The sequence below is a fragment of the Mus musculus genome, chromosome X (assembly GCF_000001635.26).
Source record: "Mus musculus strain C57BL/6J chromosome X, GRCm38.p6 C57BL/6J".
Lineage (NCBI taxonomy): Eukaryota > Metazoa > Chordata > Mammalia > Rodentia > Muridae > Mus > Mus musculus.
This window is the reverse complement of record NC_000086.7, coordinates 94,036,961-94,177,063: the sequence shown is the minus strand read 5'-3', so window position 1 is coordinate 94,177,063 and position 140,103 is coordinate 94,036,961. Positions and strand designations below refer to the sequence as shown.

Below are 140,103 nucleotides of genomic sequence, written 5' to 3'. Positions count from 1 at the left end.
TTAAAGCACATCGTTTTACTGTGGTGATGGACATCAACGCTATCTGTCTCCAGGGACCTCTGAAGCCTTTTTCGTGACCTGGCTTAGTTTGTGTTTCTTTGTTTTGTTTTGTATCCTGTGGTTTTTCTAATGGATTTTTCAGAACTTTTGCAATTTCACAGCTATCCAACCTCCATGTCCTAAATTTTAAGAACTTAAACTGAGTGCTAGCAAGATGGCTCAACAGTTATAAATGCTTGCTAGGTAAGTCTGATGACCTAGGTTCATAGAGAAAGGAGAACACAGATTACCAAAAGTTGTTCTCTTGACTGGACCGTGGTGGTGCACGCCTTTAATCCCAGCACTTGGGAAGCAGAGGCAGGCGAATGTCTGAGTTCGAGGCCAGCCTGGTCTACAAATTGAGTTCCAAGACAGCCAGGGCTACACAGAGCTACACAGGGCTACCCAGAGAAACCCTGTCTTGAAAATAAAAACAATCCCAGCACTTGGGAGGCAGAGACAGGCCGATTTCTGAGTTCGAGGCCAGCCTGGTCTACAGAGTGAATTCCAGGACAACCAGGGCTATACAGAGAAACCCTGGCACAAAACAGCAACAAACAAACAAACAAAAAGGAAAAAAGCTGTTCTCTGGACTCCATATTCATATCTCTCAAACACTAATAAAAATTTCAAGTTTTTATAAAAAGAATTTTTGTCCTCAGTAGTACTGGATTTAGGACTCAGTTTCCATTGCCAGCAATCACAGCGCTCTGTTACTATAGTCCCAGGGGATTCAAAACCTTCTGCCCCCCCCCCCCCGGCACTATATGCACATGGTACACAGACATACATGCAGGCAAAATGCCCATGCATGCAGAAAAGTTGTGGCACATGTCTTTAATCTCAGCACTTGGGAGGCAGAGGCAGATAGATTTCTGAGTTCGAGGCCAGCCTGGTCTACAGAGTTGAGTTCCAGGACAGCCAGGGCTACACAGAGAAACCCTGTCTCGAAAAACAAAACAAAACAAAACAAAACACCCAAAAACAAAACAAAACTGTAAATTCAAGGTGATGTTATATTCGTACTGACTCAATGGAAGGCCAGCCATCATGACAAAGCTTCAAGTGTTCTCTAAGAAGTCAATGGTCTCTGTGGCTTCAGTATCTCCTGGGTTTTGGTGTCTGTCTCTGCTGCTGTTTCTGATATTTCCCACCTCAAACCCTTCTTACCCTTTGCTGTTCTGTGTAATGACTTAGTGACAGAAAGTGTTGCTTAGTCCTCCCAGCACCCCTCATCTGAGTTTTGAATTTTTGCAATAAAAATGTAAGTACAAAATTTTCTAGGCAATGGTGGCACACATTTTTAATCCCAGCACTCAGGAAGCCAGAGAAGCAGGCAGGTCTCTTGAGTTCAAAGTCTGCAGAATGAATTCCAGGACAGCCAGGGCTACACAGAGAAACCCTGTCTCTAAAAACGGTGCAAAATTTATGGCTGAAGATACATACAAAGGATGATAGGTTGAGGGCAGAAGAGAGGATGAAGCTCAATGGTAGAGAATTCGCCTGATATGAAGCTTGGGTTCCATCTGCAGCACCAGAAGAAACAAACAAACAAAAAGATAGATTGGATGAAAATTCCTTACAGGAGAAGGATGGTTAACATAGTACATACACATGATTGAGAAGGAAAAATGGCAGGAGACAAACATTGACTTCCTTTACTGCTTGTCTTGGAGTTACTATTGCTGTGATGAGACATCATGACAAAAAGCAAGTTGGGGAGGAAAGGGCTTATGTGGCTTACACTCCCACGCCGTAGTCTATTATTGAAGGACTTCAGGACATGAACTCAAGCAGGATAGGAACCTGGAGGCAGGAGCTGATGGCCACGAAGGGGTGTTTTTTACTGTCTGGCTCCTCATGGCTTGCCCAGCCTGCTTGCTTGCTCTCTTTCTCTCTCTCTTTCTTTCTTTCATGAGATTTATTTATTTAGACGTGTCATTAGCTGTTGCTTAATGCCTGTTACCAAGCCTCCAGGAAAATTTTAAGTGCTAAGCTGTTTTGAAGGTGGTAAGCCACAAAAGACAGGTGAAAGATAAGAGACTGGGACAAATTAGTATCCCTAGTTTAAGTTGCAATGCATTCTTGGTAGAATTCTAAACATTTCTATGAAAAGAAAATATTTCTCATTCTCTTCAGACACTTCAATAATCTTCTGTTCCATGGAAAACAAAATCTTTCCATTGCTTATATACTATATTTTGATTAGTTAGACATATTTTCATATTAGGTCATTATTTGCTTTGTTTTATGCTTTGTTTTCCCCTGGTTGGCTTATTGAACTCAGCCTCACATAAACTTTTGCACGATGTCCTCCAAATTGTAATGTTGTGTGTAATGCCAAAAATTAACATTTGCCCAAGGACCAGGTAACCTCCTGGAATGATGGGAGTTGTAGTTCTTGGGAAGTAACAGAGCCTCATAAGAGTATGGTGGCCTATGGGTTTTGTCTTGTTTTGTTTTGTTTTGTTTTCTGAGACAGGGTTTCTCTGTATAGCCCTGGCTGTCCTGGAACTCACTCTGTAGACCAGGCTGGCCTCGAACTCAGAAATCTGCCTGCCTCTGCCTCCTGAGGCTAAAGGCGTGCGCCACCATGCCCAGCAGGTTTTGTCTTTATAAACGTCTGTAACATGTGTCTCCCATCCATCCATTCACGAATGTAGTATTTAATAGAGCTTGCTTCAAATTTGCCCTCCTTGTATATGAGTACACTGTAGCTGTCTTCAGACACACCAGAAGAGGGCATCAGACCCCATAGCAGGTGTTGTAAGCTATCATGTGGTGCTCTTAACCACTGAGCCATTTTATATAAGTACATTGTAGCTATCTTCAGACACACACCAGAAGAGGGCGTCAGATCTCATTACACGTAGTTGTGAGCCACCATGTGGTTGCTGGGATTTGAACTCAGGACCTTCGGAAGAGCAGTCAGTGGTTTTACCTGCTGAGACATCTCTCCAGCCGCTTGCCTGCTTTCTTAAAGGACCCAGAACCACCAGCTCAGGGGTGGAACCATCCACAATGGTCTGGGGCTTCCCACATCAGTCACTAATCAAGAAAATGCTTTATAAATTTGCCTATGGCCTCATTTTATGGAGGCATTTTCTTAATTGAGGTTCTCTCCTTTCAGATGATATAGCTTGTATCAAATTGACAAATAAATCTAGTGAGTACAGTGCTCTAGGCTGGTAGAAGGCAGGCCCTGTCTATACCCACATGAAGACTCAACACTTCAGTGGCTTGATGTGAATAGAGTTAGTGGCTGGAGGTGGTTCCCACAGAGCAGGCACAAATGCAGTGTATGATTCCAGTGGAGTTTTCTCTGTGCTTCAGGCTGCACTAGAGAAAGAGTTGTGGAACTATTAATGATTGTTAGAAAACAGAGTCTCACTATTTAGGAAAATATTAAACATCACTTTTCCAAGACAGGGTTTCTCTGTGTAGCCCTGGCTGTCTTGGAACTCACTCTGTAGACCAGGCTGGCCTCGAACTCAGAAATCCGTCTGCCTCTGCCTCCCAAGTGCTGGGTTTAAAGGTATGTGTCACCACTGCCTGGCAAACATAATTTTTTTTATTTAAAGATTTATTTCTTGGGGCTGGAGAGATGGCTCAGCAATTAAGAGTAGTTAAGGTGGGCTGGTGATATGGCTCAGTGGTTAAGAGTGCTGACTGCTCTTCCAAAGGTCCCGAGTTCAAATCCCAGCAACCACATGGTGGCTCATGACCATCTGTAATGAAATCTGATGCCCTCTTCTGGAGTATCTGAGGACAGCTACAGTGTACTTACATATAATAAATAAATAAATCTTTAAAAAAAAAGTAGTTAAGGTTATTGCAGAGGGCCTGGGTTTAATTCTCATCACCCGCATAGTAGCTTACAACCATCTGTAGATCCAGTTCTAGAGAATCCTCTAGTGAGAATTCTGGAAATTTTGTTTCTTTGAAAAATACACGGGGGGCTGGTGAGTTGGCTTAGTGGTTAAGAGCGCCAACTGTTCTACCAGAGGTCCTGAGATCAATTCCTCAAACCACATGGAGGCTCACAGCCATCTGTAATGGGATCCGATGCCCTCTTCTGTTGTGTCTGAAGACAGCTACACTGTATTCACATTCATAAGATAAACAAATCTTTAAAAAGAAAAAAAAAAAGAAATTCAACAATGTTGCCCCCTTTCAGATCCCTGACTTTATTCAGGGATCTTTTTCCTTTTTCCTCTATTTTTTTCTCTCCTATCTAGTGTTAGGAGGTTGAAAGGGTGGAAGAAAAAGGGTGGAAGAGAGAACTCACAGAGTAGCCAAAGACTGGCTACAGAACTCAATGCCTCTGACCTCTGGGGGCTGCTTGTATGCACATAGTGTACATACAGGGAAAACATTCACATGCATAAAATAAAAAATATTAAAAAAAGAAAAAAAGTAAAGTATTTCATAGGGGTTAGAGAGATGGCTTAGTGGTCAAGAGCACTGGTGCTCTTCTAAAGGACCTAAGTTCAAATTCCCAGCTTGGTAAGTAGTTCACAACCATCTCTAACTCTAATTCCAGGCAGAACACTCTTGTCTGGTCTCTATGGGTACACACATGTGGCACACATTCACAGACACATATGTACATTTAAATAAAAACAATTTAAACATTTTTTATTTTGTGCATATGAGTGTTTTGCCTGCATGTGTGTATGTGTACCACATATGTGCAGTGCCTGTGGATGTTAGAAAAGTGTACTAGAATCCCTGGAGCTGGAGTTCCAGACACTTGTGAGCTATGGTCTGGATTCGGGAAACCAAACCCAGGTCCTCTACAAGAGCAGCAAGCAATATTTTGGTTTTTTTGTTTTTGTTTTTCTTTCTTTTTTTTTTTTGGTTTCTCTGTGTAGTCCTGGAACTCAACTCTGTAGACCAGGCTGACCTCGAACTCAGAAATCTGTCTGCCTCTGCCTCCCAAGTGCTGGGATTAAAGGTGTGCGCCACCACTGCCTGGCACCAAATTACATTTTTGAAGTGCCCAGACTAGTTCTGAGGAATAGGAAAACTAACAATGAGGTGGTATTTCCTAGGCCCACTCTGTGCCTGTAGTCCCAGTTATTCGTGTGACTAAGGAGGAATCTTTTGATCCTCAGAATTTCAGGCATGGGACATAGAAAAAAAAAACTATCTTAAAATAATACTAGGGGAAAAAATACTAGGGTAGGGGTTGTAGTTCAGTGGTAAAGTGCTTGCTTAGCATCTATTAGAGCATATCTTCAATCCTCAGCACCACAAAAGAAAAAGAAATACCTCCTGTCAGTGGTATCAGGACATATTTCTCCCTGAAAATTGCAAACCGATAGAACATTCTTAAAAGAGGGCTATCTGGGGGCTGGCGAGATGACTCAGTGGTTAGAGCACTGACTGCTCTTCCAAAGGTCCTGAGTTCAAATCCCAGCCACCACATGGTAACCATCTGTAACACACCCTCTTCTAGTGTGTCTGAAGACAGCTACAGTGTATTTACATATAATAAATAAATCTTTTTTTTTTTAAAGAGGGCTATCTGAGACAGCTTCCAGCATTTTGGAGGCTGAGGCAGATTTTTAAAAAATGATTTATTTTTATTATTTTGAGTTATGTGCACATACATGTGTGGGAGTAGGAGAGAAAGGGGAGGTACGTGTGTGTGAGAGAGCAGGTGTCTGCAGGGCCCAGAGGCATCAGATCCCCTGGAGCTGTAGTTAACAGGTGGCTGTGGGCTGCCTGAGAGGGGCACTGGGAATCAATTTTGAGTCTTATGCAAGAACAGTTTGTGCTCTTAATCACTAAGCCATCTCTCCAGCCCTGAGGCAGGAGGATTTCAAAGTTCAAACCAAACTGGGTTATATACCAAGCCAGTTTAGAATCCAAAGACTCTGTCTCAAAAAAAAAAAAAAAAAAAAAAAAAAAGCAAATGCAACAACCATAACAACAAAACAGGGCTGGTGGTGAGATGGCTCAGCGGGTAAACTGTTGCCATGCTGAGTTGGATCCTGGGGACCCATATAGTGGAAGGAAAGAGCCAGATCCCCCAAGTGGTCATCTGACCTACACTCACACACACACAAACACACACACACATTCACTCACAGTGGCGTGCCCCTCTCCCCAGAAAACAATAAATGTAGTTCTAAATAAGTATAAAATAAATATATAAATACATACATAAATGGTTGAAGCATTCTAATGATGGGAAAGACACTAAATTTCTTAAAAAAACAAACAAACAAACAAACAAAAAACAGGACTGGAGAGATGGCTCAGCAACTAAGAGCACCCAGGTTTAATTCCCAGAACCCACGTGGCAGCTCACAACTGTGTTCCATTTCCAGAGGTTCAAACACTATCTTAGATATGTTCATGCAGGCAAAACACCCTCACACATAAATTAATTAATTAAAAAGACAAGCAGCCAGGCAGTGGTGGCACACGCCTTCAATCCCAGCACTTGGGAGGCAGAGACAGGCGGATTTCTGAGTTTGAGGCCAGCCTGGTCTACAGAGTGAGTTCCAGGACAGCCAGGGATATACAGAGAAACCCTGTCTCGAAAAACAAGAAAAAAAAAAAAAGACAAGCAAAAGAGAAAAACTGTTCACGTTCTGCAAATATTATTTCTAATATTGTTTATGTTGTTTATTATGGCAGCAATCATAAGTCACCTTACTACTTACTAGTCAAGGGGTGATTAAATAAGTTGTGTGGTATATTTATTCTGCCCCATTTAAAATGTAAGGTGAAAATATTGATTTAGAAAGTGTTGTGTGAAAATCCTTGAAAGGACATAATCATTTTGACTTAGAGTGGCATGAGACTTCACCATGAAGTACTGATTCTCATTCACCTCAACACAAAGAAAGAGGACAGTCAATGGAACAAATGTCACATCAGTCTTATATAAACACCATATCAGTCTTATCACAAGTCTATCAGAAGCACAGCTGTATAGGGAGAAAGCCATTTTTTTCCCTTGAAACAGGGTATTATTGTGTAGCCCAAGCTGACCTTAAATTTGCAGTCCTCCTGTCTTAGTATCCTTAGTGTTAGGGCTATAGGTCTGCCCTACTGTACCATGCTATGCCATGGTCATATTAGTGAAGTAATACATTGAAGTTAGTCACTATTTGGCTGAGGGATCCATTGCAATAGATTTTCCTACAATTATTTCCTATCAAATAAAATTTCCTAGCTGGGTGTGCTGGCACACCTTTAATCTCAGCACCCAGAAGACAAAGGCAGACAGATCTCACAACCAGCCTGGCCTATATAGTGAGACCCTTTCTCAAAAATACAATAAAAAAATAAAAACAGGAGCTAGAGAGATGACTCATCAGTTAAGAGCGCCCAGCACGCAGGAGAAAGGCAGATCTCTAGGAGCTCACAGCCAGCCTGGTGCCTGGTCTACATAGTGAGACCCTATTTCAAAAAGAAAAAAAAAAAAAAGGAACTGGAGAGATGATGATTCACTAGTTAAGAGCGCCCAGCATGCAAGAGAAAGGCAGATAGACCGCTGAGTAACAACCAGCCTCGTCTACAGAGTGAGACCCTATCTCAAGAAATCAAAAAGAAAAAAAAAAAGAAAAGGAACTGGAAAGATGGTGACTCATTAGTTAAGAGCGCCCAGCATGCAAGAGAAAGGCAAATAGACCTCTGAGTTAACAGCCAGCCTGGTCTACAGAGTGAGACCCTATCTCTAAATAAATAAATAAATAAATAAATAAATAAATAAATAAAATGAAGGGAGTCTACAGAGTGAGACCCTATCTCTAAATAAATAAATAAATAAATAAAATGAAGGGAGTCTACAGAGTGAGACCCTATCTCTAAATAAATAAATAAATAAATAAATAAAATGAAGGGAGTCTACAGAGTGAGACCCTATCTCTAAATAAATAAATAAATAAATAAATAAATAAATAAAATGAAGGGAGTCTACAGAGTGAGACCCTATCTCTAAATAAATAAATAAATAAATAAATAAATAAAATGAAGGGAGTCTACAGAGTGAGACCCTATCTCTAAATAAATAAATAAATAAATAAATAAATAAATAAATAAAATGAAGGGAGTCTACAGAGTGAGACCCTATCTCTAAATAAATAAATAAATAAATAAATAAATAAATAAAATGAAGGGAGTCTACAGAGTGAGACCCTATCTCTAAATAAATAAATAAATAAATAAATAAATAAAATGAAGGGAGTCTACAGAGTGAGACCCTATCTCTAAATAAATAAATAAATAAATAAATAAATAAATAAATAAATAAAATGAAGGGAGTCTACAGAGTGAGACCCTATCTCTAAATAAATAAATAAATAAATAAATAAAATGAAGGGAGTCTACAGAGTGAGACCCTATCTCTAAATAAATAAATAAATAAATAAATAAATAAATAAAATGAAGGGAGTCTACAGAGTGAGACCCTATCTCTAAATAAATAAATAAATAAATAAATAAATAAAATGAAGGGAGTCTACAGAGTGAGACCCTATCTCTAAATAAATAAATAAATAAATAAATAAAATGAAGGGAGTCTACAGAGTGAGACCCTATCTCTAAATAAATAAATAAATAAATAAATAAATAAATAAATAAAATGAAGGGAGTCTACAGAGTGAGACCCTATCTCTAAATAAATAAATAAATAAATAAATAAATAAATAAATAAAATGAAGCGAGCTCCTTCACAGCAGCTCACTGCAAGTGAGCTCAGGTTTGATTTCCAGCTCGCGTGATGGCTTCCAAGTATTTGTAACTCCAGTTGCTATAGATTCAGTTTCTCTTCAGATCTCTCAGGGATCCCGCATGCATGCACATGGCACACATACATACATTCAGGCACACACCTACACATGATGTTAAATACATAAGTGTTTTTTAAAAACAATGTATAGTTTCCTACTATAGTTAATCATATTTTCTCCATAATGAACATGGAAACAGACTTAGCAGAGATAATCATTTTAAGTGCTATGCTCCAAAAGTGATAAGCTCGCTCGCTCTCTCTCTCTCTCTCTCTCTCTCTCTCTCTCTCTCTCTCTGTGTGTGTGTGTGTGTGTGTGTGTGTGTGTGTGTGTGTGTGTGTGTGTGTTTGTAAAATGTCACAGTAAAACTTCAACTAACCAGGAATGCATTTTAGGGTTAGTAAGATAGATAATGTGAGTACTTCAAACTTAAACAAGAACTCTGCTCCCTGTGGATTCACTTTAAGTACAAGAGACCTCATCATTTGTAATCATCAACCTTCTCCAAACAATTGTGAAAACCAACAAGACCCAATAGCCTTGTAACAGCGTCAAAAGCACTAATCCAATAATCTTGCTTGCGGCAAGTTTCTTAGCCACATGACATTTTTCTTTTTTGGGGGTGGGGTGGGGGGAGTTGTTTTTTTCAAGGCAAGGTTTCTCTGTGTCATCTTGGCTGTCCTGCAACTCACTCCGTAGACCAAGCTGGCCTCAAACTTGGAGAGCCATCTGCCTCTGCCTCCCAAGTGCTGGGATTAAAGGCGTGCGCCACCACTGCCTGGCTTTACTACTCTTTTCAAAAGACCAGTTTTTGACTTTGTTAATTTTTCCTATTGTGCTTCACTTGTGTGTGTGTGTGTGTGTGCGTGTGCACCTGTGGCACAGTGCACTAGAAGAGGTCAGATGACAGCTTTGGGTATAGGTATTCATCTTCCATCTTCTTTTCTTCTAATATAAACATTCAAAGTGAGTTGTTTCCCACTTACAGATTTGCATGAGTAAATCAAATAAGGTTTTTGGTTTTGTTTTGTTTTGTTTTGAGACGGAGTTTCTCTCTGTAGCCCTGGCTGTCCTGGAACTCACTCTATAGACCAGGCTGGCCTCGAACTCAGAAATCCACCTGCCTCTGCCTCCCAAGTGCTGGGATTAAAGGCGTGCACCACCACGCCCGGCTTCAAATAAGGTTTTGCTTACTTATTTGGATATCTTATAGTCGGTAAAATGTACCAATCTCAAGAATTTATTTTGACAAGTTTGACTAGTTTATATATCCATGTATCTGTCAGGCCAAAGCAGGTACACAGTATTCTCACACTCCAAAGAATAACACGGCATAATCCTGTCATAGGTAAATGTTTTTTTGCTATCTGAGTTGTTTTCTTCTCTTTTCTTTTTTTTAAACCTTTTTATTGATCTGAGTTGTTTTGTATTTTGTGTGTGTTTATTTGCGAGGGTGCCATGTGTCACAGTGTGTGTGTTTAAGTCATAGGACAACTTGCAGGAGTTGGCTCTCCCGTTCCACTGTGTGGATCCAGGGCATCAAATTCAGGTCATCAGTCAGGCTTGACAGCAAGTGCTCTTTACCTATTGAGCCATCTTGCTGAACCACATCTGCATTTTTTTATTTCAAATATTTTTTAGATCCATCTATGTTGTAGTGAGTGTCAATTTTAATCTTTTTTATTTTAATTTTAACCTTTTCATTGCAGAATAATATAATAACTGTAAAGATATGGCACATCCCTATCTCTGACTCAGTTGTCTGCCGTTAGATCCCTTTCCTCTAGCTGAACTGCTTGGTCAGGTCTCAGTGAGAAGGATGTGTTTTGTCCTGCTGCAACTTGATGTCCCACGACAGGGTGGTACCCAAGGGCAGCTTGCCCTTCTCTGGGCAGAAGGGGAGGGATTTGTGAGGGTGGGACTAGGAGGAGAGGAGGGAGAAGGGCTGAGACTCAGGTGCTAAATGAATAAAAAAAAATAAGGAAAAACAAGATATGACACATCCTGTTTACTTGTTTGTCCGTTAATGGTAAGTCTTTGTGTAGGGATAAGTTTTGATTTCTTTGCAGAAGATTCCTAGGAGTGTAATGTTGGCTTGTGTGATGAGTCTGCGTTCACTTTTTAAAAGAAACTGTTATAGTGGTTTTGAAACTAGCTACTTTATTCTATATTCCCATCAGCAATTCAGAAGGGTCTCAGGTTCCCCAAATCTCCTCCAATGCTTTGTAGTATCTGTTCCATGTTCCTTTTAGTGGGTGTGCAAGGCTTGTCATTTCAGCTAATATCTGCTTAATGATGGAGAACAGCTTTTATGTGCTTAACACTGATTCATATTTGGTAAAACCTTTTAACCCTCCCCCCCACCTGTGTGTGTGTGTGTGTGTGTGTGTGTGTGTGTGTGTGACTGGGAATTGAACGGAAGGGCATGTACTAGATAAGCAAAGGCTCTACCACTGACCTACACCTCTAGTCCTCCAACGTGTCTTTACTTCCATTTGTTTGTTTGTTTGACACTAGGTTTCTCTGTGTAGCTCTGGCTGTCCTGGAACTCACCATGAAGACCAGGCTGTTCTGGGCCCTGACAATTTGCCTGCCTCTGCCTCCCCAGTGCTGGGATTAAAGGCATGCACCACCACTGCCCAACCCTCCTCTTATTTTTTTTTCTTTTAAATTAAAAAAAAATTATTTATTTATTTATTATATGTAAGTACACTGTAGCTGTCTTCAGATACTCCAGAAGAGAGCATCAGATTTTGTTATGGATGGTTGTGAGCCACCATGTGGTTGCTGGGATTTGAACTCAGGACCTTTGGAAGAGCACTCGGCGCTCTTACCTGCTGAGCCATCTCACCAGCCCTCGTCTTATTTTTTTAAAGACAGGTCCTGATATAGCCCAGGCTGTCCTCCTATACCGACCATAGACTTCTGATGATTCTGCCTTCATTTCCAGAGGGCTGGGGTTACATGCTGAACTACCATACCTGTTTTTGTTTTTGTTTTTTTGTTTTTTGTTTTTTGTTTTTTTTTTTTTTTAGACAAGTTCTCTTTATATAACCCTAGTTTGACTGGAACTCTGTATGTAGACCAGGCTGGCCTTGAACTCATAGAAATCCACTTGTTTTCTGCCTTCTGATTGCTGGAATTAAACATTTGTGTTACAACACCCAGCCATAAGTGTTACAGGGGTTGAGCTAAACCAGGACCACAGCTGCCTCAGGCATGGTAGGCATTGGACCACTGAGCTATATTCCCAGAGTTTTTTGTTTATTTGTTTGTTTATTTGGGAAAATATTTAGCCTATCTTTCATTTTTTTAGATCTCTCTCTGTGTGTCTCCCTGTCTTCTTATCTCTCTGTCTCTGTCTCTCTCTTGCTTGTCTTTGTGTGATGGAGATGAGACCATGTGCTAGGCAAGCACTACATCATTGGTCTATATTCTCAGACCTTTTACTTTTCTGATTTGGTGCTAGATATAGAACCCAGGGCCTACATTGGACAGGCAAACTTTATATGCCCCAGTACAGGGGAACGCCAGGGCCAAAAAAATGGGAGTGGGTGGTAGGGGAGTGGGGGGGGAAGGTATGGGGGACTTTTGGAATAGCATTGGAAATGTAATTGAGGAAAACACGTAATAATAAAAAATATTAAAAAAAAAAAAGAACCCAGGGCCTAGCCCACACAAAGCACAGTCTACCACCAAGCTACACTCCCAGTCTTATCTTTCATTTTTTTAAAAATGTATCTTCTGAAGTTCATGAACTTCATTCTCATGAAGTACAGAATGGTTTCCCTTTGTGGAATGCTTTTTGTGTCATAGCTAAGATTTCGTTGCCTCCTTCACTATCTCAGATATTTTCCTGTGTTTTCATCTAGAAGCATTGCAGGTTTGGTTTTGTTTGACAGTGTGGAGGATGAAACCCAGGACCTCCCACATGGTAGGCAAGAGCCCTCCAACTAAGCTACATCTCTGACTCTTTTTATATGTAAAACTTGTTTGCCTTGATTTTTCATATATTTTCAGGACCAACCTGGTAATTTCTCTAAAACAGTCTGCTAGAATTTTGATGATAATTGTAATGCATTTCTAGACCCAGTTTGGAGGGCATTACCATCTTGACAGTATTGGTAATTCCAATTCCTAAGTGCGGACTATCTCTCCGTATTTCACCCTCTTTCACTTCTCTTTAATATTCTGTTAATTTTCAGTGTACATATCTTCAACTTCTTTCATTAAATTAATTCTTACTACACATTTTTTATTTTTTTCTTAAATTTTCACTTTTGAATTGTATATAAAAGTTCAGTTGAAGCTGGGTGGTGGTGGTACACTATTTTAGTCCCAGCACTGGGGAACTGGGAAGGCAGAGGCAGGCAGATCTCTGAATTCAGGGCCAGCCTGGTCTACAGAGTGAGTTTCAGGACAGCCAGCGATACACAAAGCAACTCTGTCTCAAACAACAACAACAACAAACCAAAAGAAAAACAACAACAAAAGTATAGTTGATTTTTCATGTGACCTTATTTATGCCCTGAATCCCTGAAGCATGTGTTTATTGATTCGAGTAGAAATACTTTACTTGGGGGCTGGTGAGATGGCTCAGTGGGTAAGAGCACCCGATTGCTCTTCCGAAGGTCCGAAGTTCAAATCCCAGCAACCACATGGTGGCTCACAACCATCCGTAACGAGATCTGACTCCCTCTTCTGGAGTGTCTGAAGACAGCTCAGTGTACTTATATATACAATAAAAATAAATAAATCTTAAAAAAAAAAAATCTTAAAAAAAAAAAAAAAAAAAAAGAAATACTTTACTTGTTTGTGTCACATGCATGCATTCCTTGGCTTTTCTTTTCTTTTGTTGTTTTGTTTTTGGACGCAGGGTTTCTCCATGTAGCCCTGATTGTCCTGGAATGGGATTCTTGTCCTGGAGGACCATGTCTTCTGCAAGTAAAGACAATTTCATTCCCTTCCAGTCTGAATGCTTTTAATTTTTTCCTATTGATTTAGTAGCCAGAACCTCCAGAATACACAAATACATTTTAATGGTGGTGAAGGTCAAACACCAGCCTTGCACATGTTTGTAAGCACCCAGTGTCCACCCTAAGTAGCAACAGTATATTTATTTTGTTCCTGTATTTTTGTTTGCTTGTTTGTTCATTTGTTTTTCATCCTGAGAATGGAACTAAGACCCTCACATGCTGAGCAAGCACTCTCCCACTAAGTAACATCCCTAACCCCTGTTCATTAATTTTGGGGTATTACATCAAGCTGTGCTCCTGGCATACGTCTCAATGAACATCAGGCTTCTATCTAGAATCTGTACCTTTCCAAGTGTCTCCCAATAGGAGCATCTAACATGTTTAGGTTTTTAAAAACCTATCAACTCATTTCCCAGACAGAGTGGATACACCGGTTCACGTTCTCTTCAGCAATGTGTTCAGTTTTCCTGAATCCTCGCCAAGAATTGATCTGGCTACATTTCATGTGAACTATTCTGAGGGGCATGCAGTGGGACTTCCAGCAGCTAATAGTATCAGATGTCTTTCCACAGGCTTATTTGCCTTCTGTAGATCTCCTTTGGCAAAAGTGGTTTGTGTATTTTCCTCATTTTGTATTGCATTATTTGCTTTTGTTAAGTTTTAAGATACCATCCTTTGTTTAATGTGTGGCTTGAAAATATTTCCCCCAGATCTGTAGCATGACTTTTCATTCTCCAAATGGGTCGTTTCATACTTTGGGTGTCAACTCTCAGAATACTTTGTCTAGCCCCAGATCCTAAATATTTTCTGTTTTTCCCACAGGTAAGACTACAGTGTGTTTTGAGATATAAAGCTCGAGGTTAGGCTGGGTTGTAGTTTTTGCCCATGATGTGTAATTGCTACAGAACCTTGTAACTTTAATTTTTTTCAAACCTTAATGATGGTTCTTAAATGCTTTAATCCCCTCTCTAACCCACCACCTACCAGAGATAGTGAAAAAGAAAGGATATGGGGGAAGTGGACCTGCTTAGAAATGGTTCTTTGGAGCAACTCCCATTTGTATTGTCTGGAAATCAACAGTTCAGTTCATAGGTTAGCAGGCAGTGGCAGCTTGATCCGCTCACAGATATCTCAGGGATACACCAGCAGTCCAGTTTGGTAGACTCGGGTTAGCAACAGTGGTGACATGACCTAACAGAGACAGCCAGGCCTCAGCCTTGGCTCCAGTCAGCAGGAGGGACTAACAGGAACACCAGGAGAAGTTCTTGGCTGTGCCTCTCTCAGGGAAGCAAAGATCAGCAAAGACTGGAGACCCACAAGCTTTACACAGCTAGCTCCATCACACATCACTCAGTGAGTCCTATTTATACTCCCCAAACATCACATAACCTCCATGTGCCTAGCCTCAGCAAGAGCATCCAATCAGCCAAAGTCCTTGGAAGCTGCAAGAAATTGCAGCAGCCACCAAAAGTTTTCTGGTGCAGTTCTCTCTATGGAGTCCCTACAAATGCAACTCTACACAATGGAGGGCAGACCAATACATTCATGTTGTTAGCAAAGAATCCTTCATCATGTGTCCTTTCATGTGCTTGCTTTAGCAGAACATCCTCTCTCTTGTGTCTACTTCAGAGAAACCTTCCTTCATGAGTCTAACTTAGTCTTTCACACCTATGTTCACTTCAATGAAACGTTCCTTCAAGTGTTTGTCCCAGCAAAAAACATCCTTCCAACTTTCCAAAGAACCCTTAAGTTTCCTCTTCAGCACCTTTTTTTTTTTTTGAAAAAGTTGTTCTTTCTCCATTAAATTTCTTTTTCACTTTGCTTTGAAAATAAGCTGGGTGCTGGAAACTGAACTCAGGTCCTTTGGAACAACAGGAAATGGAAATACTCTTAATGGATGAGATATCCCTCTAGCCTCCTTTTATAGATTTTTGTATAAAGAAAATAATATCATCGAAAACAAGTAACTGTCTAGTCAATTTCTGGTCAATTAAAAAATTTCACCCTACTTTGTTGTCATTGCTAGAATTTCCAGTATTATGTTGAATAAGGTGACAACAGGGGACATCCTTCCTTTCACCAGTGTATATAATGCTAGCTATAAGAATTTTGTTTTGGTTGTTTTTCTTTATCAATATGAAGACATACTCTGTTCCTAGTTTCTAAGTTTTTTTCTGAGTTTTATTTTTATGTGTGACTGTTTAGCATCCATGTATGCTTGGTACCTGTGAAGGCCAGAAGAGGCTGTCCAGGTAGCTCCTATGACTAGAACTACACAGGGTTGTAAGCCATCATGTGAGTGCTGGGAGCCAAATCTCGGTGCTCTGCAAGAGAAGCCAGCCAGTGCTCTTAAACCCTGACCATCTCTCAAGCTTGCTCTAGAGTAATTTTTAACAGGAATCATGGTTGAAATTATGGATGCTTCTCCTTTATCAGTTGATATGATTTATGCCAGGCATGGTGGCACATACCTATAATCCCAGCACTGGAGAAGCAGAGGCAGGAGTGTCAGGACTTCAAGGAAAACTTAGGGTACATCCTGAGTTCAAGGCCAGCGTGGGCTATATACAATCCCCTCTCACAACAAATAGAAAAGCGAGAGATGCCTCAACAATTAAGAGGGCTGGCTGCTCTTCCAGAGTACCTGGGTTCAATTCTCAGTATCCACATGGCAGCTCACAACCCTCTTGATTTCAAGTCCCTCTTCTGGCCTTTACAGGCACCAGGCCTAGAGGTGACACATAGATATATGTGCAGGCAAAACACTCATACTCACGTAGCTTGCCTTTGGCTACTTTATAGGTTCTATTTTCCACTCTTTTCTATCCCTTTCTTCCATCCCTTCAACCTCCTAACACCAGATAAGAGAGAAGAAAGGATAGAGAGGAAAGTAAAGAGATCTCTAAATAAAGTCAGGGGTGTGAAAGGAAGCAATTGTATAATTAGACTACTTCCTGCTGGTTAGGGGCGTGGAGTCCCTTGGGGAAAGTTTGATCTTCAAGGTCAGGTCAGGTCAGGATATCTAATTTATTCTTCTTGTTTCTTTGTGCAAGACTACTTAACAAACAGCAACCAACAACAACCAACAACCAACATCCAACATCTAACCAAAAACTCTGGTCTCTCAGGACCCTGGCATTTATATACCTTTCGAAAAGTCCCCAGAATTCGAAACATCACACAATCATAGAAACTATCTATAGCTGGCAAAATCATGCCCCTGTTAGAGCAGGAGGCAAACCATAGTCAGCTGCTGTGGACAAACTGAAGTAGCCCCACATCCCACACCTGGGACTAAAAGGAAAACACATTCATATAAGAAGTCTGTGTTTGTTAAAGAAACCAAACTTCCAGACATTTTACATATACATTAAAACAAAAAACTGATAATATTTTTATGATCTTTCTTCTTTAGCTAGTCAATACATTAATTTTGAATATTGAACCAGATTTGCATCCATAAAATGAACCTAACTTGCTTGTGGTATTGATTTAATTTTTTGGAACTGTAATACGAGGTACACAAAGTATACGATATCTCATTTTAGCCATTTAAAAAAATGCACACTTGGGGCCTAGCAAACACAGAAGTGGATGCTCACAGTCAGCTATTGGATGGATCACAGGGCCCCCAATGGAGGAGCTAGAGAAAGTACCCAAGGAGCTAAAGGGATCTGCAATCCTATAGGTGGAGCAACAATATGAACTAACCAGTACCTCCCTGGAGCTTGTGCCACTAGCTGCATATGAATCAGAAAATGGCCTAGTCGGCCATCAGTGGAAAGAGAGGCCCATTAGTCATGCAAACTTTATATGCCTCAGTACAGGGGAATGGCAGGGCCAAGAAGTGGGAGTGGGTGGGTGGGGGAGTGGGTGGAGGGACGTGTGGGGGACTTTTGGGATAGCATTGGAAATGTAAATGAAATAAATACCCAATAAAAAATGCACAATTGACATCAAGTACTTTCACAGTGTTGTGCAACCACTCCTGCTAAGTCCAGAATATTTTCAACACCCCAGAAGGGAGCCCTATACCCCTGAAGCCCGTACTCTCCATTCCCATTCCCCCTGCTCCTGACAACCACTAACATGTTTTCTGTTTGTATGGATTTGCCAGTTCTGGATAACTCACATAAATGGAGCCATATATTTTGTGTTCCTCTGTGTCTGGTTTCTTTCACATAGCATAATGTTTTCAAAGTTTATCCATGTTGCATCCCGTGACAGTACTTCATTCTTTCTGTAAGTGCATAACATGCCATATTTTGTTTATCTGTTCATCTGTTGATGGACATTTGGGTTGGAACATTCATGTTCGGGTCTTTGTTTGAACACCTGCTTTCAATTCTTTTAGGTACATACCTAGAAGTGGAATTTCTGGGCCAAGGTAATTATATATTATAACATTATAAGGAACCGCCAAACTATTTTTCCAAAGTGGCTGGACAATTTCACATGGAATTTTTTAAGTTAACAATTCAGTGTCTGTGGGTGGGGGCTGTGGTCCCGTGTTAGAGTGGTTGCCTAAGATTCCTGAGGTCCTAGGCATACTCTGAACCACTGAAAAGAGAAAGAATGCAGGTTTCTTAAAAAAACTCAGGACTAACAGGCATTGGAGGTCTTACTTAGGTAGCAATCCTAGCTACTTGGGAGGCTGAGGCAGGAGGATTGAAAGTTTGTAGCCTAGGCTACAAAGCACATTCAAGTGATGCCTGGGATAATTTAGAGAGATCCCTTCTAACACCAAACAACAAAATTAAATTTCAGAGTTCTTTTCTTTTCTTTTCTTTTTTTCAGAGACATGGTTTCTCTGTATAGCCCTGGCTATTCTGGAACTCACTTTGTAGACCAGGCTGGCCTCAGACTCAGAAATCTGCCTGCCTCTGCCTCCCAAGTGCTGGTTTTAAAGGCATATGCGCCACCACGCCCGGCCCCCAGAGTTCTTTTCTTTAAATTTATTTTGAAAAAGTATTATACAGAGAAACCCTGTCTTGGAAAAAAAAAAAAAAGAAGAAAAGAAAAGAAAAAGTATAAGACTACTAAAAAATTTGTGTTTCATATTGAGTTCATTATGGTAGTTTGTGCTTTTGAAGGAATTGGCATATTTCATCTTAATTGTCAAGTTCTTGTGTGTTGAATTGTTATTATCCATTGATATCCTCAGAATTTGTAGTGATATTCCCTGTTTATTTCATGACTGCTTCTTTATCCCTTTAATTCTTCTTTATTGTCCTGTTTTTACACTAATTTCTGATGTTATCTATGTGTGTAATGTTTGTGTGAGGGTAGAGATGTTCCTCTGTGCATGTGCAGAAGCCAACACATTGGGGTCTTCATAAATCACTCTTTGTGGGATTTTCTCGTTTGGCTAGGCTGGAAGGCCGGAAAGTCTAAGACCTCAAACATTCGTGTTACAGACATAGGCCTTCATGTGACTTTTACACAGCGGCCAGAGATCATGCATGCACGTCACTCACTGAGCTGTCTCTCCAGTTCCAGGTGTTCTCTTTATTATCTCTTTTTCTGCTTCTTTTGAGTTTGTTTGATGTTTCATTTTCCAGACTTTTCTGATGGAACCTTAGATAAATGCCTGGAGCCTTTGTCCTTTCAGCACTGACTTAGCTGTGTCTGGCAAATGTTTAAACATCTGTTTTCCTTCTGTCCACTGTCTTTAGTAATAGGTGATTTATTTTCCTTTAGAATTTATCCCAAATACATAATATTTTTACATTTTAAATCATGATTTTAAAAAACACATAACAAATTTTACTATCTTAACCTCTTTTTAAATTACTTTTCTTTTCTTTTATGTGCATTGGTGTTTTGCCCCACATATTTATCTGTGTGAGGGTGTCAGATCCCCTGGAGCTGTTATAGATTGGTGTGAGCTGCCATGTGGTTACTAGGAATTGAACTGGGATCCTCTGGAAGAGCAGCCAGTACTGTTAACCACTGGGCCATCTCTTCAACCACCTATCTTACTCTCTTAAAAATTATTTTTCATCTATTTATTTATGGGGTGTGTGTGTGTGTGTTGGGGGCGGATAGTAAAAATACCATGGTATGTTCATGAAAGTCAGAAGACAACTTGCACAAGTCTGTTCTCTCCTTCCACAGTATGGGTTCTAGGGATCAAATGCAGGTTATCAGACTTGCTAGCAAGCATCTTTACCTGTTAAGCCAATTTTCCAGTCCCATCTTAACCAATTGAAGTGTACAGTTTAGTATTAATAAATATTTTCATAGTTCTGTGAACTAGATTCCTAGTTATGAAACTTGCTAGCTTAAAACCGTGCACCCAGACTATTGTTCATTTATAGAACATTTTTTTCCTAGCATGTGTGAGACCTTGGTTTTGAACCCCAGCACACACACACACACACACACACACACACACACACACACACACACACATTGCTGCATGTGGTAACACTAATTTATAATCCCAGCAGTATGTAGGCTGAGGTGGAAGGAGGAAGAGTCTCCTGTTGGGAGCTAGCCTGGCCTGCATAGTAAGACCCTGTCTAAACAATCAAAAATTGACTTAGCCTAGGGACAGAACACTAGTTTGCTTGACATATGTAAGTCCCTAATTTGGATCACCAGTACTGCAAAATAAATAAATACATAAATAAATAAATAAATAAATAAATATTTAAAAACAGGTCTATGGTAGCATATGTCTTTGATTCCAGCACTATGGAGTCTGAGTCAGGAGAGTCATCATGAGTTCAAGGTCAGCTTGAGCTATACAGTGAGTGTTTGGCCAGACTAAGTATATATTAAAATAAAAGTGGTGGTGGTGGTGGAATACAGCACTCATTGAATAGCCTTTTTTATTTTTTATTTTTATTTCGTTTTTTTTTTTTTGAGGCAGGTCTTACTATGTAGCTCTGACTGGCCTGAAACTTGCTGTGTAGAGTAGGCTAGGCTCAAATTTACAGGGATCCTCCCTGCCTTTGTCTTCTGAGTTGTAGTTGGCATAGGCTACTATGACCAGCTAAATAGTACTCTTTATAACTTCCTCTAATCTCTGGCTAATCACCATTCTGGTTTCTGTTATTATGAATTTGAATGATTTAGATCACTCATATAAGTAGCCATCTAGTGTCTATGTTTTTAAATTTGCAGGACTATAGTTTCCTCAAGACTTCCTCTTTGATCTATTCAGTGTTTAGAAGCATGTTTGTTCCCACATATTGAGACATTTTGATTTCTACTTTTATTGTATTGTTGTCCAAGAATGTGCAATATTATCTCAGTTCCTTTAAATTGAAAGAGATTTGTTTTACTGCCTATGGCATAGTTTATACTAGAGAATGTTCCATGTGTGCTTGAAACGAATGTGTCTTCTGAAGTGGTTGGATGGAATGATCTAAAAATGTCAGATAGACTGTTTTGTTGATAGTTATGTTAGTCTTTGTTGTTGGTGTAATAAATTGCCGCAAATGTAGTTGTTTACGATAACAGGAATTTACTGCTGTATATAGTCATGGAGATCAAAAGTCTGAAATGGCTTTCACTGGGTAATGGTGAAGATATTGGCAAGGCAGAATCTTTTTTTTCAAGTGGTATCGTTTGGATATAGTCTCTCCCTCCAACCTGTCTCTCTCTGCTCACGGTTTGAAGCCGTCCTGCAAAGGTTCCAGTGTTGTAAGCTTGGTCCTCAGTAACGTTGAGAGTATAGGGCGGACCTTTTGAAAGTGGAGCTTGCGGGCTAGGCAGTGGTGCTACACACCTTTAATCCCAGCACTCAGAGGCAAAGACAGGAGGATTTCTTTGAGTTTGAGGTCAGCCTTGTCCACAGAGCAAGTTCCAGGACAGCCAGGGCTTCACAGAAGAACCCTGTCTCAAAAACAAACAAACAAAAAACCCACCACCACCACCAAAAATCTATGGATTTGATGCCAAATTAGCACTAGTTTATAGAATGGACTACGGAGCTTACCTACTTTCCTAGTTGTGTTTTCTATTTTTCCCTTTGAAAGTATGGTAAGACTTTTGAGTAATAATGAACGGCCTTACTAATTCTTATATTTGGAGACTTATTATTATTATTATTATTATTATTATTATTATTATTGACAGAGTCTCACTGAGTAGCCCTGCCTGTCCTGGACCTCTGCTATGTAGACCAGACTGCCCATGAACTCACAGAAACCTCCTGCCCTTGCCTTTTGCTGGAATTAAAGGCATGCACCATTACCCCTGGCTTGTATTATTTCAGTTTTTGAGACAGAGTTTCACATTTAGACTATGCAGGCTTGGAATTCACTATGTAGCCCAGGCTGGCCTTGAAATTATGGTAATCTTTCTGCCTCAGCCTCCTAAGTACTGCGATTGCAAGTATGCATCACCACTCTTGACTTTCAAACTTGGTTTTCTGTCATTAGATTTCTGCTCTTCTGTTCTCCACCCCTTGATCCTGCTGCTACCCCTTTCACTTGTGCTGGAGATCAAAACCAGTACTTGGCCTTCCACAGTAGACAGATGAGCTACCAGTGAGCTCTATCTTTGACCTGACTTCAAACTCTTGGGGTAGTTTTTGTTTTCTCTTTTATTTTTATAGAATTCATAGACCCCAAAATTCAGTGGTTTTTAGTATATTTACAAAGTTGTGCAAGCATCCCTGCTCCCCCCACCCCTGTTTGACTATCTCAAAGACCAGAGACACTTGGACACCAGGAGCTTTGGACTCCTGATCTTCCTGTTCTTAGTTCCGCAAGTCATGCTGGGATTACAAATGTGTGCCACTATGTCCAGTTTTATGTGGCACTGGGGAACTGAACTCAGAGCTTCCAGAATGCACATGGCCTACTGAGCCCTAGCCCAGCTCCTACCTAATTCCAAAAATGTAAAAGTACAATATATTTTAGAAAACAGAGGTAGGTGGGTAGATACATTACTCAGTCTATTCTATAAGCTAGTGCTAATTTGGCATCAAACCCATAATTTTTTCCCCTGAGATAGGGTTTCTCTGTGTTGGGCAGCCATTCCCAACCCATCACTACCCAGGACCTGGCAAGGATGAAACCATTTTTGTTCTTTATGGCTTTGCTTGTCTTAGAAATTTACATACATGGAATCATATGATATATGATCTTCTTTCATCTAATATGATTTTCAAGGTTCATTCATGTTGTTGAATATTTTAGTATAGTAGTCATAACAAATTGAACTTGGGTTTTAGGTTTGACAGCAAGTGCTTTTACCCACTGGGCCTTCCTTTTAGTATATCTGGACTGGGTCGTGGTACCTCTTGTTGTGTAGCTGTTACTGTGCGTCTAGTTTTGGGATTGGATTAATGTTTAAGCTTGTAGACTTTGAGTACAGCAGAGTATCCTCTGTATTGAAAGAGAGCCTCACCCATCCCACCAAGGTCCTTGAGGGGGTTAGGAATGACCTCCCCTGAGGAAGAATTTTCCCTGCAGACTGACTGACTACCTTTGGACTCAAACCTGCAGTATCAACCTTTTCCTGAGTCTCCAGCCTGTTGCTGTACCCTACAGACTTGGGGCTTGCCCATATATGTCTATGTTCTATTGGTTCTGCTTCTCTGTAGAACCTTGATGTGTGTGTTTTATGAGACCACTTAGTGAGTTTTAAATTTTTCATATACTGAATTATTACTATTGATCATCAATTCTTTCCTTTCTTTCTTCCTTCCCTTTTCCTTCTTTTTTTTCTCTGACATGCTCTCATATAGCCCAGGCTGACCTGGAACTCTATACATAGCCCAAGCTGTCCTCAAACTTTTTGAACTTCCTGTCTCAGCCTCCTGAATTATGGATTTATTTTTGTTTGTTTGTTTATTTAGGAGACAAGAGCCTCACTAAGTACTCCTGGCTACCCTAGAACTTGCTATGTAGATCAGGCTAGTCTCAAACTCACCACCTTCTCCTGCCTCCCAAGTACTGGGATTAAAGATGTGTGCCACCATGCCTGGCTATAATTTTGTTAAAATCCACCGAGGCCTATATATCTTCATGTACTTAAAACATGGTTATCCTGGCTTAGTAAGTGCAAAGCTCTGGGTTCAATTGCAAGCACTGGTAAAATTTAGTTAATTACAATAATCCCAAGTAATTTAAAGTTTAGTTAACGACAATAATCCCAAGTAAAAAATTTGAAAGAGGTTTTTTTTTAACCTTCACTTCACAAAGCAGTATTATAATGGCTTTAAAGTCATTGTTGGTGCAGGCAGTGCTAGAGAAATGGCTCAGTGATTTATGGTACTTGTTGCTCTTGCAGAGGAGCCAGGTTTAATTCCCAGCTCCCTCGAGGCAACTCACAACTGCTAGAAACTCCAGTTTCAGAGGTTCCTCTTCTGCCTTTGAAGGGAGGGAGGGCTCCAGGCAAACCCGTGGTTCAGGCAGAACATTCATGGACAGAAAAGATAAAACTTAAAGAATAAAGTCATTACTAATTTCACCATCTGAGTCGACCTGGATTTGGATAGTTATTGGATGTCTTTTCTCTCGGGGACTACTGATGTTTCCTTGGTTCCTTAAGCACCAAGGTTTGTTGCTGTGTTTGTTTGCTGTGGTACTGGGAATTGAAGCCAGTGAACCGCTAGTCAAGTGCTCTATGACTGAGTCATATCCCAGGCCTGGCGTGTCATTGTTCTCAGAGTGAACACTTTGAATATTTGCACTGTGAGTCTAGAGGCCCCTTTCTCCTTGAAGTCAGGGCATTTGTCTGGTTAGGCCCAGATTTAAATTGTATTTCATGTTCCACGTGCTGCTGCTCAGTTTCCAAAGCCTTTGCTCAGCTACTTTGGCCTTATTGAATCTCTAGTTTACTCAGGGTTTAGTCTAGGTGCTGTGTGACATCATAGTTCAGTCCTCAAGGTCTCTGATATTGCTCTGAGGCTGGCGAATGTTTGTCCAGTGTAAAGGTAAGCCGGAATTCACGCTGTGTTTACGCAAGACAAAAAGTTGCCTCCTCAAGCTCTCTGGGCGACCCCCCCCCCCCGCTGTGATCTTTGCAGAGGCCCGCTGTGCATTTTTTGGAGGCCTGTAAGGAAGGGATTGCTCTTTCTTTTACACTGCTTTCAGTGCCTCGGATAGATGTTGGAAGAGAAGGTAGGGGACAGTGTCGGTAATTCACCCCCTCCCCTTGGTAAGAATCACTTCTTTGAAACATTTAAACACACACACACACACACACACACACACACACACCCCCCAAAAACCAAACTTTTATACGATCTAGAGAGACGGGCTTGCTGCCAAGCATGAGAAACCGAATTCTGTCCTCAGGACCCATAGGGAGAAGGGAGTGAAGAACCAACTCCAGCACCCTGTCCTCCGTTCCCTCCTCATGCAGTGTGCTATCTGCTCCCCAGTGAATAAAACGGAGTTGAAACTCTTTTACAGGTATATGTTGTATTTGAGAATGTCTTCCCTCAATACATTCCCCTCTCCCTCTTTTCTCCCCCCTTACCACTCCCATTATCCCCCTTTTCTCAAGAAAATTTCTTCTTCAAAAAAGACTTAATTTATTTTATGTATGTGTTTGGCCCGCATGTATGGAAATGCACTGCATGTGTGTGCACTGCATATGTGGCCCTTGGAGGCCAGAAAAGAGTATCAGATCGCCAGAAACAGGTGTGGTGGTGCATGCTTTAATTCCAGCACCCAGGAGGCAGAGGCAGGCAGATTTTTGTGAGTTACAGATCAGCCTGCCCTACACAGTGAGTTCTACGAAATCTAGGGATAGAGAGAGAGAGACCCTGTCTCCAAAAAAAAAAAAAAAAAAAAAAAAAAAAAAAAAAAAAAAGGAGGAAGGAGAGTTGTGAATGTTTGTAAGCCATGTGGGTACTGGTAACTTAACGCAAGAGCGGCAGGTTCTCTGAATCTCTGAGCCATCTCTCCAGCCCCTGTAGACAATTTCATTTCTTTCTTTTCTCTCTCTCTCTCTCTTTTGGTATTGTTCAAATTTTTTCTTTTTTTCATTTCTATTTTTATTTCATCGATACACACATGATTTTATGTAGGAACCACAAATGAGGGAAAAATATTCATATTTTTTGAGAGTGGCTAAATTTGCTTAATATGATTATCTCAAATTGTGTCCATTTTCCCTGAAATGATATAAATTCATTCCTTTTTTTTGGCTAAAACAATTCATATATATGTATTTTTTCCCTTATACATTTCTGTTGTTTTGAGACATGAGGGTCTCCTGTAACCCAGACTGGCTAGAATTTGCTTTGTCGCTGAGCCTGAATTCCAGGTCCTCCTGCTTCAATCTTCCAAGTTCTGGAATTACAAGTAAGGCAAAATTTCAAGGTTTTTGGTTTGTTCTGGAGGTTGAATTTAGGGGTCTTGAGCATTATATTCTAGCTGCCCTGGAACACCTTTCGTAAATCAGGCTGCCTTCAAACTCTTAAAAGATCGGCCTGCCTCTGCCTGCGTGTTGGAATCAAAGGCACGCGCCATCTCGCCTAGCTCAAGGTTTTTTTTTTTTTTTTTTTTTTTTTTTAATTTAAAGTTGTTTGTGCGTTTTTGCACGTCTCAGCGCTTCTGTGGAGGTCAGAGGCCAACTTCGTGGAGTCAGTTTCTTCATCCCAGAGTTCCGGGGACCAAAGCCTGGTGTCCAGAGGGGCGGGGCGAGGCGAGGCGAGAGCCTTTATCTATGCAGAGCTCACAGCTCACCAGACGCAGAGCCGAGGCGCTGATGGAGCCAGAAGGACCTTCGTTCTGTTCTCCCGACCAGCTTCTTCTTGCTTGCTATCCAGACACCTCAGGTAATTCTTTCTCTTTTCTACCTAGATATCATTGTTAGAAATAGGGAAGAGCGATTATTGTGGATTTACGCCTTTTTGGTCCACACTAGAAATTATTACGTTTCTTCTGATGAGTTTGGGAGTATATTGTGTCTTTGCGTGCTTGTAAATTTTGCCTTGGCTCTGGAAAGTGTATTTACCTAGTTATACAACCGGAGACAGCGAATAACTTCTCCTTTTCACTTTACATGTTCCGCACTTTTCCCAGTGGTTGGCTGCTGCTGATCTAGTTTTCATCTCTTAATAGCAAGGCCCTTTCTCTTCTGTGAGATTGATTGCTCGTGTGTTAGTTTATGAAGCCGAGGCAAGCGGATCTCTGTGAGTTCAAGGCCTGCCTGATCTACATAGCAAGTTCCAAATCGGTCAGGGCTTCTGCCTCCCACGTGTCAGGGTTAAAACTATGGCCCTCCAAGCTCGGCTTCTAGTGGCTTGAAAGCGTCTCTTAGCATTTATGCTTTGTAGCTTTATTTTATTGTGTTAAACAAACAAACATAAAGTTTGAAGATGGTCCGTGGAAGGCAGTATCATCCACGTGTATGCATATATCCTTTGGGGAAAATTCCCTTCTGTATCTCTGTCTGTTCCCCCAACCCCGCTCCTCTCTCTTTCCAGGCAGGCTCCTGCTCTGTGCTTTAGGCTGGCCTGGCCTGGAACTCCAGACCTTTCAACCCCCTACCTCTGGACTGCTAAGATAGCAGACTTGTGACGCCATGGTGACTTTAATTACTGTCCCTTTACCCTGAGGATGCTTTTGGCCAGAGACTGTGCTTTGTAAAATTTGGACTGTAGATCTCCAGTTTCTCAAAGGTCTGACTAATAGAAAAAAATGTAGATTTTTATAGAAAAAATGTAGGTTTTGAAGTTTTAAAATCTAGGATGTGCACAGAATCCTCATAGACTGTCCTACTAATAACTCCTTCTTTTATTGATTCATGGAAAAATCTGCAGCCTCCACAAAGATTTTGGATGGCTGTTTCATTACATCGCATTTCTTTATTCCTTTTCAGATATTCAAATTATTTTTAATAATTGTGTGTGTTTGTGTGTGTGTACATGTGCGACACATGTGTATCTCCTGTGTGTGTGATCATGTGGAGGCATTGAGGTCTCACTGTGTAGCCTTAGTTTCCTGGAACTCACTGTGTAGACCACGAGGGCCTGGAATTCACAGATTCCAATCCATCTTCCTCTGCCCTCTGAGTGCTGAGTTTAAGACTTGAGCTGCACCAAGCTGGGCTTCCGTTTTATCTTTTGAGAAGGTCTCTCCTAGGACCTGGAATACTAACTCAGCCAGACTGGGTGGCCCCTGAGCTCCCGCAACCCTCCTGTCACCATCCACTACAGTACTCAGGGTACACGTGCTGGGGTTTCAAACTCAGACCCTCACGCTGCTATCATAGCAAGGCCATCCTATACCCCTGATATTTAAATGTATTTCATTCTAACAAAGATACTTAGGACCATTTTATTGGTTCATTTGTCCTGCCTTTCATTCTCTTTCCTTCCCTCCCCCTCTCCCTTACTTCTTTAACATTGATTTAAAATACCACTTACCCTGTGCAGGTTAGTTATATGATATTTTGCAATATTTATTGTCAAGTCTCATTCAGTAGAGAAGTTATTATTGGAATTAATGCTTTCGGTTAGGCCGTGCTATTTTGGAGCCAGAAGTGCTACCATCCTGCCATGTGGCTGGCTGGCCAGGCTGTGCTATTTTCTAATGGCTTCTGTTAAATGATGTGCTTGAACTAACAGAAGAGTTATTAAAATGAATCTGAGTAATCTTTCAGTCAGGATAACAACATTTCAAGTGAACATTTAAAAATATCTAATTTATGTTTGTTTGAGACAAAGTCTCTGTACGTAGCCCTGCTGTATCCCAAGCTGTCCTGGAACTCACTCCATAGACCATGCTGGCCTTGAATTCACAGAGATCCACCTGCCTTTGCATGTTGAGTGTTAGGATGAAAGTATGTGCCACCATGCCTAGCCCTAAAATATCTGATTTGAAAGCAGAAATATTAAAATATAATTTCTATGGGTTTTCTCTCCTTTTACATGTATTTTTTTATTCTCTGGGGAGGGTTGAGGGCATACACATGCCACAGCATGAGGACATCTTGTAGGAGTCAGTGCTCTCCTTCCAACACGTGGATTCCAGGGATCAAACCCAGGCTTGGGCTTGGCTGCAAGCCCTCTCACCCACTGAACTGGCCACCGGACTTTAACTTTGTTTTGTTTTGTTTTTTAAAATCATTTCAGAAGCATTGAGGTGCCTTGTTTGGGAGACTAAGTACTTACTGGCAAGCAAATGATTTGTAGGATAATTTTGCTTCAATCAAATGTCTGTTAAGTTGAGTGTTACTCCAAAATTTATTAGAGAAACTTATGAATGAAAAAGAAAATATATTCAGGCCTACCTGGTCTACAGAAGGAGTTCCAAGATAGCCAGCGATACACAGAGGAACCCAGTCTCAAACAAATATTTTAAGCCATAAAATGCTACATTAACAGGGACGATTACATTTTTCTGTGAGCAATTTAAGGAATCTTAGGGCTATGTTACTGCTGAGTGCTTTCACATATAGAGGTCACTGAAAATAAGCAGGAGTAAGATTTGAAAATAATGAATAATTGTTTTCCTTAATGAAGGGGAAAGGGAAAATTACAATCCTTTATTTTCATTGTTGTTCACAATTTGAAGTAAGGTGTGCTCCTCCAAGAAATTAAAGGAAACATCATCTGGTGAGATTGAGTTGAAAAGGTTTCTATAAGCACGTGACAGAATAACAGCGCTAAGAGTTAGCTCAACAGTTAAGAGGAGTTGTTGCTCTTGCCGAGAACCCAGGTTCCGTAGTCCAGTGCCAAACACTCAAGTGCCCCAACACAGGCATATCTATAGGCAAAACATTCAGACACATTTTTAAAAATGAAACAAACCTAAAAATTTTAATAGTTTATGAATAGTTTAAAAATAAACATCAGTTATCTATTCCTGTTCAATAGTCTTACCACAGCGTGAGAGACTTAAGGTATATTACTTTTTCATACTTCCTGGGAGTCAAGATGCTAAGTTAAGATGCTGAGTTAAGAAGTATCTGCAAATGTAAATGAGCTAAATACCTAATAAAAAATGGAAAAAAAAGAAGTATCTGCATGGTCTGTTTCAGGGCCTCATAAATCTTAACACACAGAGGGAGAGCACGTGCTTAGCATGCCTGAAGCCCTGGGTTCAATGTCCAGTCTCCCCTCCTCCTCCTCTTCCTCCTCCTCCTCCTCTTCCTCCTTCCCCTCCCCCCCTCCTCCTTCCCCTCCCCCCCTCCTCCTCCTCCTCCTCCTCCTCCTCTTCCTCCTCCTCCTCCTCCTCCTCCTCTTCTTCTTCTTCTTCTTCTTCTTCTTCTTCTTCTTCTTCTTCTTCTTCTTCTTCTTCTTCTTCTTCTTCTTCTTCTCTAAACGCTAAACAAAAAGTCAGTTGGTTTGGGCTGTGGTTTGCTTTCCAATAAAAACTGGCACATTTAGCTTCAGTTTTCTGTGGACAGTCAGCTAGAGCCTGTCCCCAGTTCCTTGCCACATGTCCCTCTTGATAGCCAGTCTGCTTCTGTAAAGCTAGCAAGGGAGGAGGTCTCCCTACAAGGGGGATATAGCATCATGTAATCATTATGCACATAATATAATCATGTCTACCTGAGGCAGGAAAGGTGCCAAGAATTTGAGGCCAGCCTAGGCTACAGTACAAGAGTACAAGATAATGTCTCAAAAGGGAGAGAGAGAGAGAGAGAGAGAGAGAGAGAGAGAGAGAGAGAGAGAGAGAGATCTGGCAAGATGGTTCAGTGAGTAAAGGCACTTTTCTCCAAACCTAGTAACCTGTGTTCAATTCTGGGATTCACGTAGCAGGAGAAAACCAATTCCCAGAAGTTGTCCTGTGACTTTCCCATGCATACACCATGGCATGCTCACCCATAAACATACATACTCACACCAAAAATGTTAAACAAACCTACCTCAAAACAACAAAAGCTGGCCTCAGTGGTGCAAGCCTAATCCTAGCACTGGAGAGATAAAAACTAAACCAGGACTGGGGATATAGCAGTTGATAGAGGGCTGCCCAGCATACACAAGGGCCTGGGTTCAATCTCTACCACCTCATAAACTGGGTGTATTGGTACTCCCCTGGAATCCCAGCTCTCAGGATGCTGAAGCAGGAAGTCTAAAAATTCAGGGTCATATTCAGCTAAGCCAGGCTACATGAGCTCCTGTCTCCAATTTTAAATACATACATACATACATACATACATACATATATAAATCTTGTACAGCCCATCACCTTTGCCATACAGTGCTGATTATATGAAAGCATCAGCTCCTCCTAATTTCAAGAGGAGCGGCTCCTACAGAAGCCGAGAGGCAGGGATTATGGGGCTGCTGTAGACCTTGTCTGCCAGAACTATGTATGGACTTTCCAGCTTTACAATGCATGCCACCAATGCTTACTTGTTGTCTTTAACTCACTCCCCATTAACAGGGAGTTGGGTCATTTGCAGGAATATTTGCAGGAATAGCTTATTCCAGATAAGGCTCTGGGAAAGTACACAAAGAGCCAGGGATGTTTTTTACGGTGCTAGAAATCAGTAACATTTAGCATTCAAGCCAGACGAGATGGCGCATGCCTTTAATCCTGGCATTCAGGAGGCAGAAGCAGATCTCTTGAGTTTGAGACGGGGGGGGGGGGGAACCCACCACCACCACCAAGAAAAAACCTAGTGAGTCCCAGGGTAAGAATCAGCCTAGATGCCCAGCAGCAGATGAAAGAATAAAGAAAAGGTGGCATATACACACAATGGAGTTAGTTTACTCAGTCTGAAAGAAAGAAATTTGCCATCTATGCTGGCATATTTAACCCAAGCATGTGGGAAGTAGAGGCAGACAGATCTTTATGAATTCAAAGCCAGCTTGATCTACATAGTGAGTTCAAGGCCAGCCAGAGCTGTGTAGTTACATCTTGTATCAAAGGGAAAAAAGATTATTATAGCTTAGTATATTTTCATGAAATGTGGGTAAATATTAACATTTTTAAGCTTAGTATAATTGTCCCATTTAGTTAGTTATTTCTTACTTTTTCTTTCTACTAAATCAGAAAACTCTGGTGCAGAGTTATACATTAAATAAACACAAACGACAGGGAAGTTTTTGGGTCAGAAACTTTGCCTGTATGCTATATTGAATGGAAATCCATAAACTGAGAGTCATTTCTTCCATTCACCATGGCTCCAAACATTAAGTACTTAAAGTTTCATATAGAAATTCTGCCATGTTCAATGGTTTTACCTTAGTAGAACAGGTAGCATCCCCCAATGGTGTGCTTCACAAACTTGGGGAATATTTTGGTCATTATAGTGATTAACAGGAATCTACTGATAAGGGTCACCTAAGGAGTAGTGGGCAGGAGCCAAGAATGTCACATGTCTCTGCATGTGACATTCTTGAAAGATTTTTTTTCTCCCACATCTTACTTATTTTTCTTTTCTTTTTAAAAAAGATTTATTTATTATATGTAAGTACACTGTAGCTGTACATACCAGACACACCAGAAGAGAGCAGCAGATCTCATTACAGATGGTTGTGAGCCACCATGTGGTTGCTGGGATTTGAACTCGGTACCTTTGGAAGAGCAGTCAGTGCTCTTAACCGCTGAGCCATCTCTTCAGCCCCTTACTTATTTTTCAAATATTCCTGACATTCATGTGTTTGAAAGACCTACCTGTAATTATGTCTCTGAAGTCTTTGTTTTCTATTCTAAAATTGCTTTAAAGAAAACTAGGGAAGTATCTTTACATGTCATTCTAGCCTAGACGTCTCTTCTCTGTATAATTCCAGTTTTATGCATAGTGCTGCCCGAAGCAAGCCTAACTCAAAAGTAGCTTTTGTATGGCCTGAATGTACATGGAATTTTCCAGGAATGGAACTACTATGTAAATTGAAAGGAGTGTATAGTGGTGTTTTGTTTGGAACTTTCCCAATAATGGTTTAATGCTTTTTAAAAACCACACCAATGACATAAGTGCCATTTATGGGCTGTGTTGAATCTCTTTCCTGACCCTTCCAGACTCTTCTACTCTTCTACATTGCAGGAAAGGGCTGTGACTGATAGGTTCCTTGCCCTCCAACTTCTGGGAGGAGTGGACAGGTAGGAAATCTGGAAGATGGAAGGAGGATGAGTTAGGGCTCTTGGCATGAGCATCAAGAGTTAGGCTAAACTTGCCCAGCACTTTTCCATCGCAACATGATCATGCTGCATTGATTTGGGTTCTAGGTAGTTAAAAAAACACAAGTCAACTTCGGGACATGAAGGTAGGTGGCTCAGATGCCCATTGCACTAAGGTATTTTCCCTTTTACCCACATTTATGACTTTCTAGAAGTTCCCCATGACCAGTCAACAGAGAAAGGGTACAGACCTACCACCATCAAAAGATCACAGCAGCTGCATTCTAATCCCTACAGGACAGAGGAAGAAGATAGTCCTGGGGCAAAACATTAGGCAGAGTTCATCTTTTCTGCTTCATGTAGAAGGGGAGACAGCCCAGTTTTTCTCAGGGCATATCACTGGGAGATGCAATCCTGTGTGAGCTGAGCTGCTCCTGTTTTTCTTTTTGGGGTATGCTAAGAATGCAAAGCCAGGAGGAGGGTGGCTATACCTGAGTTGCATTGCAAGGGGCTGCCTGATCTCATTTACGTTCAAAGAGCAGGACTGCTAAAAGATGTGAGTTCATTAGAGCCAGTGTTCCTTGTCTGCTATGAAAATAAGCACTTTTCCCACAGCACACAAGTATGTGTACACACACACATACACACACACATGCACACACACGCACAGAGCATTGGATAAGATTTTTTTTTCTTATCTTAGATAGTTTTGAATTGATTTCCAGAAAATAGGTCTGGAACTCAGAACTTGTAACTTGTTTTATAAATAAAACTGGCTTTAAAAAGCCTGTACTTCTTTTCTTGTTTGTATCATTTCATAATCTGTTTCTCTGGTAATGGTATTTAAATTGTTTCCACCTCCTAAAAACTATGAATAGTTACGAGTTTTCTTAAATAGCAAAGTGAATTGAAAATTGACATGACACAGAAACCTATATGCAAATATTTAAAGCAGCTTTATTCATAAAAATTAGAATCAAAGCCAATTGTGGTAGCAAATGCCTGTTTTTAGGGAGGCCCCGGGTTGGCTGGTCACAGCTAAGCTGATCTCCATAATAAGTTCAAAGCTCTCCTGAGTTACATACCTTGGTTTTAAAACCATCTGTTAAAAAAAAAAAAACCAACAACAACAAAATTAAGAACAACCAAGATATCCTTCAACTGGTGAATTGATAAACAATCTATGATAACCATATCCAGTGAAATTCTAGTCTGCCTATTGGGAACGCCTATTGAATTATATATGGGTTAGGAAGAATCTTTTTGTAGTGGTAAAGTACATAGAACATAACCATAGAAGAATTTAGTCTTACTATGTAGCCCTAGCTAGCTTGGAATTCTTTGTAGACTAGGCTAGCCTCTAACTTACAGGCTGGCTTCCTGCCTTCTGAGTGCTGAGATTAAAGGCTTGAGCCACCATGTCCAGCAACATGGGTACAATTTAAATGTACGTTGTCAGGCCAGAAGCCAGATGTAAAAGACTTAAAATAATTGCAAGTTTTCTTATATATGACAGTTTGAAAAAGAAGAGACTATACTATAGGCATGTGTGTTCATTTCCTGTTGCTCCATAATCAAGTACCACCACAAACTGAGCAGCTTTTAACAACACAATATATTCTCTTGCATTTCTGGAGGATCGAACTCCAGAATCTGTTTTATTAGCTTAAGGCAAGGTATTGGCAGGGGCTTGTCTTTTCTAGCTCTGAGGTCATCTGCATTCCTTAGCTCACATTACAACACCCTCTGGTATCCAGCCCCACGTCTTACTTCCTCCTTCTCCTTCTCAGTCTTGTTTTTAAGGATTCTTGTCATTATAGTTTAGAGCCCTCATGAACCCGCATGGAGAGATAACCCCAGATGATTTCTTCTTAAGATCTAACACATCCTGTAAAATTCTTTTGCCGTCTAAGGTGACACTCCCAGGTTTCTGTGGACCACCATTCAGTTGAAAACAGGAATGAAACAGACCAGTGGTTACCAGGGCTTGGAAAATAAGGAAGAGGTGAAGCCATAATGGACTTTACAAGAGTGGTGGCTGATACAATCAATATAACTGTCAAAACCTCTCAAAGGGCACACCAGAAAGCTAGCAAAAGCAAATATTACTGCCTGAAATTTAAAAAACAAAACAATGACGAAAGATCCAGCCTGGTTATCAGTGATCACAGGATGGGACACAGAGACCAACAAAGGAACAGGAAAACAGTATCGTAGAGGAATAAGTTCAATAGAAGTGTTGTTCAATGTGGTGAGCCCAATAAGTAAATGTTCTTAAGAGACGGGGCTGGGGATCTAGCTCAGGTTCTTGCAAGAAGTCCTAGAATTGATCCTTAGCTTCAGTTGAAGTCGGGGTGGAGGTACACACCTGCAATTCTAGCACTGGGCAGGTGGAAGCAAGGGATTAGACATTGAAGGGCATCCTCAGCTACATAGTAAGTTCAAGGCCAGCTTGGGCTATAGGAGACCCTGTCATCTGGTCTAAAAAGAAAGATAACTTCCTGTCTTCCACACACGCACACCCCCTAACTGTTCCCAAATATGCTATCACATTTCAGTAATCTGTGCACTTGAGAGGCTGAGGCAAGAGAAAATTAAATTTGAGAATTTGAGGATGGTGAGTTTGAGGCCACCATGTCTCAAAAAAAAAAAAAAAAAAAAAAAAAAAAAAAAAAAAAGAGAAAGGAGCCTGGTAGATGGTATATTTACTCAGGAGACTGAGACAGGAGGATCATGAATTTCTGGCAACTTTGGGTTATTAAACAAGACCCTGTCATAAAATAAAATAAAAGATGAGGTGAAAAATACCCAATCATTTTATTTCTTTGGTTTCTTTTTAAATATGATGAGAAAATGGAGACACACCAAAGAAAAATCTATTAAACTTCATTTTGAACAATGGGAACCTGTGGCATTTGGGCTACAAACTCTTTCCCACACTCTCTCCCACCTGCTCTTTGGGATATAAGTTTTATTCTGGGAATACAAGTCCAAAACCTAGGGGCACTAGTTTTTCCTTAAAAACTTGAGATAATTTCAGCATTAATTTTTTAAAAACGGAAGTAGATTGAAATAATCAGGTAAGTTTGAATGCATGAATTTATAATATTACAAGGACAGGTTCTGGTCTCATCCTGAGGAAGGGCAGGCCATCAGCATCTTTCATCCTTCTCAGCTCCACACTGAAGAAGCCGAGTTCCAGGCAACTACAAAGCAGAGGATGGGGGAGGTCCTTTCCTTTCCTTCTCTACTTTAGGATAGAAGTCCTGCTATGTGCATGGCAGGCAATGGTACTCAGCCCTGAACACTCCCACTCAAGCCTGCTAACAAGGTGGACGTTCCATACCAGGAAGGGCAAGCCATCGCAGGAAGAACAGGGTCTAATAATCCCTCCCAAGGAGAAGCAGAGCAGTGTTCCTCTGTCCTCCACTCAGTTCAAGTATGGTGACAAAGAGATCTTCCCCAGGGGGTGAGAGATAGCCCAAGTGAACCCAAAGTTTTACTACTCTCTCAAAGAGGATGATAGTTTGAATCAGAGCTTGGACAGCTCATGCCTGGGACAACACGGGGAAAATGGCAATCTTGGGGCTGGTGAGACGCCTCAGTGGTAAGAGCACTGACTGCTCTTCTGAAAGTCCTGAGTTCAAATCTCAGCAACCACATGGTGGCCCATAACCATCCATAATGAGATCTGACACCCTCTTCTGGGGTGTCTGAAGACAACTACAGTGTACTTACATATAATAAATAAATAAATCTTTGGGCTGGAGCTAGTGGGACCAGAGAGAGAAGAAAAAGTGTCTGAAGACAGCTGCAGTGTACTTAAATATAATAAATAAATAAATCTTTAAAGTAAATGGCAATCTTGGAGGTGAGTAGTTAAAAGAAGGCCATGGTATTTGTAGTGCCAAGTGAAATAATATACCTGCCAGAAGGTTAAACTAGATAATGAAGGAGAGACAGCTAAGAACTCTCTGGGTAGGAACAAGCTTCAAGGTTGGGTAATATGCTATCCCTAAAAGGGGAACTGATCATATTGTGGCATAGTTTATGCTTCACCATCTTTCAAAAGCACAGCAATCAGCTAGGGGTTAGTGGAGCTGGGTACGATGTGTTTCTGGTAGAGCAGCTAGATGTGAAGGTCAGAGAAGAGCTGGCTAGCTTCTGAAGACTGTGATGTGTGCTTCTGAGAAAGACATCAAAGGCTCTGCATTGGGCAGGAATCTCAGATTCATTGAACTAAGTCAAATGACTAAACAACTGGCCCTGGGAGGAAGGGGAGAGTCAGTATCCAGATTTGCTCTAGTGTCTCTAAATATTCAGTTGTCAACAACAAAGAACAAAATGTGCAAAAAAGCAAAGCGCAAGCATGCATGCATGTGCGCGCGCGCGCGCGCACACACACACACACACACACACACACACACACACACACACACACAGACACACACAATGGAACCCCATATACAGGAAAATAACACAGGCATTAGAAAATCACCTTTGAGGGTTTATTCTGTTTTCTTTTCTTATAATGAAAAACCAGAAAGTAGATAATTTACAAAGAGCATTTATTTTATTTAGAAGGTGGAGGGTTCAAGACCATCTGTTGGGGGACCTTCTTGCTGTAAAATCCGGTGGCAGAGAGCCTCACATGACAAGACAGAAATAGGTGTCAGCTCAAGCTATTCTAACGCTTATGGGAAGCCTACCCTGATGACTTTAACTAATGCTAAGTTACTTCCAGATCATGTATTTGGGCATTAAATTTCCAGGACAAAAGCACTTTGGCAAGGCAGCCTCCCCTCCCCCGAAACAGTGCTTTGCTCCTGCCTTACAGAGTGTTTCCTCTTGTAATGAAAAATGAAGTCAGCAAATGTAGCTACTTGTAGATAGTTAGGTCTTCCTGGAGTGTCAAGGTTTTCATCCTGCAGATAGCATTTTCTGAAGCTCAGAAAATGTAACTACCTTCTTTGTATCTGCCATCTTTGCTGCTCTGACCTAGAACAGCAAGTGCCCCTATCTATACAGGCGCCAGCGCTGTAGTCTCGGTGTGGCTCATCTCTTTCATAATTCTCTCTCCTTTTACCCCGGAAAGCTGCGGGTCCTCGGGGCCTGGCCTTAGGCGAAAGTAATCATCGCTGGATTGGTGGACTCTGTGTGCTGGGTCCAACATTCCTGAGTCTCTGTGGCTTAGGTGAGGAAGATAAGCTGCCCCAGGCCACCTGAGGGAAGGGGTTCTGGTCAATTTTCTGGCTCCCATTATCTCTGTAGCAGCAGCTGTCAGCAGGTAAGTGCAATGTGTGACTCACTAGTGACAGGACTCCATGCTTGGGTGGGGTAGGAAGGATCCCAGAACCAGGTGCTGCTGCTTGAAGCAGCTGCCGCAAGCTGGGGCCTCTCTGTGGGAGCTGGCTACAAGGGCAGACCCACCCTTAGGTCCTAGACCTGGACCCTCTCTGCGTTGAAGGAAGCATGGTTACAGCAGCCCACCACTGTGTGAGCATCTAAGTGTGCGAAGCTCTGCTGGGGAGCCCAGGCTCCACTTGACATTCTATTCCTAATCCTTGTTTTTCTACCCAGTTATCTCATGGTAAAATCTCCAAATGCCTCCACAGACCAAATCATGGATCTCTCTCTCTCTCTCTCTCTCTCTCTCTCTCTCTCTCTCTCTCTCTCTCTCAATTTTCATGTGAACTGCCCCTGACAAACCCCAACATAGTGGTACTATCACAAGGCCCAGTTGCCAGGCACCTAGGACTCTTGTACATGATTCAGACTTCATTGAAATTTTATTTTTGCTCTGTCAGACTCCTGCTGTGTCCTTGGCTTGCCTTACCTTTGCCAGAATTACAAAACTTTCCACAGTCCTGCCAGCTGCTTCTTCCTGTTTTGTTCTCAATTTAGGGGTGTTTATTTCTTTTGCTTGATGTCTGTATGCTAAAAGAAATAAATAAGCAGAAAACATTTGTGGTTCATTCAAGACCAGAGCACCATCCAAATCTGTTCCGTAAGAATTCCTATGTCTTGTAATTGGTGGCTTTTTTTTGGTCTTAAAGTGTAACGTTTAATTATCAGTTATTTTATCCTTAAAAAAAAAACAGCAAACCCTGGTGTATGTAGCCTTAGCTGTCATAGAATATGATATGTATGTAGACCAGGCTAGCCTCTAACTCACAGAAGTTCATCTGCCTGCCTCTGTTTCTGGGATGAAAGGTATGTGTCACCCACTGTGCTTTCCACGCTGGACTGTATTTTGGCATATTTATCGAATGTATCTGATGCAGGGACGGAGGAGTCTTTGTTTAAAGCCCAAGTTCAATTTTCAAGACCCGATTGGGCCAAAGTTGTTAACCGAAGGGCTGTTATGTGAGTTAGTAAGTATAATGCTATGTTATCTACTCTGTGAAAAGCAATACTATTATTACCTGTGTAGTTTCTGCAGCGGTCCCAGTCAGTGAATTCCTAGTTACTAGCATATGACAAGATGAAAACAACAAGTGAGGGAATGTCTTTAAAACATTACTTATTTTAGAGACAAAGAATCCCCGCTGACCTCAGACTCAGATTCTTCTGCAGTGATAGGATTTCATGTCACATGCTACTTAGCCTCCCCAATACTGTTTTCTAAAATTGATTATTTATTTATTTATTTTATTTTATTTTGATTTTTCGAGACAGGGTTTCTCTGTGTGGCCATGGCTGTCCTGGAACTCACTCAGAAATCTGCCTGCCTCTGCCTCCCAAGTGCTGGGATTAACGGCATGTGCCACCACTGCCCAGCGATAAATATTTTTTAAAAAATTTATTTATTGTTATATGTAAGTACTGTAGCTGTCTTCAGACACACCAGAAGAGGGCGTCAGATCCCATTACAGATGGTTGTGAGCCACCATGTGGTTGCTGGGAATTGAGCTCAGGACCTTCGGAAGAGCAGTCAGTGCTCATAACCACTGACCCATCTCTCCAGCCCCTTGATAAATATTTTATACTGCCATCTCTAATAGTAAGTAATTTGATGCCCCCAAATTGAAGTTACTAGTTTCCTGTCTGTCTTTTCAGTTATACATATCAAGGGTGCTCAAAAAAGCACAGCATTTCTTTCCTCCAGTAAGTCACTTAAACTCCCGGATGGTGAATTCCTTGGGAGAACCACATGTAACAACAAATGGAATCCCTGAAATCAAGCTGACCTAACTTTTTAAAAATGTCATTTGAAAACATTACATTACAGGGCTGGAGAGAAGGTTCAGGGACTAAGAACACTGGCTGCTCTTCCAAAGGACCCAGGTTCAATTCCCAGCAACCACATGGTGGCTCATAACTGTCTGTTACTCTAGTTCCAATGAACCTGACTCCCTCACACAGACATATATGCAGACAAAACACAAATGTACATAAAATAAAAATAAATAAATCATTATACTTTATAAAATATTACTTCTCAGGAATTTAAACTAATGAAAAGTAAATAAGAAAATATTTGCACTCTGGTCAAAAATAATTTATCTTGAGGCTGGAGAGATGGTTAAGAGCACTTGTTTCGGGCTGGCGAGATGGCTCAGCGGTTAAGAGCACCGACTCCTCTTCCGAAGGTCCTGAGTTCAAATTCCAGTAACCACATGGTGGCTCACAACCACCCATAATGAGATCTGATGCCCTCTTCTGGTGTGTCTGAAGACAGCTACAGCATACTTACATATAACAATAAATAAATATTTAATAATAATAAAAAAGCACTTGTTCCTCTTGCAGGGGACCCAGGTTCAGTTCCCAACAACCACTGGGTGGCATCCATACCTCCTGTTCTAGAGGATCTGCCACCTTCTTCTAATCTCCATACCAGGCACACATGTGGCACACATACACACATTCAGGCAAAACACTCACACACACAAAAATGAAATAAATCTTTTAAAAATTATCTAAATGATAACTTTTCCAAAAATTTATTTATTCTACTTTATACAAATAGTGTCTAGCCGGGCGTGGTGGCGCACACCTTTAATCCCAGTACTCGGGAGGCAGAGGCAGACGGATTTCTGAGTTCGAGGCCAGCCTGGTCTACAAAGTGAGTTCCAGGACAGCCAAGGCTATACAGAGAAACCCTGTCAGGAAAAAAAAAAGGAATAAAGAAAGAAAAAAAAAAGACAAATAGTGTCTAGTAGATTAGGCTTTTTTTTTTTTTTTTTTTTTTTTTTGAGACAAGGCTGACCTAGAAGTTGCTAAACTCTACCTCAGCCTCCTGGGATTACAGGCATGATATATCAGACACAGTTTAGATTGGAGTCTATCTATCTATCTATCTATCTATCCATCAATTCATCTATCTATCCATCTACCTATCTTTGAGACTAGGTATCTTAGCCACTGTTGTGTTGCTATGAAGAAACTAAGAATTCAAATCTATGAGCCTATGTGGATCACTCTTCTTCAAAACCCCACATTCTTCTCCATCACCCCCATAGGCTTGTAGCCATGTCACACCATAGAAATGCATTCAGTTCAACTTCATAAGTACTCACAGTCTATCACAGTCTCAACATTGTTTAAAAGTTCCAAGTCTCTTCTGAGACTCAAGACAATCTCTATACACTATGTAAAATCAAAAGCGTATCACATACTTTAAACATACCCTGGCACAGAATACACATTACCATTCCAAAAAGGAGGGAAAGGAACATAGGAAATAGTGGACCAAAGCAAGACCCAAAACCAGCTGGACAAACTCCTGTCTGATGTCAAAGCCCTTTTCAGATCTGTGACTCCTTTCAGCTTTGTTGACTGCAACATGCGGCTCTCTCAGGGGCTGTTTCCACTCTGTTAGCAGCTTTCCTCAGCGTGTATCCCACGACTCTGGCATCTCCAACATCTTGGGGTCTCCAAGGCAAAATCCAGGCTTCGCTTTTACAGCTTCATGCAAATGGCTCTCTGGGCTTTATGAAAGGACTCTCCTGACCCACACCTGGCCTCAGGGGCTTCCCTTAGTCATGGAGGGAGATTTCATAACTCCTTGCTTGAATCCTTGACTCTAAAGCCAAAACCACAAGGCCAAACCTTCCAAGTTCTGCTGCTTGTTGGGGTAGAACTTGGCCTCTTCCTTCGATTACATCTGCACAAGCTTTCTGCTGTTGATGGTTTCTTTCACTGCTGAAGCTTGCCTCCAATTCTTTCTAATAGGGAATTAAAGGAAATATAACATAAGGAGTTTCCTTAGCTGGGTGGGCTCTTGGACTGATGGCACCACTCTCTTTATTTAACGACCAGCTTTTCCTTAAACTTTCCATCTCCTTGAGCTGGATACAGCTCCATTCCATTTCCTGCTGTTCCTTTTTATCCCCCAAACTATCCATTTTGTATTTTTTTTCCTTGTTCAACTCACTCCTTTTCATTATAAATCTGCGTAAGAGTGATCACTAATAACCACATGACACAGTCAATATCAGCCTGTCTTGAAGTCCCTGTCAGCATTATTAGTCCAAAACTCTTCAATTTGGTCTCAGACAGAATTTTAGGACAAGGGCAAAGGCGGCTGTATTTTCTGCCAGAGTATCACAAGAACGGTCTCTAGGCCACTTACCGATATTCTTCCTCTCCGAAATCTCCTGAGCTGGGCCAGCATAACCTGCATCACTCTCAGTGTAGTGACAATTTTGTAATTTTGGTTTCTTGAAAAAAACCCACACATATGTTTATATGTTTTTGTTTTGATCCCATGCTTCAGATTGTGCACAACAGCTGTGATTTACCTCCTGCTCTAGCAGAGGCGTGATTTTTGCCAGCTGCGATAGTTTCTGTGATTGTGTGACATTTGGAATTCTGGGGACTTTTTAGAGGGTATATAAATGTTAGGGCCCTGAGAGGCAGGTGGTTGTTGGTTGTTGTTGCTTACTCTTGGTCACAGTTTGTTAAGGTAGTGTGCTCAAAGAAGAAACAACAAGAACAAATCTGATATTCTGATGGTGATCAAAATTACCCCAAGGATACTCCTATCAGCAGGAAGTAGTCTAATGATAATGTCGCTCCTTTCTATCTCTTTTCTTTCCTCTATATCCATTTTTCTCTCTTTTCTAGGATTAGGGGTTGATAAGCATGATCAGGCTTATCACAGCAATAGCCCAGACCCTAGTACCAAGCTCTGCTTCTGCCTTGCTGTGAGGCCACACCATGAGAGAACTTTTATAAAAGAAAACATCTACTTGGGAGCTTGCTTACAGTTTCAGAGGCTTAGTCCATTATCACCATGACAGGGAGCATGGCAGCCCTGGTGCTGGATGGAGAAATAGTTGAGCGGTACATCATGATTGAGAGGGGGGTGGGGTGGGGTGGGGAGGGGGAGAGGGGGGAGAGAGAGGAGAGGGAGAGAGAGATAGACACTGACAGAGACTGAGACTGACTGGGCCTGGCATGGGCTTTTGAAACCTTAGAGCCCATGCCTAGGGACACAGTTCCTCCAACAAGTTCACACCTCTTAATCCTTAAAATCCCTTCAAAGAGTTCCCCTACTAAAGTCTAAGCTTTGACTGTATGGGGGCCATTCTTATTCAAACCGCCACACAAAGTATCATTACTATCCCTGCCTGGGCTGACACTAGTTTAAAAGGCTACGCTGACCTTGTACTCCCAGAGAAAGCCTGCTTCTGCCACCGGAGCTCTAGGATTAAAGGCTTGTGCTACCTCACCTGGCTGAAAGAAACCAAACCAAACCCCCAGACTGTCACTAAAGATGGTGTGGTAGCAAGTACAATCTGGTTCAGAGAAATAAATTGTTCTTGATATGAACAATATAAAAACAACCTTGTCCTTCTCTTTGGGGCTCTCTTCCTCCCTTCATTCCTCTGCTCTGTTCTCTCTTCTCCCCCCACACCCCCAGGATCTCTCTTTTTTAAAGATGTATTTATTTATATAAGTACACTGTAGCTGTCTTCAGACACACCAGAAGAGGGCATTGGATCCCAGTACAGATGGTTGTGAGCCACCATGTGATTGTTGGGATTTGAACTCAGGACCTCTGGAAAAGCAGTCAGTGCTCTTAACCACTGAGCCATCTCTCCAGCCCCACCCCCACATCCCCAGGATCTTGTAATGTTGCCCTGGATGGCCTCAAACTACTTGGTTCAAGATATCCTTCTGTTCCTGTTTCTCCAGTCACTGTAACTATATACATATTCTACCATATCTGGCGTCGTAGGGACATTTTAAAAACACTTCTAAATAATGACTAGGTTCAAGAAAGAAAGAAAGAAAGAAAGAAAGAAAGAAAGAAAGAAAGAAAGAAAAGTTGAGGGGTCTGTGAGATGGCTCAGCAGGTAAAGATGCTTGCCACTAATCCTGACAACCAGAGTTCAATCCTGGAACCTACACAGGGGAAGGAGAGAACTAACAAGTTGTCCCCTGGGCTTCCACATGTGTGCTATGGTGTGCAAAAGTCTCTGTCTCTCTGTGTGTCTGTCTCTCCCTGTCTCTCACATACACACACCCAACATACCCCCAACACACACACACACACACACACCCAACACACACAGTTAATTAAAACAAGAAAAAAATTTGAAATGTTCAGCACTTGCCAGCAACAAAACAGTCTATCAAAGCCTGAGTGATCCAGGCAGGGTGCTAAGAAGGAAATTACTGTTTTCTGGGTGCATTTTAAAGAAGAGGAAGCACTTAGAACATATGATCTGACTGTTCGGGAGAAGATGATGAAAAGGTAAGGCTCAGTACTCTTCTCAATAACAAGTTCTCAAAACACAGACATTTAATACGATTTAACTGTATTCCATCCAGCAAAGGAATCTAGTGGTACTAGAAGGTCCAGGCTTGGCAGGAATCCACATCAGACTCAACATGGGTCTCTTATCTGTATAGCCCAAGTAGCATTGTCAGCCTCCTGTCAGGTCCAAGCCATCAGGCAAGGGAAAAGGGCCCAAGAGAGTGCAGACATGGTGTTTTAAAGGGCCCTGAAGAGGCACTTAACCTGTCTTCCCCCGTTCTATGGGTATGAACTTGGTTGTCTGGTAAGCTGAATGCCTGCATTCTCAAACCTCTCATCCCCACAGGCCAAGGGGCTGTGATAAGAATTGAATCTTGAAGTTGTGCTTTATTTAGACAGCAGGGGATCTGAGAAGGCAGAAGATCAACTTGTTTAAACACACACACACACACACACACACACACACACACACACACACACACAAGAAAACCAACCAAGTCGCACCAATCCTTGCCTTCTATCTCATCTTCAGCCAGCACTGGGTTATAGTGGGACGGGAGGCCAAAGGGAGTTAGCAAATCTGTGCAGACCTCAGGCCTGGCCCTCTGCTCAGATGCTTAACCTCACTTCCGAGACTCGCGCTGTCTATGCTTCCCTTGTTGCCAGCCTGGGTACTCTTCCCTCAGCCTGTGGATGCTTGAGTCCAGGCACTTGAAAGACTGAGTCTAGTTAGGTTCTGCTGGTATCAACCTGGTGCTCCTCCCAGGACATCTGGGTTGGGAGAGGGGGTTAGTGCAAAACAAGCCAGCAATTAACAGTGCATACTTTCTAAGCTATTAATAACGTGTACGTGCAGATTCCTTTTTGTAATATTGAGTACAAATGTTTCTTTATAATACAGAATAGAGCAATGCCCCATCCCTCCCTCCTGTACTATATTAATGTGGTGACAGCTAGTGGCAAAGGGGACCAGGAAGTGTATATTTTAGCTGCAAAGCCCTGTGTCTAATTAAAATTCCCTCATTGTGAAGGAAAAGGAGAAATACTTTGGGGAATAATTTCCATGCTTCCATATTCAGAGTATTAAACTCACACAAAATTGAATAAAAACAGAAGATTGGGGCTAGAGAGACAGTTCCGTGTTTAAGAGGTTCAGTTCCTACAGTCAGTTCCTAGCCCCCTCCCGGGAGCTCACAACCACCCCGAAGTCCAGTTTTGTGGGAGCAGAGACCCTTTGCTGGTCTCCTTGAGCTCTAGACACAGGCATGGTGAGAAAACATACATGCAGGCAAAACGCTCATGCACATAAAATAAAATCCAATAATAAAAATAATTAAGCCGGAAACTGGAGAGATGGTTCAGTGACTAGGAGCACTGGCTGCTCTACCAGAGGACCCGGGTACAGTTCTCAGCAGCCACATAGCAGCTCACAACTGTCTGTAACTCCAGTTCCAGGGGGATCTGACACCCTCTCCCAGACATACATGTCAGCAAAATACCAATGCACATTAAAAAAATAAATCATTAGAAAAAAAAGAATTAAATCATACCTTGCTTCTCTTTCTTACCTGCAGGGTATGCACAACGCAGAGGGCCTAAAGATGAGTCAAACCTAAATAGTTCCCTCAAGGTTTCTTTTTTCTCACAAAGGTCATGTATCTGAGCTTTGGAGCAAAGGAGCAGATTAAGGCTAGGATGAGAACAAGGTGTGCGCGCGTGGGGGCGTTGCTCTTTAGGAGGCATCTGCATAAAAAACCCGGAAACCCCACCCAGCTTTCAGCTATCTCCACCCTCTCAGCTGCAGTTTGTATGAAACATATATTAAAGAGAAGAATAGCTAGATGATGGAAAAACTAAGTAGTTTGAGTTCGTTCCTTTTGGGTTTTTGAGAGCCAGGCTCAAGTGGCTCAGGCTGGCATCTGAGTTGCTAGGTAGTTTAGGATGATCTAGAGTGCCTGACCGGGAGGGGAGCTGGAATTACAGGCGTGCACCACCATGCCCAGCTCACGCAGTGTAAAAGTTCTTTCTAAGTAGTCTATACATTGAACATAGTTTCAAGATATATATACCATCCAAGTCCAAGGGTGCTGGTGTGCATCTGTAATTCTAGTGAGTGCAGATGATACTGCAACGAAAACCTGCATCATCAGTGAAAGTACATCAGGGCCTTGAGGGAACCTCAGCTCACTGACGCATCTGGCAATCAAACCTTGAGTGAGGAAGCACCAGGCATTTTGCACCTACAGCCTATCTTGCTACAGTACTTTTGATGATTGTTTTAGTGTTAGGGGTATTACAACCCTGGGCAAAAGGAATAACAAAGATCAGGTGCTTGCCCTGGGGAACGCCAAGGAGGAGGTTGTGGAGCAGAAAAAAATATTCTTGACTGTCTGGCGTGTTGCTCAAGCTGGCAGTCTAGCACTTGAGAGAATGAGGCAGCGTGATGGTGGTGCACATCCTTAATCCCAGCACTGAGGAGAGGATGAGGCGGGAAGATCAGGAATGTTTTTGCCAACCTGTGCCAAGATAATAGAGACCCTTGTCTGCCTCCACAAACCAAACCAAATTATAAGCCCTGAAAAATCATCAGGCTGAATTGAAAATTCGATGAGGTCTTTTAGTTTTTGTGTATGGGTGTTTGTATGTCTCTGCACCATAGGTGTGCAATACTCATAGAGGCCAGAAGAGGGCGGGATGTCCCACTGGAATTATCGTACAGGTGGTTGTGAGCTTCCATGTAGGTGCTGGGAACTGAACTCAGTTTTCTGGAAAAAGCAACCAGTACTCTTAACCAGTGAACCATCTCTCCATGTATTTGGTGATCTGCTTCTACCTCCAAAGTACTTCAAGTGTGAATTCTTCCTTCCTTCCTTCTCCTCCTGGTCCTCATCCTCTTCCTCCTTCTTTTTTTTTTTTTTTTTTTAAAGATTTATTTATTTATTATATGTAAGTACACTGTAGCTGTCTTCAGACACTCCAGAAGAGGGCGCCAGATCTTGTTAGGGATGGTTGTGAGCCACCATGTGGTTGCTGGGAATTGAACTCAGGACCTTCAGAAGAACAGTCGGGTGCTCTTATCTGTTGAGCCATCTCACCAGCCCCCCCTCTTCCTCCTTCTTCTTCTTCTTCTTCTTCTTCTTCTTCTTCTTCTTCTTCTTCTTCTTCTTCTTCTTCTTCTTCTTCTTCTTCTTCTTTTTTTTGAGACAAGATCTTATTATGTAGCCTTGGCTGACTGGAACTAGGTATGTAGACCAGGCTGGCCTCAAACTCATGGAAATCCACTGCCTCTCCCCCCTGAGTGCTGAGATTAAAGGCATGCACTACCATACAAGGGTAGGTCAGAATTTCTAATGAGACCCTGTCTCAAAAAAAAAAAAAAAAAAAGCCAAAGTAAAACCAATTCAGAAGCTGGGGATTCAGTTCAATTGGCGAAGTGCTTGTCTAGAGTTTCTGTGAGATGGGCCCCAGGCGCTTCTTCCTCTTTTCCAAAATGATCTCTTACACATTTGGAAAACATTACTGTTTCCTGCCCTCCCTTTTCCTTCCTTCCTTTTTGTTCTGTCTGTGTTGGAGATTGAACCCAGGGTTTCCTGCATGCTAGGCAAGCACTCTATTCCTGAGCTGTGTGCCCATCACTAATGGCTCGCTTAGTAATAAGTAGTGCACTTTTAGTCACGTAATTGCTTGACTGTGATGATCGTTTTGGCAATAAGCAATGTTCATATGGAAAAGTGAGAAAGGAAGCCATTATATATGTAATGCTTTGCCTATTTCAAAGATACTAACTCTTTTCTTTGTATCCATACGCATATAGGGTTTAAATTTCCCATAGCCTCTACCTACCGGGTGCTGGTTACCTGATTGGTTTTTCTCTTCAATTGTTTATAATTTGTAAAAGAAGGCAGACCACTTGTTTCCTAGACTTTCTTAGTGATTACATGTTGCTGGTCACATTGCTGGCTTTTCGTTGTTCCATTTATTTGTCCTCTGCGCTTCTTATGAGCTGCCAGTGTATATATATATATATATATATATATATATATATATATATATATATATATATACATCCATCATGGGGTATACATCTGGTAGGCCTTTTGCTTAGCAGTCATTGCCTATTTTTGCCAAGATCTATTATTAGCCTGGTGGTTACAAAATGGTGATAGGCTAATTTTATCGTGTTCTTTGATATTAGTGGGACTATTTCTAGTTAAAGAGTTCCCTAGTGAACCCATTTGGTCAATCTGAGGAACAGTTCTTAGGGGACAAGTGCTTCCTTTTTCCCTTCACTAGCTTACAAACAAAACAAAACAAAACAAAACAAAACGAGTGGGTCCCTTAGCAGTCTCCAAACATGGTCATTTTTTAAAAAGAAAGATATAATTTGCATACCATCAAAATCACCATTTTAGGGTGGTGAACCTGATAGCATAACCCAAAGAGGTAAAGGCAGGCAGGTTGTTAAGTCCCAGGTTAGCCTGGGCTGTATTGTGGAACCCTACCTCAAAAACAAAGAAAGAAAGAAAGAAACAAACAAACAAAAAAACCAGGGGCTGGGGATGTAGCTCAACTGTAGAGTTTACTAGTTCTTTACCAAGTTGTGAAAGCACCGCCATTAGCTGATTCTCTGTAAGACCTCACAAACTCATGAACATATCCAGTACATTTAGATCCGGAGAAGTTAATATCCTTCAGATGTCCGCAATTCCCGAACTTCAGCCAGCTGGACTCTTTGAACTGGTCCCTGGGACCTTTTCTACACACCGTTATTGAACTCGGCTGCTTTCTTTTCTTGCTTTCCGGTAGAAGGTGTTCTGGCTCATCGTGTGCAAGTCTAGTCTTCAGTCATTTCTCTGAGGAGCCCTGAGTTCTTCAGTGGGAAACAGTGGCGGCTGAAGGCTGGGCACCAGGGGTGTTCCTGATTACTGCTGTTTGTTTCTAGGCCACTGTATTGATTTTTTTCCCTCTTCAGTGGAGGTACTTGGTCTGCTGTGTCCTGTTATTTATAATCCCTGAGGTAGAATTTGGTCATTGGTGAGTTTGGGGAATTATACAACATCTTAGTCAACTGATGATTCATATGAAAACATTGTTTGAAACATCCCCTACTTTTCAGTCATTAGTTTACAATTATTTGCCTCAGGGAAGGCACACAGCTTGGAGACTTGAAGCTTATTCTTTGGCACTAATTATAGGCAACTGAGCTCTTCAGAAGATGAAACTCGCTCATGCTAGGTGTACTTTAAGTGCCAAGTGTCAGACACCTGGTTAATTCTTATAGGGCATGCTCAGATAAACTTTATCCCAGAAAGTCTGTATTTACCCATAAGGCACAAATATAGCATCTTGTTTGGATTCCTACTAGCGACAGTTGTGGAATGCAAATCTTTTTGCACCAATCTTTCTCTGGGGAAATGATCAAAAGGCCTCATGTGGCTTCTGGTTCAAGCACCTATAAATATGTCAGAAATTCTGTTATTGAAACATCCAAAATATGGCCGGACATTTTTTTAACATACATGAACAGCTCTGAAGGATACCATCAAAATTCTGTTAACTGCTTTGAAATCAGTCATTTTATATTTCTAATATAGGCTTTTGAAATATTCTGTTCTCAGTTTCTCCAGATAAAATTTCCTCTTACTTTGGATCTACTTAGCTGAGAAAAATGAAAGCAGTTCAAGACTGTATTTTTGGGCTGGGCGGTGGTGGCACACGCCTTTAATCCCAGCACTTGGGAGGCAGAGGCAGGCAGATTTCTGAGTTCGAGGCCAGCCTGGTCTACAGAGAGAGTTCCAGGACAGCCAGGGCTACACAGAGAAACCCTGTCTCGGAAAAACCAAAAAACCCAACTGTATTTTTGTTAGTGGTTCGAGACAGAGTCTACCTGTGCATCCTGGGCTGGCCTTAATTCAGCACTATGTGCCTCAGCACTGCATTGCTTGAGATTCTAAGTCTGCAACCTAAGGTTGAGTTTTCAGGAATGCTTTTATCTTCTACACAGCCTCCTTTTTACAAGTTCTGCAAGCCAGGCAGTGGTGGCACACATCTTTAATCCCAGTGCCTAGGAGGCAGAGGCGGCTGTATCTCTGTGATTTTGGAGCCAGCCTGGTCTATAAAACAAGTTCTAGGATAGCCAGGGCTACACAAGAAACCCCATCTCAAACAAACAAACAAACAAACAAATACAACAACAAAAATATTTTGCAAGGGTAACCTTTGTATCCTTGTTCTTTCTTTTCACCAGGATTCTACACTCCATCTTAGCCAGAAGGCAGAGAAGTGATGCCAAGGTTGTAGAGTCACTGACACTATTAGAATTTAAGTACAAGGTAGCCAATGCTTAACCACCCAAGGCTTGGTTGAGAAAGGCTTTTCAGTAATCTTCAGCACACTAAAGGGTTGAGTACACTTTCATAAGTGATGTAGGCTTTTTTTTTTAAATGATAGTTCAGTTTCTCTTCCTCCTTTTTGTGTGCAGTGCTGGCTACCAAATCTAGGACCTTGCACACGACAGGCACATTGAGCTATATCCCTGTTACCTTTCCTGTTTTGAAAATTTAAAATCAAAATACAGTTGGCTCTATTTGTGTGATCATCAGTAGGACTCTCGTTGCACTTTAATAGAAATATATCTAATTTAAGCATCAGAAGTAGGCGTCTTTTCCCTTTTCCAGTCAAAGTTTCTCTATATATGCCAAGTAATCACATAGGGCTCTTTGACACTCAATACCCAATAACTTGTGTGATCTTGTAAATTGAGGCAGCATCTTTTTTTTTCTTTATTCTCCTGAATGCTCTTTTCTTAAGTGCTTTGCAACTGCTAGAGTAGTTGGTGGTTAACGAGGGAAAACCTGACAAGAGTGCTGACATTGGCCTTTCTGTTTGGAACCTGCTGTTTATGGTTGTGTGGCTGATGCAGATTTCCTCTGGGCAAACCTACCATTAAGTAGAGGCCCTTAGAAAGTACTTTAACATGGGTTATCATTAAAAAACCTGTATTAATATGACTCTCTAACCGTTCCCTCCCCATACTTTTTTGAGGTGAGGCTGGTCTTCAAGACAGAGTGAAAAGAAGCCCTTCCTTTCAGTTTCCAGAGCATCTAGACATGCAGTGCCTGTGTGCCAAGTTTCCCCAGTGTTTTGAGATGGCCTTCCTGTGCAGTTCAGGCTGGCCTGCCATCTTCATTTCCGTGCTTCAGACTCCTGGCTGCTGAGATTAAAGGCATGTGCCACCCCTGATCTTTTCTCATTTCCCAACTTAAAGTACTCTTGCTTAATTTTATTTTATGTCGATACAGCCTGTATCATAGCCCGAATTTCCTATAAATGATGAAGATGTCATTTATATTTGAAAGACATTTGTTTGTTTGTTTGTTTGTTTTTCCAGCCAGGGTTTCTCTGTGTAGCCCTGGCTGTCCTGGAACTCCCTTTGTAGACCAGGCTGGTCTCAAACTCAGAAATCGACCTGCCTCTGCCTCCCAAGTGCTGGGATTAAAGGCATGCGCCACCATTGCCCAGCGACTTTTTTTTTTTGATGGCAGGAAGCTAAAACCCCATAAGAAAATGACTGATTACTAGCTAGATCTACTAGATTTCTAGTAGATCTGAGCGGAAAATGAAGGAACACTTTACAGATTTATGCCATCTTCTCCCATTGTCCATGCTAATTTCTGTTCTTAGTATAGGTTCTACCTAAGAGAGCACACACACACACATACACACCACACCACACCACACACGCACGCGCGCTCACATTAAGTAGAGGCCCTTAGGTGTGTGTGTGTGTGTGACAGAATCTCACTGAATATACCACAGTCTGGCCTGAAACTTGCCAAAATCCTTTTTGGATTGTGGACATTACAGGTTTGAGTTATCATGCCTGTCTCCCTTTTAAAAACAATTTTATGATTGTAAGCTGATGAAACAATTTACATTCTTAGAATATGTTTAAAGACACCTCACCCCAGTTTGCAATTTGCTTTATCCTTTTTGTTCTTTAAAGATGTCTTAACTATGGGAAAACAGCTATCAACACTGTCTACCAATATGTCAAGCTGGGTGTCTGAGCACACGTCTGTGATCCCAGCACTTGGGAGGCCGAGGCAAGAAATTGGCTATATCCCGAAATATCCACTGTCTTATGTCCCCCAGTACACCACAAAAAGTTCTATCATGTTAGAGTCTACAGTAATGTACAAACTATATAGTTTAATGTTTTTCGGTGGTAGTGGCCCATGCCTTTAATCTTAGCGCTTGGGAGGCAGAGGCGGGTAGATCTCTTGAGTTCAGCCTTGTCTACAAAGTTAAGTTTCAGGACAGCTAGGACTACTCAGAGAAACCCTGTCTGGCAAAAAAAAAATGCCACATAGTGATCTGGATTGAGAAAAACACAAAACTCCTATTTTTAAGTTTATAAATATTTTGTTGAATCAGATACTTTCACTTCTTTATCTTCTTAAAGTTTAAGAGACTTAAGAATTTTATTTAAAAAAATCTCGATAATTGTAGAGTGTTATAGCATTATTACATACATAAAAGTTATGATCCATAGACTTCCAGTGTAACACACGTGTAGTTTCTATAGCACTAAAAATCTCTATTCTCTGCAGTGTGCTAAAGGCTTCAAAATGTACCTAACCCCCCCCCCCATAAAAAGAGACCAATTTGGCTTCCCGACAGAAAGCTTATTTATTAAAAAAAAAATTACCGGGTTTGGTTGTTATTCTAGGTACCCCCCCAACACTCTGCCTGCACCATTCAAATTGGCAAGGCCATTTTCATTTTGTTTCAAAGTTGTTTTTTTTTTTTTTTTTTTTTTTAAAGGGAAGGCAGGGGACGGCGAGGGTTGCTAAATTTATCTTCATCCCCAGGCACCGGGGATGAAAACACACACACACCGCACACACACACATTTACGGCGGGAGGGGGGTCTGCGGGCCTGCAAACAACTCGAGCCACCGCCTCAGGCCGGGACCCTCGCGGAGAGGCGGTAGGTGTCCCCGAAGGCCCCCGGGGGGTGGCCGCGGCCCACAAACATGGTGGGGGGTGGCCCGGGCCTCCCGCCTCTCGACGGTGTCGGTGGGCCACGGCCTCGTGCGGATTTTACAGCCGAGGCGGCGGCGGCGGCGCGTGTGTGGCGGCGGTGGCGGGCGGGAGCGCGGAGGTGGAAAGAAGGGGGGCGCTGTCACGGAAACTCGGGCCGCCGGAGACCCCGCCGCAGCGAGGCCACTGGGCTCCCCGGTTGCGGGGCGTGAAGGGCGCCAACCCGGGGCGTCAGCGGGACCCACCGGGCGGAGGAGGGGGCCCAGCTACCCTTCCGCATTTTCCTGGGTCTCTCTCCCCGGCGGTGACGTGACGTGCTGACGGCGGGCCCGTGCCGGGGAGCTGGGCCGCTTTTTGTCAGCTCCGAGCTCGGCCCCTCCTCCCTCCCTCCGCCCGCCCCACCAGCCGGAGCCCGGCCCAGTGCTCCAGAGAAAGGCCGGCCTGCAGCACCCGCCACCGTCGCCGACCGCCGCACGACCGTCCGGTGAGTCCGGGGCGCCACTGCGGCCGTAGGGCCTGGTGCGCGCGCGGCGGCCTGCTCTCGGCCTGCTCGGCGGCCCGCAAGGCGCCCTCCCGCGCTAGGCCGGGCGGCGTGGCGCGCGACGCCGAGCAGGCCCCGAGGAGGCCGCAGTTAGGCCCGGGGTGGCGCCCGGGCGCTCAGAACGGCGGTCGAGGCGCGTTCTGGAAACGGGCGGGGACCGGGGCAGTGCCGCCCGGCGGTTGGGGAGGCGGCTGAGGGGTCCCGGGTGGGCGACGTGGCCGACCCGGGGCACCGTGCGGGGGCGAGGCCTGGCGAGGAGGCTAAGGCTGCAGGCATGAGGTGAAGGCCGCAGGCCGGCCCGGCCGATTTTCGCTATGTAAATATCGGCGAGGGGGGGGGGAAGAGGGACGGGGGACAAGATGGCGGCCGGCCGGCGCCTGCTGCAGGCTACGACGGAGGGGGTTGCCGGGAGGGGGAGCCGCCATTTTGAAGGCGGCGTCTGAGGAGAAAATTCCGCTACAGCCCGTGAGGGGGGGTGTGAGAGCGGGCCGCGGCGGCGCTAGCTACGGGGACCGGAGCCCGGGCGCGGCGTCGAGTGTGCGCGCAGGGGCGTGTTCGCTCCCCATGGCGGCCATTGCCCTCGTCGCCATGATGAGCACTTGGATCCCAGGCGCTTGGCGGCAGCGCCACCTTCCTGCCCAGCCTCCCACAGCCCCGTGACTGGCTGCTGTTTCCGCTGTGTTTCAGTTGAGCTGCCGCAGGCGGCCATCGCGGCCGTCTTGGCGCTGGAGCCACCTCATCTGTATGGCCCCGGGGCTCCGAGCCTTTTCCCGGCGCTTTGCTGCCGCTTCAGGGTGATCTGCCGCGGTGGCAGTAGTGGAGCCGGAGACATTTTCTTAGGACTTTATTTTCTCAGAGGTAGATAGACGTGGCCGTTAGGGTGACCCTGGTGCGGTGCTTCTCCGCCAATCGTTGCTTTCACGACTCTGTGAATAAAGAAAGAAAAGTGATGGGAAAGTTCTCACCACTCTTTTGACCAATAGGGGGAAAAAGGCATCCTACGAAAGCGGAAGACTAGCATATCGGAGGGAAGTTTTTGTGTTCCTTTCTGTGGAAACAAGTTTCTTGGGAGGCTGCGTTTGAATTTTGGTATATATATTTATTTATTTAACTGAGGAAAATTAAAGGGCAGAAAGTTATTTTCTTATCCAACGATGTAATGTGACGTATTAGCTAGCTTTCGTTGATTCGCTGTGGTAGCCCGTTTGTGAGGTTTTTAGAGTGGAATCGCACCCCATGAAATTTCTTTCGATCTCACCCGGTACAACTTTGCTGGTAACCTCGGCGTCCCATGCCGGCTGTGCTAGGTGCTGAGAAAGAGTAAGGAGGGTTCTTGTAAGTGGTGGCTGTGGGAGGCTTGTTGTTCAGAAGTAGAAGAGCAAATGTTGAACTGTAAGAAGTGCCGCGCGAAGGCTACATCCGAGTTAAAGTGGGTTTCAGAGCAGACATGGTTTCTGTTTGAAGCATCAGGAAGGAGTTCCTGAAATAGGTGGCATTTTGAGGTTACAAGCCTGATGGCCCAGACAGGCAAAGGGCGTTTCAAGGGTGAAGTTTCTTTAGAGAACAGCAAGTATTTACTGTTTGTCTGAAATGGATAGTATAGGTAGAGGCTTGCAAAGGTGGGTTGCAGCGCGAATGGCAAGGGCTTCTGCTCCGTGGGAAGCAAGTGCGGGAGCTCTCCGACTCCCGGATGACGACACCCGGATCTGTGCTTGATAGCTATCAGCTCGGTTGGGCTAGGACAAGTTTGAGAGAAGTAGGTTGTGTGGTAGGCTGACCAGTGTTTTTATAGTGATGATAATTACAAAGAGTGGTCAGAAGCCAGATTTTATTACCCTTTTAAAATGCTTTATTGCAGTTTTGAATGATCCATTTTTGTTAGACAGCTGGTCCTTTTTCTATATTCACTGTAAATAACGTTTTACTCAGAGTTGTTATTTCTGTAGTAAACAGAGTTTCCTATGATTTCATTTCCCATTGTTGAAAATGAATCCTGGTGCTCCTCGAAGAAGATGAGAAATGAACTTTCCTACAAGTGTTCCCATGATGTTTTTAGGAAGTCAGTTTTGAAAATGAGTTTGGAAGGATGGTTATTAAAAAGCAGTGGCCTTCAGTTGCCCTTTGCAATCTGTTTTGCTCCCTGCTGAGAGTTTTGTTTGAGAGGCTAACTAAGGTTATTTGCTAAGCAAGCCTTCCTGCATGTTTTGATTAATATTTGACTTTTCTAGATGCTTATGTGGGAAATGTGTCTCACAGTTAGATAGTTCTTCACTCTCGGTGTCTTCACTTTTATAGACAGCAACAGGTTGGAAATCTTGCTCCTAGAGAGTGGTTTTCCTAGAGGCCACGGCAAGCTTTAATTAAAGAAATTCTCTTAAGCTGGACAGTGGCGGCACATGCCTTTCACCCCAGCATTCAGAGGCAGATTTTTGTGAGTTTGAGGTCATCCTACATACTGTGATCAAGTCTCAAAAATTAAAAAGAAAATCACATTTAAAAGTTCTCTTTAAAAAGACTTTTAAAGTTCAGTTCTTGGGTGTCGGGGTGGGTGGGGCTGAGAGCAATCAGTGCAGAAGAGACAGTGTGAAAGTCTTCAGTTTAATTAGTGCAGAAAGCTAGATAGTGGACATTCAGGATTAAGATGAAATAAGAGTCAGGTTGTATAATTAGGAAGATTGGTAAGTGTGTATAGTTTCCACCAGGAATGGTTATATACAAAATTCTTTTTACCTTAAAGATCACAGACCCTGATAGTCTGGAGAACTGACTGGTGGAACACTATTGCCAACTTGTCAGTCTTGGGTAAACAAGATACTAGTTTTTGATTTATGTCCACTTTCTTAGGTAGATGGTGATATCTTTCTTTTTTTGCAATTTCCTTTTTTCAAAAAACATGCTCATAGATTGTTTCAAAGAGATTTCCCATCCATTGCTTAAAAATGTTTATAGTCTCCCAACATTGTTACTGATAATGTGTTAATTATGCCTATCACAGTGTCAGTTCATTTTTAAGATGAAAAAAACAATTAACAGGCTCCTGAAATCCTTTACCCTCATCAAAGATAATAATTTTTGTTTGTTTTGAGACCCAATCACATTAAGAAGCCTGGCTGGCTTCAGTCTCCAAATCCTCCTGCCTCAGCCTCCTGAGGCATGTGATTCAGCACAACTGGCTTGGATTCCTTGTTTTGTTTTGACTTGACCTAACTGAAAGTCTAACCAGTTATCTGGTTGTCAGTGTCTCTTCCTATTCTTGATTTTTTTTTTCTGTGTAGGCTTTTTGCTTTGCTTTTTGTCTCTATGTAAGGATCGCCCTACCTCTATCTAGTCTTGCTGTCTGCCCAAACGTTGGCCTGCCTCCTTTGGGATGGAGCTTTGTCAATTCCTTTTGGTTGGTTTGAGACAGAGTTCTTCTCTGTATGTAGTTCTGGCTGTCCTGGAACTCATTGTGATAGTCCAGGCTGACCTCACCTCTGAGTGCAGGGATTAACCTTGCCTAATTTGGTCTCCTGCAACTTTGCTGGTTCCTTTCCCTATCCTTACAAGTGTTCTTTGATTTGCTCGTTGTACAGAAACCTCCCCAGTCTTCTGTTTGCTTTAACTTTCCACTTCACCTTTTACTAAATCTAGTAATTGCCAAATCAGGACATTTCTACCACATGCTAATGTTGTCAAGTGTTCTGTTTCACACTCTGCTTTTTCTGTCTCCTATGGTGGGATTTCCCTCAAGGTTTATCTGCTGGCTTCTCTCTCTGGAATCTTCTCTGTTAGTTAAATGTCTCTTCCCGTACCCACATATCTACTGTCTAATCGAGCATTTGAAGTGTCTAATATATCATAACACAGCTGAAAACAAACTTATTCAGCACAGATGACCAGTACTATTTATAGGATTATTTTTAAAGTCCAGGGTCCCCAAACAATTCCCATTTCTTATTCTTTCTGTTATTAACTTCATCAATGTTCCTGAGTTGTTATTTTTTGTTCCATCTTTAGCATTTAATCTCCTATGGTTTTTTTGTTGTTGTTGTTGTTGTTGTTGTTTTTGAGACAGGGTTTCTCTATATAGCCCTGGCTGTCCTGAAACTCACTTTGTAGATCAGGCTGGCCTCAAACTCAGAAATCCGCCTGCCTCTGCTTCCCGAGTGCTGGGATTAAAGGCGTGCACCACCACGCCTGGCACAATCTCCTATGTTTTAATGTATGTTTTTATTTTTGTCTTCTAAATGGAATGTAGACACAGGTCCTCATTTGTCTTTGTCCCCAAGCAGTACCTGGCATGATCATCATCTTCCCAGACAATTATCTAAATTATTGGGCTCAGTAAATTTGATTTAGTTGAATAATTTCCAGCTATTCAAATTCAGTTATTTATCCAGTATGTTCTTTGACCAAGGGATATTCATTTTAAGGCACACCTATCTTGTTAGGACAGCAGGTCAAACCCAGGTGCTGAGTAACCTCTATCCTTGCCCCATATCTGATTGGAATATGGCCAACCTGCTCTTACTCCTGCCAAATTGTTTATCCAGACAGCATTTTTTAAAATCCATGTAATCTTAAAACTTTTTTTTTTGCTCAGCAGGAAGTACACTTTAAAGAAACTAAATGGCCTTAATGTATATAGCCTCATTCCTCTTTTCCACATGCAAACATTGCTCTAATATGTATGTAAATTAAGTATTATCTGGTATTGCCTTAAGTGTCTTAACTGTATCTATTGTGCATTGTTGTAGATATTGAACATGTTTTGTTTGCTTGCTTATTTATTTACTTATTTGTTTATGGTTTTTTTTTTGAGAGGCTTTCTCTATGCAGCTCTGGTTGTCCGAAAACTTGATCTGTAGGCTACACTGGCCTCAAACTCAGAGATCTGCCTGTTTCTGCCTCCTGAGTGTTGGGGTTAAAAGGGGTGTGCCACCACCTCCCGACTACCAAGCATAGTTTTAAAGATCCAGTTTACTGGCTACAGGAATTCTTCTGGGTCCCTAATGGTCTTATAGGAGGTTCATGAAGTCAAAATTATCTTCATAATGCTGTCATTTGCCCTTTTCATCCTCATTCACCTGTATATTATTCAGGCATTAGAGACTACATGATTCATGATGTCATTATTGAGTAAGTACAGAAACAGTTGGAATTTATCTTTCCTCTGTGAAGTGAGTCATTAGATTTACAGACTATAAAATAGTTGCAATAAAAAACTTAACCTTCTAAAATGTTATTCATGCTTATATATAATAAGATTTTTAATAAACTAATATTTTTGAATGTTAAAAAAGACAAGATCTTACTCCAGTTCCAGAGGGGCCTGAAACTTGGCAGTGTCCTTTTAACCTCTCAAGTCCTTAGGTGACAGGCAATGTGCCACTATACTGGTCTCTTAATTTAAATTTCTCTAAGTATGAGCGACATAAAAACTTCTTATGCTCCTGTATTTTTGAAAGCTTAAGAATCCTGAAACCAAAAAGTTTGAAAACTACTGTTGTAGTTCATTCATATTATTTGTGGGACAAGTAGTGGAGCAAGGTCCTTTTGGTGTTAAGCAAGCTCTCACTAAGACTGTATTTTAATATATAAAAACACTGATTTTATTTATTTTTATGGGGGACACATTAGGCTGTTTGCACTTTTCAGCAGTTTCCAGCAGTGCTGCTGTGAGCATCCTCAAACAGTTCTCCCTCTTGATATTGTAGTAGAAGTGCAGTTGCTGTGTTGAGGAAGTCTGTACATTGTAAGTTTTACTGGGAATTGCCAAAAGCCAAATTGCATACACTCACCAGCTGTTTCTGAGCTTGGTTCTCCAGATCATTGCCGAAAGATTAGATTTTGCTGTTTTTCCGATTTGTTGGGCATAAATGCAATCTCCTTGCTGTTTATTCTCCATGTCTTTGGTTACTATTGGAGTTGGCTGGATCGCTTCCCTCCAGATTTACTGGCCATTTGAATTTTTTGGGAATTGTTTGTGCATAAGTCCTTGATCAACTATTGTGTTGGACTGTTGTCTTCTTCTTATGATTTGTGGATATTTTAATATTGTAGATCTTAAAGATATATGATTATATATGTTGAAAATATCTTCCTACTCTGGCTTTTCTTGTAGCTTTACTTTTTGTGTTGGAGGTCTTAAAGTGATGGTAGGCAGTTTTTGTACTTGTGCTTAACGCCCCCCCCCCCCCCCCGTCTGTGTGTGTGTTTCTCTAGAAATTCTTTACTTAAAGGCAATCATGATACCGCACTCTTTCTTTTCTTTTTTCTTTTTTTTTTGCATTTATTTATTTATTTATATACCCCACCCTGCTCCCCTACCCACCCACTCCCACTTCTTGGCCCTGGCGTTCCCCTGTACTGGGACATAAAGTTTGCTAGACCAATGGGCCTCTCTTCCCAGTGATGGCTGACTAGACCATCTTCTGCTACATATGCAGCTAGAGACATGAGCTCTGGGGGAACTGGTTAGTTCATATTGTTGTTCTATCTATAGGGTTGCAGACCCCTTCAGCTCTTTCTTTTCTTTTTTCTTGAGTCAGGGTCTCTCTGTGTAGTCCTGGCTGTCCTGGAACTCACTCTGTAGACCAGGCTGGCCTCTCTCGAACTCAGAAATCCACCTGCCTCTGCCTCCCCAAGGCTTGGATTAACAGCCTGGCTGTGTGCTTTTTTATATACAATTTATCTGGAATTTTTTCTCTGGTGGGTGATGTAGGGATCTCATTTATTTTTGCATTTCTCACATAGTTTGAGGTATACTGCATAACATGCATCCGCACATGCTTTCATTTTATTTGCTTAAGCGTTAATTACATTATTTATTTCTGTGTGTATATCTGGAGCTCAGATGAGCAGGAGTCAGCTCTCTCCACCATGTGGATCCTGGGGATTGAATTCAGGTTGTTAGGCTTACCTGCTGAGCCACCTCATTGGCTCCACATCTGCTTTTAGTTTCTGTTTCTGTTTTGATTGACCTGTTGGGCTAGTTCTATCACTGCCGCCTTAATTTCACGATGATAGCTTTATAATTAAGTCCTAACTTGATCACTTTTTTTTTCTCCGAGACAGGGTTTCTCTGTGTAGCCCTGGCTGTCCTGGAGCTCACTCTGTAGGCCAGGCTGGTCCCAAACTCAGAAATCCGTCTGCCTCTGTCTCCCAAGTGCTGGGATTAAAGGTGTGCGCAACCACACCTGGCAACTTGCCCACTTTTAAAGGATTATTTTAGCTGTTTTTGGCTTTACTTATTTTAGGGTTAGATTTTCATTTTCTGAGAAAATGATTAGATTTTTATTGTATTTGCCTTTACCTCTATTGGAAACTCTAATCTCGATTTGTAATCTTTGTTGCCATTGTAAGCCAAGTTTTCTTTTCCTTTGTTCTCTGTCCTTCCACCCTGAACCCCCTTTGCTTCTACCAGGGATTAAACTGGTTAACATATACTAGACCAATGTTGTTCTGCAAAGCTGTCTCTGCTGTCTCTCTGTCTCTGTCTCTCTCTCCTTTTCCCCCTTCGTATGTCCTAGGCCGTTTCCAAACTAGCTGTATGTAGCCAAGAATAACTCTTGACCTTCTGATCCTCCAGCCTCTATCCAGAATGCTAAGATTATAGACATGTACCATTATGCCAAGTTCTTTAGCTAGTGCTGCTTGGGATCGAACCTAAGACTTCCATGTATGCTAGGCCAGCAGACTGACTACATCTATCCTCAGCCCCTTCAGTCCTGGTGTTTTTGTTGTTAATTTTTTCCCACATAGTTGCCCATGTTGGCCTTGCATTCACTCTTTAGTCCAGGCTAGACTAGATTTTGAGATTTATTTCTCCTTCAGCCTCTAGAATTTGTAAGCCAATTGTGTACTACCAGCCACCCCTCCTCCAAATGGTGCTGAGGATTGAATCCATAATCTTGTGCATGCTAGCTAGACTCTACAGATGTATATAAAAGACCCATACCAGTCTTTTGCTTTCTATCTTACTTTCTATCTTATTTTTTATAAGCAGCATGGTGCATTGATTTTACAACCTTGCTGAACTCTGGTGACCATGTGTTATGGGTTCTGAGATATACTTTTCCTTCCTATATTTTAACACGTTAAAAATAGAGCCTCAATTGATAGTATCATATAATTACTTTCCCAGGCAGCTGCCACTATATAGTTACAATTGTTTGTTTATTTGTTTTAAAGACAGGATTATCTTTGTGTTAATTTGGCTGTCCTGAAGTGTACTCTGTAGACCAGACTGGCCTAGAATACAGAGATCTGCCTACCTCTGCCTCCTGAGTGTTGGGATTAAGGATGTGTACCACCACTGCCTGGCACATAATTATATTTTGCCATCACTTTAAAGAAAAGAATATGTGCACTGTTGCATATTATTTATTGCCAGACAGTGCAACAGAACACAGAATTGCTAAATGGTTGTCTGCCTTGAAAGAAAATCCTACAGACAATAAGAAAGCATAATAGGAAATAACTACATTACAAGCACATGCTGACAGAATAGTTTTGTTAGAAACAATTGAACAGGTTTGAGTTAGAAGAGCCAATGTACAGTAGAACCCTCAATGTCAATTGGGAATACCCTACTAATTCTTTTACACATAGGTGAGTGCATGTGTGTGTGTGCATGCATATGTGTAAAAAAACAATAAAAACCCTACCCAAATAATTCCAAAAGTTATTTTGGTAAGTCTAAATGAAAGTTCAAGATGATGACATAGGATATCCTAGTAATTGTTTTTTTTTCTCTCTCTCTACAGGTGCGTATAACTGTGCCCAGCTAACCTTGTAAGATGAATTGGGGAGCATCCCCTCTTTTTTGAAACAGGTCTGTTGCATAGAGTCTGATCATTGAAAGGTAGACAGACTCCATTTGTAAAACTGTACTTGGTTCCTTCTTTTTTGTAGATTGTGGATTTGAATTAGTAATTGCCCCCTTTCTCCTGTGATATATCCATTTTGCTTTTGAGTTTGGTTTTTTTTGGGGGGGGGGTAGTTGATACAAAATAGTTTCTTAGAAACGTATAAACTCTCGAATATTCTGACATAAAATACAATTTCCTTGATGACTAGAAAATTGACTTTAATTTCCATTTTCTTATGCGTTGTGCTAATCAGATTTTTCAGACTGTTCATTTTCTGGATGTTTTGTGTTTCTATGCTTGTCACTATTATGCCTTTCCTTCGACTTTGTTTCTGTGTGATCTGACATTTAAAAAGAATTAAGCTGGAGGCTTGCTCACTAGTAGTTAACTGATTTTTGAACTACATGTATTGAAATTTGAATTTTCTTTCTCTGATAACTGGATCTTACGATTTTGATACTCTTATTTTTGTTATTTTTGTATTTAGTGGTTCTAAATACATTGTCCTTTTCATGATTTTTCTATTGTGGACAAGGTTTCATGTAGCACTAGCTGACCTCAAACTTGCTGCTAGTCATAACTCTTGATCCTTTTGCCTCTGTCTCCCCAAGTGCTGAGTTTATAGACATGTACACTGTACCTATGTTCTGGCTTTTCGTTTCTAACTTTATTGCGTCATGGTTGGGGAACATTGGCTAATAACAAAACTCAGTTGTAGTTAGACCAACAACAAGCAACTTGAAAATCAAATTTAGGACAAGGATAATTTGTAATAAGATCAAATAGCATATAATACATTTTAATAAATCCAAAACATGCTGTAACTTTTGTTTGTTTTGGTTTTGGGTTTTCTTTTTCAAGATAGGGTTTGTCTGTGTAGCACTGGCTGTCTTGAAACTTGCTCTGTAGAACAGACTGGCCTTGAACATTTACCCTGCCTCCCAAGTGCTGGGATAAAAGGTGGGGGGGTGCTTTGTATCAGCTCCCCATACTTTAATCATTATGTTTTTAGTTTAGTAGTATTTTATTGTCCTCATACTTTTTAGGGGAAAAAAACCCTTAGATTATTCATTCCTTAAAATAGTTGATTCTTTAGTTTAGTTCCAGGGAAAGATTGTATAGTTTAAAAACACTTATTGATAGTCAGCTTGGAGTATGTTTATTACTGGTCTTGTATGGCAAATCCAGCCTGCTCTTTTGTTTAATGACTCAAGGATTTATTAAATTACATATTGCAAAGCCTATTGCTAATTGTATTAATAAAACCTGAGTATAGAAATACACTCTACAGTTCTGCAACTGCCAATTAGAAAACATTGTTCTTGTTATAGAAAGGCCCAGTCTTTTATTCTTGCCAATGTTTATGATGCATGGAGACCATTACTGTGTAGTATTAATATGTTTAGGAATAACGGTAATAGAAATCATATGTTTATGTAGGTAAGGTATAGCGTGCAGTCACTATTAGTTATTTTTAGTGTTAGTGGGTAGGACGGTGATAGTAACAGTGTTTGTAGTTAGTGTGACATGATGGCACATGACTTTAACCCTAGCACTGGGGAGGCAGAGGCAGGCAGATCTCTAGTTCCAGGCCAACCTGGTCTATAGAGGAGTTCCAGGACAGTTAGGACCACATAGAGATACTGTTTCTCAGAAATTCAATTAAAAATAATAAATGAAAACATAAGTAAATGTTCATAGTCTGTGGTATTAAGTGTAGAACCCAGTTTCAAACATGCTAGGCAGTCATTCTACCACTGAACTATACATACACATAACTTCACAGTTTATAAATAATTTGAATGTTTTAAAAAGTACAAAGTGACCATATGTGATTTTAAAAACCAGACAGTTAAGAAAAGAATTAGTTTGAATAAAGTAATTGAAAGTTACATTACATTAAACTAAAAATGTAAGGCAGATAAAGTAGTTAAGCACCTGTAATTTCAGTACTCAGGAAGCTGAGGCAAGAGGATTGCTGCTAGTTCAAGGCAGCCTGGGCTATTGAATTAAGAGACCCTTTTTTAAACAATCAAAACCCAGCAGTGGTAAATGACTTACCTGGTAAGGATGGCTGCTGCTAAGTCACATTACCTGGGTTCAATTCCTGAAAACCACATGGTATAAATAGATGGCTAACTCATAGGCTGTGCTCTGACTTTCACGAGAATGTGGGTCTTGAATGTGCACTCACACGCATGTACTTAGAAACACTAAAAAATAATTGTAATGAAAAATTTCAAAACAAAACCAACCAACAACTCAAAGTCCTTTTAAGTTCTAATGTACTAGAAGGGGTTTTATTTAGTTTTGTTTCGAGAGAGAGGTCCCCTCGCTCTTTGAACTCTCCCTGTAGACCAAATTCAGAGATCTTCCGGCCTCTGCCTCTCCAGTGCTAGATGTTTTTTCTTTTTCGAGACAGGGTTTCTCTGTATAGCTCTGGCTATCCTGGAACTCACTCTGTAGACCAGGCTGGCCTCGAACTCAGAAATCCGCCTGCCTCTGCCTCCAGAGTGCTGGGATTAAAGGCATGCGCCACCACGCCCGGCTTCCAGTGCTAGATTTAAAGGCATGCACCATCACTTAGCCTAAGTTGTTGGTTGGCGGTTTGTTTTTGTTTTTTTCGAGATAGTATAGCCCCGACTGTCCTGGATCTGTTCAGGTTGACTTCAAACTCACAGAGATCTGCCTGCCTCTGCCTCCTTGTTGGGATTAAAGGCAGGGTATATATCATTCATTGAGAAAGGTACTCACCTAAGTTAACAACTACCAAAATGACTAGGCCAGTGATTAAATGCTTGGTTTGTGAAAAGATTGGCAGAAATTACAGGAACAAAGCAATGTGTAAGGGAACCCTTTTTAAATAACACCAACATTTCTTTACCCTGCATTGTATTTGATGGAAAGTGACATTTTAAAAAATTTACCCTACAATGGTTTTATTTCACGTATTCTTGTCTAATGTAATTTAAATTAATGTCCAGTCTATATTATGTTTACATACTGTCTTTATCCTTTTTTTATACACTCCAGTACACCTACAGCTAAAAACAGACATGTGAGTAGGATTTCTGTTGAAAATCTCAGCAAAAATTACAAAGCAACTTAAAAATTGTCACCATGAAGTCAAAAAGGGTGAAACAAAGAGTTGTTATATTCGTTCCATTATGATAAACAGTAGAATGTTATGGTAACAGTGGATTGGTCAATTACTGGGTGCATTTAAAGGGCCATGCTTTTATAAAGGGGACTTTATTGCTTTACATATCTGAAAACAAGTGCAAAGCTTGTTCTGTTCCTGCCATCAGGCTGATCTTAAAAACATTTAACATAGTGTGGTATTGTTAGCCGATAAATATAGCTAAATTCAGAGGATATTTTTGGCAGCTCTTAATCTGAGCAGGAATAGGGGCTTTGGAAAAATAAGGGTTTTAGGTTTGTCACTTTAGGGCCAACTTTTAATAGATTATGATAGTTCAGACTCTTTAAGCAAATAGAACCAGTTGGCACACAACGGTTTTATAGAAAAACTAGTCTGTAACAAAAACTTGGACTTAATTCCTGAGTGAAGCATACAGAAGTTCCAAGTGGGGCAGGGCAATGAAAGAGGGAGGTAACAACAGCAGGCGCTTTCTCATTGACAGAGGAGGGGAGCAGGATTGTTTGAAAATGCAGTAACCTGGCATAATCTGTTCTTATGGACTAGGGTTTGAATTGATGAGTTACTTATGTCTAAGAATATTTGTTTTGTTGAGTGTTGTATTATAACATGTTACTAGTGATTTGGTTTTTAAAAATTTCTGTCTCATGGATGTTTTTGCTTTATTTACACATTTCTATGCTATTTTCTGTGGTATATTAAAAATTATGACTTTAAATTTAACATAGTGGTGGCGCACTCCTTTAACCCCAGCACTAGGGAGGCAGAGGCAGGCGGATTTCTGAGTTTGAGGCCAGCCTGGTCTACAGAGTGAGTTCCAGGACAGCCAGGGCTACACAGAGAAACCCTGTCTCGTAACCTCCCCACCCCCCAAAAAAAATTTAACATAGAAAAAACATCAAATACCTTTGTTCTTTTTTTCTTTCAAAATCATATTGAAGAAAAGGAGTAAAAATCCAGAGCCAAGGAACCCTGAAACGAACTTTTCATCAGAACACTTTGTCCTCGAATAAAGCAATCTGTCAGGGGAGAAAACTAAGAGAGTTAGTGAATCTGTGGCCATATACTAGAAACTGGCATCCTATAAATACACTAATGTCCAAAGCAAAAAGGTCATAGGAGAAAGAACAAAACCATGGACATAGTCAAGTGGTTAAATCTGAGCCATTTCCCTATCAATGTAGGTAGGTCTACCTCTGGTGGTCTTGTAGCAGGAAATACATTAAATTATTCTGAGTTATACATGGATTTACAAAATGGGTGCCGTGGCAAGAAAGGTTGGGGTAATGTTTGTTTAACTTTGTGATACTGTAGATTGAGCATAGGATCATATGCGTGCTAGTCAAGGTACTCTACTTCTGAGCTATTTTCCAAGCCCTCTTTTTATTTTAATTTTTACTTCATTTTGGTTTTTTCCAGGTAGGGTTTTCCAGTGTAGCCCAGAAAAGTTAGTAGAAAGGTAAATACATAAAGAGGAAAGTCAGGGGTTGGAGAGAGAGCTCAGTGGTTAAGAACACATATGACTTACAGAGGACTGGAATTGAGTTCCCACGTTGGGCAGATCACTGTCACTTGTACCTTTAGCTCCAGAAGATCTCATACCTGGCCTCAGTGGGTACCTGCACTCACATGCTCATACCCATGTACTCGCATACTAGTACCCACGCACATACATGCGTAATTCAAAAGCAAGTAAGAGGAAAGTTACTAATAATAGAGGACAAATTTAGGGGTACTTAGCCTGTAATAGAAAGTCTAATGAATGATAGAGAAGCCAGCAGAGTGCACTTAGGAGTTTGAGGCAGGAAAATTGTCACCAGTTTGAGGCCAGTCTGGCCTGCATAGTTACAAGCCAGCCTTTGCTACATACACCCTGTTTCAAAAACAAAGACAGACTACAGAGAATAGAAGCTGGTGTTAAAGCTCAGTGGTAGAGCACTTAACCCCACATGGACTAGGTCTAGCTGGAATCAGTCTCTGGTTCTGAGAAATAAAGTGTATTAGCAACGTCTGAGAAAAGTTAAGAAATACCTAAGATATAAGAACTTAGATGGACCTTATGACATAGATATGTGTTAGTTAGGGTTTTACTGCTGTGAACAGACACTGTGATCAAGGCAACTCTTATAAGGACAACATTTAATTGGGGCTAGCTTACAGGTTCAGAGGTTCAGTCCATTATCATCAAGGTGGGAGCATGGCAGCATCCAGGAGGAGCTGAGAGTTCTACATCTTCATCTGAAGGCTGCTGGGAAAAGACTGACTTCCAGGCAGCTAAAATGAGGGTCTTATAGGCCACACCCACAGTGACACACCTACTCCAACAAGGCCACACCTTCTAATAGCGCCCCTCCCTGGGCCGAACATATATAAGCCATCACAATATGTAATGCCAGCCACTAGGAAGACTGAGAGGCAGGAGGATAGAAAGTTAAAGCCTGCCTGGCCTGATAGGATACATTAAAGGCTGGTTTGGACAACTTAGTGAAATTGCTTCAAAAGGTGAAAAAGAGTGAAAACTCAGTGGTAGAACATTTGCTCTCTGTTGAAGGTCCTTGAAGTTTCTAGTGCCAAAAATCCAAGAAAATGTTCTTTGTTTAAGAACATTCTTCATTTTTTTTTATGTTTTTTTTTTGAGACACGGTTTCTCTGTATAGCTCTCGCTGTCCTGGAACTCACTTTGTAGACCAGGCTGGCCTTAAATTCAGAAATCCGCCTGCCTCTGCCTCCCAAGTGCTGGGATTAAAGGCATCCGCCACCACGCCCTGCTTACATTCTTCAAATCTTGATTGAAGGGTCCACTGAGTGTACATGTTAGTTGAAAAGTGCTTGTTATAGTGATCACTGTGAAAATAAATAAAAACTGATTACTACTGATAAATAAAAACTCAGTGATAGCAGTGAAAATAAATTAAAAACGGACACACCTTTAATCCCAGCACTTAGGAGGCAGAGGCAGGTGAGTTTGAGGCCAGCCTGGTCTACAGAGTGAGTTCCAGGATAGCCAGGGCTACACAGAGAAACCCTGTCTCAAAATTTATAAAGGATAGCTGACTTTGAGGGTTAACCTAAGAGAAATGAGAATATTTGGAGAAATGATGGCTGGCTAGTATTGAACAACATGGCAAGATTTGGGAACAAAGTATTTTTTAACTTCAGAGGGAAGGTATTAATTAGATTTTTTTCTTTTTGTTTTTTTGAGACAGGGTTTCTCTGTGTAACCCTGGCTGTCCTGGAACTCCCTCTGTAGACCAGGCTGGTCTCCAACTCAGAAATCTGCCTTTCTCCGCCTCCCGAGTGCTGGGATTAAAGGCGTGCGCTACTGCACCTGGACAAATTAGTTCTCTTGAGTGTAGCAGTGAAAAGACTAGTCAGCCATAACATTTTATTAAATCAAGGTTTTTGGAGGACCATAAGCAAAAAAAAGTGATTTTGCATATTAGCAATGTGAATATCTAAGAATCCTTTTGATTTGTCTAAGAGTAGTCAAGGAATTGTGTAGGTATATGAAAATAGAACATAGCCATGCCTGGACTATATTGCAAGACTCTGTCTTTCTCTCTTTCTAGAAAGAAAATTAAAGAAATAATAAAACAAGTAAACTATCCAAAATTCCTAATTTAAGACTTGGAAGTACCATTGCTTTTCCTATTGACTTGGTGGGGGTGTTTATTTATTTTTTTTTAAAAAGATTTATTTATTATTATATGTAAGTACACTGTAGCTGTCTTCAGACACACCAGAAGAGGGAGTCAGATCATGTTACAGATGGTTGTGAGCCACCATGTGGTTGCTGGGATTTGAACTCTGGACCTTCGGAAGAGCAGTCGGGTGCTCTTACCCACTGAGCCATCTCACCAGCCCGGTGGGGGTGTTTATGTTGCCCTGTTTTAAAGATTGGAAGAAAAGAAGTTTGGGGGGCATTTCCTGGGTTTTACATAGTTTAATATTTCTCTCTTTCTCTTTTTTAAAACTGTTTAGAAAAATTTATTTTGAAATTTAAATAAAAGGAAAATTTAGAGATAAACCCCCCTTTTTAAAAAAGATTTATTTATTTATTATATGTGAGTACACTGTAGCTGTCTTCAGACACACCAGAAGAGGGCATCAGATCTCATTATGGATGGTTGTGAGCCACCATGTGGTTGCTGGGGTTTGAACTCAGGACCTTTGGAAGAACAGTCAGTACTCTTAACCGCTGAGCCATCTCTCCAGCCCTCAATATTTCTCTTTAATACTTAATTTTTTTCATTTTGAATTCTTTCAGAATCATGACTTTTGTACCAGGAGGGAATATTTTTCCAAATAGGGGTGACAGTCTCAGAAGAGTTTTGAGAGTGTTTAAGACAAGCAACTAAAATGTTACTTTTTCATCTGTATTTCATTGTGGTGCTCTGAAGCATTCTGTTTATTTGTTTAGCTTTTTTGGGGGGGTTGGTTCGTGCTCCTCAGTGCACACACTTCTGTGTTGTTGCCCTGCCCCTTTTAACCACCCTTACTTGATCCCATTTTTCTAAGTAGTTTCCATTCTAACAGCACAGTTTCATTTTCATTGTCAGAGGGGTTGTAAAGCCCTAGGTATAGTGATTTCTGCTTGTAAGGACAAATTGTGTTTTTTACAAACTTGACTGAGTTTTGTAATGGCCCTCTTCCATGTTTGCTCGAATGTTAGATTATGATAAGAAGATGAGAGTAACAAGAAATAATTCTGTCCTGGCATACTGGGTTCATATTATAGAGTCCCCGAATGTTGGGGAGCTGCTGAAGTATTCTGAGCCCAGGGGAGTGCCCTGATCAAAGCAGTGGAAGGAGGATTAGTCACCACAGATAGCAGGAATGTCTCAGACCTTGGCACTAGCTTTTAGTCAGTCATTCAGGGTCCCTAGTCATTTGTTATGGGAGTGGTAGAAAAGCAAGGCCACTTAAGAGGCTATTTTCATGCCTCAGGGATCAGGAAGTATGAAGCTGAGGGACAATAATAAGACTGGAGATAATAAGGACTAGGATGGATTGCTGAGGAGTCAAGTGGAGAAGATCTGAATGTGAGTGGGGAAGAAGGAAGAGAGGAGAGTGGCCTAAAGAGTCCTAAGTCTGGTGGAAGCAGAGGTGCTGCTCTGAGCATGTAGATTCTGGAGGTCTGTACAAATGATACTTGAAACCGGGGGTGGGGGTGGGGGTTGGGGGTGGGGGATGGAGAGAAAACAGTAGGAGAAAGGAATAAGTATACCAGACTGAGGTCTGACTCTGTTGTAATGTGAGGGGAATCAGGGCAGCTCCTGCTTAGAGAAGGGGAAGGGAGGGGGCTAAGGTAGCACTTAGAAAAGAATAGGCTGAAATGAACTTAGAATTAGTGGAATTGATTATCTGTCAGAGTCTAATAGAAAAGCCAAGGAAGATTAGAGCTGAGTAAAGTAAAAGTAGTTGCTTTACAAGTTGAGAATTTTTAAAGTTGTTGATAATTAGTCTTATATAGGGAGACTTGACAGATGTACCTTAATGTATTTATCCCTTTTGTTACCTTAGTTGGCTTAATTTCATCTAACATTTCATTATGCTTATAAGGATAACATATATTTATCGTTTTTTATATTTATCATTTTGCAATTGCATTTTTTTTAGAAAGGGAAAATAATTATACCCAGAGTTGACTTTAGGGAGTGGTAGTGACAGTTTAGAGCATGTACCCCTTATTTTCATGGTTAAGCCATTTTTTATTTATTAATCTAGCCATTTGTTTTAATTTCAAATAATTCTTATCACAAACATAGCCATTTCTTGAAAATGAATAGAACCATTGCTAGCACATTGAAAAAAATTAAGCTTTGGGTTTCTCATGATATTAAGGACTCCGTGGAATTTAGCATATCCAACTAATAGGGGTTGGACTTGGTCAAGTGACTCTTGCATAAGCATGAGGGCCTGAGTTTGCATCCTCAACACTTCCATAAAATCTGGGATGAGGTGGTGACAGATCAGTCACTGGAGCTCATTAGCCAGCCAGCCCAGCCAAGTCAGTAAGAAGCCTTGCCTCAAAAAATAAAGTACAGATGTGGATCCTAGAATCCTATCTTTAGGGTTCAGTGTATAACCTGAAGTAACCATAGAAGCCAAGGTAGTAGACAGCAGACAGGGCGAAAATGAGAACTTTAACTGGAGATGGGGGAAGAGGGGATGGAGATAAATACAGGAAGGATATTTGGAAAAGCCTTGGGGAAACCTAAAAAAATAGTTTAAAAAACAAACAAAAACAAGGTGGAGAGCAATTGAGGTTGACCTCTAACCCTTGTATACACACCAAAGCCCACCTACCTATATGACCATGCATGAATTCAGTACATGCAAATACAATTCAGTACATTAAGCAAGACATAAAATAGCCATGGTTAACAAGGATACTAAGAAAGATAACATGCTCTGGAAGTTCTGAGTAGGGAGGGCAGACTTCCAGGCTATTGTGTATATGTTGGGATTATAGGGGAGGACATTTGCAAGGAAAGAGCTCTGTAGACAGAGGCTAGATCGTTAGCATATTTTGTGAGGTTGGAGGTGTGTGTGTGTGCTTGCTTGCTTGTTTGTTTATTTATTTTTCTAACAGTCTTGCTGTGTAGCCAGGTTAGCTTAGAATTTGGCAATCCTCCTGTCTGTCTTTGAGTAGTAGAATTACTGATGGGCCCTAGTATACTGGGGAGGGGTTGGGATGTTCTGGCATTTTTGCTTATTGGAGTATGTGTGCATGTGTGGTGGTAAAAGGTACTTGGGAGAAAGTTGGGAAAGACAGAAAGAAAGTTGGGAAAGGTAGTTTGGAGTTAGAATTTAAGATAGTATGAGCTTGAACCTTCATTGAACAGAGAAACGATGCTTTAGAGAAATTTATTTGTGTTAAATTTTTCACAAGCATATAGTATGTACTAACAAAGAACTAAAAGTCAAAGTAAGATGTGTCTAATAGTTCCATTTAGTTTGAATTAGAAATTAGAGATGGGGAAAATGATGAAGAGGTTTCTGCAGTATTTAGAACATGGGCAAATCTGTGACGTCTGATCTTTTGAAATACTGATCAAATGATATTAGGTGGTACGTTACTTGATGTTAAGGGTTTGTTTGTTTTTGGCTAAAGTAGGAAAAGGAGAATTAAGGTCATTGGGATGTCTTAAAAGAAGTGGGCCTTAGGAAGTTCTGTGTTCAGGATCCAGAAATCTGTTGGTAAGCCTTCCTGCTTCATCTATTTTCTCAGGACATTAAGTTGATTTTTTTTGTTTGTTTGTTTGTTTGTAAACTTTATTTTACTAGTCTAAGCCAGGAGTAGGAAAATGACCTACAGTTCCTGTGTTAGCGGCCTAGACCTAGCAATGGAGGCAGGCTGAGAGTGAGAGAAAGGGATGGTGAAAGGAACGGATAACTGATTTTTGCTCATGATTTCAGGTTTTCAAGGGTAAAAATTTTATTTTATTGGACTAAAAATGTACTTACTGTTTTTTTTTAAAACCATTTCATAGCTAGTGCCAATCACCTTTGGCCAAAAGAGTTAAATACACTGTGAAAATTGAACCAGCATAAATGAGAGGATTAAGAAAAGTGCTTACTATAATTGTATTTACTATAATCATGGATGTTGTGATTCTATGATTGTTCAGTATAGTGTTTGAAAGACTGCATAAGTTTAGAGAAATAATGCAAAAACTTGCACAGAAATTTTCCATGGCAGAATGATTTTGGTTGAACCTTTAAAAAATCAGTTGCTGGGCAGCAGTTACTTACACATTTAATCCCAGCACATGGGAGGTAGAACAAGCAGGTCTCTGAGCTCAAGGCCAGCCTGGTGAGCTCCAGGACAGCCAGGGCTACATGAACAAAACAAGTAGTTAAGTAATCCTGTGAGAGGATGATGTCACTTACTCAGATGACAGTGCTAGGGTCCTGAAAATGCTCTATATCTTGATCCTGGGTAGTGACTAAAGGCTTTTGGGGAAGGGAAGGGAAACATAAAAATCCTGTTAAGTAACCCAGTTTGGCCTTGAATATTTAGGGGTTCTCCTGAATTCTAGGATTACAGGTGTGTGCCATTACAACTAGGATGAAGGTTTTCCATCTATGTGAACATTTACCAACATGTGTGCAGTTAGATCTGGGGCAGTAACTCAGTGGGTAAGATTATTGATTTTTTTTTTTTAAAAGACTTGTTTCTTTGATTAGCCCTGACTGTCCTAGAACTCATTTTGTAGACCAGGTTGGCCTTGAACACAGAAATGTGCCTACCTCTGCCTCTGGAGTGCTAGGTTTAAAGATGTACCACCACTACCCAGCTCTGAATTTATTTTTATTTTATTAAGACAGGGCCCCACTTATCATGTAGCCGAGACTGATTTAGAACCCTCTGTATAGCCCAGATTGGTCTCGAACTTGTGAGTGTCTTGCCTTAGTCTCCCAAATACTATGATTATAGGTGTGTACTTGGCATGTATCTCAATTTAAAATGAGCCTGGATAAAGGTGATCCATTTGATTTATATGTTTATATTAGGTAGATGTTCATCTGTTGTATAACTCAAGTCCTTCAGAAATGAAAATGTGACATTAAAAAAAGGATACCAAAACTAATACTGGCTTCCCTTGATTTAGGTGTTCTGGCTGATGAGAATTTAAAGGCCATGGATGAAGATGGACTTGAATTACAACAACAAGCACCAAACTCATTTTTTGATGCAACAGGTATATTTGGGTTGCTGTACTTTTTATCTATCATATTGGGAGGTTGTTATGGCTCCAATTGCTAAACTCTCACATTGTTAGTCATGTTTGGATTTCAAAATCTACAAGTGGAAAATGAGCACATTTATCATTCTCTTCTTAAATTGGGCCTTTTCATAAGGAGCTTTAATATTCTTGTCAGTATAGATTGAATATTCCTAATTTGAAAATCCTAAATGCTCCAGAATTTAAGAGTACTGCCATGACACCACAGTAGAAGAAAGTTCCACACCTTACATCATGTCATCGGTTGAAGTAAAGGCACGTGCATATGAACAAGTACTATGTAAAATGACCTTTAGGCTATATATGTAAAGCGTATATGAAATGAATTTTACATTTCTACTTGGATCTCTACCAATGATACATTATGAATGTGTGAATATTTTAAAAGGTGAAAAGTCTGCTATGCTAAACACCCCTGTTCTCAAGCATTAGGTTTTAGTTTTTTACACAGTCTCTAAAATCCAGGTTGAGCCTTAAATTCTGTATCCTTTTACCTCAGCCGCCTGAGTTCTAAGACGGCAGGTGTGTGCTACTTTCCTGGTCTGTCCTGGTCTCAGGCATTTTACATAAGGAATATTCAGTCTCAGACAACAGTAATATCAGCCTCTTAGTGGTTTCTTTAGTTATTATCTTCTTGCTCAGTTATGAATTCTGTTCTTTTTCTCTTTGAAAAAATATTCCGTGACTACATCCTCGCCATTTGATTCTCCTGTCATGTAGTCTCTCGTCTCATATTTAGTTGGCAGTGACATTTATTCCTTACATCAGAATATGTACCACACATGTGGATTATGTGATTTACTCATTTTCTCTCACCCAACTGGTAAAGTCTAACCCAGGGTCCTCCACATCCTGACACTGTCCTCCGTTCACAGCCTTCTCATAGGTTCCCTCAAAGAGTCTGTGCAGGAAGACAGTTGTGCTTCATTGCCCAGGGTGTGCAAGGGTAATTTATAACCCTGATGTGGGGACAGCTCAACTGTCTTTATTAGAAAGTATTAACTAATTTTTCATTCATCTCTCAATGATCAGGTTGTAGTATATTAAATAACAAGTTCATCAGAAAGTTAACTATATTCAGTAGGGCATCACTTTTCATAGGGTAGGCTTTCAAGTTTGGTGATTTCCTTTTGATGGTTTGTAATTCTTTATTAGAACATGAAGCATAATTATTGTTCTTGGAAGAGAAACTAAGGAGAAAAATCCACAGTATGTATTTGCTCTTACTTGTGACAAGGAAACCTAGCTACTGAGTGGTAGAGTGAAAGACTTTCATTTTGGTCCTGATTAGCACTTAAGGTCTTTGTTTATCTTAGCAAGTCACTAAAGCTGTCAGGACCTCCCTTTTTATGTCATAATCATAATGAAATGTCTCATTACAGTTTTTCAGAACATTTCCCATATACTCCCATTTGAGGGTCACAATCTTGTACAGTATGCATGGCACATACTACTCTCATTTTCCTGATTTTCTCATTTTTCAGTGACTTGCTCATGACCACAAAACTACTCATTTTTGTCTAACCCTCATCTGTGATTTACATTTTTTGTTTGTTTTTGTTTTTTGAGACGGGGTTTCTCTTTGTGTCCTAGAAAAGCTTTGGTCTCAAATTCACAGAAAACCTGCCTCTGCTTCTTGAGTGCTGGGGTCCTGGGAATAAGGCTGTGGGCCTTCACAGAGACCATGCTATCTTTTGTTTGTTTTGCTATTGAGTGTTTGGGTAGGGAATGTAGTGATTGAATTAGGTACCTACTTAGATTTAACTTGTTTTGAAAACCAAGCAGAAACATTCATCTTCTGAAGAGTTTGGTTTTTTGACTTGTAAAACTTTGTTGTTCTCTGGACTGGAAGCCAAGATACTAGATTTGTTGTATTTCTCATAAAGATGTATAATTTGTTCCATTTGCAGCATTTATTGAGAGCAGTATTAACTGCACGTCATATACTGTGCAAACTATGATCTTGGTTAAGTCATTTAATCTCTTTAGACAAAAAAATTGACTTCGCCTCCTGTCATTCTTTCTAACTAAGATGGACTCTGGTAGAGAGTTTCTTGTATTGTGAGGAGCTACTTTGGGGAGTGAGGGCAGGGAAGCAGCTAAAAAGAATCCAGTATTCTGTTGAAGTTGTGGGTAGGTTCCTTCTGCTACCTACCTTTGTCCCACTGCAGCTCAGCAGTGCCACTTCTATACACTGTCTGTCCGCAGAGACAGACCAAATTTTCTGGTCCTTCTTTTTGTGTATGCCCTGGTCTTCTTATATCCCAGAATAGAGATCAAATTCTAAAATTCTGTAGTCATAGGTAGAGAATGTTCATGATACCAGAGCAAAAGAGGAAGGAAGTGAAGGAAGTGAAGGAAAAAAATGGAGTCATGGGAAAGATGGAAATAAGAAAAAAAAAATACAAGTTCAGGGAAGGGAGGTAGAACAAGAAGGAAAATACATGAAGAACACATATAACAAAGAAAACTGACCGATCTGCCACCCATAGTTACATTACTTTTTATAATCATGCCTCAAGTAACTGAATGAGTATCAATCAGCATGCCCAGAATTTTACTAAGATTTTTCTTTGTCTCAATTGTATTATTATCATAGATTTTCCTTATCTATTGATTTGAGATGAATACATAGGGTGTCCTAAAAAGTGTCTTTCTAATTTTATTTAAAAATAGGTTAAAGACACCGGGCGTGGTGGTACACGCCTTTAATCCCAGCACTCGGGAGGCAGAGGCAGGCAGATTTCTGAGTTCGAGGCCAGCCTGGTCTACTAAGTGAGCTCCAGGACAGCCAGAGATAGGGTTTCTCTGTATGTCTCGAAAAACCAAAAAAAAAAATAATAATAATAATAGGTTAAAGGGAATCTAAATGTTTGAGAAAAGTGAGAAGCTACTTTTGGGGAGAAGTTGAACAATAATTTTGCTGGTTGAAATACTTAGTGCTGAAATTCATGATTTTAATTACTTACTGTCTTAGCTACTATTTTGTTGCTGGAAAGAGACATCAATAACAAGGCAACTCACATTTGAGAAAGCATTTAAATTGGGGACTTGTTCATAGTTACAGAGGCTTAGTCTGGCATCATCATGTGACAGGTGCTGAAGTAGTAGCCAAGAGCTATATCTTGATCCATAGGCAAAGACCTTTACATTTTGATCCACAGGCAAAGAGTTAGGAGGAGGAGATAGACACATACACCTGCATGCACAAATGTACACTAGGCCTGCTGCTTGGCATGAGCTTTTGAAACCCCAAAGCCCACCCCTAGTGACACCCTCCAACAAGTCTACACCTCCTATCCTTATAATCTGCTCAAATACATTTAAATATATGAGCTTATAGGGGCCATTCTTATTCAAACTACCACACTTATGAGTTTGGTTATTTTTTAGGAGCTGGTGCTACACACATGGATGGTAATCAAATTGTTGTGGAAGTTCAAGAAACGGTTTATGTGTCAGATGTTGTGGATTCCGACATAACCGTACATAACTATGTTCCCGATGACCCAGATTCAGTTGTCATCCAGGATGTCATTGAGGATGTTGTTATAGAAGATGTCCAGTGTACAGACATCATGGACGAAGCAGATGTATCGGAAACAGTCATCATCCCTGAACAAGTGCTGGATTCAGATGTAACCGAAGAAGTTTCTTTAACACATTGCACAGTTCCAGATGATGTTTTAGCTTCTGATATCACTTCAGCCTCAATATCTATGCCGGAACATGTCTTGACAAGTGAATCTATACATGTGTCTGACGTTGGTCACGTTGAACATGTGGTTCATGATAGTGTAGTAGAAGCAGAAATCGTCACAGATCCTCTGGCCGCTGATGTTGTCTCAGAAGAAGTGTTGGTAGCAGACTGTGCCTCTGAAGCAGTCATAGATGCCAACGGGATCCCTGTGAACCAGCAGGATGAAGAGAAAAACAACTGTGAGGACTACCTTATGATCTCTTGTAAGTTTGGGGGGGAGTATGGTGTTTCTCACAGGTACTTCTAAAGCCTGTTTATCTAACGTACACCAGGGGTGAAATTAAATGTCCATTAAAATGAAATGTATAAAAATACCTTGTCCAGGTGTGATGATACATACCTTTAATCCATCACTTGGGAAGCAGAGGCAGGCAGATCTCTATGAGTTTGAAGCCAGCTTGGTCTATATAGTGAGTTTCAGGACAGCTAAGGCTACTCATAGTGAGACCCTGTCTCAAACAAAACAAAACGACATACATCTCTGTAAAATGAGTTTTGGTTTAGAGTCTGTAAGGTGACTGAAATTTGCGAAGAGTGAAATAGTTGATGTGTTTCTATATAAAGATGTGATAGAAAGAGGGTGTCTTCAGTTATAGAAAGACAGACTGCAAATCATGAAGGATGTCATTTGGCAGGGAGGGATAGACACACACACGTGCACCAGCTTTCCTTAGTGTCCTCAAACAACTTGGAAAGAGGAAAGGCACATGCCCAAACTACTTATATTCTTGTATTCTTGTACAGGAAACAAACTACTGGTCAGAGAAAGCCTGAAGTATGAACTTAGGTTCTTGGAACTTAATGTACTTTGTATGAAAAGTACTGTTTATGGAACAGAATGGGAAAGAACATAGTACTGCAACATGATTTCAAGCATGATGAATTTATTAGAGCACTGAAGCAAACTAAGGTGTTTTGGTGGCATACCTCCAACTGTTTTAAGTTGGCATCTGGGAGAATAGTTGTCTTCAAACATTTCTTGGTACTACTTTCAGATATCAAGTTCTAGGTTAGGTAGACTACAGTTCTAACCCAGTATAAATTCTTACTCCTTAAGGCACTAAACTCCCATAAATAAGAACTGGCAAATTATTTATAAATTTGCCCAGTTGTTTTCATATATGAAATTAGTATACCATATAATGGAGTCTACCAGCATTTTATAGAAAACCATCTTTTTAAAGTTATTGAGATATTCTCATCCTGGTGTGGTATGTGCGTATCTGTAATCTCAGACTAAACAGGCTGAGGAAAGAGGGCTTTGAAGTAAGCCTGGGCTGCAAAATAAACGACCATCTCAACAAGTTATGATAGGACTTTTGAAATACATGGTCTTTGTAAAAAGGAAACCTTTATTTAGCATGTATTTACAGGACTTTGTTTATATTGCTGTAGGTGCTTCAGTTATTGATGAGTCCTAAATACATAAAGTAGAGAAAGTTCTTAGGGGGCAGGGCTTATAGTCTACTGTAGGAGGGAGGTTACAGAGTGATGCAGAGCTGTGACTGAATTCTTGTGGAGACTGGAGTAGCCTACCTTTGTCAAGGATGAATTTTAGCTTTCTAAGATGAAGGAAAAGGGTATGGGTGAGTGGAGACATTATGTTTTACAAAGGGTTTGGGGATTGAAGGGATGGCTCACGAGTTAGTGTTTGCCATTTAAGTGTGGGGAATGGGATTTGGAGCCTCAGAAACCGTGTAAAATCCAGGCAAGCATGGTGGCCAACAGTGATCAAGAGGTAAAGAAGCAGGTTCCTTCGGAGCAAGCTGACTAAGTAGACTAGTGGGAATGAGTGAGCTCCGGCTTCAGAAAGGCCAGGCCTCACTAAATAAAGTAGACAGCAATCAGAGGAACAGACCTCATACCAACTTTGGGTCTCCACACACATGTGCATATATGCACACGCGTGCACACACGCACACTCTTACACTCATGCACATCACATGTATTATAAAAAAAGGTAGCCATGTTTCTTTGTGTGCCTGTGTTTGTTCATATATGGTTTCCATCTTGGCCTTTCCTAGAAACTTAAGATGTGCTGACATCTCTGTACTTCATTCCTTGTAATGATTTCCAGAAATAGAATTACTGGGTAATTTAGGACCAGTGAGATGGCACAGCGGGCAAAAGTGTTTGTGTCTTGCTGTACAAGCCTGATGGTGATCAGAGTTCAGTCCCTGGAATCCACAGTGGAAGGAGAGAACCGAGTTCCCAAAATTTCCCTCTCTTCTGCACATGTGCTCCCAATATATAAACACAGACACACAGACAATAATACAAATTTAGAAAAGATGAGGCATATTTACAAGTTTGGTTATATTACCTCAATGTTTTGTTTAATATAAGTCCTCTGGTGTTATAAGATTATCTATTTTGTTTTGTATTCTAACCAACACAAGGCAGTATTTTTCTTTATAAGTTTTTGCTGGTCTGTAAGAGAATATTTGATGTAGTCTATTTCAATTTTAAATTTATTTTGTAAGGTAATCCTTGTAGCAATAGAGATTAAGTGAACAAGAGACTAGGGATAGACAGTAGTTGAAGTGGTTCACATATAAAAAAGAGTACCTCAAGTTGGGGTTTGGTAGTGTAGTTCTGTAATCCCAGAACTTAAGAAGATTCCGTTCTAGGGCCAGGAAGACCTGTCTCAAAAACAAAATGACAATAAATATCCCAAAGACCTTAATAGTAAAGAAGATCAAGGAGAGCTGAAGTTGAGATTAGAAAATAAAATGGATGAGAGTTAGTCTCAAATGATCTGGGTGGGACTTGGATGGAGAAAGATAATGCAGAGATAACTGGTGTTTGACCTTAAGGTTTCTAGGTTGTAAGATTGGGCCATGATAATCATTCAAGAAAGGTAGTAGATTTTTGGGGGTTAAGAATGATTTAGGATTTGCTAAAAATATGAGGTGCTTCCTTGTTGGAGACAGTCTCATACTTGTTTTCTGGACAGTTGAAAATATAAATTTGGGGCTGGTGAGATGGCTCAGTGGTTAAGAGCACCGACTGCTCTTCCGAAGGTCCCGAGTTCAAATCCCAACAACCACATGGTGGCTCACAACCATCCGTAACAAAATCTGATGCCCTCTTCTGGAGTATCTGAGGACAGCTACAGTGTACTTACATATAATAAATAAATAAATAAATCTTTAAAAAAAAGAAAATATAAATTTGACATTTTAGAGAGAGGAGAAATTGGTTAGGTAACAGAAAGATAGAAAGTATCTCATAGAAGTGGTTGGTGTTTTCTAGACAATGCTTATAGAAAAAGAGTGTTAACTATGTGATGTAGTTACTATGGACTTGAGTGATATGTGTGTAATGTTTATATATTCATTCATTCCTGGGTATCTACACGAAGGAAGGACTCAGTGTACCACAGAGACCTACATGGCAAAGTTTACCGCTGTACCATAAGAGCTAAGAAATAAAACCAGCTAGATGTCCACTAGCAGATGAATGGATAAAGAAAAGTTGTAGATATATAGTGGTAGATCTTCAGCTGGAAGAAAAATGAAATAATTTCAGGGAAATGCATGAAGCTAGAGATTATCTTGTTAAGATGTGTGTGTCAGACTCAGACAAATAACTATATTTTCTCTCATGTTTACATTATGGATTGAAATTTGTGTATGGAGTAGGTCATAGGTCATAAAAGTAGAAAGGGAGGGGGCTGGCGAGGTGGCTCAGTGGTTAAGAGCACTGGTTGCTCCTCCAGAGGTTCTGAGTTCAATTCCCAGCAACCACAGCTCATTACTATCTGTAAAAGGGACCTGATGCCCTCTTCTGGCATGCAGGTATACATGCAGACAAGTACTCATAAATAAAATGAATAAATAAAAAAAGTAGAAAGAGACCAGGAGAAGGGAGGACGAGCTTTGGTGTGTGATAGGGTCTTTCTATATAGCCCTGGCTGTTCTGAAGCTGAAACTGTTTAGGATGCACTTAAACTCAGATATCCTGCCTCTGCCTGCTGAGTGCCTGGATCAAAGGTGTGAGTCTCCACACTGATAGGTATTTTATATGTATGAATTTTTTTTACCTGCATGTATGTGTGTGTGACATATGCCCATAGAAGTCAGAAGAAGGTATATTGGGTCAGCTGATTGTGAGCGACTGTGTGGGTGCTGAGAATTGAACTTGGTTCCTCTTTAAGAGCAACCAGGGGCTGGAGAGATGGCTCAGTAGTTAAGAGCACTGATTGCTCTTCCAAAGGTCGTGAGTTCAAATCCCAGCAATCACATGATGGCTCACAACCATCCATAATGAGATCTGATGCTCTCCTCTGGTGTGTCTGAAGACAGCTACAGTGCACTTACATATAATAAATAAATAATTCTTAAAAAAAAAAAAAGCAACCAGTGTTCTTAACCACCGACCCATCTTTCTAGCCCCAAGGACAAATTCTTTAGGGAAATGGAAGGGAAAATGGAATACATATGACATGAAAGCAGAAGTGGGGACTACTTGGAGAGAGGAAGGCAGCTAGCAACAGTGGGTCATAAGGGAGTGGGGTGAATAACAGTATGCATGTATATGAAATGCCATAAGGAAACCCATGGGTTTGTGTGCTAACTTGAAAACAGTGTCAGTATAGATCTTTTGTGTATAAAATGTTGTAGGCATTTGAAGTTAGCTTAGGCTGCAAGGTCTCATTAGAAAGAAGAGAAGGAGGTAAGGTGAAATGAAAATTGAAGGTTTGCAGAAGACACGTAACAAACTGAGTCTTTAACACTACGGAGGACACAGAGAATGCCATAAACATGTGTCAGCCACTGAGAAGAAAGACTCTTGGTGGGCAATAAGGATGTTGGTATTTAGATTAGTTTCAGTAAACCACAAGAGAGTGGGTAGGAGATGGAAGAATTGAATTATAATGGGTTGAGAAATCAGTAGAAGTGAAATTAGGGGTAAACACTTTGTATAAGCCATTATGGTTAGTCAAGGGACAGGAAGCAATAGTATGGCTTTTGCTGGTTAGTGAATGTATCTCAGACATGCTTATGGGTACAGGGACAAACTAATGGACAGGGCCATTTTGACAATAGAGAAAGGAAGGCTAATAGGTGGAATAAGATGCAGAGAAGAGGAAGGGGCTGGTGTTTAGGGTCACAGTGGATAGCTGTTAGTTGTGTCCTAGGCAGAGAGATAAAATGTTAGTAGAACTGAGAATCCTCTCTAAAAGACAGAAGATTAGAGGAATGTTTGAGTGTGACAGCTGTTTTCCCTGTGGAACATCTTCATCTACTGTCTTAGGGTATTACTGCTGTGAGCAGACACCATGACCAAGGCTTATAAAGGACAACATTTAATTGGGGCTGGCTTACAGGTTCAGAGGTTCAGTCCACTAGCATCAAGGTGGGAGCATGGCAGCATCCAGGCAGGCATCGTGCAGGAGGAGCTGAGAGTTCTACATCTTCATCTAAAGGCTGCTAGCAGAATACTGGCTTCCAGGCAGCTAGGATGAGGGTCTTATAGCCCATGTTCACAATGACACACCTACTCCAACAGGGCCACACCTTCTAATAGTGCCACTCCCTGGGCCGAGAATACATAAACAATCATATCTACCAATACAGAATAAGAATAAGCCAAAGCCAAAGGATAGTGATAAAGGGTCGAGGGACATGGGCTAGTTTAAGAAGCAGCCAGCTGAAGAGTGGAGATACTCTAGTATAAAAATTAGTAAATCATTGGTAAGGTACTGCAGTATAAAGATAATAAAAATAATGCTTTTATTTTAGTTTAAAAGTTTTAGATTTATTTTTATGAGTATTTTGCCTGCATGTACATATATGTACACCATGTGTGTGCTTGGTACCCACTCTGGTCAGAAGAAGGCATCAGTCTCTTGGAACTGGAGCTATGATGGCTGTTAGTATGCTGGGAGCAGAACATGGATTCTCTTTAAGAGCAAGAAGTACTCAACTGCTGAGCCATCTCTCCAGCCCCTTTAATTTCATTTTAAATATTTGTGTGTATGTGTGCGCGCGTGCTTGTTCCATGGTGTCTGTGTAGAGGTCAGAGGACATCTTGTGGAAGTCTGCTCTTTCCAGTAAAAGTATCTTTTATTTGCCTGGTGTATTTGTCATTTGGGAGGCTTACTGCGCCTGTCGGCTAGTCTAGGCCTAGTCCTGAAAGCTTCCAGCCTCCATACAATCTAATCTAGGCCTGGAATGTTTTCAGCCTCTGAGACTTACTTCTGAATAAACTCACCCTTTCTAGTTCTTTCTGAGTTCTGATTGGCAAGTTCAACTCAGCTATTCTGGCTCAAATTCCTCTGCAAGCTGAGTGATTCAATCTGGCTTCTCTCTTTTGTCCTGAATGGTTCCACTTTGGCCTCATACTAACTTTAGCAGTATGTTCTTTGAAATAAATACCTAATAATAATAAAAAAAATAAATTTAAAAAAAGCATGTGCCAACATACTCAGCAGTGGATAGTATAATTAAAGTAGTAAGAATTTTTTTTTTTTTTTTTTTTTTTTGGTTTTTCGAGACAGGGTTTCTCTGTGTAGCCCTGGCTGTCCTGGAACTCACTCTGTAGACCAGGCTGGCCTCGAACTCGGAAATCTGCCTGCCTCTGCCTCCCAAGTGCTGGGATTAAAGGCGTGCGCCACCACTGCCCGGCATGTTCTAATTTTCTTGTTCCTTCCTCATTCTCTGGCTGCTTCTGTATTATATGTGTCTAGCTTGTTCTTTTCTTCAGCCTGTCTCTTTAAAACTCCAGGTAAAACTGCCTCCTCCTCCCTCTCTGAGCTTCTCTACTCTATGGTATATTCTTCGTGAACTCTACTGTATCCTGTACTGTACTCTCTCCTTCCTGTACTGTATGTCTCTCCCTTAAGTAGCTTCCCTCTCCTCTCTCTTCTCTTGAGTGTTGGGCATATCCTATTCTACCAAATCTTTCTCCGATTCGTCACTTTTTCTGTCACCCAATTAGACATCACTTTCAAACATGGGTGCTTCCTTTTATGAACTAACTTTACCTTCATTGTTTGGGATTAAAGATGTGTACTAAAGGTGTTTCTGTATTCTAGCCAGAGGGATTAAAGGTGTGTGCTAAGGGCTGAGCCATATCCCAACAAGAAATAGGCTCAAATATCCTGTAACAATTACTATTGTCCAGGATCCAAGCATAGAACATGGATTGTTAGCCTTAATGGTGGCCTTTGCCCATTAAGCCATCTTGGCCCAAAACGGTATTTTTAAATGCCAGTGCCAGATTTTCTATAACAAGACTAGATAACTCAGCACCAAGGTTAGAGGAAATAGTTGGCTATCTCCCAGATTGTGAAGGGGACAGCACTCGGGCTTCTTTCTGCTTTCTGCCCTTCTGGCTTTCACCCTTCTAGCCCTGTAAGGGTTTACCAAGGGGTAAGGCTTGACTTTTATTGCTCTTTTAGAACACCTTTAGAAGACAAATTTTAAAATGGTTAAGTTTAGTAGTGATTGAGACCAACTTACCAAGTATAGTATTGCAGAATCTAGGCTTTAAAAAAATTCTTATTTATATTTAGCTGTCTTTTAGGTCCTAGGGTTCCAATTGAAGTTAGTATTAATGGCCCTGAAAAAGTAAATATGGGCAGAAATAAACGTATTTGAATATATTTTGACATATTTTAATGTTTTATATATTAAATATATTCAATATTATATTCACTCTATTCTTGTTAAAAGATACATATTAAAAGAAAGGGGCTGGAGAGATGGCTCAGCGGTTAAGACCACTGGCTGCTTTCCCGAAGGTCCTGAGTTCAAATCCCAGCAACCATATGGTGGCTCACAACCATCTGTAATGAGATTGGATGCCCTCTTCTGGTGCGTCTGAAGATAGCTACAGTGTACTTACATATAACACATAAATAAATAAATCTTCAAAAAAAAAAAGAATTGTCCTAAAAAAAAAGATTTTATATATATATCTTTTCTCTTCAAAGAGAGATACTATTAAACAATCCACTTTTGGAATCAAACCATTGTAACGTGTTGGAAATTATTAGTGTTTTTTTCTTGGTTTCTACCCTCTAGCAAAGATGGTTCATAAAGCTGTATTTTAACATAAAATCTATATTGACTTCAGACCTTTAAGAATGGCAGAGGTTTTGTAGTAAGCGAGTAGAGGAACTGGGTGGGATGGTTACATTGAACAGTAAAGTTGCATTACTTTACATATTTATTTTCTTTGTCTTGATAGTACTTAAGATCTATTTCTTTAGTTACTTCCATGTATACAGAACATTGTTATTATAATCACCTTAAAACTGCATCTTTAAAGCTTGTTCAGAGTCTTTCCTTTCCTTTCCTTTCCTTTCCTTTCCTTTCCTTTCCTTTCCTTTCCTTTTCTTTTCTTTTCTTTTCTTTTCTTTTCTTTTCTTTTCTTTTCTTTTCTTTTCTTTTCTTTTCTCTTTGCTCCTCCATCTGAAATTGTTTCTGTAGATGAAATTCACGGGTAGAGTTGGTCCTAAGTTGCATCTTTATAAAGAAATAGACATACATTTATTTTCCTTCTCTTCTCTTCTCTTCTCTTCTCTTCTCTTCTCTTCTCTTCTCTTCTCTTCTCTTCTTTTTTTGAGACAGGGTTTCTCTGTATAGCCCTGGCTGTCCTGGAACTCACTCTGTAGACCAGGCTGGCCTCGAACTCAGAAATCTGCCTGCCTCTGCCTCCCAAGTGCTGGGATTATAGGCTGTGCCACCACTGCCCGGCTTTTCTTTCTTTCTTTCTTTTTTTAAAAAAGATTCATTTATTATTATATCTAAATACACTGTAGCTGTCTTCAGACACACCAGAAGAGGGCGTCTCATTACAAGTGGTTGTGAGCCATCATGTGGTTGCTGGGATTTGAACTTGGCACCTTTGGAAGAGTAGTCAGTGCTCTTACCGGCTGAGCCATCTCTCCAGCCCCGTATTCATTTTCTTTCTCTCTGATAGGGAGGGCGAATATTGTGTACGCATTCTAAATTAGGCATCTACAATAAATTACTGGATTATGGACTTCAGTGTACTGTAATTTTTAGATGCCATATCTACTGTCACTGCAAGGAATCATTCCTAGTTTTCAGTCTTCGGATGGGTTTACTGAGGCTTCCTTGGTCCTGTATAAAGCATGCTTAGATTTGCTATACTTCTGTTATTAGTAATGAAATTATTCCCCAAAATTTTATTTCAGTTTTTAGGTCAAATGCTGGACAAGATGGAACGATAATTTGCTAGTTTCAATTTTTAGAATAGAAGAAAAAATACAAAAAAATTAAGTGAGAGAATTCCTGGGTAGCTTGGGATTATTGATAATTTTTTTAAATACGGAGTTTCAGACACTAAACTTTTTTTTTTTTTATCTACTAGGAGATGAAAATAAAGGCCTGGGTTCTAAAGACAGGCCTGCTCTTGATTTTCTTCTATCTTTTCACTAGCTAACTGACTTCTGACCAAGTTATACACCATCTCAGAGCCTTGGTTTCTTTCTTTTTTTATGGGGGGGGGGTGGGGTTCGAGACAGGGTTTCTCTGTGTAGCCCTGGCTATCCTGGAACTCACTTTATAGACCAGGCTGACCTCGAACTCAGAAATCCACCTGCCTCTGCCTCCTGAGTGCTGGGATTAAAGGCATGTGCCACCATGCCCGGCTGCCTTGGTTTCTTTATCTGGGAAATGAAGCAAAAAACTTTCATAGAAACATGAAATAAATAGCAAGATGCAATGCAAATGGTAGTTATTATTAGAAGTCATTTTAATTTTAAAAAATTATGCATTTCTATTTTAGAGAAGCCTTATTCTAAAGTACTAGTTCTCATGACTGCTAAAGAAGATACTTAGGCAGAAATCATACATAGAATGACTCAACTTCATCGAAGCTTTCTTTGTTTTTAGAAATTTCATTTTTAATAGTAGCTTTAAAATTACAATGAAATCCTGAGTACTTAACAGGACCATCAAAGTGTTCTTTTAAAAAATTTTCTTCTGTAATAATTTATATTCAGAATAATTTCACAGGTTGAGTAGGACAAGCTCTCAAGGTGAAAATCTGAAGGTCAATTCTACTTTTGTATAGTAATAGAAATAGCTGTTGTCAGGGAAGTCAGGGTATTTGAAATGCATCTTCCCTTCTATTTATGAAAGCAAACAGGTTTTTTGAATTCTGTATTATAGGTGTATGACAGTTTGCATGTTGTAAGATGGCTAGGTTTTCCACTCATTGAAGGTTTTATAAGGGTCCTGACAGACAAGCTAACATGTCAAAACAGTAAGTCTGGCCTTGCTCTTTGCAACCAGAAGGATATCTGACTTTTTAGTACCAGTTAAAATTGAGTGGGGTTTTTATTGTTGCTTCTTTTTTAAAATGATTTTATTGAACTTATTAAGTGTGTGTGTATGCCTGGGTGCATGTTACTTCTGTGCTAGAATGACTGAGGAGGGGTTGGAGCCTCTGGAGCTAGGGCTACAGGCAGTTGTGAGCTACCTTACATGGTTGCTAGGAATCAAACTTGTGTCTCGTGAAGAGCTGTAATTACTCTTAACGACTAGGCCCTTTCTCCAGCCCATTTTTGTTGTTGTTTTGATTTTGACTTTTGAGACAGTTTTTCATTATGTAGCTTTAGCTTTCTGAGTGCCTTGCTTAGGATCAGTTTGTGAAACTTGGCTTAGAGCTTAGGTCAAATTCATCATTCTTGAACTGTTTAAAAATAAGTGCCCCGATGGTGATACCCATGTACTCTGGAAACCCTGTCTCGAAAAACCAAAAAAAAAAAAAATCTTACTACTTTAATTATACTATCTACTGCTGAGTATGTTGGCACATGCTTTTTTAATAATTTATTATTTTTTATTATTATTAGGTATTTATTTCATTTACATTTCCAATGCTATCCCAAAAGTCCCCCATACTCTCCCCCACCCACTCCCACTTCTTGGCCTGGCGTTCCCCTGTACTGAGGCATATAAGGTCTGCACGACCAATGGGCCTCTCTTTCCACAGATGGCCGACCAGGCCATCTTCTGATACATATGCAGCTAGAGACACGAGCTCTGGGGGTACTGGTTAGTTCATATTGTTGTTCCACTTGGGTACTTTCTCTAGCTCCTCCATTGGGGACACTGTGATCCATCCAATAGCTGAATGTGAACATCCACTTATGTGTTTGCTAGGCCCCAGCATAGTCTCACAAGAGACAACTATATCTGGGTCCTTTCAGCAAAATCTTGCTAGTGTATGCAATGGTATCAGCATTGGCACATGCTTTTATTGATTTTTAATTGTTTTTGAAATTCTATCTCTCTGTGTTTGTGTCTGGGTGCATTTACATATCCTGTACCACAATTTGAGGACAACTTGCAGGAGTTGGTTCTCTCCTTCCAGGGATCAAAATCTGGCTTGGTGGCAAACACCTTCACCTGCTGAGCCATCTTGATAGCCTAGCACAGGATGTTTAATGCCAGTACTTTTGAGGGTGAGGCAGGACAGATGCCTCAAATTCAAGGCCAGCTTGGGCCACAGCGAGACTTCCACACCTGGCTGGGCTACAGAGTAAGAATCTGTCTTAAACAAATAAAAAAGAGCCTTCCTTTTCCTCTTTTCTGTTACATTCTCATCCACTCGTATACGCAACCTCCTGACTTGTATTCCTTTGTCATATTTTTCTGGAAGTAGCTTACTAGCCAAATCCCCAAATCCTGCTCATCCCAAGTAGGTATCCAACATAGCCTTCTTCCTTAGACCTACTATCTGTTGTTTTTATTGAAGGTTTTGGTGCCTGTCATCTGCTATAGCAGACTAATATGTGCTGTCCCTGCTTTGTTGAGTTCAGCCCATCCACGTTTTCAAGGTTAGCAAGATGGTATAGAAATAGGCCTCTGATTTCATCGTTGCTTCAAGATGTCTCATCACTTAGAGCAGATGCTTTCAAGCCTCTGGTCAGGGTTAGGGCTTTAGGGTACCTCTAAAATCAATCTCCCCCTTTTCTCCTCTTTCTAGCTCCTATGTCCCTACATTTGGATTATGTTATGTAGAATTGCTTGCCTAGAGAATCACCCCTGCCCTCAAGTTCCCCAAGAGATTTTAATATCTGACCTGATTGAAAAACTTCCAGCTTTCCAGGATCAAGTTTGAGCCTCTCTGCCATGGGCAGGAGGCCCTTTGTGATCTGACTTCAGTTTAGCAGTTGGCAGTATTCCCTACCATGCCCTCAGTCCTTCCATACAGTTTCTTGTCTCTATACCAGTGTTCATAGGTTGTCCTTTACCTGAATGAAGTAAGTGCCCTTCTCCTTGTTTCAGTCTCAGTAAGGCATCTCTTCTTTGTCTACATATAACCTTCCCCCCCCCCCCAAGACAGGGTTTTTCTCTATAGCCCTGGCTGTCATGGAACTTACTCTGTAGACCAGGCTGGCCTCGAACTCAGAAATCCACCTGCCTCTGCCTCCCAAGTGCTGGGATTAAAGGCATGGGCCACCACTGCTTGACAACCTGAAAACTCTTAAATCCCCAAAATAAAACCCTAAAATTAAAAAGAAAATACAGGAACACTAAAAAAGACCCTGAAAAATAACATGGGTCTATGTCCAGTACCTGGTGGAGTTCACAAATGATGTGGTAGTGTATGGTTAGAGCATCCCTGTTAGCTGAGTACTCGGCCCTTCAGCCTAGCATCCTGACCTTCCCAGATGTCTTTGTTTTTGTTTTTTTGGTTTTTCGAGACAGGGTTTTTCTGTATAGCCCTGGCTGTCCTGGAACTTACTCTGTAGACCAGGCTAGCCTCAAACTCAGAAATTAGCCTGCCTCTGCCTCCCAAGTGCTGGGATTAAAGGCGTGCACCACCATCTCCCGGCTAGAACCTCTTCGTGTACAGTGAAAGCACTATCGTTTTGGATGCTGATCCTCTTTCATGTTCTATATGAACTTCTTATTAAAGATTGGATTAGAGAGCTTAGCGTCTGTTTCCTCCTATAAATGTGAGTTCACAGGTGTTTGCCCTTTCTCCATAAGGCACCTTCATTTTCTGTTTGTTTAAATGACACAAGGAAAAGCAACATTATTTATCAGCAAATAAGATACACATAAACGTGCTGGAGAAATGGCTCAGCAGTTAAGAGCACCAACTGCTCTTCCAGAGGTCCTGAGTTCAATTCCCAGCAACCACATGGTGGCTCTCAAGCACCTGCAATGGAGTCTGATGCCCTCTTCTGGTGCTGTCTGAAGAGAGCAATGGTGAATACATAAAATAAAAAGAAGATACACATAAACATTTTAGTCATTTTTGAGACAGGGTCTCACATATAACTCTGGCTGTCTTTGAATTTTTTTTTTACCATAGATTTTCTTTGTGTAGCCTTGACTGTCCTGGATCTAGCTTTGTAGACCAGACTGGCCTCAAACATAGAGGTCTACCTGCCTCTGCTTCCTGAGTGCTAGGAGTAAAAGCATGCATGCATCAACATGCCTGGCATGCACCAACATGCCCGGCCGTTTTTTGTTTTGTTTTGTTTTGTTTTGTTAAAGAGATCATTTTTAAAGATTTTTTTAAAATGTCTTAATTCTAGGTAAGTCAGAAATCTGGTTGACAAATTGTCAGTATATTCTTGCCTTTTTTGAATTTTTTTTTGACAGTGTTTCTCTGTATAGCCCTGGCTGTCCTGGAACTCACTCTGTAGAGCAGGCTAGCCTCGAACTCAGAAATCTGCCTGCCTCTGCCTCCCGAGTGTTGGGATTAAAGGTGTGTGCCACCACTGCCCAGCTGTTTTTTTGCTGTTTTGTTGTGTGTGTCTGTGTATAAGAATTTTGCTTAGGTAAATGTAGATTTTGAACCTGCTAGAGGACATGACAGGACTTTTAGACACCACAAGCATGAGTCGTGTCTTGTTTTAATTAATATTGGTTGTAAACAAAAACGGAGATGATGCAGACTTTAAAGTGTTAGAAGTGATCAGAATCACCACCATCTAGCCTTGTTGTACTCCTAAGTGCCTTGCCTAAGGAGTAAATATGTACATATGTAAATCTCATTTCTGCTGACAAAATATCTTCGGTAGGTCAACCATTCGCTAGTTTTTTGTTGTTGTTATTTTTGGTTTTTTTTGTTTGTTTGTTTGGTTTTTGGTTTTTCAAGACAGGGTTTCTCTGTGTAGCCCTGGCTGTCCTGGAACTCACTTTGTAGACCAGGCTGACCTCGAACTCAGAAATCCGCCTGTCTCTGCCTCCCAGGTGCTAGGATTAAAGACACGTGCCCCCACGCCCGGCTCATTCACTAGTTTTTTATATAATGTAATTGCTTTTGCTAATATCCGTCTCAAATTCTAGAGTCCAAAAGTTAACAAACACAGACCGTGACTCATGTGGTTTGAGATTTAAATTCAGTGTAACTACAAATAGTCAACCTTTCTAGACTTCTATTTGCTCTGATGTAAAATGTCAACAGTACTGTACTCTTGCTTCACAAGGTTGTTGTAAGTAGTACTTAGTCAGTAAACAGTAGTTATATTTATTATTGCTCCAGTTAAAATAGTCATTTCTCCCACTGGAGTGCAGACTTTACTCCGTCATATTGGTATTTCCCAATACCTAATGTAAGGTCTTAATGATGTACAATTTCAATTCACCATTTGATGAATTGAGTAAAACATAAATGTCCAGCCAGAAAGAGAACAGATGTACGTGGGAGAACACCAGAACGAGAACTAGAAGAGAAAGGGAAAGACTTGTCGATTCCCTTAAGGTTTCTTTATAGACCTTGGACTTGGACCTGTTTCCCTTCACTTGGGGCAAGCTGGGCCACTCTAGTTAGTTGAGCTCAGAACAGAAAGAGCAGTTTTATGGTTCGTTCTTTTCTCCCTCCCTCCCTCCCTCCCTCTCTTCCTTCCTCCCTCCCTTCCTTCCTTTTTCTTTTCCTTTTTTTGGGACAGGGTTTCTCTGTACAGTGCCCTGGCTGTCTTAGAACTTGCTCTGGATCATGTTGACCTCGAACTCACAGAGATCTCTCTGCCTGTCTCTGTCTCCCAAGTACTGGGATTAAAGGCTTGTGCCACCACATCCAGGTCATGTCTCTTTAATAGGCTTAACATTGATAAGTCTAACTTTTTAGGATAAATTGTCCTAGGTGCTGAGTTTTTATTAACCTTTACTACACTTTCTGTATTGCCAGAGATGCCTCTAAATAATGTGTGAGATAAGGTTGCTTATAGTGGCAATTACATTTTTGGTCTCTTTTTTAGATCTAGAGTGTGATTGACATAATTTTTTTTGTGTTTTATTTTCCAAATCATTCACAACACCGATTACTTTGGTGACTTTTATCAAGCTTTTAAAAGTGTAGTTTGCTGTTTAACACTTTACTATCTTCTATCTTCTTCCCTTTGTTTCTCGCTTCTCTTTTTCTTATGGCCTCTTTTTGTCTTTCAAGAGGACAGATGTGCATATCAGAGTGTGTTTGAATTTATTTATCACCAAGGACCTTGACTTAAAGTCACAAGTTAAAATTGTATATATGTGTTACTTATACAAGATATGTTATAAGTTCTTGTTTATTTGTTTTTTTAGGGTTTTTGTTTTTGTTTTTTTGGGGGGACAGGGTTTCCCTATGTAGACCAATTGGCCTTGGAACTCATAGAGATCTGCCTGCCTTTGACTCCTGAATGCTAGGGTTAAAGGTATGTGCAATTGAGTCCAGCATTTTATACGTTTTAAGCAGTTTGAATTAGAATCTCCATTCTCCATCCTTTCTGGCAGTCATGCTTTCTTTATTTTTAAACGTATTATTCTAATGAAAATGGATCACATCAAATAATATTTAAGAATAGTAACCATGAAGTTGAGTTTATGAAATATTCATACAAAGACCATGGTTTTCATTTTACTACTAGAATGTTATTTAAGGTGAAGACCTTAAATATTAAGAGATAATTTAAAATGTAGGAGTGATTTTTACTTGTGTTTTAGCAAAAGCTAAATACATCCTTTTACTTACAGTTTCTAGGCTACCAGGCATTTTTTTTCTGTCAGTAATACTTTTTTAAATATCTGATCTCAGTTTTAAAAGTCTTTAGTATTTATTGAACCGTCTACTTGTCTAGGTTAAAATCATCCAATTTTATGTGACTCAAGTGAAAGAGAATGTTTGTTAGCAGAACTCAAACAGTAACTTTCTGTTTAAGCATTTTCTATTATTACTTGAGCTGTATTTTCTGCTTGCTTAGTGGATGATGCTGGTAAAATAGAACATGATGGTTCATCTGGACTGACTATGGACAACGAAACAGAAATTGACCCTTGTAAAGTGGATGGCACTTGCCCTGAAGTCATCAAGGTGTACATTTTTAAAGCTGATCCTGGAGAAGATGACTTAGGTGAGCAGTGCTGAGCAGTGCTTCAGTCTGATTGCTTTTGGGTTATTTAGACTGAGAAGATGTGAAGTCTTTTCTGAAGATAAATAAGCTTAGCATAGTATCAGAGAAATATATTTGAAAAAGGAAGAAGTGGAAATGAAATTTTAAAATCGATTCTTAGAGCTGCTGTTTTCCTTGATAGGTGGAACTGTAGATATCGTCGAAAGTGAGCCTGAGAATGAGCATGGAGTTGAACTACTCGATCCAAACAATAGTATTCGCGTTCCCAGGGAAAAGATGGTTTATATGGCTGTTAACGACTCTCAGCAAGAAGAAGAAGAACTGAGTAAGTAGATGCTCTTTCTGTGTTCCTAATGTTTTCTCTGTCTCTTTTCAATGGTCAGTATTTGAAGGAAGTAAGCGGCATCATTTGAGAAATTACTATGCTGCCATGTTCTCAGGGAATCAGTATTCACTCATGTAGGTTTAGAATGTTTGCTACTTTAAAACTAGATTATGGTGAAAACCAAGAGAAGAGTTATTCAGCAAGTGTTTATTTTACAAAAGCTGTATTCTAGCTAATGTTTAGCTTCCCATTTGCATATTAGCTGAATTCAAATGAAAGTATCTCTCCTATGAGCTATGAGAACCTGGTCAGAGAAGTTCATCTAATTTTCTACTTAGATGTCGCTGAGATTGCTGATGAAGTTTATATGGAAGTGATTGTTGGAGAGGAGGATGCTGCAGCTGCAGCCGCAGCCGCAGTGCATGAACAGCAAGTGGAGGACAACGAAATGAAAACCTTCATGCCGATTGCATGGGCAGCTGCTTACGGTAAGTCACAGAGCCACTCTTTGGACATGAATTTGTGATTGAAAAGCAGTTTTTGTGATTTTAGGTTTAGAAATCGGAAATGTTAGTACTATATAAGGATTATTTGATTTAAACAAGAGCAGAGGAGGATTATAAAACTACTTTTTGTCCTGATTTTAAACAAGCATTTCCTCCTGTTTACATTATATAAGGAAATAAACTGTATGAAGCATACAGGCTTTTAACTGTATCAGGTCCATAGCTTTAAAATCTTGGGGGATAGCATGGGACCCCTGGGGGAAAATTCTGATGCATGTTTCCATTTTGGAAGCTAGGCATTTCCAGTGGTCTTACTATAATGAGTATGCTCATAAAACTTGGGTATTTTTGTCATTCATGAGTATCATGGCTTTTCATTGTGGGAGTTAATAAAGAATTCCTAATTCTTTATAATTTATAATACTGTATGATTTTGTTTTTTTAATACACATTGTTAGGTAATAATTCTGATGGAATTGAAAACCGGAATGGCACTGCAAGTGCCCTCTTGCACATAGATGAGTCTGCTGGCCTCGGCAGACTGGCTAAACAAAAACCAAAGAAAAGGAGAAGACCTGATTCCAGGCAGTACCAAACAGGTGAGGGCGCGCGCGAGTCCCACAGTGCAGCGTGCTCCGCAAGCTCTCAGGCAATGCTAGTGTGCATCCACAGGGGTATTGTGAGGGTATTTTAGTGGCTAGACTATGTGGAGCTTTTGTGTATTGAATTTCAGAATTCGGTGATATTCATGAATGATTTTATTGATTAAAAAGGAGTGGGAAATGACTCAAAGAAGATGAAAATGTTTAAAACTTGAATTATGTGAAAATGAAAGGGAATCCTTTTATCCATGTTGGCAGTTACTCATTTTTGAAAAAATTAATATTAAAGAATGATTATTTCAACATAAAATGGGTGTGATTGACAGAGCAACACAATAAGTACTTGAGTTTGTATGATGTAGCTTATTTCTTATATACCAATTTGCATATTAAGACTTTTATTGGTATATTTAAGCTTTATTATAAGTTAGCATAATGTTCTAACTAAAAAAACTTTATATGAATAATTCCCACAGATTTCTAAACTGATGAGACTTACTTTTCAATAGAAATTACATATTTGTTAATCGATTTTGTTAAAATGGAAAAGGCTAGTTTTATGCAGTCCAAGTTCTTAGGGCCAGGTTATTGTGTATCTTAGCTTGAAAATAAGAAAAGAATGTGTAGCTTGGAGGCAAATGAGGAGCCCTTGACTGTAGTGTTCAGAGCACACATTCAGAGTTTTGAAGAAACTAAATCAGCATGTTTTGATCACTTATGCTCCTTTCCTCTCTTAGCAATAATTATTGGCCCAGATGGACATCCTCTGACTGTCTACCCTTGCATGATTTGTGGCAAGAAGTTTAAATCGAGAGGTTTCTTGAAAAGACACATGAAAAACCATCCTGAACACCTTGCCAAGAAAAAGTACCGCTGTACTGACTGTGATTACACTACCAACAAGAAGATAAGTTTACACAATCACCTGGAGAGCCACAAGCTAACCAGCAAGGCAGAGAAAGCCATAGAATGCGATGAGTGCGGAAAGCATTTCTCTCATGCTGGCGCTTTGTTTACCCATAAAATGGTGCATAAGGAAAAAGGAGCCAACAAAATGCACAAGTGTAAGTTCTGTGAATATGAAACAGCTGAACAAGGCCTATTGAATCGCCATCTTTTGGCAGTCCACAGCAAGAATTTTCCTCACATTTGTGTAGAGTGTGGCAAAGGTTTCCGCCATCCGTCAGAGCTCAAAAAGCACATGCGAATCCATACTGGAGAAAAGCCCTATGAATGCCAGTACTGCGAATACAGGTCTGCAGATTCTTCTAACTTGAAAACCCATGTAAAAACTAAGCATAGTAAAGAGATGCCATTCAAGTGTGACATTTGTCTTCTGACTTTCTCAGATACCAAAGAGGTGCAACAACATGCTCTTGTCCACCAAGAGAGCAAAACTCACCAGTGTTTGCATTGTGATCACAAGAGTTCAAACTCAAGTGATTTGAAACGACACATAATTTCAGTTCATACGAAGGACTATCCTCATAAGTGTGACATGTGCGATAAAGGCTTTCATAGGCCTTCAGAACTCAAGAAACATGTGGCTGCCCACAAGGGTAAAAAAATGCACCAGTGTAGACATTGTGACTTTAAGATTGCAGATCCGTTTGTACTAAGTCGCCATATTCTCTCGGTTCATACAAAGGACCTTCCATTTAGGTGTAAGAGATGTAGAAAAGGATTTCGGCAACAAAGTGAGCTTAAAAAGCATATGAAGACCCACAGTGGCCGGAAAGTGTATCAGTGTGAGTACTGTGAATATAGCACTACAGATGCCTCAGGCTTTAAGCGGCACGTTATCTCCATTCATACGAAAGACTATCCTCACCGCTGTGAGTACTGCAAGAAAGGATTCCGAAGACCCTCGGAAAAGAACCAGCACATAATGCGACATCATAAAGAAGTTGGCCTGCCCTAACAGTACTCTTCATAGCTGTTTGTAGAGAACTGGCCTTGAAACAGAAAATTCATTTAAAAGCCAATCAGTCTTGTTCACATACAATACTGTATATTGATTTATGCTGTGTACAAATAGGATTATTGCTTCTAGTTGACTGTTTTTACGTTTTGTTCAATAGTGTGTTCTGAATTCTATTCAGTTTGTTTAATACATGGGAAAAAGCAGCAACACGTTAGTTGCTTTTACTAAAGTAATCCCTGATTCTATACTGAAGTTTTCTATCTTAGAAGTTTTATATTTATTTTAAAATATTTACCTTGCTTACCTTGATGGTACTCTTGTAAGACCAGTTAACTCATGGTAACTCTGCATTGGTAACTGAAAGGATTCATGTGGACTTTTTGTCTCACAAATTTCTCACAATTAAATCGTCAAGAGACATCTAATGGAATGGGAGATTTTGTATGGTGAGGTCTCATGCTCGTAACATGGAAGTCATTTACTTGTCTTGCTTAGTAATGTAGACTGTATGACAATGAAAGTTTTCCTATGAACTCTTGTGTCCCTGGCATCGCTGTGTAGAAGAGCAGTAGCTGGGTTTGTGTTTACCTTTCTTTCTGATTTTTTTTCCTTTTTAGTGGAGAAAATACACTTTTTTTTTCCTTTAGACTCTTTCTTTACATCTTCTGTCAGTGTAGTAAACTTTTAGAAAACCTTGTTGAAAATTTTTGCTTGATCCTGTTGTATTTTGATTATTTTATCTGTGCTGCTTTGTCTTGGAATGGTTGTGTGCTCCAAATGAAATTTAACTGAAGACTGCATTTTGGAATCTCCTAGGGGTAACTTGTGGCTCATAGGATCTTTTGCAACTTTATATATGTAAATGTACCCTGAATTATATATATCTATCTATATATACACATATATATGTAACATGTATCTGTGTGTATTGCTTATTTTACATACTTATACACACAACCCCCAGTAGTAGTTCTTTAAAATCTATAATGAAAAGTATTAAATTTACAGTAACATGAAAGATCCAGGGATGCAAGAGAGAGCATTTTGTAAGTCTTGCTCTTCAGAGAGACTACTCAGGTGAAGAATTAGAAGGAAAATAAGGACACTAGTATTTTTAAAGAGTAAAGGTATTTTCTTTTAAATATCTTTGGTAATTGAAAAATAGAGGTTAAGATGTTTATAGATACAATGTTTTCATACAGTTTCAACTCCATGCCTTTATATTTTTCTGAAAAGCTAATGGGTATCCAGACATGAATCCCCCAGTTCTCTCTGATAAGCCGGAGAGGGAACTCTTGTCTGACCAAGCGAGGGGGACAGAAAGGGAGTGATGGCTCCGTGGACCAGTGAACGGGTGCTAAGGAGGACTTAGACTCGGCCAGTTGAGCCTGCTCTGTTAGTTCTTAGTTAACTAGAAAAACTTAACACTCGCTTGTCTTGGATTACACGATAGAGGTGTGGTCCAAGTGTGTGAACAGTCTGAGGCCTCACTTGGATCCTTACCAAGTCTTTCACAGTTTTGTTTTTGAGAGCTGGCAATTTGTAACATACAGGTCTGATCGCTGATAAAATTTGTAAAAATAAGTTGGATATTAAGATTTTTGTTAAGATGTCTTTTTGGAAAACCGTTTCTAGAGTCCCTGGAATTGGCTGTTGGCACACGGGTCTGGCACATCACGGGAGACTTAGATGTTTCTTCCCACTCGATAGCTGCCTTGCTGCCTCATTATGGTGCTCCATCCCTTTCGTGCCGTTAGTTTTGACCTTCCATCCTTCTCTTTGTCATCAAGATTTGTATTCAAAAGTTATATTTTTGGGGTTAGATGTCTTGAGTATTTGGTGTTTGGCAAACCTCTGAAGTGCTAGATCGATTTAGTCTAGTTCTAAATCAAATTCTTAAGGCTGGTATGAAGTCCATCCTCAATGCCAGTCAATGCCAAGGCAGGGTTCCCTAAGCTTCCCACCCGCTAGGGACTCCTTTTACCTTTGTAGCCTCTGCAATGTGCTTTAAAAAATACATCACAACTATGATTTGTTTTATTGCCCTGTTATTCTTGAAAGCTGTCTTTTTTGTGAGAACTTTTAAAACCTACTTCATTTTTTCCCCAGAAGTAATATAAAACACCTGACATTGAAATTTATGAAATTTAAGAATCATCTACAATCAGTACAGAACAAATGATTGGACTATTTAACATATATTTTTTTAAATAAACTGAAAGATAAGGAACACTTTACACAATTTATATTTCTCTTTACATAATCTGGAACCACACAGTTCTTTTCTTTTTAAAGCACAATATTGAAGCCTTTAAAAGGTATTTAAGGGTTTGGTCAAGTGAATATAAAATGTGTCTGTATAAAAAGAAAATGAAGTAGTCACTGTTACGTACTGACATTAGTTACAACCTAGTTTTAATTCTTAAAACAATTTTGATTAGCAAAGCTAAAAAAGGGTGTTTCAGTTAAATGTTTTAAAGAGGTACAGATTTTTACAAGGACATAATATAAGTTATTGTTCTGTAGAAATATCCTATTAAATATTGTATGTCCCTCCCTCTGTATACTTTGTAAAAAAAGTAAAATACATAAAAAGAAAATCATATAGGGGATGTGTGACATTATTGTAATTGTGTACTTGAGAATAACGTGCAAAAATAAAAATCAGAATATTTTCCTGTTAACGAATGTTCAGTCTATTTGATACCAGTACTAAGTTAAAGCTTTTTCTTAAGAAAGAAAATGTACAGTTTTTGTAAACCTAATAAACATCAAAAGCAGTGGATTATTTTCATCCCCCTATTTCTTAATTCCTTTTATGCAGCAGTGGAATGCAAAATGCTTGGTTGCTTTGAATTTTGTGACTTGGATGCAAATACTGGTATTTCAGTCCTGTGAATTTGCAAGTAACATTGAGAAGTTAAGAGGTGATTGGTGAGTCCTTTGATGAGCATGTCCTTGAAATTCATTTTTTCTTTTATCTTTGTAAATGATTTGTTTTATTAGCATCTCTGATTCCTGTTATAAATTACCCACCCATAAAGTGGGTTTGAAAGCACTTAAGATTTGTTTTATTATCAGTTCACAACACATTTCATCTGAGGCCCTACCTTTTAGTTACCCATTTGTGCCCAGGTTGGAGGCCTCTAGTAGACTCAGATCTTGGAGGATGGTCACTGTCGTAGTGAAAATGGCAAGTTGGATAAAGGTTGGGAATCCTGAGAAATGTGCAGCACTTTTGATATTAACAATGAGATTCTGTAATCTAGAAACCAGCGTTGGTCTGAGAGATGAGGTGACAAATAACTAAACCTTGAGGTACATGTCCACAAGAATGTGGTGGAAGTCAGTTGTGAGTCTGAGCATACCTGATCTCACCCATTCTGCTAAAATATGCTGCCTTATCGTTGCCAGGGATCTCGGTATTAATTTCCTGCAAAATCTTACATTTGTGTAAGGAAATGCAAGCTCAGTCAGCATCTTAAAGAGGATCCATGTCCAAATGATGCCTGTCAGCAAGGTAGCCTGCCCTCTTAGTCCAGTCCCCAGTGAGCCGGGACGAGGCATGAGCCTGTGTTTCAGCAGGCTCCCCGGGTTGTTCTGCTCCAGGCTCAGGTTAGTGAAAGCGATCCTAGAGCACTTGAGGAACGGAAAGCTTACTTGGTGTGATGTTTTGTGTAGTTGTCAAGGGGCTCAGCAAAAGCAGCTAGAGATGGTGCAGTGAGAATACATTATAATCCAGAGACTGACTGCCTTTAGCCTTTCCGTAAAAGTCCTGAGTCTTGTCAGTCACTAAGTCCGTCCTTCAGTGCACGTCTGAACAGCCTGTCCCTCCTACTCTTACATAGCCCCCAGTGTTGCATTCCTCAAACGTAGGAAGACTTGATAAGTAAAGAGAAGGACTGAAAATTGTGTGTTCTTGTGTGTTTAATTGGCCCAGAGTTAATAAAGTAATTCATATTAAAAAGGACATTTTGCTGCATTTTACAACTTTTTAGGAGGTCAAAGTTAAGTTTGCCCTATGGATTTTGTTTTTATCTTTTGTTTCATGTATATATTGTTTGCCTTTTTCATAAAATAATTCTTGGATTTGTTATATATTGTTCCTGTTATTTTTGACATCTTTGCTATTGTAAATAAATTCCTATTTTGTTTTAAGTTACCCTAGTGGAGTGTTGGCTATAGACAAGGCATACATGGGACACTTCAGCACATGTCACACACATGCACACAGAAATGAGACTTGGACCACACAACCAACCCCCACCTTGTTAGAAGCCCAGTGTGCTGTGACCCCTTCACTTTCACACTTCTCACCTTCAAGGGAACCACTGTGGCTTTAAGTAGAGCACCTGTAACTACTCGAAGTTTATTTGGCTAGCCTGACTGACTAGCAAGCTCCAGGGATGCCCCTGACTCTGCCTCCCCCATCCTGAGATGAGAGGCATGTGTCATTGTGGGAGTTTTCCATCGGTTCTGGTGATTGGGCGCTTTACTGACAGCCCTCTCCCCAGCCCTACTTGGGGTTTAAAATAGTTTTCTGACCGCTGATGGAAATATTTGATCAAATTGAGGATGTAAATCAAGAATTATTTTCTTCTGCTTGATTTTCCCTTCCCATTTTATTTGTCTTGTTGGTTCTGGAGAACACCAGACCACTAGGGTACCCTGTTACCAAGACTCTTAGCATGAGTTCTAGATGACATAGAGCTATGTGGATTGCCACAGAAATCTGAGCTTTGGCTGAGATTACACAGTAGTGAACTAGGCTTTCACTTTCTAGAAGGAGGCAGTTTCTGATTGCTTCATGTTTGTGTTTGACTTAATGCAGAGCCCATTTCTTTTTCCTTTTTTTTTTTTTTTTTTTTTTGGGTTTTCAAGACAGGGTTTCTCTGTGTAGCCCTGGCTGTCCTGGAACTCACTCTGTAGACCAGGCTGGCCTCGAACTCAGAAATCTGCCTGCCTCTGACTCCCAAGTGCTGGGACTAAAGGCGTGTGACACTACCGCCCGGCTGAGCCCATTTCTTTTACCTGAGCTGCTTCTTGGAAATGGTAGAGCTCTATGTTGAGGTTTTGGAGGTTCTGCTACACCTGTCCTCTCTTCTTGAATCCTAATTATGTTGGGAATGTGCACAAGAAACCACATGTTGGGGCTGGAGAAGGTGGCTCAGTACTCAAACACACTTGGAGTGCTTCTAGATGACCTGAGTTCAGTTCCCTAGGTAGAGCAGCTATAACTGGCTCCCAGGGATCTGATAGCTGTTTCTGGCCTCCAAGGGCACTTGACACATACATGATATCTACTTACACAGATGCACACACATACACATACATCAAAATCCTGAAAAATGTGGGCAGACTTATACAGCTCACTGCCGGCAGCCCTGTAAGAAACTGAACTCCAGGATGGGAATTCATGGAGGAAGAGTACATGGTTTCATTACAGGTCTAGTTACTCCTAATATCACTTAGCATTGCTAAAGGTGAACCAAACATCCTAACAGTTGGTCCCTCAGTCAAGCAATTAACCTATCTCACTGGACTAACTCTTAGGGAAGAGACAAGGCATCTCTTCACCTAGGCATTGTTTATATAACACTTATCCATCAATGTCTTATTGGAAGCCGTGAATACATGTGCAAGATTGAGTGATAGATGGATGAAAAGTTCAGGGAAGAAGGAAAGGTTGGGATGTCACAGTTTCAGAGACCAAATGACAGTTTGTCTGGGTGCTCTTTAGCCTACCAAATAGCTATTCCTTGCCCACCCATGTCAGACCTAGCAGCCTAATAAACAGATAAAAACCTGAAAAAAAAATCCTGAAAAATAATGAAAAGATCCGAGCATTGACTGTCAGGGTAGCAATGCTGAATTGGGAGAGAAAGAGCCTAGAAGGGGGTTGGTTATCTCCAGATCTACCCAGTGGGAACACTAACTGCAGCCAGTAACCCTCCACACTGAGTCACAGACACTGGCTGTCACCTACTGTAGAGAGTAAGACATGGCAAGATGGAGAGAGGGTTCCCTTGTGCCATCCCAAGATTTCAGTTCCCTTCCCTGGCACTAGCCCATGAATACCTGTAAGGTTTTCCCTTTGGCCATATGTGTGTATGTGGCCACTCTTCTGGGGGTGGGGGGCGTGGTTAGCATGTTAAAAGCTTTAGTTTTCTATTTCTCCTAAGCAGGATATTTTGATAGCTCTTGATTTTTTTTATTGTTTGTTGACAGAGGGACTTACCATTACATAATATATCATGTAGGTTGCCTTCAATTTACATACAATTTTATTTCATTTTATTGGCGGCTATGTGTGCGTACAACACATTGTATAAATGGAGATCATATATTTTCAGGAGTTGGTTCTTTTCCACCTTGTGAGTCCTGGGCATTAAGCAAGTGCCTTTATCCACTGAGCCATCCACTGGCCCAAGGATGGCTTCAAATTTAAGAATGCATTGTCTCTGCTTGCTGAGTGCTGGGATTACAGACCTATATAGTTCTTGGCAGAAAAATAACCACAAATGGCAAATCTAGGGCTGAGGATTTATCCTAGTGGTAAAACAACACACATGCACACGCATGCACGCATGCAGAATAAGCCAGACTTAAATGTTCATACCTTTAATCTTAACATTTGGAGGCTGGAGTAGGATTGCCTGAGTTCAGGCCATCCTGGTCTACATATCAGTGTATCTACCCTCCACTGCCCCCCACCCAGCCTCCTTCCCCTCTCTCCCTGTCTCTTAAGACTGGCCTCAAATGCATTCACTAAAGGAAGGTGACACTGAATTGATTCTCCTGCCTCCACCTCCTGAGTGCTGAAATTACTGATAGGGGCCACTGTAAGTTTCCTTGTAATGCATCACCCACTAAAGGTAGCGGAGAAGAAAGGAAACAGGGGGGGGGGGCGGAGTGGGCCTGTTTTAACAACTCCCATCTGTACTGGCTGGAAATCAGCAGTTTAGTTTGCAGGTTAGCAGGCGGTGGCAGCTCTATCCACTCATGAACACTTCATGAATATCATGAATACACCGGCAGTCCAGTCCAGTAGAGTCACGTTAGCAACAGTGGTGACACAACTTAGCAGAGACAGCCAGACCTCACAGCCTCTGTTCTCAGAAAAGTTCTCATCTGTTCCTCACTCAGGAAAGCAAAGATAACAAAGACACAAGACCCACAAGAGATACACAGCGAGCTGTACCAACACGTCAAACTCTGTCTCCGTCACTTTGAAATCTTATTTATACCCTCCAAACATCCCCTATGTACCTTGCCTCAGCACGTCTTGTCTCACCACATGTATCCAATCAGCCCGAGTCCTTGAAAGCGACAATAAACTGCAGTACACCATCAATAGTTTTTGGTTGCATTTTTCTCTTTGTCGTCCCAACAAATGCAATTCAACTACATAACATAAGGCAGACCGATTCATGCGTGTGTTAAAGAATCCTTCATCACCTGTCCTTTCACGTGCTTGCTTTAGCAGAACATCCTCTCTCCTGTGTCTGCTTCAGCTAAATGTTCCTTCACATGTCTGCCTTAGTCTTTCTCTCCTGTGTCCACTTTAACGAAATGTTCCTTCATGTGTTTACCCCAGCAAAACTCCATCCAACTGACTTTCCATAGAACCCTTAAGTTTCCACTTCAGACCACCACTCCCAGTTTTATACAGTGCTGGGGATCAAACCCAGAGCTCCATTTCCATATGTGCTAGGCAAATGCTCCACTGGCTAGACCTGCCAGCCCAGTCTTAGACCATGACATAGATCTCTTATCCAAATTGTAACAACAGCATTGGTTCTATTTTAGGTTCAGTAACTTCTTCCCTAGCGTTCCCTTTTTCCTCTTTTCTCTTCCCTTCCCCTTTTCCTTTCCTTTGTCATTTCCTCTTCCTTTCCTTCCCTCTTCTCTTTCCCCCCTTTTCACGCCCCCCTTTCCCCTTCCCCCTCTCCCCTCCCTGCTTCCTTATTTTCTGTGCTAGGGATTGAACTTAAGGCCTCCAATTTAGGGACTGCCGCCGCCGCCGCCACCACCACCACAGTGTCTAACTGCATGAGGCTGAGCATGTTGGCTGACTCCTTATTTTTCTGTTTTGACCTTCCAAATGCTGGGAACACAGCACCTTGTCTGTCTTGAGCTGAGGGTCTTGTCCTTGCTCACAGAGAGCTCCATCACTGACCTACATCCTTGAGGTCTTGCTATGTAACCCAGACTAACCTTCAAACCACTGTAGTTCAAGTTAGCCTCAAACTTGATCCTAAACTGGACAGTGATGGCACATGCCTTTAGTTCAAGCACTTGAGAGAGACAGGTGCGTCTCTTGAGTTCGAATTCAGCCCAGTCTCCAGAGCAAGTTCAGGGCAGACAGAGCCACACAGAGAAACCCTGTCTTGAAAAACAAAACAAAACAACAAAGCCTCATTCTCACCTCAGGCCCCCAAATGCCGGGATTATGCATGTGTGTCACCTTTCCTCACAGTGATTTTTTTGTTTTTATGTCAAACATTAACTGCCTTTCTAAACCTACTGATTGCCTTTAGACACTTATAAAATGCACTTGTTTTTGGAGAAAATACAGAAAATAACAGAACAGTGTAACAACAGAACAAAACCAAACCAACTTTGTCCCCTCAGCTCCATTACCTAGAACAAAGTCTCCATTGCTCCAGGCAGACTGCTCAGCAGATAAAAGTACATGCCATGGGGCTGGAGAGATGGCTCAGTGGGTAAGAGCACCCAACTGCTCTTCCGAAGGTCCGGAGTTCAAATCCCAGCAACCATATGGTGGCTCACAACCATCTGTAACAAGATCTGACGCCCTCTTCTGGAATGTCTGAAGACAGCTACAGTGTACTTACATATAATAAATACATCTTTAAAAAAAAAAGTGCAAGCCTAGCAGTCTGAGTTTGACCCCCTGAACCCACATTGTGAAAATATGGACACAGTGACATGTACCTGTAATCCCAAGTCTTAAGGCAGAACGAGAGCAGACACAGGCCAAGTCTTAAGGCAGAACGAGAGCAGACACAGGAGAAACCCCTACACACACCATGAAGCCTGTGGGCCAGCCAGCCCGGAGTGCGTACACGGAGCAGCAGACACACCAGAGGCTGGCTCAGTACGGTGGAAGGGGAGAAGTGCCAAAGACCTTGCCCTCTGATCTCCAAATGCATGTCGTGGCGCTATGTCTACCCCATAGCCCCCACAGAGAGAGCTCTAATCCAATCTAATCCACAGAGAGAAGCAGGAGGACCAGGAATCTAAGGTCAGTCTTGGCGACATGGGGAATTTGAGGCCAGCCTGAGTTGCATGGGGCCTTTCAAAAAAAAAAGTTTAAATGCTATTGGAACAAATACTTCACAATACAGAACAAGCATTAAACATAGCTTAATGATCTTACCCCTATGCCCCTGCAAACTGATTTCCTTGAGGGGATCGGAGTGAACAGCCATGGAGTGCCTACATGCGCACATAATTACAAAGCTGGATAAACAACAAAAAAGCTCATGGTATTTCAAGAGTTTTTAAATTGCTTGACAGTTTCATATGTGCTCACAATGTACTGGAATCAGATTTGCCTCCACTCCCTCTCCGAAATCCTTCCCCACTCTTGCCACAATTACCCCCACAATTTTGTGTTGTTACTACTACCACTACTACCACTACTGCCACTCTCGCGCCCTCCTCCCCGTCCTCCTCCTCCTCTTCCCTATTATAATTATTATGAGGGGCTTTTGAGACAAAGTCTTCTTGCTATATAGCCTTGGCTGGACTTGCTATGAAGACCAATCTGGCCATGAATTCAGAGAGGCAGCTGCCTTTGTCTCCTGAGTGCAGGGATTAAAAGTGTGTGCCACTGTGCTTGGCTCTTTTTTTTTTTAAACCCAACAGACTCCACTTGGCGGCAACAGTATGTTCCTAAGTGTAGGGCAATCTGCTAAAGCCAGGGCAGCCTCAAGTACCTTAAGAACCCTTACCCAACAAGCATGGATTGCCAGGAGGGAGCCCCTCCTCCACCAACCCATGGGTTTTGTCTGATACAGGGCTTTTTTTTAAAAAATATTTTTTATTATTACGTATTTTCCTCAATTACATTTAGAATGCTATCCCAAAAGTCCCCCATACCCTTCCCCCCACTTCCCTACCCACCCATTCCCATTTTTTTGGCCCTGGCATTCCCCTGTACTGGGGCATATAAAGTTTGCACGATCAAAGAGTTTGCAAGAGTTTGGGCCTCTCTTTCCAGTGATGGCCAACTAGACCATCTTTTGATACATATGCAGCTAGAGTCAAGAGCTCCGGGTACTGGTTAGTTCATAATGTTGTTGCACCTACAGGGTTACAGATCTCTTTAGCTCCTTGGGTACTTTCTCTAGCTCCTCCATTGGGGGCCCTGTGATACATCCAATAGCTGACTGTGAGCATCCACTTCTGTGTTTGCTAGGCCCCAGCCTAGTCTCACAAGAGACAGCTATATCTGTGTCCTTTCAGCAAAATCTTGCTAGTGTATGCAATGGTGTCATCGTTTGGAGGCTAATTATGGGATGGATCCCTGGATATGGCAGTCTCTAGATGGTCCATCCTTTTGTCTCAGCTCCAAACTTTGTCTCTGTAACTCTTTCCATGGGTGTTTCGTTCCCAATTCTAAGAAGGGGCAAAGTGTCCACACTTCGGTCTTCGGTCTTCGTTCTTCTTCAGTTTCATGTGTTTTGCAAATTGTATCTTATATCTCAGGTATACTAAGTTTCTGGGCTAATATCCACTTCTCAGTGAGTACATATCATTTGAGTTCTTTTGTGATTGTGTTACCTCACTCAGGATGATGCCCTCCAGGTCCATCCATTTGCCTAGGAATTTCATAAATTCATTCTTTTTAATAGCTGAGTAGTACTCCATTGTGTAAATGTACCACATTTTCTGTATCCATTCCTCTGTTGAGGGGCATCTGGGTTCTTTCCAGATTCTGGCTATTATAAATAAGGCTGTTATGAACATAGTGGAGCATGTGTCCTTCTTACCAGTTGGGACATCTTCTGGATATATGCCCAGGAGAGGTATTGTGGGATCCTCCGGTAGTACTATGTCCAATTTTCTGAGGAACCGCCAGACTGATTTCCAGAGTGGTTGTACAAGCTTGCAATCCCACCAACAATGGAGGAGTGTTCCTCTTTCTCCACATCCTCACCAGCATCTGCTGTCACCTGAATTTTTGATCTTAGCCATTCTGACTGGTGTGAGATGGAATCTCAGGGTTGCTTTGATTTGCATTTCTCTGATGATTAAGGATGCTGAGCATTTTTTCAGGTGCTTCTCAGCCATTCGGTATTCCTCAGGTGAGAATTCTTTGTTTAGCTCTGAGCCCCATTTTTAATGGGGTTATTTGATTTTCTGGAGTCCACCTTCTTGAGTTCTTTATATATATTGGATATTAGTCCCCTATCTGATTTAGGATAGGTAAAGATCCTTTCCCAATCTGTTGGTGGCCTTTTTGTCTTATTGATGGTGTCTTTTGCCTTACAGAACAGTTTCATGAGGTCCCATTTGTCAATTCTCTATCTTACAGCACAAGCCATTGCTGTTCTATTCATAGATACAGGACTTTCTTTAACTTGCATTTGCATCTGCTGAGGTCGTGTGTTGACCTGTTGCATGCAGATGAGTACATAAAAACTGATTTCAAGGGCTGGCGAGATGGCTCAGTGGGTAAGAGCACTGACTGCTCTTCTGAAGGTCCTTGAGTTCAAATCCCAGCAACCACATGGTGGCTCATAACCACCCGTAATGAAATCTGACGCCCTCTTCTGGTGTCTGAAGACAGCTACAGTGTACTTATGTATAATGATAAATAAATCTTTGGGAAAAAGAGAAAAAAAACGTATTTCAAGGCTTATTGATAGATTATTTTTTAGACAGTCTTGCTTTGTAGACCTTGAACTAACACAGATGTGTACCACTGTACCCAGTTATTTCAAGGTTTTGGGGTTTTTTTGTTTTTACAAAAATGGTTAGAAATTATGCATATTTGCATATTACATAGTATCTTGAGTCCACTCTTCTGGTGCAATGGGCAAGGCTTAGCTTCATTTTCCTTAGCAGCTGAGTCACTTTTCATACACTGACTCTTCCAGAATTTAATCACGCAGTTCCCCTTTGATAGACATTTGTTTCCAGTTTGTCCCCCTTGAATGCTAACCCGACTTGTAGAGATGTCTCTCAGTAGGTTAACAGCATTTGCTGTGAAGGCATGAGTAGTGGAGTTCAGATTCTTGACAAGGCCACATGTGCCTGTAATTGCAGCATTGGGGAAGCAAAAATAGGCAGATCCAGGTAGCTCACTGGCCAGACCCTGTGGTGAGTGATGAAGATATTGATATCCTCCTCTGGCCTTCCCATACATGTGCATGAGTGTGAACACCCACACATACAAAGAAGAACAACCCTTGTGTATATGATCTGTGCATTCTTGAGCATTTTCCCCAAGACAGGACTGCCAGGTGAATGGCTCCTGTGCTGTTTAGCAATGTTACTAGATATTGCCAAGTTATTTTCTTCTGTAAGGTAAATATGAATGCAGACATGTATGTTGTTTTGATTGTTTCTGTTCCAGTAGGCTAGAGAAAGGGAGAGAAGGCGCTGAAGAAATCTGTGAGATGAAGTTTCCAGGCTTAGAGCAGTTCACCCTGCCATGGCCGTATATGGGAGAGTCTGTTCCCTTTAATCTTACAGAGAGTATTATAGCCAATCATTAAGCAAGCAAACTGCCTTTTGATACAACTTTGAGTAGAATTTAATACCGTTGCATATCTGATTAGCCTTTGCACTGTCTCTCTGATACGCTGCCAGTCTAAATCCCGAGTCTTATTTTCTATTTGGAATCTTGAGTGTCCTTTGTATGGCCTATTAATTTTCTAATGCATTTGGTGTACATTCAGTTTCTTTTTAGGAAACTGGACCTGGTGCCTCCTCATGCCTTTGATCTCGACACTTGGGAAGCAGAGGCAAATGAGAATACCATGAGTTCAAAGCTGGCCTGCTTTACAATGTGAATTCCAGAATAATTGGGGCTACATAGTGAGACCATGTCTTTTGTGTGTGCTTACGAGTGTGCTTGTGTACATGTGCACAGGAGCATGTGTGGGAGTGGAGGTCAGAGGACAGCTTTTGGAAGTTGGTTCTCTTCTTCTATCAAGTGGGTCTCAGGCTTCAAATGCAAGGTCATTGGGCTCAGCAGCAAGTCCCTTTACACACTGAGCCATCTCACTGACCTCCTCTTGATGCACATTTTATTGTCTAGTTTATCTTCTTTTTTTTTCCTTTATTCCCTTTTTTAATTAGATATTTTCTTCCTTTACATTTCAAATGTTATCCTGAAAGTCTCCTATACCCTCCCCCTGCCCTGCTCCCCAACCCACCCACTCCTGCTTCTTGGCCCTGGCATTCCCCTGTACTGGGGCATATGATCTTCACAAGACCAAGGGCCTCTCCTCCCATTGATGGCCGACTATGCCATCGTTTATCTTCTTTCTATTATATAGAAACACATTGTATTCACATTGTAAACCAGGCCAGCTTTGAACTCATATATATCAACTAGAAACAAGATACACACACACAGTATGTGTTCAACTATGTTTATGGTTTTCCTTTATGATTTCGTTGGCTTTTTGTCCTGCTTAAAAGGTTCTTTTCTGCTTTCAAAGTTCTACAAATATATCCCTAGATTTCCCCGTTTTTATTCTGTTTCTGGGTCTTGTGGTTCTCCGTTTCTGACTTATCACTGGAGTGTCAGAAGGCCACACAGAGGCCTGGCTACATCCTATTCTCCCTGTTGGGGTGACTGGCTTGTGGGACACTGACACCTGCTCAGGGAAGATGAAACATAGCCTAAGATAGGGGCCCCAGCCCATGTTTCTCTGGGTGAAAAATGGCGGGGGCTGGGATGGAGGCTGCTGCTCTCAGACTCCTGGGCACCCCAGATGCTGCTGGGAACCTTGGAAGAGTTGACAATGGGGACCTGAGGGCCTGAGATGAGCCCAGGGTCTGGGGGAGGATTGGGCTTAGGTCAGAGTGCCAAGAGTGCAGAGAGGCCCTTCTGCAGGAGACTTAGGTGAGGATCTGTATGATAAAGGCTTCCCTCCATGGAGGTCCTTGAGGCGGGAGGAAGGAGACAGTCCTTGCTTATCCAAACTCTTTGTTCACGGTGGAAAAGGATGCATAGGACCTCCTCAGGGTGGACCAATGGTTAAATAGCTTTTGCAGGAAGGGATGCTGGGTGTAGTGGCTATTCCTGGTTGTCAACTTGACAATATTTGGAATGAACTACAATCCGGAATTGGAAGGCTCACCAGTGACCCTTATCTGGAGGCTTGGAGATCCTTATCTGGATCTTGGTTTGAAGATCTTGAGCCATAGTGGCTATGGATTCCAGAAGATTGAATCTCCGAGTTAAGGAACACACCTTTAATCTGGGCTATGCCTTTCATCTGGGATTAAAGGTGTGGTGGAACACACCTTTAATCTGGGCTACACCTTTTGCTGGAGACAATATAAGGACATTGGAAGAAGGGAGTCTAGCTCGAGCTCTTGCTCCTTCGCCTGCTTGCTGCGTGAGACTGAGTAACTGCTAGATCCTTGGACTTCCATTCACAGCTGCGACTGAACAATTGTTGGGAATTGGGCTGCCGACTGTAAGTCATCAATAAATTCCTTTACTATTTAGAGACTATTCATAAGTTCTGTGACTCTAGAGAACCCTGACTAATACACTGGGGAAGGGAAGCTTATTGGCTAAACCCTCGGGCCCATCTAGATATCCCATTTGCATGGAGAACTCTGGGTTTCTATGCTACTTGACCAGTTGTCATGGTCCTCTTAGTGAGGTATCACGGTCATGTGCTCCAGGACAGGAATCTGGTCTGGAGTAGATTCAGACGCCTGCCTGCTCAACCTTACCAGTTTTTCTGTCTGGTGATATGGTTCCACTTGCCCCACATGTACTCCAGGCGAGCCTGAAATTCTAGCCAAAAATAACCTTGAACCCTATGACCCTCCTTTCTAGGGTGTACCACCATGCCCAGCTTTTTTTTTTTTTTTTTTTTTTTTTTTTTTTTTTTTTTTTTTTTGGTTTTTTGAGACAGGGTTTCTCTGTATAGCCCTGGCTGTCCTGGAGCTCACTTTGTAGACCAGGCTGGCCTCGAACTCAGAAATCCACCTGCTTCTGCCTCCCCCAGCTTTAATATTTGTATTATTTTAACTTCATTTAAAATTGTTGTGATATTTTTAAATTATATGTATTCTCTGTGTGTAGCGGCTGTGTATGCATGAATGCAGGTGCCTACAGAAGCCAGAAGAGCACTGGGGCTGGAGTCACAGCTGGCTGTGAGTCACCCAAAATGGGTGCTAGGAAGGGAACTGTAGTCCATTGCAAAAACAGTGTAATTGACTACTAACCACTAAGCCTTCTCTCCAGCTCCATTGATTTGTTGGGTTTTTTTTCCCCATAGGAAGGTCTTATCTCTTTTTTTCCTGGCAAAGAGCTGACCATTACAATGCTGTTTAAGAAGTAAGCCATCCTTTACCCATGAGTTGAAGCAACTCCTGTGAGTGCATGCACAGCCTTGGATTTTTTTTCTCGACCCCTGTTTTTCTGCTTGGTTTTTCCATGCTTATGCCGTAGTGTTTGACTCTCGGTGCTTTATGGTGGGTTCTCACATCTAGAAGAAAACCACCTTCAGTTCTAGTCTTTCTTTCATCATTTTCTTGACATTCTTCCAAAGGAACATGGAAATATTTTAACTGGTTCCCTTAAAATTCCACTGGGAATTTTATTATGAAATTGATCCTGACATGTTCATTATATGGTCCTCACATCTGCTTCTCCATTTACTTTAGTTCAGTTTCGGTTTTGTTCATAAAATTTTACTGCTCAATTGTGTAGATCATATCCTCCTCACAAGTTCATGATAATGGTTAGAGCTGTCTACCACTAGAGTATAGAGAAAAGCTACTTCTATAGCTCATATATATATATATATATATATATATATATATGTATATGTATATATGTATATGTATATATGATATATATGTGTATATATATATATATATATATATATCCTTTTATACTTATTTGGTGTGTGTACATATGCCACAGCATGCATGTGGAAGTCCGAGAAGAGCTTATGGGAGTCAGTGTCAGCCCCCCCCCCCCCATCATGTGGATCCTGGGGATTCAGCTCAGTTTGTCAGGCCTGGCTGCAAGTATTCACCAGCCCTGATTTATATATATTTCCATGTACCTACTTTTTTTTTTTACCATAGTATCATCAATATTTTAATTGTGCCTTTAGAAGCTTTTTGAACTTCATTATGGGGATGAATTAGGGAGAACTGCTCAGTGCTCACTTCCTGCTCTTCCAGAGGGAGGAGCAAGGTGCAAGTTCCAGCACCCATGCCAGGCAGCTCACTACCATCTGCAACATCAGCTCTAGGGCATCCAAAGCCTCCTCCAGGACCTGTTTTCATGTGCACATTACCCACTCCCATAGTAATTGGAAATAGCAGGCGTTAAAGGGGCTGGAGAGATGGCCCAGTGGTTAGAAGCACTTGTTACTTCTCTTCCAGAGGACCTGAGTTCAATAATCGGCACCTACATGGAGCTAACATTTTTTTTTGAAACAGGGTCTTACTAAGTGACCCCCATCCCCCCAAAGTTTTTTGAGAAAGGGTCTTATAGTTACCCTGGCTGGCCTGAAACTTGCTATGTAACCCAGATGGGCTCCCAACTCGGAGACCCACCTGCTTCTGTTTCCCTAGTGCTGAGATTAAAGGCACAAAGCCACCAACCCTGGCCAAGTTTTCAGTTTTTGAAAAGAAAAAAAAAAAGAAAATATTTGCTACAGTAACAAGCCCAGTTCTGTTTTAGTCTGTTTTTCACTGCTACAACAGAATAGCAGACTAGGTCGTTTATAAACAATAGACGTTTGTTTGGCTTGTGCTGGGAGTACAGGATTGAGGGGCCACACTTGCAATTATAATGTGGAGAGTATCACATGAAAGAGAGTTGGAGACAGAGAAAGAGAAAAGGAGGAAGAGAGAGGGGCAGGGTAAAGGGAGGAGGGAGCAGGGAGTAGAAGTGGATGAGAGAGAATCCTGAAGGATAGACTCACAAGAACTAACCTATCTACTCCTGTGTTATCAGAACTTTCTCTGGGTATTCTAAGGGCAGAACCCTCGTGATGTAACCGCCTCTCGAAGGCCCCACTCCTTAATATAGTTATGAAAGCAATCAATTCAACATGAGTTTTGGAGGGAACATTCAGCCCACAGCACCTCCCAGTCCCTTTGAGACCATTGGAAGCGCTGCATAGTTCCTGTGTATGAGTCACCACCGCCGTCTGTCTGCTAAGCTCCCAGCTTCTCAGCTGCATTTTCACATCTACCAAATGCAGAGAAAAGCAGCAGCAGATTCAGGTCCCATCTCAGCTCTCAAAGCATCTTTGGACTGATAGCCTGCTTGCTACTCCTGGAGACATTTTCAAACACTCTCTTGGCTGTTTTGTTTGTTCTGGTTTTGCTTAGCGGGAGAGCTGCTATGCAAGAATTCAGTCCACTCTTGCAGCAAATAGAAAAAGCAACGTTTCAGTTTTTTTTTATTTGTTATTGTTTTGTTTCTGTTTATTTTTTCTTGTTGCTTTTCGCGCTGTGGTCCTAGTTTCCACAGCCGTATGGTGCAAGTTCTAAATTTATATGGGGAAAATGTTCATCCCGGGTCACTGCAACTTTCGATTGTTTCACTTTTTAGTCCTTACTGTGATGCAATATTTGTTTGGATGGATTTTACAGAGCCCTTCTCTTTCTCGTGTTCCAACCATCTTGATTTCTTTCCAGGTTCCTCCGTGCAGCTGCTCTCCTTGACTTCTTGTTTCCTGGTTGCATGGACTGTTTTGCTGTTACACCTTTCTCTTTCTAGGTTACATGTCCTAGCACATGCTGGAGCCGATCCTTTAAATTCCTCAAAAGGGTTTGGGAAGGCAAATTTTAATCCCTTTCATGTCTGAAAATGTCTTTACACTGCTCTCACCCCTGATACTTGATGCTATGTTATCCCGGCTCTCCTCCAGCATTTGGAAATACTGATGAGAAACCTAGGGGGAATCATCTTCTTCTTTTCTTCTTTGAATACCTGATTTTTCCTTATTTTTGGCATTCTGATGTTCAGTGTTGGTAGGTTTAAGTATTTATAAGTTTTTAAATGCACTATTGTATGTATGGGGTATGTATGTGTGTGGGATACATGCCTTGCCTACATGTATTGGTTAGAGAACATTTTTTTTTTTGGACTTAGTTCTATTCTGCTGCTTTTATGTAGGTTCTGGAAATTCAACTAACGTCATTAGGTTTGCTCAGCAAACATTTTACCCAATGAGCCATCTCACTAGCCCTTTTTTTAAAAATCTATATCTTCCTTGAATTAGACCTTTAAAGAGTTATTCTGTGTGTTTGTGTGTGTGTGTTGACTGACTTTTAAAGAGAGAGAGAGAGAGAGAGAGAGAGAGAGTGTGTGTGTGTGTGTGTGTGTGTGTGTGTGTGTGTGTGTGTGTACGGGTACCCAAGGAGGCTAGAAGAGGGCATTGGATGTCCTGGAGCTAGAGTTAAAAGTTGGGGATCATCAGACATGGGTGCTGGGAAGCAAACCTGGGTCTTATGCAAGAGTAGTAAAGATCACTCTTAACTAAGGCTCAGCATTTGTCTTGCTCCCCTGAGGGACTCCAAAGGAGGGAAATGGGTGTATGTTTGTTCATGTCACTTCAAGGTTATTTTTTCCCTTTTGTGATCTCTCTGGCTCTCCAGGAAGGAGCAATTGTGAGGGGCTAGCACTGCTCAGTCTCTGCCTGCTCCCTCAGCCTCTCTCTCACATCTTAATCCCCTTTGTTTCCTGTTTGCCTGATGCTCCAAGAAAGTGACTCAGAAAAACTCTTCCCCAGCTAGAGTTGTGATAATCAAAACTTTCATTTCTGTCTTAATAGGTTTGTCCTCCACAGTTAATTCCTGCTTTGTGGGCGAGATAGCCTCTCTCATCTTTCTCTAGATCTTAGTTATAATTAATTCTAACTCAACTTTTTATTTGCGACATCTACTCTTTAGAACATTCGTATAAGTCAGGACCTTATGTGTTTCATTTATTGCAAGGCATCCATCCAAAGAAATCTAGGTCAGTGGCTAAAATTCTTCACAGGTCTTTTTAGCTTCATTTTAATGTCTTGAGAAGAACCCAAGAAGAAATACATTTTTAATTCCCACCTAACTTGTCCAGTGTCCCCTCCCTCAACTGCCACCTCTCTAAAGGATCATACCACTGATAATGTATCTCTGAAAAGTCCCTCCCATATTACTCTCTTGAAGGCCCCTCAGAAATCTCATCTGTGCAGCAACCCCACCCCCACCCTGTCCCTTTCCTTCCTATTGGAATCTGCAGAGATTTTTTTTAACTCTTTTTTGGTCGATTTTCCTGTGTATTCTCTACAATAAAGGAAACCCAGGAGTTGTAGCAGGAAGAATGTTTCTCCTTTAGAAACTGAATGCTGGGAGGGGAAGAACGTGACCCTTCCTACAGGATTCCCCTCACTTACACTCTTCCAGGGAAGTTTTTGAAAGTCTCTCTAAATGCAATTCCAGTATTCCATAGCGGCGCCCAGAAACTCCTTCATCTCCACTTGACTCCTCATCTTATTCTCTCTGGCGTGAGCTTAAAGATTTGTTTATTTATTTTCGTATCCTGGAGTTCCTGCTGAGCCTGTCTGAATTCACAAGCAGTTCTTGCCTTAAGCTTTAGAGTCAGGAAGTAGCAGACATTCCACACTTCCCGCCCTGTACGTGCTGTGGAGAGAGATCTGCTCACCAAATTCATAAGTTTGCAGGCTCTGGTCAGATAGATGGCCTTTTTTGTTTTTAAAAGTTATTTTATTTATCATTACTAGTCTCTCTCTCTCTCTTTCTCTCTCCCTCTCTCTCTCTCTCTCTCTTTTTCTCCACCCCCACCCCCCGTGTGTCTAGCTGTGTCTCTGTGTGTGTACATCCATGCCAGCCACCGTTTGCCTGTGGAGTTCAGAGGACAACTTTTAGCAGTTGGTTCTCTCCTTCCACCTGGGTCATGGGGCTCAAACTCAGGCTTTCTGGCTTCATTCCCCAGGCCCTTTAATGTTTCTGTTTGTTTGCTTCATTTGTTTGGTTTTGACACAATGGTCTCAGCATGTACCCTAGGCTGGCCTATAGTTAACACTTTTCTCTTTCTGCCTCCTGGAGTGCTGGGTTTACAAGAGCAGGTCATCATGTCCTGCTTGAGTGACCTTTCTTGACAACTTGAAGCAAGGCCGGGGCCTGAGAACTGCTCAGTGCTTGGAATCAGCATTTTAGGTCTCATTTCATGTTTCTCTGGGTTTTCAAAAAGAAATCATAACTTATCCCATTCAATTGAAGCAAATTAGAGGGTGCAGTCTTCCCATTGAGCTCTTGAAAGGTGGGGAGTGTCTTAGTTGCTTCCTATTGTAATAAAGGCCATGACTAAAGGCAACATGGAGGGGAAAGGGTTTTTTCAGCTTACATTCCCACATCTCTCTGGGCAGTCCCAGCACTCGGGAGGCAGAGGCAGGCAGATTTCTGAGTTCGAGGCCAGCCTGGTCTACAGAGTGAGTCCCAGGACAGGCAGGGCTACACAGAGAAACCCTGTCTCGGAAAAAAAAGAGAGAGAGAGAGAGAGAAAACAAAACAAAAACAAAGCCTTTCCACATCACTGTTTATCATTAAAGGAAGTTAGGACAAGAACTCAAAACAGGTCAACAACCTGGAGGCGCTGATGCAGAGGCTGTGGAGGGATGCTGCTCACTGGCTTGCTCACTGTGGCTTGCTCAGCCTAACTTTCTAATATAACCTAGGACCACTTGCCCAGGGATGGGATGTGAGCCCGGCCCTCCCACAATCATAAAATAAAGAAAATGACCCCCCCCCAGGAGATGGCTCAGGGTTTAAGAGCCGAGTCTAGAGGACTAAGGTTCAATTTCCAGCACCCTCCTGATGGCTCACAACCATCTGTAAGACCTCTTGTGGACTCTGAGGGCACCAGGCATTCAGGTGGTGCACAGACAGACATGTGGTCAAAATACTCAGACACAAAATAAAATTAAAAACATTTAAAAAGAGAAGAAAATGACTCTCAGATTTACCCACAGGCTAATCTAATGGAGGCATTTTCCCAGTTGAGTCTCCCTCTTCCCAGATGACTTCAGTTTGTGTCATGGTGACAAGAAAAGAACCCAAAAACAACAACAACAACAACAACCAACAACAAAACCAACCAGTACGCATGGATCCGGGTTTCATTTTGTGCTTATCCAAACCACTTTACTATTGCTCGTCAGTCTAGTCTAGTTTGCAGCTTTGGTTTTGAGATAGGCTCTCATTAAGTAGTCCAGGCTGGCCTTGAACACATCCTCCTCCTTCCTTGGCCTCCTAGATGCTGGGATTTATGGGCACGTATCACCAGGCTTTACCTTAGTTTGTAGTTTGGATTGGTTTCTTACTCTAGGCTCCATACTAGAATGCTGTCTGAGCTTTTAGTATTGTAGGAAACAATTGGGGAGCCGTGGAAATCAGAATGAGCTCTAAAATGAATGAATAATCCTGCCTGGAAACCAGGGTTCCAGGTCTGTAATCCACAGTAGAGGCTCTCCAATCTAGGTGCACAGCAATCAGACTCCCGGGGGATTATTTTAAAAGTCCCTCCATGCAAGAGTCATATCAAGCCACCAGAATGTGACTCTTTAGGATACAGGCACAGACCCTAATATTATTTACAAAGCTCCCCAGATGGTTGAACGTGCAGCCAAGGTTGAAAAACCAGTGTTCAAAATATGGCCCTAAAGACATTGGGGGAGGGGTGGAGACTGAATTCTCCGTTGGTGTTCTGGCCCTCCTCATCTGTGGCCATGATGCCCGCTGAGAGCTGTTCCAGTCTACAGCAATAGGGAGTGTCTTCTGCTCGTCCCACTGACACAGTGATAAACTGGCACATGGATTGGAACAGTTATCTGAGCTGCTCTTCTCTCCAAGGGTATGAGGTGGTCTGCAAAAACTACTTTTGCTGACCTAAGGGTATGGGAAGAACTCTTGTATGAGAGTCAATGGAAGCCCGGTTCTCTGGGCTCCCACCCTGTACTATTTCATTGGCAGCTCTAGCCACAAGTGAAGTCTTTTGCCCTGACACTTTAAGAGCTGTTTCTGGTAAGCCCATATTGTCACAAAACTCACCCGATCTGCTGAGCCCCGAGAGCCTAGGCAAACGTCACTCGTAAGTTTCCTGTCTCCACAAAGGGACAAGTTCACTGTCTGAAGAAACTGGACATTGGTGCGGTGGAAGGTAGGCCTCCCCCCTCTTTCCAGGGTCTTACTATGCAGCTCAGGCTGTCCTGGAACTTTGTGTGTAGACCAGGCTAGCCTTAAACACACAAAGATCTGCCTGGTTCTTATTGCTGGGACTAAAAGCATGCACCATCATATCCAGCCTCTCTCTCTGTCTTGTACTTGGGGAACGAAATTTTGTGGAAATTCAGAGAGGGAAAAGGTGAAGCATGCACATCCAATCTTCCTCTCTCTCTCTCTCTCTCTCTCTCTCTCTCTCTCTCTGCCTCTTGCCTCAGCCTCCCAACTGCTGGGAGCTATTGTGCTGGCAAGTTTTATGTCAACATGACACAAGCTATAGTCATTGAAAGGAGGGAGCCTCAGTTGAGAAAATGCTTTTTGTTTTTTTAAGACTGAGCTATAGGCAGGCCTGTAGAGCATTTTTTTTAATTTTAGATTTATTATTTATTTTATGTATGAGTGCACACTATCTGCATGTGCACCTGCATGCCAGAAGAGGACAGCAGATCTCACTACAGATGGTTGTGAGCCACTGTGTGGTTGCTGGGAATTGAACTCAGGATCTCTAGAAGAGGAGCGATCAGTGCTCTTAAGTACTGAGCCACCTCTCCAGCCCACATTTTCTTAATTAGTGATTGATGTGGGAGGGCCCAGCCCACTGTGGGCAGTACCACCCTGGGCTGATTGGCCTCGGTTCTATAAGCAAGCAAAGCAAACTAGTATGCAGCAGTCCTGTGCTGTTTCTGCCTCGGTTCTCACCTCTATGTTCCTGCTCTGACTTCTTTCACTGATGAACAAGTTGCCACTGTGCCTGGCTTAGAGTCTCGTTTCCAACCCATTCCAAGGTCTTTTTACCTTCTATGGGCCTTAGTATTCACGTCTCATCTTTTGTCACAGGCTGCCACGTATACTGCATGCCATTTGGTTCCCCTCACGTATGGAAGCGAAGCAGAAGAAGCAGTGGGAGATAACGTGTCCCTGGAATATATTTTGGACCTAAGGATTTCATGGGTTCTTTTCATCTTTTAGTTACATTTCGTTGTGACTTTTGAGACAAGGTATCACTCTGTAGACCAAGCTGCCTTAGAGATTCCTGTGTAGTGCAGGCTTTTCCCACACTTACTTTTCCTGCCTCTGCATCTCAAGCACTGGGATAACAAACATATGCTATCATATCAGTTTATTTTGTCTTCACTGCTGGGAGTGCGGGGTTGGGAAACCTTCCCTGTTCTTATCAGCCTTGAGCTGTGCGGGGCTCACTGGCTGTAGGCTGCAAAGGAGAAAACACACAGAGCCTCCCTTAAGCAGGAATCGCCATGCTGGGATTTCTTATGTTGATTGAGCTTGGTGCCTGTCTAATGGCCTTGAGTGTCCTCAGATCTTCCTTCTGTTTCTCTGGTGTGTTCCCATTGGTATTTGAGGGCTCGTGCTTGTGTGCTTAATGCTTATGGGTGCTGTCTGGGTACAGGGGGACTTTTTTTGAGTGTTGTGGGGCTGGAGATGTGGATAACTCGTGTAGACTGTCTGCTCCTGGGCAAGTTTTAGGTAAAGAGTAACTCTTTCTGCTGTCCACTGTTGAGAAGGAGGGGGGGAGGGAGGGAGGGAGGCAGGAAGGGGAAGAGATAGAGGCACTTGCATCTCCTCTTCACATTCACTATCTACTAGACTGCCCACGATTCCCCCGTGCTCCGTGTCATCATAGCTTTGAGACTTTGCCAGCCCTCCCTTCTTCCTGTCTTGTATGTGTGGCTCAAAGATTTGATCTTGCCTTGGAATTTTCTCTTTAAAAGTGCTTCAACATGTCTGCTTTGCAACGTTTATGCCTTCTAGTGGTGGTGCACACAAATAATTTATTTTATCCTGTTACATCGGGCTTTTGGAAAGACTTAGTGTGTCGGACCAGTTTGCAATTTATATTGGCACACCAGAGGGCGGCCTCGGAAGGGAATAAGTCCCTGTCAATACAGTGTGTGTGTGTCTGTGTGTGTGTGTGTGTGTGTGTGTGTGTAGAATATTCACGTACATGGTAGGAAATTACGGCGCATCAACGAACTTCACACACTTTTGACTGTGACCTATCAGAACAACTGAAGTTCATCATGAAAACATATTCTATGCACACATTCAAATACACATAATGGAACAAGAACTCTGTTGTTTATCCTGAGTGGTCAACGGAGACTTTTCTATTGAGTTTCATTAAGTCACCTGTTTGTCTCAATGTGACACAAAAAACCCCCAAGAAACAAAAGAAGAAATAGGTGAAATGGACTGAATAGAACTGAAAACCTATTATGAAAAGGACACTATCAAGAGACCGAATGGTTGGGGCTGCGTAGCTCAGTTGGTGGAGTGCTTGCCTAACATAGCACAGCTCTGGGTTTAACCCTCATCTTCACAGGAGGTTCAGAAGTTCAAGGTCACTCTGTGACACTGAAAGCTTGAGGTCAGACTGACTGTATTGAGAGAGATGGCACCTCACAACATGAGAAAAATATTTGTAAATCATAGACCTGCTGAGAACTAATATACAGAATATAGAAAGAACTCAACTCCCAGATCCTCTCCATCTTCTATGATCTGGAAGGAGTTGGGGGAGGGGAAACAGATCAGAATATAGTGTATGAAAAAATTTTTTCTTCAATAAAAGAGCCAGAGCCGGGCCTGGCGGCGCACACCTTTAATCCCAGCACCCAGGAGGCAGAGGCAGGCAGATTTCTGAGTTCGAGGCCAGCCTGGTCTACAAAGTGAGTTCCAGGACAGCCAGGGCTATACAGAGAAACCCTGTCTTGAAAAACAAAACAAAACAAAACAAAACAAACAAACACAACAACAAAAAGGAGCCAGACAGTGGTGGCACACGCCTTTAATCCAAGCATTTGGGAGGCAGAGGCAGGCAGATTTCTGAGTTCAAGGCCAGCCTGGTCTACAGAGTGAATTCCAAGACAGCCAGGGCTATACAGAGAAACCCCATCTCGAAAGCTAACTAACTAACTAATAAAAAAGAAAAAAGAAGGAACAAAAGAACTCAACGACAAGTGAGTCAACAATCCAATTTAAAATGAGCAAAGACTTAAATAGGCATTTTCTAAAGGTGATATATAAACGGCCAACAGGCGCATGGAAAGATGCTCAATAGTATTAGTCATTACGAAAATGCAAATGAAAACCACAGTGAGATCCCACTTATATCCTCCAGGATGGCCACCATCCAAAGCCTGTGAGATAACAAGTGTTTGGAAGGAGGTGGAGAAATTAGAACCCCCAGGCACTGCTGGTAAGAATGTAAAACAGTGCCACTGCTATGGAAAATAGTTCCATGACTCTAAAAAAGTTAACCATAGAACTGCCGTATGACCCAGTGATTCTATTGATAGATAGATACCCCAAAGAATTGCAGCCAGTGCCCAAATAGATATTTGCACATCAGCATTGATGACATTACTCACAATAGTTTTTCTACATATTTATACATAATTTGAATGATGAACAAATGACTGGATTAAAAAAATGAGATCTTTCCATATGGTGGAATATTATTAATAATGAATTCCTGGTATATTGTCCAACATAACAAATTAACCTTGAAAAGTTTTGCTGAGTGAAATAAGCCAGATGTGAGAAAGGACAAATAGCATTATTCTAATTACACGAAACAGAGACAGAAAATAGGTGAGAGATCACCAGGGGCAAGTCATGGTGGTGGGGCACACCTATGGTCCCAGTACTGGGAAGGCTGAGCAAGAGGATTGCAAGGAGTTAAAAGCCAGCTTGGAGCACACAATGAAATTTAGTCCTAGTGTATAGAGTAAAACCCTGTCATAACAAAACCTCACAATAATGCTCACCCCCAAAGGAGGATATTCCAGGCTGAGGCCAGGAGGGAGGAATAGTAGAAAGTTTTAAGCTGTTACAGTTTCTGTTTGGGACAATGAGAATGTTCTGAAAACAGTAATGGTGATGGCTATGTAACACTTAAAATATGCAGAATAGGCCAGGAAGTGGTGGCATACACCTTTAATCCCAGCACTTGGGAGGCAGAGGCAGGCAGATTTCTGAATTTGAGGCCAGCCTGGTCTACAAAGTGAGTTCCAGGACAGCCAGGGCTATACAGAGAAACCCAGTCTCGAAAAAAAAAAATGCAGAATGGTTAAATAAACACTTGAAATATACATGATGCCATTGAATTGTGACTTAAAATGTTAAATTAACAATATATATTTATCCATATATATATATATATATATATATATATATAAAACTTCAGTGTGATATAAAACCTTTAGCACAACCTACCAAACTGATTTCCTGGCCCACTAATATGTCACATTCTTTAATATGAAAAAAAAAAAGACCTTTAGATGGCTGTATTAACCAGGGTTCTCTAGAGTCACAGAACTTATGGGTAGTCTCTATATAGTAAGGGAATTTGTTGATGACTTACAGTCTGTAGTCCAACTCCCAACAATGGTCAGCAGCAGCTGTGAATGGAAGTCCAAGGATCTAGCAGTTGCTCAGTCCCACAAGGCATGCAGGCGCAGAAGAGAGGATCTTCCTTCTTCCAATGTCCTTATGTAGGTCTCCAGCAGAAGGTGTGGCCCAGATTAAAGGTGTGTGCCATCACACTTGGATCTGGGACTTGCTTTGTCCTAGATGACCTTGAACTCAGAGATCTCCCTGTCTTAATCTTCTGGGATTCATAGCCACTGTGCCTCAAGATCTCTATGCCAAGATCCAGGTCAGAAACTTGTATCTCCCAGCCTCCAGATTAGGCTCACAGGTGAGCCTTCCACTTCTGGATTGTAGTTCATTCCAGATATAATCAAGTTGGAAACCAGGAATAGCCACTACAATGATGTTTGGTAATTATAACTGCTAGGATATTTTAATTTATAATAGGAAGAAAGGGTAAAAGTTGACAGGTGAATGGTCCACCCATGGCTGGGAAATATAACATTTTACTACAATTTTACTCTGGGAGGATTGAGTAGTATTTTCTCTAGTAGCACAAGGAATCCTTTTTTGGGTGCTACTGTTTCCTCTATTCATAGGGCATTCCCGTCTCCCCATCCCACAGGCTCCATCTCACAGTGTAAGCAAAGAGTGTCGTCCCCACAAGGCTGTGGCAAGAAGTTTCCCAACTGGATTCCGGTGATTCTGGTAAGGCCTGCGGTGTGAACTACACTAATGACTTGCCTCTAATGAACCTCAACATGATAAAAGTCATAGGATGTCCTTTCTGAGGTTAGATTACCAAAACAAACAAACAAACAAACAAACAAACAAAAAAGTGAGGACTTTGGTCTGGCTTGCTTGTCTTGAGTGGTGTTAGCTGCCCTGTCACTACCTACACTCTGGAGATCTCCATGGATAAGAATGGCCAGATCTGCTTACCAATCCATGAGAAACTGAGGCTTTGGTGGGGGGGGGGGGCGGCGGAAACTAAGGCCCTGAGTCCAATGGCTTCTGAGGAACACTATCCAGCCAACAACTCTATGAGTGAACTTGGAACTTTCCCCCATGGTGTCTTTGGATGAAACTGTAGGCCTTGCCAATACCCTACAGTGAGAGATCTTGATACTTGAGTCACAGAAACTGAGAAAATTGTACTGTTTTGTTCCATTACATTTTAGAATTATGTCTTGTGCAGTTAATATAAATAGCTAATCCGGGGACCACCATCAGATCACCTACTTAGACAAAAAAAAAAAAAAAAATCCAAACACTTCAAGAGTTTCCTGTTTGAATTTGACTTCATAAATATAAGGAAAGATTTTTTCACTGCATTCGAATATTTAAGCAAACGTTCCAGAGGGCAAATTCTAGAAGCTTTTGGAGCCATTCGCAGTCTCTGTTCCTGTGAGAAGTCTATTACAGAAGGTAAGTCTAGCTGGACCTGGTAGTACACGCCTGAAATGCCAGTACTTGGGAGGCTGAGGCAGGAGGGTTTGTGAGTTTGAGACCAGCCTGAGCTATATTAGTGAGTAGTAGGCCAATCGAAGATAATTACTCTCTTTCAAAACACTCTCCAAGTAATCAGCCTAGGGCTGGAGAGATGGCTCAGTGGTTAAGAGCACTGGCTGCTCTTCTAGAGGTCCTGAGTCAAAATCCCACAACCACATGGTGGCTCACAACCATCTGTAATGGGATCCGATGCGCTCTTCTGGTGTGTCTGAAGAGAGTGACAGTGTACTCATATACATAAAATGAACGAATAAATCTGAAAAAAATAAACAGGCTAATCATTATTATACACTCTGCAAATGAACACTTTTCTATTGAGCACACTTTCCAGAGCAGCACACATTATTTTTAGATTAATTTGTACTTGTAAAAGCATAACACAAACACATTCTCTTTATGAAATAAGTGTGTTATAAATAGAGTCCTCTTTGACAGTAACCTGATCTAGGGCCCTCTTCTTCCCACCTCTCTTGTGTGCTCTTATGAATTTGGAGTCAATCTTTCCACACCCGAAGCAAATGCATGTGTTTATTTTTGCAAATATGATCCCATCTTGCTATAACCTTCACTTTTTTTTCACTTGTTGATTTTTTCCCCACTTAATCATCTCATCTGGTTTTGAACAGAGTGTGACAGGAACCATGAGCTCTTCATTTGGAGATTAGGTTACAAAAACCAGGGACTTGAAACATACTCCTATCTTACTATCAAGTGAGAACAGGACATGTTGCTGTTTTCCTACCGGTGACTTTTTGGGTGTTTCTAGGGTCTCCTCATTCACCCCAACACTTCAGTTGAACACATCCCACCTACCTGTGCCAGCGTGTTTGCTAGGGCAGACACCTTCAATATAGAATATGTACAATTCAAAGTCTTACACGCACTGTCAAGTCACTCACCAAAATGGCCATGCCAATATACACTTCCTGCAGTAGTAAGAGTGCCTGATAGCTTTAAGCCTTGCTGGGATGTCATATTTTTCAAGTCCAGTAGGTGAAACATGATTTCTTGTTGTTTTTAGCTCACATTCCCCCTGTTCATGCGGTTTTAAAAAATCTCCTGGCAGGCCCTCTTCCTCTCTCTAGGGCCCCTGTGAGAGGAGTTCAAGTGTGTCTGTGTGAGGGTGGGGAGCAGGGAGTGGGATTTCAACCTTGGTGCCAAGGACTCAGGGAAGTCCCATACCCATTCTGAGAACATCAGCTGCCTAGTGTTGATAGCACTGGGACAGCTTGTGAGAACCTGAGCTTATATGCAGCTTGACTCTCCCTCTGGGGTGATGAAGAGCTAGCTGCTGGTTTCAGCCAGACCATTAATCCAGCAGGAGTCACTGGGTTTATCCAGTAGGCCGGCAATTTGAGAGCGGAAAGGCCAAGTAAAAGGTAGAGGCTTGTTGCTGATTGATGCAAAACTATGTTGAGTATGGGCTGGATGTGTGTGTGTGTGTGTGTGTGGGTCCATTTGCTTGAAAGGTAATGAAAAACCATGAGATGTTTGGCCAGGCAGGACCACGAAGGGCGTAGGCCTTCAGAGATTAGGATTTTTTGACACCCCACACCTTCAAGTTAACAGAATTTAGGATTGGATCTTAGATGGCAATCTATAAAAATAAAGGCTCTAGCTGAGCCTAAATATTTCCTCAAATATTTATGCTTTTGTGTTTATAAAACCATTCTCATCTTCTTGGCTCCCCTTTCTAGATATAGATAAAGATGGATAAACTCACTGTGTGGACTTTAGGTTACAGCATAGCGATGGAATCAGGGGGAACAGATCAGATCCAAACAGATCTTTATCTTGGAGCTAGATGTGGAAACTGGGGAGATTTTGAGAAATTCATCTATTTTATGTTGCTAGGGGAAAATCACATCACTTTAGACAACAGAGTTCTTGGACATATGCACACGAGAAGACAGACCTGAAATGATGGAGTTTTGTGGGAGAAGGAGATACATTTAACATTCATTCATTCATTCATTCATTCACTCTTCCTAACAGGCAGGATTGCTTCTGGGCAGTTCCCAGGGTGTGTGCAGTCTCAGTGGAATGATAAATCCAGAATCTGGCAGAACTCCCACTACAGAAACCAAAGAGGCCCCCGAAGGCGCCACCTGGCAGATTCTTCCTCTAATCTCTGCACCAGAGCCAAGGTGCCAGCATGTTGCCTAAAGTATGTGAGGGTGACTCATTCTTCTGGAACTTTTAATCTTTTAATCCTAAACGGAGTGAAGCAAGTCTATTCATTCCCGAGGCAGTGCTGGGAGGAGGGACTGTGCAGTTTTACCAGCTGCAGAGGTGCTCTGGAGCGCCTTGGCTGGCTTTTTTTTCCATTTCTTGAGCACATTGCAAATTATCAACCTCTGGGGCTGTCTCCAATGCAGCTGCTATGAGTGTTCTTGCATTTCTCGTTTGGTGCAAATATTCACACATTTTCTTAGGTATCTACCTAGGAGTAAGACTGCTGGTCTGTAGCTGTAATAGAGATATCATCTTTGATTTCCTAAAGTCTAATGTTAACTGTCATTTTTGTGTGCTTCTCAGACAGTTCAAGGACCCTACAGGATTCTATTTTTACTCCCTTCTCCAAACTATATACCTCTATAGCCATGTGACTAAACTTCCTAAGACATCATAGTGTTATTACAGGGTTTTTCAGTAACCATGGGGCATTAGTTTCAGGGCCTTCTTGGATACCAAAATCCATGGATGATTAAGTTCTGTGCTTGCTTTCTATTTCTGCGATAAAACCAAAGCTACTTATAAAGAATTTGTTCAGTCGTATGATTCCACGGAGCAAAGTCTGTTACAGCAGGGAAGCTTGGCAGCAGGCTGAGTGGCTGGAGCAGAAGCTTAAAACTCACACCTTTGCCAGGCAGTGGTGGCGCACAACTTTAATCCCAGCATTTGGGAGAAAGAGGCAGGCGGGTTTCTGAGTTTGAGGCCAGCCTGGTCTACAGAGTGAGTTCTAGGACAGCAGGGCTATACAGAGAAACCCTGTCTTGAAAAGAACAAAACAAACAAACAAACAAACAGCTCACACCTTCAACCAGAAACATGAAACAGTATGAATTAGAAATAGCTCAAGTATTTATTATCTATTTTATTTATTAATTTTTTGAGACAGGGTTTCTCTGTATATTCCCTGCTGTTCTGGAATTCACTCTGAAGTCTAGACTGGCCTCAAATTCACGGAGGTCCATCTGCCTCTGCCTCCTGAGTGCTGGGATTAAAGGCGTGCAGCGCCAGGCCCAGCTAGCTCAAGTGTTTAGATTCTCAAAGTCCACTCTCAAAGTTCACCTCCAGTGTCACATTCTATCCAACAAGGCCATACTTCCTAAGCATTTCTCTCTATTGTTTTTTCAAAGATTTCTTTATTATATATACAATGTTTTGCCTGAGTGGATGCCTGCAAACCAGAAGAGGGCACCAGACCTCATGATAGATGTTTATGATTACAGGCTAATATTAACATGCCTGGTTTATGGAGGCTAGAGATTGGACTCAGGGCTTTATGCTTGCTAGACAAGCATGCTACCAACAAAGCTACAGTCTACACACTCTTATACTCTTACTTACTTTAAGCCATCTCTATACTACTCAGAATACTTAATGCAATGTAAATGCTATGTAAATCTTTGCTATGCTATATTGTTTGGCATATAGCATAACACTTGTGCACATTTAACAGAGGCACACTTTTGAAAAAGCTATTTTCCATCTGCAGTTGCTTGTGGCTCTTATCAGACGTCTGTAAATGCTGGATTCTAGTAACACACCCTCCTTCATTTGTCCCTTTGGCCATAAGGGTGGCAGCAGCTTCCTGCTGTATCTAATTTCTGGGATGCCGTACCATCTAATCTTCTCTATCATTTGTGTAATAAATTCCTTTTCTAAATTTTCACTTATTATTCAGGTGTGATTGGCATATGCACTCCAGAGGCAGACCTCTGTGAGTTTGAGGCCAACCTGGTTTATATAGCAAGTCCCAAACATTCATGGCTACAAAGAGAAATCTGCCTTAATCCCTTCCCCCTCCAAAAATCAAACAAACATGGGGAAAAAAACCCACAAAAAACTCCACATACTTTTTTTGGGCTCTTATTGGATATGTCTAGAGTGATGTTCCTTTTGTAGAGTCTAAAATAATAATAATCTAAAAATAATCTCTCAGTGAGTTTAAAATTTTTTTCCAAGTTGGGGCTGGAGAGATGACTTCATGGTTAAAAGTCACCTTACAGAAGATGACTTACTCCTCTTGCAGAAGACTCGGGTTTAACTCTCAGCACCCACATGGTGGCTCACATCCATTTGTAACTCCAGTTTCATGGGAGCCAACTCCCTTTTCTGACCTCTGTGGGCATCTTACATGCTCATGGTGCACAGATATAACAACTTGGAAAAAAAATTTAAAGGAAGGGTTGGGCATTCCCTCAGTCTCTGCTCCATCTCCTGTCCCTGCATTTCTTGTAGGCAGGATAAGTTTTGGGTCGAAAGTTTTGTTGGGGGGGCTGGTGAGATGGCTCAGCGGTTAAGAGCGCCGACTGCTCTTCCAAAGGTCCTGAGATCAAATCCCAGCAACCACATGGTGGCTCACAGCCATCCATAATGAAATCTGATGCCCTCTTCTGGAGTGTCTGAAGACAGCTACAGTGTACTTACATATAAGAAAGAAAGAAAGAAAGAAAGAAAGGAAGGAAGGAAGGAAGGAAGAAAGAAAGAAAGAAAGAAAGAAAGAAAGAAAGATGAGATGGCTTAGTGGTTAAGAGTCACAGCTAAGGACACCCCATTGATTCTTGGTCTCCATTTCTTCTTGGAGATGCCCCACTCCCTATCAGTTGCAGATTTTTATTCATTCTCATGGCCACTCAGGCATCTCCCCTGCCCCTCCCCACACCCCACTCTGACCCCCCCAATTCTCCTACTGATCCCCTCTCCCACCCAGCTCTCCCTCCATCTGCCTTCCATGTCCATTCCATTCCCCCTTCCAAGTGAGGCTCAAGCATCCTTGCTTGTGTTCTCCTTCCTGTCTAGCCTCCTGTGGAGTGTAGCATGAGCATCCTGTATTTTATGGCTAATATCCACTTATAAGTGAATATATAGCATGCATGTCCTCTTATGACTGGGTTACCTCACTCAGGATGATATTCTCAAGTTCCATCCATTTGCCTGCAAAATTCATGATGTCTTTGCTTTTTTTTTTTTTTTTAAAGATTTATTTATTTATTATATGTACACTGTAGCTGTCTTCAGATGCACCAGAAGAGGGCAGTAGATCTCATTACCGGTGGTTGTGAGCCACCATGTGGTTGCTGGGATTTGAACTTCAGACCTTCGGAAGAGCAGTCGGTGCTCTTACCCACTGAGCCATCTCACCAGCCCGATGTCTTTGCTTTTAATAGCTGAATAGTATTCCATTGTGTAGATATACTTTATCCATTCTTCAGTTGAGGGACATCTGGGTTATTTCCAGTTTCTGGAGGTTGGTTTTTTTTTTTTTTTTTTTTTGGCTTTTTGAGACAGGGTTTCTCTGTGTAGCCCTGGCTGTTCTAGAACTCACTCTGTAGACCAGGCTGGCCTCGAACTCAGAAATCCTCCTGCCTCTGCCTCTGCCTCTGCCTGTGCTGGGATTAAAGGCGTCTTCTCTGATCTTGGCTTCACTGAGAGAGGCACAGCCAGAACTTCTGGTGTCCTTCCCTCCTGGTCCCTCCTGCTGACTCACGCTGAGAGGCTGAGGCCTGGCTGTCTCTGCTAGGTATTACCACAGCTGCTGATTCCTGTTTGCTATCCTGACTCTACCGAACTGGACTGCTGGTGTGTTCATGAAGTGTTTGCGAGTGGATCGAGCTGCCCCTGCTTACCTGTGAACTGAACTGCTGAGTTCCAGACAACACAGACAAGAGTTGTCAAAAACCTTTTGAAACAGGTCCACTTCCCCCCCCCCCATATCCTTTCTTTTCCACTACCTCTTGTGGGTAGTGGACTAAAAGGGAGGTTAAAGTGTTTAAGAACCATCATTAAAAATAGGTTTTGAAAAAAATTAAAGACCATAGAGACCAGGACCTAACAGATCGTGAAGTCTAAAATTTCAGACACATGGGGAAAACTCCAATGGAGGACTGAGGACCCAGCACTCTGATTCACAGTAGGGAAGCTGAGACAGGAAGTGAATGTCCCACCTGTTAAGTCCACATTTAACAAGCTGAAAGGTTCCTGTTCTCTAGCTAAATGAAAACTTTGTACTTGTGACAAAGAAAAAGACAGAAATGTTTACAAAGCAGCAACCAGGAATACATTCATGTGAGCTCCGGGTCCCAAATCACGATGTTCCCCTGAGCCGATGAATTTTGTCCTGAGCATAGTGATGTCCAGGGATGTCCTGGGATGAAGCAATCACATAATTACTGTTGATCATACTGTTAACCCTAAGATTGTGCTATTTACTTATTAAACAACAACAACAACAACAACAACAACAACAACAACAAAAAAGCCTTGTTGTGGTGAGGCTCAGCCCTAGTCCACACCTTTTATCCAAGAGCTTTCTATGTAATACAAACACGTATTTGTAGTATGGCTCAGTCCTAGCATACCCTTTTAATCCAAGAGCTAAATAAAATCAACGTTAGGTTAAGAACGTGGAGCAAGCAAAGCCGGGCATGGTGGTGTACACCTTTAATCCTAGCACTCAGGAGGCAGAGGCAGGTGGATTTCTGAGTTTGAGGCCAGCCTGGTCTACAGAGTGAGTTCCAGGACAGCCAGGGCTACACAGAGAAAACCTGTCTTGAAAAACCAAAAAAAAAAAAAAAAAAAAAAAAAAAAAGAAAGACGTGGAGCAAGCAACCAAGCTGACAGGGTGTGATGGTTTGTATATGTTCGGCCCAGGGAGTGGCACTATTAGAGGGTGTGGCCTTATTGGAGTATGTGTGTCACTGTGGACATGGGCTTAAGACCCTCACTCTAGCTGCCTGGAAGCCAGTATTCTGCTAGTAGCCTTCAGATGAAGATGTAGAACTCTCAGCTCCTCCTGCACGATGCCTGCCTGGATGCTGCCATGCTCCCACCTTGATGCTAATGGACTGAACCTCTGAACCTGTAAGCCAGCCCCAATTAAATGTTGTCCTTTATAAGCCCTGGTCATGGTGTCTGCTCACAGCAGTAAAACCCTAACTAACACACAGGGAATGCACATAACTCAACAGAAAGGAGGCTTCTGAGTCGAAGGGTATTAAGACAGCATCGAGAAGGAGCTTCTCCTTCTTGGATGTCAGTGGAGCAGAAAGGGCAGCTGGCTGCTTTCTCTGCCTCTCTGAGGTAGCAGGCTTTCACCCCAGTGTCTGGCTCCTGAGTCTTCATTGGTAAAATCGAATGGCTGGGATTGGGGGGGGGTTGTTTGTTTGTTTGTTTTTAATTTTTATTTTTTTTACTTATTCCTCTTACATCCTGCTCACTACCCTATTCCTGGCCAGCCCCTTCCACAATTTCCCCATTCCCCCCTCCCTTTCTCCTCTGAGTGGGTAGGGTCCCCCTAGGTATCCTCCCAACCCTGACACAATCAAGTCTGTGAAGCTAGGTGCTTCCTCTCCCACTGAGGCCAGACAAGACAGCCCAGCTAGAAGAACACAGCCCACAGACAGGCAACAGCTTTTGGGAGAGTCCCTGCTCCAGTTGTTTGGGACCCACATGAAGACGAAGCTGCACATTGGCTACATAAGTGTGGGGAGGCCTAGGTCCAGCCCATGTACGCTCTTTGGTTGGTGGTTCAATCTCTGAGCGCCCCAAGGGTCCAGGTTAGTTGACTCTGTTGGTCTTCCTGGGGAGTTTCTATCCCTGTAGGGGCTGCAATCCTTAATCCTATTCTTCCATAAAAGTCCCCAAGTTCCTTCCACTGCTTGGCAGTGTGTGTCTGCATCTGTCTGAGTCAGCTGATGAGTGGACCCTCTCAGAGGATAGCCTGTTCCAGCTATTCCAATCCTAGGCATATACCCAAAAGATGCTCTATCATCCCACAAAGACACTTGGTCAACTATGTTCATAGCAGCTTTATTCGTAATATCCAGAAACTGGCCGAGCAGTGGTGGTACATGCCTGTAATCCCAGCACTTGGGAGGCAGAGGCAGGCAGATTTCTGAGTTCAAGGCCAGCCTGGTCTACAAAGTGAGTTCCAGGACAGCCAGGGCTACACAGAGAAACCCTGTTTCAAAAAACAAAAACAAAACAAAACAAAATTAAAAAAATATCCAGAAACTGGAAACAACCCAGATGTCCCTCAACTGAAGAATGGATAAAGAAAAATGTAGGGCTGGTGAGATGGCTCAGCGGGTAAGAGCACCCGACTGCTCTTCTGAAGGTCCTGAGTTCAAGTCCCAGCAACCACGTGGTAGCTCACAACCATCCTTAAGGAGATCTGACTGGTGTGTCTGAAGACAGCTGCAGTGTACTTACATATAATAAATAAATAAATATTAAAAAAAGAAAAATGTAGTATATCTACACAATGGAATACTATTCAGCTATTAAAAGCAAAGACATCATGAATTTTGCAGGCAAATGGATGGAACTTGAGAATATCATCCTGAGTGAGGTTTTAAAAAAAAAAGACCCACAAGCATTGCACAGTTAGCTCTAAGCAAGCCTAGCTCAGCCTCTGTCACTGTCTTTTGAGTCCTATTTATACCTTCTAAACATCCCGTGTCTTCCACGGGTCTTCCCTCAGCACACGTGTCTGTCTCAGCTGACATCACTCTGCCAATCAGCCTGAGTCTGTGGAAGTGGCAAGAAACTGCAGCTCAACTATGCAATGTAAAGCAGATCAATACATGCTTGTTGTTAGCAAAGAATCACCTGTCTTTTCACGTGCTTGCTTTAGCAGAACATCCTCTCTCCTGTGTCTGCTTCAGCGCAACACTCCTCACGAGTCTCTCACTTGTGACCACTTTAACGAAACTTTCCTTCATGTGTTTGCCCCAGCAAAACATCTTCCAACACAACTGACTTTCCAAAGAACCATTAAGATTTCCACTTCAATGGTTCCATGCATTAAGGGTCTTACTATAACCAGGAATTTCCTCTTTCTTTCTAGTTCTTGGTTTTTGTTATGCTTGAAATTTTAAAATTTATTTTATCTTTTGTTTTGTTTTTTGAGACAGGGTCTCACTATGTCTCCTTGGCTGTTCTGGAACTCACTCTGTAGATCAGCTGGTAGCAAACTTAGAGATCCACCTGCCTCTCTGCCTGCTGTGTGCTGGGATTAAAGACAAGAAGCACTAGGCTAGTTTCTGGTTTTGTTTTTTGTTTTTTTTTTGTCTTTCTTTCTTTCTCTCTCTTTCTTTCTTTCTCTCTCTCTCTCTTTCTTTCTTTCTTTCTTTCTCTCTCTCTCTCTCTCTCTCTCTCTCTCTCTCTCTCTCTCTCTCTTTCTTTCTTTCTTTCTTTCTTTCTTGTTTTTTTGAGACAGGGTTTCTCTGTATAGCCCTGGCTGTCCTGGAACTCACTTTGTAGACCAGGCTGGCCTCAGACTCAGAAATCTGCCTGCCTCTGCCTCCCAAGAGCTGGGATTAAAGGCGTACACCACCACCACCACTTGGCTTCCTTCTGGTTTTTCAAGACAGGGTATCTTGGTATAACTGTAGCTGTCCTACCACTCACTCTGTAGACCAGGCTGGCCACAAACTCAGAGATCTGTCTGTATCTGCCTCCCAAGTGCTGGAATTAAAAATATGAAAAATTACCGCCTTTTTTGTTGTTTGTTTTAGTTCTGGTTTTTAAAGAAGATTTATTTATTTTATGGCTATGAATGCTCTGGCTGCATATATACCTGCATGCCAGAAGAGGGCATCGGGTTCCATTATAGACAGTTGTGAGCCACCATGTGGTTTCTGGGAATTGAACTCAGGACCTCTGGAAAAACAGCCAGTGCTCTTAACTGCTGTAGAATCTCTCTAGCCCCCTAGTTCCTGGGTTTTTTTTTAAACCTTTTTTTTTTAAGATTTATTTATTTTATGTATGTGAGTACACTGTAGCTGTACAGATGGTTGTGAACCTTCATGTGGTTGTTGGGAATTGAATTTTAGGACCTCTGCTCACTCCGGTCAACTTTGCTTTGGTCGGCCTCGCTTGCTCTGATCCAAAGATTTATTTATCATATGTAAGTACACTGTAGCTGTCTTCAGACACACCAGAAGCGGGCATCAGATCTCATTATGAGTGGTTGTGAGCCACCATGTGGTTGCTGGGATTCGAACTCAGGACCTTTGGAAGAGCAGTCAGTGCTCTTAACCGCTGAGCCATCTCACCAGACTGTTCCTGTTTTTTAAAATAAATACATCCTGAGTGTCTTCTGAAGCAATATCATTATAGTTGTTTTGTTTTGTTTTGTTTTGTCTTTTCAAGACAGGGTTTCTCTGTGTAGCCCTGGCTGTCCTGGAACTCACTCTGTAGACCAGGCTGGCCTCGAACTCAGAAATCCACCTGCCTTTGCCTCCCGAGTGCTGGGATTAAAGGCATGAGCCACCACGCCCGGCTTCATTATAGTTTTGAAACAGAATCGGAAGCTTTGACAGTACATTCACCTTGAATCAGCCCAATATTTAACAACAGTGTTCTCTAATATCTCGTTGCTCATAGTATGGAGGTCTGTGGAGGTTTTTTTTAAAGTAATTTTTTGAAAAATTCAGATGTTTCTTTTCTTAAAAATTATTTATTTTATTATTTATTATTAAAATGTATGTATATGGGTTTTTTGTCTGCCTGTATGGGTGTATATCTGCAGACCAGAAGAGGGCATCAGACCCCATGAGACTACAACAGTTACAGACAATTGTGAGATACCATGGGAATTGAACTCAGGACCTGTGGCAGGACACCCAGTGCTCTTAACCACTGAGCCATCTCATCAGTCCCTCAGATCTATCTTTCTTTCTTTCTTTCTTTCTTTCTTTCAAGACTTTTTAAAATTTATTTTATTTATATGCGTACACTGTAGCTGTCTTTAGACACACACTAGAAGAGGGCATCAGACCCCATTACAGATGGTTGTGAGCCTCCATGTGGTTGCTAGGAATAGAACTCAGGACCTCTGGAAGAGCAGTCAGTGCACTGAGCCATCTCTTCAGCCCATTTCTTTTCTTAAAAAATGACTTTATGTGTATGGGTGTTTTGCCTGCATGTGTACTGGGAACTAAACCCAGGTTCTTGACAAGAACAATACGAACTCTTAACCATTGAGCCATCTTTCCAGCCCTGGCTTCTATATTAACACACACACACACACACACACACACACACACACTTGTTTTACCACCTCCCAGATCAAAAATAGACCATTTCTAAACTTCCAGAACTTCTTTGTGCTTTTTTTCCTGTCCGTATTCATTTCCCCCTCTCATTAGAAGTGACAACATCCTCTGATTTCTATTACTACTGATTAGCTTCCTGTTTTTGATATTACACACACTGAATTACACGGTATGTGTCTGGCTTCCTTTGTTGAATGTAATGGTTATTGCCCTTTTCCTTCTGGCTGTGTAAACAATCATTTTATGTTAAAGTGTAGTATGGTAGTTTATGACTAGATCACACTTAACTAATAGATCCATTTTATTTTCTTTTTGTTGTTTTATTTTTTATTCTTCATTTTTTTTTTCCGAGGCAGGGTCTCACTATATAGCCTATGTAGCTCTGGCTGTCCTGGAACTCACTATATAGACTATTCTGAGTTCGAACTCACAGAGCTCCACCTACCTCTGTCCCCTGAATGCTGGGAGTAAAGGCAAGTACCAGTATACTGGGCTCTAGATCCATTTCCTTTTCCTTTTTCAAACTTTATTTTTGTTTTATATGTATTGGTGTTTTGCCTGTACATATGTATGTTTGTGTGTGGGTGTCAGATCTTGGATTACAGACAGTTGTGAGCTGCCATGTGGTTGCTGGGAATTGAACCTGGGTCCTTGAGAAGAACTAGTGCCCTAAACTGATGAGCCATCTCTCCAGTCCCTGCATCCATTTTCTTATTGACAGATATTTAAAAATATTTCTAGGGCTGGGTGGTGGTGACACATGCCTTTTATTCTAGCATTCAGGAGGCAGAGGCAGGTGGCTCTCTGTGAGTTCGAGGCCAGAATAGTCTACAGAGCTAGTTCCAGGACAGTCAAGGCTACACAGAGAAACCCAGTCTCAAAAAACCAAATATTATATAATGTTATATACATATATAAAATTTGGGAGGTGAATTTTATTGATGAATACAGTGTATTTTGATCATATTCACATCTCTATCATCCCTTAAGTCTTCCTGGTTCTGCTACACCCCTCTTTCAAACTTCATTTACCCTTGAAAAACAACCAATTGAGTCCAATTTGTGCTGCTTATATACATATAGGTATGGGGCAATTTACTGGATTGTAGTCTACCTACCAGGGGCTACATCCTTAAAGAAAACTGATCTCTCCTTTCCCAGAAGTTCACAGTGTCTCGGGGTGGGAGCTCCTAACCCTTTTCCACTCTCTGCTCCAATGCTAACTGGCTTGGCATTGTGCAGGCTTTGTGTCATGTCCAGAGAACACTGTTTTGCATTGATCTTCCTTGACCTCTGGCTTTTAAAATCTTTCATCCCCTTCTGAGATGGACCTTTAACAGAAATTTTCGTCATCCAGTTTTTCACTATTCCAAAAGACTCTGTGCACATTCTTCTGTATGTCTTTTGTGGTGCATGTTCATTCGTGTCTCTCAGAAGCAAACCCAGGAGAGTGTTGAGTCGTATGAGTTTAGGCTCTATCGGTGCAGCTAGTTTTCCTAGAGTGATTGAACCAACATGCATTCTCGTTTTCAGTGTAAAATAGTTTTGATCCACATTTTATTTTTAGGCATTCTGGTGGGTTTGTAGTGCTGTCTAGTGGTTTTAATTTGCATTTCACTGGTGGATAGTGACGTTGATCAGAGAGACAGATTGGATTTTCAGAAGTGTTGACAACATCTCATTGCACACAGTCTTACAATGTAACTTTGATATTTGTCCCACTGAGAGGTAGAGTTCATGTTCCCTCTATGAATTTTGTGATTATGGCAGAAATGATATGTTGCTTTTGAGACCAGGTCCTAAAAAAGCATTTTCTTCTCCTCTTCCCTCCTCCTCCTCTTTGTCTTCCTCCTCCTTCTTCTTCCTCCTCCTCCTTTTCTTCCTCTGCCCCTTTCTCTTCTTCTTCCTCCTCCTCTTCTTCTTTGACATCTTCTTGGGGATCTTGAGCATCCACGTAAGCAGTTAAAGTAACTTGAGGTCACCACGCTACAATGAAGCCCATGGTAGGCCATACAAAAAGGACATGCAATAATCAGAATGGTGGCTTACACTTGGAAGAGCTCTGTGAGTTCTAAGCTAGCCTGGTCTACCTAGCAATTCCAGGACATAGAGAGACCCTGTCTCACAAAACAAGACAGAACAGAATAGGACATGTGGAGAG

The 140,103-nt window shown here is 41.4% G+C and overlaps 1 protein-coding gene and 1 long non-coding RNA gene across 14 annotated transcripts; both read left to right on the top strand.

Moving 5' to 3' along the window:
* Positions 1–26,418: 26,418 nt before the first annotated feature.
* Zfx (zinc finger protein X-linked) lies at positions 26,419–102,433 on the top strand. 13 transcript variants are annotated; one of them, XM_011247577.3, is made up of 9 exons: positions 53,139–53,996; positions 62,801–62,898; positions 74,684–74,773; positions 78,212–78,781; positions 94,765–94,914; positions 95,096–95,239; positions 95,578–95,727; positions 96,204–96,344; positions 97,085–102,433. In XM_011247577.3, exons 3-9 carry the CDS (start codon positions 74,713–74,715, stop codon positions 98,266–98,268), a joined length of 2,400 nt encoding a protein of 799 aa, XP_011245879.1. In that variant the 5' UTR covers positions 53,139–53,996; positions 62,801–62,898; positions 74,684–74,712; the 3' UTR covers positions 98,269–102,433. The 13 variants fall into 13 exon arrangements, with proteins under 13 accessions (XP_006528028.1, XP_006528030.1, XP_011245879.1 ...); NM_001358356.1 differs by having other exon boundaries at positions 53,297–53,459; positions 62,801–62,868; NM_001044386.1 differs by having other exon boundaries at positions 53,657–53,996; positions 62,801–62,868.
* Gm46691 lies at positions 36,577–51,815 on the top strand. Its single transcript, XR_001782847.1, has 2 exons — positions 36,577–38,044; positions 51,512–51,815. It is a non-coding gene; the product is annotated as a predicted gene, 46691 (long non-coding RNA).
* Positions 102,434–140,103: the final 37,670 nt, after the last annotated feature.

Bases quoted from the DNA above. Each gene is read 5' to 3' on its own strand.
- Zfx (XM_006527965.3), top strand. From the start codon at position 26,447: ATGGAGCCAGAAGGACCTTCGTTCTGTTCTCCCGACCAGCTTCTTCTT. The intron at 74,774-78,211 runs GTATATTTGGGT...GTTATTTTTTAG, and splicing joins CTCATTTTTTGATGCAACAG to GAGCTGGTGCTACACACATG. The intron at 78,782-94,764 runs GTAAGTTTGGGG...CTGCTTGCTTAG, and splicing joins GGACTACCTTATGATCTCTT to TGGATGATGCTGGTAAAATA.